Source organism: Notamacropus eugenii, chromosome 1, assembly GCF_028372415.1.
Source record: "Notamacropus eugenii isolate mMacEug1 chromosome 1, mMacEug1.pri_v2, whole genome shotgun sequence".
NCBI classification, from domain to species: Eukaryota; Metazoa; Chordata; class Mammalia; order Diprotodontia; family Macropodidae; genus Notamacropus; species Notamacropus eugenii.
In genome coordinates this window covers 53834181-53978359 of record NC_092872.1, presented here as the reverse complement: position 1 = coordinate 53978359, position 144179 = coordinate 53834181, and the positions used below count along the sequence as shown (strand labels likewise).

Sequence of the window (144179 nt, the reverse complement as noted above, 5' to 3'; positions counted from 1 at the left end):
CTATTGAATATATTTTCACTATAGCCATGCTATGTAGTCAGACTAAAATAAATGAAAGAAATCATATAACAAATCAAAACATGATACACAAACACATACACATACACAAACATGATCTGCTACATTTTGCGAATGACTTCCATATTTCTTTCTCTGAGTGTGGAAGGCATTTTGCCTTGAGAACCACCATTGGGATTTTATTTTTTTTATAAGAAGTTCTTGCGTTATTACAAAATTCCAAGTCTACCAGAAAAAACTCTCGCACACTGTGGTCGTTGCTGTGCACAAAGTTCTCCTGGTTCTGCTCCTTTCACTCAGCATCAGGTCGTATAAGTCCTTCCAGGCCTCTCTGAAGTCTTCTTGTTCATCATTTCTTATGGCACAATAGTACTCCATTACATTCATATACCATAATTTATTCAGCCATTCCCCAATTGATGGACATCCCCTTGACTTCCAGTTTTTGGTAACTACAAAGAGTGCTGCTATAAATATTTTTGTACATGTGGGACCCTTTCCCATTTTTATGATCTCTTGGGGATACAGTCCTAGTAGCGATATTGCTGGGTCAAAGGGTATGCACATTTTTGTAGCCCTTTGGGCATAGTTCCAAATTGCTCTCCAGAATGGTTGGATGTGCTCGCAGCTCCACCAACAATGAATTAGTGTTCCAACTCTCCCACATCCTCTCCAGCATTTATCATTTTCTTGTTCTGTCATGTTTGCCAATCTTATAGGTGTGATGTGGTATCTCAGAGTTGTTTTGATTTGCATCTCTCTAATCAATAGTGATTTAGAGCATTTTTTCATATGATTATAGATATCTTTAATTTCTTCCTCTGAAAATTGCCTGTTCATATCCTTTGACCATTTATCAATTGGGGGGATGTCTGTATTCTGTCTCATGAATTTAGAGCTGGAGGGGACATTGCATGGAGTACAACCTCCTCATTTTACAGATGAAGAAACTGAGGCACACCATGGCTAAATGACTTGCCCAGGGTTGCACATCTATTGTCTAAGGCAAGATTAGGCTTCTCAGTTTTCGCCTACTGTGTCATAGAAGATTCAAGGGGAGAAGAAAATACTGTGAAGTCCTTCATGCCCTGCTTCTGTCCTCATGTAGTTGGCAGTATGAGGTGGGACTAGGGTAATAGCAATTGCATACCCTGGATAAGTAAAGCACTTTTCTTCCTCAGATGCTTTTACATCCATTATCTCATTTGCTTTCCCTTGCTAAGGTTCAATTTCCCTGTCTCTAAAATGAAAGAGTTGAGCTAAACAATCTCTCAAATCTCTTCCTGCTCTAGCACTTTATGATTCCCTAACAAGCTGATCTCTAAGGTCCTTTCTAGCTCTCAAAATTATGACTATGACACTATGAACCTACATGAGCCCCGTAAAATGGGCACTTAACCCCTCAGATTATGTCCATTTTATAGATGAGAATATTTGGGAAACTGGATGATCTGTCCCAGGTCTCACAGCTAGTCATCTATCTGCACAACTGGGCTTAGAAGCCAGGTCTCCTTATGCTGCATACAGTGATTATCATTACATAGTACCAATTCCATAATAGGAAGGGTTCTGAACCTCACAAGCCAGATCTCTAAAGCCTCTTCCTCTCAAATGGATGCAGCCCACTCCCTTGGAGTTCCTTCCCAGAGAGCATTGGCAACATTAGCACCATCTTCAAGTTTCTCTTGGTTAATGCTTTTCCTAAAAGGCTTTATTTCCCTTGGGAGAGAAAAATGAGAAGTTCCCACTGGTGTAGGCTCCTCTCTCCCTCTCATACTCTTGGTTCTTGCCTCCCCTCCTCATGAGAAGTTCCCTTGCCATCCATGCTCTCAGCTGACTGTTTTAAAGCAGACTGAAGGCTCTACTAATGCAGACAGCAGCAGTGCAGTCATCTTGTGCACTCCCCTGGGACCCAACCATAGCCCTTCAGCTGCTTACATGACTAAATGGCTCTTCTTCCTAGACCAGGTGAGGAACTATCTTCCCCAAGGCCATAACTGCAGAGCAGGATGAAGGTCCAAGAGGAATACAGGGTGAGACTTGGAAGTCTCTGAGGTATGGCAGGTGAGATGAGAGCCAGACTACCTTTTCCCTCTGGGGTGAAGGTCTTGACGAGAGAACCTGCCTCCTTCTGCCTGGTGCTGAGGGGTAGTGGGACTTGAGAGGCTTTAAAGGAATGGCACATCTGCCTGCAGGAACTGCATCAGCCGGTGGCAGGGTTCTGAGGCCAAGACTGGAGTCGATCCTGGTGAAAACTGTACTTGCATTTTTCCTACTATGATCCCCCTTCCCCCTCCCCAATGGCTGTGAATGCAGTAGTACCATGTGGGGCTGGAGCATTCTTCTTCACTGGCAGAACTACTTTTTCTCCCCTTTGGCCACATTGGGCAGATGGTGTGATTCCCACCCCCTCCTGCCTGGCGTGGGTTAGAGTGGGCTTCAGTATCCTTATGAAGGCCACATGGGGCCTGGAAATGATGAGAGAGAGAGCAAGGTTTCTCATCAAAGGCCCTGAGAACGCAAGATGTGGAGTTTTCTAACCAAGAGAAGGAATCCCTAGGGGCTGTGGGGTGGGGAGAGAGCTAGGATGCTCCAGGCATCTATGAATATTTCATTAAATAAAAACTAGAGTGAAGTTGGGGGGTGTGGACAGTACTGAATAAGTGATGGGATCCTTTAGGAAAATGCCTTTCCCTAGACTGAACTGTGGATATAGGGGCTGAGGGACATGGAGAAAGGGAGGTGATTGGGTAACCCTAAGAGGCCTCTGTGCTTCAGTTTCCCATGTGTAAAAAGTGCAAAATCTCCCAGTTCATAGTTAAAGTGAAAAAGGAGTTGGAGCATGGTGAGGCTGGCCAACAAGGTACATCAGAAGTCTCTACTTTTTTTTTCAATTGACGAGCATTTATTAAGTGACTACATGTCAGCTGGATGCTGGGATGGAAACACAAAGAATGGGTAACCAAAAAGGTCATCACCTAGAAATGATCCAGTAGCCTAGGAAATCATTCTGCCAGAGAGGAAGAAGGTTCTTTCCCTAAAGCATTCACATGGTTCTCAAAAGCCCAGGGTCAATCATTAAATTTCAAGATAGCCACCTAAAGCTAGCTCTCAACTGCTGGATGCATGGCTGCATCCAAACAAAGCTGTAATGAGAACACAGCTGAAGCCCCTCTTTGTGTCAGTGATCATATATAATGGGTGCTTTACCAGTGCTATACCCCTCTGCCCTACTTTTCTGATTGTCATAAAATAGGCAATTTTTTGTCTATTTTTCTTCCCTGCTCAAAACACTTTCATGATTCCCAGTTGCCTACAGGATCCAATTCAGATCCTTTAGTTTGACATTCAAGGTTTTTCTCAATTTAATCCCAACCTATCTGTTGTTCATTAATATGTTCAACAAACATAACTAATCTTCCCAAACCTGACTAATCAGATTGGTCAACTCACTTTCCACTAAGAACACTTTGTTCATTCCTGCTTCCATACTCTTATTTCTTCTCCACTCTCCTTCATTTGTCTAAAACCTACCCCATCTTTCAAAACCCAGTTCACAGACTTTATACTTCAAGAAGCCTTTCATAATCCCCCTATCCCACAATAATCTCTCCCTCCTCTGAATTCATATAACATATTCTGTTTATCCAACTCATTTGTCACTTTTTATGTAGGTTGTGTTTAACCTATGTGGGTTATGTTTATGTCCACATGGATTTGTCTTTGGTTCACAAGGAGGCATGAATAAGGTATCTCAGGAATCTTGCCCTCCCCATTACCCAAGGACAATTTTGATATCTGCCTGAAAGGAAGCATGAGATTGGGGCCACAAGACTGGGCATTCTGATCTCCTCAGATTAGAACCCGACTAGTACTAGACTAGAATTATACCTGTTTGCCCCCTAAATACTAAAGGGAAAATCTAGGGGAAAATGATTTTCAGGTTTAATCTGCTTAAAGGGTAAGAAATGCCTCAAGCTATATCCAGAGAGTTGACTCCTCACCAAATGTTAGTTTAAAAAAGACCATCACAAATGGTGACTAGTAAATAAATTCATTTATCCAAGCAATATATAGGAATCAGAGAATTTTTCTAGATTAAAAAATTACAGATAATACATAAAGCAAATGAACTCTCCTACTTGGAAGAAGACATCTCAATTCCCCAATCTCAATAAGAAATTCCCAAAAATCTCTAAGAAGGCAAACTGGAAATTAGGGGTATGCAATCAATCAATAAACATTTATTAAGCATTTACTTTGTGCTGGGTGCAGTGCTAAACATTAACCATACAAATAGAGGCAAAAGACAGTCCCTGCCCTAAAGGGTTTACAATCTAATGGGGGAGATCCTATGCAAACAAATTGTGTTCCTCCTTTATTTTCGAAGACCATCACATCAGACAAATGATGACGTAAGTTGCATTTGATTTTGTTTTGAGGGCGGGAGTGCTGTGCAAGGTCACCAGCTTCGCTTTCTCCTCATGCAAACAAATATATGCAAAGCAAGCTATATTTAGGATAAGTAGGAAATAACAAAGGGAAGACGCTGGAATGAACAGGGATTGAGGAAGCCTTCTTGTAGAAGGTGGGATTTTAGCTGGAGTTTAAAAGAGACCAAGGAGTTCAGTAATCAGAGCAGAGGAGGGAGAGTGTTCTGGGCATGGGGTCCAGCCAGAGAGAATGCCCAAATCAGAGAGATTTTCAGTCTGTCTAACTCTTTGTGACCCCATTTGGGGTTTTCTTGGCAAAGATACTGGAATATCTTGCTATTTTCTTCTCCAGCTCATTTTACAGATGAGGAAACTGAGGCAAACAGGGTTAAGTGACTTGCTCAGGGTCACATAGCTAGTAAATATCTGAGGCTTGATTGAAATTCAGGAAGATAAGTCTTCCTGACTCCAGGCCTAGTATTTTATCCACTGAGCCACCTAGCTGTCCCTGGAGCCAAAAGATGGAATACTTTGTTCCTAGAGCTGCCAGGAGGCCAGTGTCACTACAGGGAGGGGTATCTGTTAGAGAGTAAGGTGTAAGAAGACTGGAAAGGTAGAAGGGGACAAGATGATGAAGGGCTTTGAATGCCAAACTGAGCATTTTGTATTTGCTCCTGGAAGCAATAAGAAACCACTGGAGTTATTGAGTTTAGGGGCAGGGCAGAGGAGGGGGTTTGTGTGACATGATTAGACCTGTGCTTTAGGAAAATCACTTTAGTGGCTGCATGAAGGATAGATTGGAATGGGGAGAGACTTGAATTAGGCAGACCCACCATGAGGCTATTGCAATGACCAGGTATGAGGTGATGAGGGCCTGCACCAGAATGGTGGCAGTGTTAAAGGATGGAAGGGGTGATGTTACAGTGATGTTGCAAAGGTGAAATTTGACAGATCTTAGCAGCAGCTTGGATCTGGGGAGTGAGAAATATGAAGAATCCAGGATGACTCCTGAGTCATGAGCCTGAGGGACTGGGAGGATGGTGTTGTCCTCCACAGTAACAGGGAAGGTAGAAGGGAGGAGGATTTAGGGGAAAAGATAGTTCTGTTTTGGAAATATTGAATTTAAGATGTCTACAGAACAGTCAGTTTGAGATGTCTGAAAGGCAGTTGGAGATTTGAGATTGGAGGTCAATCCATGGAATCCATCCACAGGAGCTGAATAAAAAGGACAAGGTCTCCCATTGCATCCTGGGCTGTCCTCCAGTCCTGCTGATGAATATCTGGTCACTGGATCCAGATGGATCAGGAGGAGAAAGTGAGGCTGGTGACCTTGCACAGCCTTCCCTCAAAACAAAGTCAGGTGCAAGTCATGTCATCATTTCTCTGATGTCATGGTCTTCTTTGAAAATAAAGGATGAACACAACAACCTATGATCATCAAGTGAAGTAGTATAGAGGGAGGAGAGAAGAGGTCCCAGCACAGAACCCTGAGGGACTTTCACCTTTTCAGGGTGTGATCTGGAAGGAGATCCAACAAAGGAGCCAGAAAAGGAGGGGTGAGGTAGGGAGAGAACTAGGAAAGAGCAGTGTCCAGAAAACCTCCAGAGAAAAGAGTGTCAGGGAAGAGAAAGTAATCAGACCACAGGGAGCTCAAGAAGAATAAGGAATGAGAAAGGGCCATAATGAAGCACTGGCTTCACTTCTACAACAGTGGTGTCAAATTCAAATAAAAATGGGTCCCTGCAGTCAATACTAACTTAGATAACCACATATTAACATTATCTCTTTTTGTTGTATTTTTATTTCTTTGGATAAACCTTTTTTTCTCTCTTCAGGGGTCTCTCCTCGAAGAGAACCTGGGACCAAGTGTGTCCTTTATCCAAGCCAGAAGCAAAAACCCCTAAACTCTCATGAATTCTGCCCCTTATGCAGACATGTGGCATCAAATAATCATTTTCTTCACCAATAAGAAGAGTTCCTACAAATCCATTAGACTTGAACTCTGGGCTATACTTGTATACAGCCTCATATTTTAGTCTTTTTTTTTCCATGTGAATATTCGTTGTGTCCTATATTAGACTGTAAGTTCTTTATGGTAGGGTGCAGGTTCTCAGGGCCAGATGTCCCATTAACCCAGTGACTTGGCATCCAGGGAATCTGTCCAACCTTCTGAGCAGGGTCAACAAAGATAGGGCAGGGTAGGGCTTCTCAAAAAGCCTCCCTTGATTACAGAGAGGAGAAGGAGTTTGGATTCCTGGGGACAGATCTGGCCGTTTTGAGGGAAGGTATCCTACCTTGGCAAGGTGCCTGGGAAATCCCTCCAGCTGCTCCCCAGTATATCACAGCTGCTCTTTGACACTTTTCCCTACCTATCCCCCTTTCCCTGACATGTTTTGGAAAATCAACTCTCAGGCCAGAAAGCAAAGGAGGTTCATAAATAATTTATGAGTTAGCAAGTCTCTTTCCAGTTGGAATGATAAATTATTTACTCCAATGACAATGTTTATCTTCCAAAGATATCCCCTGTTTCAGAGCCTCATGGCCATGATAGAAGAAATTCAGCCACGTGGCTGTGAGCATCCTCAATCTATCCCACCAGGCACCAGTGTTCTCGGACCTGCTGCTTCAGACCTTAACAGGAGTGTGACTGAACACCTCCCTCTCCCTCTGGACTTCACCACAGATGGAGGTTTACACTTTGGAGAAAATCTTTGTTCTTCACAATTCTCATGGCTGCCAACCCTCCCCTCTCCTCTACATTTTCCCCACTTGCAGAAAGTTCTTTTCTGAGAGCTTCTCATCAGTAGGACAGGGCTCTGACCTTTGTCACCATTTCTTGGACTGGATTTTTCTAAGTCATCTATGCTTTCCCTGCCAGTCCTTATGATGAAGAGCACATATGGCTTGAAACCACAAAAGACTTTGGGAACATGCAGTATTTGTGAAATTGCCATTGGGGCTTAGTGACTAGGATTAGGGTTTCTATGTGAGTCCTAAATAAGGACTCAGTCTGGGGTCCAGTTTAGGGCTCACCCTGTGACTAATGAAACTTTCTCCTCTCCCCAAACAAAATTAACCCTGTAAAGCCACTTGTTGCTGGAAGACAGAAGGGATAGGTAAAGAATTGTGAAGGTTCAAGTGATTTTTCCATAGCTGATATCTTTCTCCTGCCATTTCCAGCTCCCAGCCTAACTCAGAGTTAAGTATTCTCCCTGGTGTCCTATCTGCCTGATGTGTCTCTTCCCCCCCACCCTCACCCCCTACTCAGGAGGCTGGCCCTACGAAGTGAAAAATGCCCTGTTACTAAGGAGGGTTGGGAGGGGGGACACACACCTCTCTCCATAAGACAGCAGCTTCCAGGATGAGCAGTTTTAGATTCAGCTTTAAGAGTCTGGAAAGGGAAATAGATTCAAGATTTCAGATCTTTCTCTGGGTGGTTCTGAAGGTGATTGAATAAGAAAAAATATTGAGAAGAGGTGAGCTCATCCCCAGGTATTATAATGCCTAAGCATTACTGTGGATTCCCAGTTTCTTGGCTACTTCCCGAAAGAATGAATACAAGAGGAAAAAGGAGAGAAGGTAGTGAATGAAGATCCATAGCAGACTCTTAGATCCAACTCTGTTCTCAGAAACTCAGGGACCTTCTCTCCATCCCCTAGACTCTCTCCCCTCCCCCTGGACTGTGGCTATCTTTCCATCTTCGCTCAAACCATCCATCCTGCAAACCTTCCTCCAACCCTACCTTCCAAATGCAGATATATGCAGGAATTGAAACCTGGTGAGTGGCAGATGCTGAATGAAGTGAGCCAAAAAATGAGGCCTCTGCAACTGCAGAGGGGTGGCAGGAGGGAAGGAGGTGGCGGCAAGGCTTGAGTTAGCAAGATGGTGATGACATTAGAGGTGATGAATTGAACCTAGGAGGGGCATCTTGTTCGGTGCAGTTGAAAGCGCAAAGGAACAAATTGGAGTGAGGGAGTACCTTCCCAGGGAGGCCAGTTAGATGGCTCTGGTAGATAGACTTGGAAATCAGGAAATCCTGATTTTAAATCTGGTCTCAAACATCTACTAGTTATGTGACCCATGGCAAGTCACTTAACTTCCCTGTCCCTCAGTTTCCTCATCTGTAAAATAATAGCATCTGTCTCCTAGGAAAAAATGAGATTTGGTTAACGCACTTTGCAAACCTTAAATTGTTAGATAAATGCTAATTATCATTTACTGTTGGAGCTGGTAGGGAGGGGTGGGAGGAGTGGAATACATGAAAATATAGTCGATAAGGAGTCCAAAAGGTTTTTTAATAATAATAGTCTAAGGCAGTGATAATGTTTAATATAAAATTTTAGAATAATCTCTTTGTTCTCTCTGAAGCAAACTTAGAGAATGCCTCTTCCTATGTCAACAAAAGCCTGCCAGGGCTGACTTAACATTCCTTAAGAGACCTTTAACCTAAGACACTATCTTGAATAATGGGACATTGTCCATATCTTAATATTTGTAGACATATACTATGTTATGGCATATTAATGGTAAAGAAAATATAGACATCTTAGGTCGTAATTTCTATTGAACTTTGTTTACCCTTTCCTATGTCAGTTATCTGTTTAGGGCAGGAAACCTGCCACTCACTAGTGGTGGGATTTCCTTCTTTATCACTGAGACATATGTTTACCCAGCTGGAATCCCAAGGCCTGACCAACATTACTTTGTTAATTGTCTTGTCTTACTAAATTTATGATTTGTTCAACTAGGAGAGTTCCTTTCTCACGGCAAAATGTATATAAGCCAGAAGATTTCTGCACTGGGTAGCCAGAACATTTCTGGCTCCATAATGCATTATGTTACTGTTTTCTTCAATAGGGAATTGATTAATTAATTAAATTATAAAATGTATGCATTTAGCCTGTTGCCTTTTCTTAACAAAGTTTTCAGGTCAACAGCAGCAAGAAGGATATGGAGGAAAAACTTGAAGTGTCATTATGGAACTGAGAGGAGACAGACAAAAGGGGACCAAAAGGTACATTTCCTCTCCTTGGAGTTTATAGCCTCTGAGCTCTATCCTTAGTAGCAACATTGGAAAGAGCTCTGGACTGGAGCATTGAACTTGAACTCAGAAGATCCAGGTTCTTGGAATCGGAGCTATACCATTTACTAGCCATGAGATGGGGGGCAAGTTACCTCCCTTCGTTGGGTCTCAGTTCCTGTTCTTATTTGGGGATAACAGTCAAAACTCATCTAATGTCCTCTATTAGTTCCTCTTTTTTGGGAGGGGCATGTATCGCAACTCTATGTAAAGGATGTGCTTTGTGAAACAATGTTACCCCAGGAATGTAATGAATGGGCAAGGGGTTGAATGAAAGGACAACAATGTTTTATAAATCGGAGTGGGTCTTGGTTACAATCTATCAATCACTCAACCTATATGCCAGGCACTCTTCTAAGCCCTAGGGATATGAACAAAGCGGGAAAAAGAGTTTCTCTACTCAAAAAAGTTCACATTCGAATGGGAAAGAGCACAGGTACATTGGAATATGTGTAGAGAGTAGAGGGAAGGTGAACTTAGAGGAGAAAGGTTCTGAGGACCTGGAAAGGGTTCCTACAGAAGGTGGCATTTAATTGAACTGAGTCCTAAAGGAAGCAGGTAGTCTAAGGGGGGATTTGGAGGGGGGAGGGGAAGAGAGGGAGAGCATTCTAGACTGTCAGTCAATGCAGAGGCATAGACATGGGAGTATCATGTTGGAGGAACAGCCAGTAGGAAGTATAGTTAGATCAGAGAAGGCATGAGGGTAAAAGTACAAGAAGTCTGGAGAGACAGGAAGGGACCAGATTGTGATGAGATTTCAATTCCAAACAAAGGATTTTATGTTAATCTTGGAAGGAAGAGGGAGTTTATTGAACTGGGGGTGAAACGGGCTATGTTTTAGAAAATTCACTTTAGGCTTCCGGTCAAAATGTCTGAGTGAACAGGAGCAGGACAGTTCGATTTCCATAGGTGTACTCCAGAACAGATTTAAAACAAGAGTACTGGACTAAATAAGGATGAATTTTAAAAACTTCAACACCTGCTTTCATCCAGTCAGGGAGGACAAAAGGAGCCAGTCAGAAGCTTACAGGCCCTAAGGAGGTACCCTAGCCAGAGGATCTAGAAAGGAACAGGGTAGGAGACTGGAGTGCCCCAGCAAAAAAGACTCCAGAATAATTAAAGACGTAGAGGGCAACAATCAGTCCACACATCCTAAGGGTTCTGAAAGTTTACAGCAAGCTGACATGAGCCACCTCCCAGAGCCTTGAAGAACTCAGCATTCTGTACCTGGAGGATCCAGGAAAATCCAGGAAGGGCAAGCATGTTGTACACAACACATACCAGTGGAAAGGAAGGCCAGCATCGGAACCTCAGACAATATAGACTAGGACCAGATGGGGTAACCATTGCATCCAAGGGGGCAGGAGCTGTTGGGAGCCTGGCACTAACAAAAACTCTCAATTCAGAAAGTAAAACTGGAAATATGACAAGAAGCTTGCCTGGATATAGGCAGACAGCCTTACTCCAATACACCCATCAAAAACTGAAAAATACCATCAGATGAAATAATGATCAAGGAATCCAATGAACAACTGTAGAAAGGAACTTTTTCACCCCAGAATTGCACCAAAAAATCAGCCTCAAATAGGAAAAGAGGTCTACAGTAGAAGCTGATGATAGCGCTTAGCCAAACGAGCCTATAGCCTCCTGGAACACACTAGAGCAGACCTTGACAACTTGGTAATAGAGAGGAGTCAAAATTAAAATAGGTCAAACTTCTTCAAGCCACAGATAGGTTTTTATCAACTCCCTTTCCAAGTAAAGGTATAATTAATAATTAAACTATTTTGTAAATAAACAATATTTTTTAAAAGGAAATTTGAATTAATATCAATTAATTACACTTATTACTTAAGATTTTTACTTATCATGAAATCACATCAATGTTCAAAAAATTACTTTGCTAAGCAGTACAAATTTTAATACATTTTTCAGGTTTTCTTGCTGTTTACATTTAGTTAATGGGAAGTATTACATTTCTTGTTAGCAATCAGTTTGTCATACTCGGGAATAATGTTTGAAATCAATTTCCTTAGAAATCTGAAAAGTAATCTTAGTAGTTGCCTCATTTTCCGAGTATACTTCTCTGAAAAACCATTGTTTGCCACAGAGATTTTTTCAACAATTTGGACACTTTAATTTGTTTTTCACTGGTGTTCAATTTGCTTCAGTGAGGATGTTTTGATTAGAAATGGTGTTGAAGATCGCATTACTTCAGAATGGCTATCACTTCTTGGCAAACAAGGCACAATATTTTGTCTCAGGTAAGTAAACAAGTATCTGTTTGTCCACTCCAGATTAAACACTCTGTTCTGATTCAACCTTCCATTTCTTTTTATCATCCATTTTACAAAATCATTACAAAAACTTTAACGGTAGAACCAAAAAATCTCCCCAGCAACTGCTCACATACAAGGAAATACTGAACTGAGTGTGTGACCTTGGAGAGGGCACCAGGCACTCATCAAAACTCCTCTGATGTCCTCTATTAGTTCCCTTTTTTGGGAGGGGCATGTATCACAACTCTACGTAAAGGATATGAAGGGTTGCCATGCATCAAGGGAGGAGAAGCCCTCGAGTTGTTGCTGCTCATCACAGTGGGCATCAGTTGTGTTGGTACACAGTTGCACTCATTTTGTTCATGTTCAATGACAGCAAAAAAATACAACTCTTGTACCTCCCAGACTAGAGATAGGCTGATGATGGTCGGTTGCCTCAGGTCACGTGACAAACAGGAGCGAGTGTGCCATGGCAAGCCAGCTGCCAAGCTACATGATAGACACAACAGTGACTAGTGGAGCTGGGTTAAGTGGGGCACAAAACACCTACAGCATGAACTTTGGAAGTGATTGAGAAAGGCAACAAGCAGTGTGCTGAGGCTGTGCTCAGTGACAGCATTCAGACCAGTAAAGTCTAGGTACTTGGGCTCAAAGGTCCCTATCATTTTATCCTGAGATATTACAGGAGACTCTGAAGATCCAGTGCTCTGAACCTCAAAGATCCAAGGGAACCTAATGCCAGGAGGTGGAGGTCAATGCAGGTCATGACCAAACAGAACCTACCACCCCATTCAAAAGTATAACAGGAGGAAGAACCTGGCACAAGGCCCCAATTCAGGAACTAAGGTTAATGATGTAACTGAAGAACATTGATCAATTATTATAAATCCAAACATACCCCAAAATCTACCCTTTAAGGAGAGAATAACTCCTTAACAACTGCAAGCAGATACTCAAAGGGGAAAAAAAAAGTGGATTTTCCACCAGGAAAGAAATCAACAGATTAAAAATGAAATAAAAGCTCTGGAAGAAAGAGTTGGAAAATAGTTTAGACTAGAAAATAATAAGCCTTACCCAGGTGGATTCCTTGAAAATTATAACTGACCAAACAGAAAACTGTGACTCCAAAAGGTAACAAGAAATACAGACTAGGCAACTATAACTAGAGAGGAGAGGAAAGCTTAGAATTACAAGGGTTACAGATCAACAATAACACAGCCAGAAAAACTAAGTAGAATTCTGTAGAGAAAAAATAGACTTTTAATGAAATAAAAGATTTCCAGGCATTCCTTACAAAAAGATCAGAACCAAACAGAATTTTTTTTAAAAATGCAAACACATTGGTCAGGCATAATCTAGAAAGGTAAATACACTGGGGCAATTAGAAAGAAAGATCTGATGAAGAAATGTTTACATTCTAATTGGGAAAGAACTCTATAGTGTCTGAAAGGGTAATAGAAAGAGTAGTAGAGCCAACAAAAGGTCTGGGAGTAGTCTTGTTCTGTTTAGATTATCTTAAGTAATGAAAAAAAGGGGGAAAGGAATCCACCAGAGAAGAAAAGGAGATAATGTAATTATATAATAACATAATCATATAATCAGGATACTCAAGATAAAGGATTATAAAAACATGAAGGAGTGGGGAAAGCAGGCATCACAGGAACCTTACTTTTTATCTGAACCAGGCAAAGGAGAGTTGAAAATACACACAAAGAGTTTGGTATAGGAAAGCATTAAACTAAACTGGGAAACAGGCAAGAATGAGGAGAGGGGAGGGGGATTTAAGAAGGAAGGTGGTACAAGGAAGGATCTATCATAAGCAAATTCCAACTTTGGAGGATGGATCTTGAAGGGAAGATTAAAAGGAAAGAAAAAAAGGGTAAAAACTATAATTTGGGTCTGGATGAAAAGAAGAAGAATAGTGGAGAAGAAGCAAGTGTTGGGCACATACTCTCTTGTTACCATATTATTTGTAAAGAAGGAAGTTGGGAGTAAGGAGAGTGGAAAGTATAAGGTGATAGAATTGAGGGAAATATATAATTAAAAAAAATAACCCTTAATTTTAATGGGTTGAACTTACCTATAAAATGGAAAGGCATAGCAGAATGGACTAGAAATCAGAATTCATCAATATGTTGTTTGCAAGAAACACACTTAAAATATAAAGATTCACTCAGGGTTAAAATAATGGGCTGGAGCAAAATTTATTATGCTTTAGGTAGACTAAAAGAAAAAGTAGCAATCATGATATCATTGACAGCAACAGCAAAACCAGATATGATTGTAATATAGAAACTACATTATGTATAAATATACCATAGAAAATGAATTATAATCAAAACATATATTCACTGAATGATACAACATTTCAAAGAAATTTTCATATTTCAAGGAAAAATAAATTTATTTATAGAGAGAAACAGAAAAAGAAACTATAATAACTGGGAACCTCCACATACTTCTTTCATACTTAGACAAATCTGACAAAAAAGTAAAAAATTATTGTCCTAAATTGAATTTTTAAAAAATTTAAATATGATGGATAAGTGATTATTAAATGGGGATAGAAAAGGATATACACACACATATGAATACACATATCTGTATATGATAGAAAGGGATATCTATGTATATATATACACATATATACACACATACATATATACATACATATTCTTTTCTATTCCTGTTCAATAATCACCAGAAATACATGTATGTATGTATATATACAAATGTATACACATAAACATATATGTACATACATATATATTTCCCAGATGTGTATAGCATCTTTACAAAAACTGACCAAATAGAACACAAAAAACCTCATAAACAAACCAGGCAATCAGCAGGGTAACTCCTCTGATTCTCTGTTTCCAAGTTCTTCCCCTTTGCTTATCTGGACTTCTGAATAGCAACTATAATATCCTTGACTTTTAGCTTCAAATTCAGCTAGAACAGTAAGTAATCTGTCCTTCCTTCTCTCTGTCTGTCTGTCTCTCTCTCTCTCTCTGGGTTCACTCTTGATTGTCTCTACAAATGACCTCACCATAGCTTATGATTAGAAACCAAATTCTCACATTCTGTTTATATGCAGATACATCCCATTTGTCCCATAATAATAAAACAATAGTTCTGTGTCCATATTGTTCCAGTATACTACAGTCTGTCCCATTCAAAAGAAGGCACAAATGTCTCAGAGTAACTGTTTCTCTTAGAATTACGAAATTGCTATGTAAAGCCCATACAAAAAATATTTCCAATCACGGTTAAATGAATTAAAAGAAGTCTGGAGTTCTACCACAACCCATCAGATTGACAAAGTTCATAAAAAAGAAAATGATAAATGTAGGAGGGATTGCAGGAAAGCAGGTACATTGATGTACTATTGGTGAAACTGAACTGGGAATCACTCTGGAAAGCAATTTTAAACCACCAAGAGAAGAAACTAAGTTATCAAGTTGTGCCCTTTGACGTAGCAATTCCACTTCTAGGCCTATAGGATAAAGAGATAAAAGAAAAATAAATATTGCAATTCTTTTTGAGGTGGCAAATAACTGGAAACTAAGAGCCAGCCTATCAACTGGGAAATGGTTGAATAAATTGTGACAAATGAACGCAAGTCTATTATACTTTAAGAAATGAAGAAAGAGGTTTCAGAGAAACCTAGCAAGACTTGTATGAAATGATAACCAAAATGAACAATTCTGAAAGACTTATGATTAATGCAGTGATCAACTACAATTACAGAGATCGATGATGAAGAATGTTAGTTACCCACCTACTGAAAGAGCAGTGATGTCCTAATAAACAGAGTAAGAGGCAAATTTTGGAAATGGCCAAGATGGACCAACATGCTTGATCTGTTCTTTGGGAGGTAGAAGGAAAAGACAGGATGAAGAAAAAAACAAATGATTAATAACTGAAAAGAATTTTAAAAGAAATATGACTAGACCTATGCCCACTAGACAACTGAACTTTCAAAGCAAACAAATCAGCAACTACTTCTCGCAGAAGCAGAATTACACATATGTGAATGAAGTGTCTGTCCTCCACCACTTGGGGAGGCCCTCATCATCTCATGCCTGGACTACTACAATGCCTGTTTCCTGGACTTTTTGTTCTATATCTACTGCTCTGCCTAGTTTCAACTCTACAAGCTGCCCTTCCCAAGTTAAGCTCATCACCTCTAGTCTCATCATTGCTAACTCAACGGCTAACTAACGCCACCTCCCTCAGATTGAATGCTAGAGGGTGTTGTACCAAAGTGCTCTCAATGTCTTCTTTTGTAAAGGGCAGAAACTGAACTTTTTATAAGCTCGTTGAGGGCAGGGACTGTCTTTTTCATTAACTGTATCCACAGTGTTTAGTATAGTGCCTGGCACCTAGTGGGAGCTTGTTCGTTGGTTTCCCTGCCACAAGTCTCTCCCCATGCCAGTCCACTCAGCTCTCAAAATGATCTTCCTAAAGTGCTATTCTGACCATGTCACCCCCCACCCACCCTACTTACTAAACTCTAGAGTCTCCCTATCACCTCTAGGTACAAATATAAAATTGTGTTTGGCATTCAAAGCCCTTCCTAATCTGCCCCCACTTTTCCAGTTTTCTTATACCTTATAGTCCCCCTGCAATCCAGTGACACTGGCCTCCTTGATATTTCTTTAAAAAAATACTCCATCTCCTAACTCTGGGCATTTTCACTGGCTGTCCCCCATTCCTGGAACGTTCCCTCCCCTTCTCTTTGCCTCTTGCCGCAAGTCCCAACTAAAATTTGACCTTTCATAGGAATTCTTTCCCAATCTTTTTGAATTCTAATGTTTTCCCTCTATAATTTTCCATTTATCCTATATAAAGCTTGTGTCACTACAGCTGTTTGCATGTTGTCTTCACCATTAGACTATGAACTCCTTGAGAGCAGAGACTTGTCATTTGCCTTTCTTTGTATCCAAGGAGTTTAGCATAGTACCTGGTACATAGTAGGTACTTGATAAATGTTTACTGACTGACTGTCTCATTATATTCCTCTTTGATAAATCCTCTTGGATTTATCACTTTCTAATTTGTACTATGGACATCTTATCTCCTCATCCTATTCAATTTTCCTTTAATTTTTTTATAAAATTGATTATTATTATCTGATTTTGCATCACCTAAATATTCCCAAATCCCTCCTCTTCTATTGATTCTCCAAGATCCATCCCTTATTATAAAGATTTTATTAAAATAAAAAAATAGAAAAGAATTTAGCAAAACCAATCAATACATTAAAAAATTTGACCCTCCATACAATGTTCTAATTCAATTCAACAAATATTTATTAAACACTGATTATATATGCTAGGGTGCTATAGACACCAAACCCAAAATAAAACAATTTCTGCTCTCAAGGAATTTACATTGCACTGAAAGCAAATAACATGTACACTTACAATAGGAAAATGTTCAAAGGAATGGGGCAGGGGAAACAGGTCTAATATGGAGGTCAATTTGTCAACAACAAAACAGGTACTCTTGAAAGCACCCTAGAAAAATAGGGAAGAGTGGGACAGGTACATGGCAGGATTGGAGTTGACATGGACCAGTTTGAAGGAGCAAGGAGTTGGGTTCAGGGAATGAACAAAGTAGAACCATAAGAATTCTGAGTAGATACAGAGGGCATTAGATCGTCATTCCCTTTAAAGTAACAAAGGTATCACTGATTTCCTGAGAAATGGAGGTAGGGAGAAAAATTGGGCAGATTCTCAGAGCATACATTCAGTTCCTGGTACTGCCAAACCATTGTTTAGTCCCAGAAGACCGTAAACTCTTAGGGAGAAAATCAGGTACTTCTCAGCACATATAGTTCAGTGCCTCTGCATATAGTAGTAACTTAATTAATGTTAACAATAATGACTTCTATTTATATGGTGCTTTAAGGTTTGCAAAGTGCTTTACATACATAATCGCATTTGATAATTTCCCCTTTGTGTACACTATCACAACACCACTACTCATCTAATTACTTATTACTTTGGTAGAGAAAAGAGTCAGTGTTCCCCTACCAGCCCAGTTTATAATTGTAGAAAGTAAGGGACAGAAAATGAAGTATAAATATGAGTCTACTTTCTGGCTGAAGATTGGCTCTGTAGTCAGTCTGAATGGGAGTCAGTTGTCAAAAGAAGGCAGTGTCTAAGAGGCAATTACTTTGTGGGGTGAGAAAGGAATTCTTATCCATTTCTTTCTCCCTTTTCCTCCATATGGTCTATGGAAGTTTATAGTGCCCAATATCCTGCAGGAAGCAATTCAGAGTTTGAGACAGAGGACAGAGACATATACTCTCTAGACAGACACAGACACAGACATAGACAGATAGCATTCAAGGAAGAAAGCAGCTTCAGGGAGAGAGCTCTGGCAGCAAGAAGAGAGTTCAGTATGGATTCAAGAGACAATTAGCTGTGTTGGTTAAGAATCAAATTTCAAAAAAATCCGACCTAGAGAGCCCAGCCAAGCCATCTATCCAGCAGAAATGCTATGCCTTGGAGTGGGGGAAGAACAGATATCTGGTCCCTGCAGTACTAGATGTGTGGGATGCCTTAGGGTACATGAGTTCCCTAATCGTATGTCTGACTCATTACCTTTGTACTCTAAGTTTATGTCCACCCTTTTCATGAACATTGTATTTATGGGAAAATGTGCCCTAGATGTGTGTGTGGGGGGAGGAGAATGACATTTTTTAGGCACTGTTTTTCTATGCCATAGTTGTTTTGATTTAGTTGCATTTATTAATAGAGGGGACCTCCTTTTAAACCATGAGTGTGTATACACATACACATTTATGCATATTTGCTAGGACTGCAATGACAAAAATGAAACAGGTCCTCCCTCAAGAAATTTACACTCTAATACGATATATATGTGTATATATGTGTGCGTATACACATAGATACATATATACACATAGATACATACATATATACATATACATATATATATATATATATATATATATATATATATATACACATGCATACTTGTGGATTGATTCTCACAACAATCCTGTGAGTCATTTTACAGAAGAGGAAACAAGCTCTGGGAGTTTGGGATCTGTCCATGGTCACATAGCTAGTCAGGATTGCCAAGGGGACTTGAAACCAGGTCTTCTTGACTTTAGCGTCCAGTGCTCTAGCATGGAGATGTGAAAAGAGTCTATAATAGCCTTTGAATAAAAATCTCTTTAGAAAGGCAGACCACGAGAACTAGTTCATGGCTTATCCTACCTCTCCCCATCAGGGGTGGGGAACTTGTGGTCTTTGGGTTTGGCCTTTTGACCAAGTCCAAGTTTTACAGAACAAATTCTTTTATTAAGGGGATTTCTTCTATGAAATTTGGATTCAGTCAAAGGGCAGCACCTGAGGACCTAAAGGGCAACATGTGGCCTTGAGGCCCAAGATTCCCCACCCCTGCCCCATCCCATAAGATGCCTTTGAAAGCCCACATCAATTCAATTCAACATTTTAAAATGCCTACTAAATGCATGAAACTGGCCTATGCTTTGGCCATATCAAAACAAAATGAAACAGTCTCTGTCCTTGTTCTCAGAAAGCTTTAATTTCATGGGGGCAGATGGGGTGGGGGAGGGGAACAGAAGGGCAAATATCCAAAATAATAATGACATCAAGGCAGAGGGGAAGTTCAAGCAAAATGTTGAGAAAGTTGACGAAGAGATCTCCTTTTTGAGGAGGTGGGCCTGAAAGGAGGGGGAGCCATCATGACATGATGTCTTCCAGGAAGCCTTCCCGAACTGATCTAGTGAAGTGACAATTTCTCCCAACTCAGTGAGCCTCTTATCTAAATACATTTCAATTCACCTATTGTCCTAATAATGCACTTTGCCTTGTAAATATTTCATCTTTGTTCAAGATTTAATTCTTAGTGTATTATTTAGGTTTTTGTAGTTCATTTATATTGAAAGAGACCACTTTTTAAATCTTTGCATTCCCCTCCCTCTTCCACTGTGTAGGCATCCCTACCAATTAGCACAATACACTTTGCCAGAAGGAAGTCCTTAATGAGGTCTATAAAATTACTAGTCAGACTACTAAGATCAAGGCCAGGCTGTGCCACTGACTCAAGGTGTGACCTAAGGCAAATCACTGATCCTTAGTTAACTCATCTGTATAATGGGGAGATTAGTTGCCTCCTGCCTGCTTCACAAGAAAGTTCTGAAAAATAATGAGGCCAATGCTTTGAACACAGAAGGTTGGTGCTATGGAAGTATAAACTGTTATTACTCTTACTCAAGGTTATTCCCTGCATTAGCCCCTTTTTGGTAAAGGCAGCTCACCAGAGAACGCAAAAATTCCTTTTAAAGTTTTCATTTACATATTTTTTTGTTATTGAAACATTTCTATTTAAAGAAACAGCTTTGCCACTTTGTAGCTTTGTGACTTTGGGCAAATCACACTTGCACTACTATCTACCTCAAGAATTGTAGTAAAGAATATACTTTGCAAACCACAAAGTGTTAAATAAATCAGAGCTATTTGTAATATTTAGAAGTCCAAACCATGGATTCAACTCACTAATTTATTATAAGCCTTATTGTTTTAAAGCCTAAGGGTAAAGCTTGCAGCCTAGATAACATTAATAATAATAAATATTTGTCATATTCTAAAAGTCACAGGGGGCAACAGTCCCAAGGCAGATGAGATGAGCCTCACTGCATACCCTGCTCTCCTCTTCATCTTATGCCTGGCCTATTGAAATACCTTCCTGGTTGGTCTCCCTGTCTTTCTCCACTCCAATCCATCCTCCAGTTCACTCAGCAGCCAAAATGATCTTCCTTAAAGGTCTGACCACATCAATGTCCTCTGACCCCTCTCCCTCCATTCAAACTCCACTGGCTCCTTATTATTTCCCGCAACAAATATAAAATTAACTGTTTGGCTTTTAAAGTCTTTAACAACCTGGCCCGTTCCCACATTTCCAGTCATCTTACACTTTACTTTCTTTCCCACCCAATCTCCTTGCTACTGACAGAACCTCCATCTCCCTAATTTGCATATTTTCACGGGCTGTTCTATGTGCCTGGAATTCTCTCCTTCCCTATCCCTCCTGGTTTCCTTCAAGTCTCATCTTCTGCATGCAGGAAGTCTTTCCTGATCCCTTTTTATGCCAGTGCCTTCCCTCTGAGATTACCTCCAATATACCCTGTGAATATCTTGTATATAGTTGCTTGAATGTTGTTCCCCGCTAGAATGTGACCTCTGTCAACTTTCAGAGTTCAGTCTAAGAAAAACAACAGAATTAGGTGTCAAATCAGGCAGCATGCATTCACCCATGCATGGGAGTCAGTTTGGAAATAAGTTCACTTTGGGGTCAAGCTGCATAGTTTATATATTCTTCCAACAGGGGCTGATGTCACTAACAATTTTCACCTCTGAAGAGGAAAAAAAAAAAATATATATATATATATATATATATATATATATATATACATATATATAGTCTTGGACTATCTAGACCAAAATCTAGACCAAAGAATCTGTTCCCACCCAAAATGCAATAGAGCACAATAGGCTTCCTTTAGATTAAATTATTTGCTAGTTTGGGTGACGGCTGTCAATGCATATCATTATCAGTAATGTCCTACTAAAGAAAACTGAACCTAAAGCCAGGACTTTGGAAGAAGGGAGAGGGGGTGGGGAGAAGCTCTAAATTGACAAGATATTGGTTATTAATAATCATTTTTCACACCTCCCAGAGAGAAGGGAATTTTTTGCCTCTCTTTGTACACTCCAGCACTTGGCATGGTAACTGACTGGTAGTAAGTGTTTAATAAATGCTTGTTGACTAAATTCCACTTCTCGCTATCTTGACTAGAGCCCTAGAGCTGTGGTTACTGGTTGGCTGGTTGTTGTTCTTCCTTCTCTAAGAGGACCAAAATGACATCACTATGTAGAGTCAAGTTACAGTGTGTCTAACTGTAGCTGTTCAAACCAATAGGAGCTCGGGAATGTTCTACCACAGGCTGGGCACAAACAGTCCATGTGAACACTTGGGATGGTAAATTTGCACATTTTTTCTTTCTTTTGAGCTGTTTCAATTCTGCTTTGCTCATGGAGCACAGCACCTCCTCTGATGAGGGCACACCATGCTGAGTGGTCCTGTGCCAATGTCTTCCATATCACACAGTCAATTCCAAAGTTCTTAAGAGAGATCTTGAGAGTATCTTTGTATAGTTTCTTCTGACCACTATGTGAACACTTGCGCTGTGTGACTTCTCCATGAAATAATCTTTTTGGCAAACTGTGTTTTGCATTCGAATGGCCAGTCCATTGGAGTTTCCCTCTCTGAAGTAGCATTTGAATGTTTGGTAGTTTGGTTCCAAAAAGGACCTCAGTGTTTGGTATTTTATGCTGCCTAGTGATCTCTAGAAACTTCCTAAAATAATTCAAATGGAAGTGACTCAGTTTCCTGGCATGGCACTGGTATACCATCCAGGTTTCATTGGCATACAACAAAGAGGTCAGCATAACGGCTGTGTTAAAATTTGATTGACCCTAGAAGTTCATCCTTATTGTATGTCAACATGACAGCATGCTTGCCTGGGTTCTGGATAATGAACAGTGCTCTCCTGCTTTCCCAGTTACCAATGGAGAGAAACAAGGCTGTATGCTTGCTCCCCTGCTTTTTAGCATGATGTTTTCAGCCATGTTGTCAAATGCCTTCAATGGGCATGAACACAGCAGCATCAAGGTCAGCTACCCTGAGCTGTGACACACAATGGAAAAGAATAGCTGTTAGGAGACTCCAATTCTACTTCTGCCACTAAAGCAAGGTATGACCCCAGGCAAATCATTTCCTTTTTCTAGACCTCATCTTCTTAGTGGGACTGGTCTACAGGATTTCTAAGGTTCTAGTGCTTTTTATGTTTGCTGCCGTTCTTTGTATCTCGGTAAGCTTAGCACAATGCCTTGACACCGCAGGTGCTTAATTAAGCAATTAACTTGATTCGACTTGATTTGACTCCAAGGTTCCTGCCAACTGAAAAGTTCTAATATGAAGCACATCGCACTGGCCAGGCCTTAAATCCTTGCTTCTGCCATTCCCACCATCTGGAATTCTACGTTTTCCCCCAAAGCCTCATTTCAAGATTTCCTTCCTGGACCAATCGGACCTGCCTCGGGTTCTCCCCAGGACTGACCAGATTGATGCCAACCTTATCACAGTTAAGGAGGGTGTCCACCTGGTTTAAAATGTGGTCACTTCCGCTGATGCTCCACCTTAATCCTAGTGCTTTCCGAACTCCGTTGATTATTTCCAATTTATCCTGTATGTTTCTTCTTGTTGGTGCACAGGTGAGTGCACGTTGTCTCCCGCAACAGTCTAGGAGGTCCCGGAGAACAAGGGACCGTTTTCTACCTTTCTTTGTATCCTCTCACCCTAGCGCGTGGAACATAGTAGGCGCTCACTATGCGGAAAGATTGATGGTTATTTATTCCTTCCTATTCCATCTTCCTCCTTCAAACCCGAGCTTCTCACAATGAAGGCTCCCCGGGTCTCCCGCCTCATACTGGGAGTTACCTGGGGCAGAGGTGGTGCCCTCCCCCAGCAGACTGAGGCCTCTCTCAGAACGGGGACTGAGTCTCTGTACCCCAGGAACTCCCCAAAATTAAGGAATGGAGCCACCCTTAACCTTTGGTTCGCAGAAGAATTCTTCCTATCTCGTCAGCTTCTAGTTACTTTTCTCCAAAGCTCACAAGCAGATACCGGAAGTCCCGCCGACCGTAACTTCTCAGAGCGCTGATTGGCCAAGTCACGCACGCGGTTTCTGATAGGACGGCTGCAAACGACTACAATTCCCAGTGAGCAATGCACCTCGCTCTTCCCCGGTGCTTCTCGAGAGAAGGAGATTTGACGGTCTGATGGGAACTGTAGTTTTCCCGGAGGGGAGGGCGTCTTCCTACGTCGAGGGCCATCCTTCTCCCGGCGGTCGCAGTGGGAAGCTTGTGCAAGAAAAAAAAAAACCCTACCGCCGCAAGTTTCTGGTTGGTCGCCTCGCCGGAGTGGGTGAAGAAAGGGAGGAGCGCACCAAGTAGGCTGGGCGGGCTCGGGCGGGTTGTGATGGAAGGCTCAGTGGGCCAATGGCTCGTGGAGGGTGGGTGGCGAGCGACCAATCGGGGCTTGTAGAAGGCGGAGCCTGGGGCCTGTGGGCGAGACGGGGCTGAGGAGGGGGGCGGGGCGGCGGGTCTCTGTGGCAGTGGGTGCTGGAAGCTGTGGCGGCCCTGCAGCAGCCTCATCGCCGCGTTTGAACCGGCTGCTAAGCCGGCCTGGAAACGCTCCGCGCAGCCTTCCCCGGGCACTCGGTCCTGTCCGGCCACCTCTCGGCGGGACCCCCCCACCTCTCCGGCCACCCCGCTGTGAGGGGGCGGCCCCCACCCACTCAGCCCGCGTTCGGCCCCGGGCTCGCGTTGGGGCGGCGGCCGCCCGGGGAGGGAAGGAAGCCGGTGCGGGCCTGAGACAAGGTGGCGACATCGGCAGTGGGTCGGGCCGGGCCGGGCCGTGCCTCGGGCATCTCCTGAGAAGGAGCAGGTGCGTGTCGGTCGGGGCAGCCTTCCAGCGCCCGCAGCCGCGGGTCCGCCTAGGGGAAAAGGACTGGGGACCCCCCCCCCATCCTGACGCTCCCCCCATCCCTCGGGCTCCTTCCGCGCCCTGGGAACCTCGGGCTCGAGGGGCGCGGGGCTCTGGGGGCAGGGACCCACGACCCCCTCACCCACGGCGGGAGGAAGGGAAGCGCAGAGGTGGGGTGGGGACGAACAATGAGCTGGGGGTGGGGGACACAGCTGCGGGAAGGTGGGCATGAATTTAAATTATTTACTTTATCGATCGGGGAGACCAAATCCTAGCAGATCCCGGGTCTTTGTATTTGGGGACCTCCTCCCCCCCAAAAAAGGCTAAGGAGAGACCTGCGCCTGGGGGAAGAGTGTAAAGAGGGTGGATGGGACCTGCCTGGTAATGGTATGGATTATGTCTTCCCAGATGCTCTAGACTGTTTTTGTTCTGTGTACAGGTATTTTATGTATGTGTGTACACGCACACGCTGTCCTCTTTGAATCATTTCAGGGACAATCCCTTTTTAAGGAGGAGAGGGAGCGGTGAAAGTGAAAACCTGAAATACAGGCTAATAAATTGGACTGCTGTTTTTTGCCCTTCTTGTGGTCACCCTTACCTCCCTCTCCTTCACCCTGCTTAGCAAAGACGACTCCCAGGCCATATGTTGGGTTTGGTGGTTGGGCACAGATATATTTGTGGTGCTCCATAAAGGATATCAATAACTTAGTTGGCATCTTCTTTTATGTCAGGATGGAGCAGTGTTTTTGCCAGGAAGATCTATGATGGAAGGTGAACAGGACCCAGAGTTCCTTTTGAGAGGGTGAATCTTTCCTGTACTTTCACCCTCCCTCTTCAACAACAACCACCCCCTTAGGGGATCGTCTCCGAGATTGGAAGCTGGAACCTGTGCTCTTGTGTCAGTGTGGCTGCATGTTTAGTATGCAGATCCTGCCTCTTTGCTAATGAGAGGGAGAATGGGGACCCAGGGCAGCCCTGTGAAGAGCTATGATTATCTTCTCAAATTCCTGCTGGTAGGAGACAGCGATGTTGGAAAGGGAGAAATCCTGGAGAGCCTTCAAGATGGAGCATCTGAATCCCCCTACGCCTACAGCAATGGTAAGGACTTGGGGAAGAGGGAGGATTAGTCAAACTGCACTGCAGTAATAATTAGGGAGTATAAAAGCCTAAGATAAATTTAGTTTGTGCTCAGGTTACAGCTCCAGATCTTCACTATTTGTATACGTTTAAACTACTCGATCTTGGCTTAGATTTTTGTTTTGTAGCCATCCAGGAAGCTGCTTCACCTATCAGGGACTAGAATTAGCTCTTCTTCCTGAGTTTTGTTTTTTTTAAACCCTTTCTTTTCTAAGGATCAGTTCAAAAGTAAATTCTAATCCAAATTATGTGTCTTGACTCAGTTCTTAAGCACCAGGCTTGGTACACAATAGGTGTTTAATGTATATTAAATTTAATTACAACCTTGTCTTCATCACAGACACTATGTATCTGTATCCCACAATAGACTTTCAATTCAGGAAAATTACTTTTAATTTTAGTGCTGTCTACTCCAAATATGCTAGCAAGAGGTATAAGCAGAGAATCAGTTAAACCATTTGATTCCTTCTGTGTACCAACTAACATATAGGGTGTTCCAAAAGACTTTGGGACACGTTGTATAATCAGTCCTCTAAAAGTGGGTTCCATCTGAAGCTATTATGGCTTTTCTTTTGTACATTAATGCAAGCTTAACCATCTACCTCCTGTGAAATCAAGCTTTATAATGGAAACTGTGGCAGACCATTTACTGTAGTTTTGAAGACTGTAATTAAGAGCTGACAATTGGTTCTGCCTTTTTCCTTCATCCCTTCACAGTAGTTAAAATGTAACACTCTCAAGAAGGGTGTGGGATCTATGGCAATTTGCAATCTGTTCCCATCTTTTATCATTTTAAAGTAAGGTCCCAAGCCTTGTTGAGAGGTTGAATACAGCTAGAGCCTAGAGAAACTGTATTCTTGAAAATAATATTTTGAGTTCCTTTCAAGTATTCAGTAATATGAGGTCTAGATTTTGCTCTAAATGTTCCTTTTGCAGCAGAAGGTGGATTTTAAAGTCCCCTATTAAACACCTCCACTGAACTGTCCAGTGGACTTGTAGATTCTATAAAGGTAGGCAGAAGGGACTTAAGGAAAAAAGGACAGTGGTTAGAAGGATGTGAAAGGGGTATGAGTGTGTCAGGTAGAATTTCATCTTGTGTCCGTCATCTGATGGTGGCCCAGGTTCTATGGTAGCCCTATTGTCGTCCATTAGTTAGGGTCATGTGACATGGTTGTGGCAGGGTGCAGGTCTAGTAGTCAGCATATTGTAGTTGGGTGTGTTTTTGGTACATGTGACAGATGGATACAGGCAGACCGTTCCCACCAGGTGTGAAAATACTTAGTGTTCAGGAAATCAGCCTGCTGTGCCTTGAGTAAAAATGCTTCCTCTCTTGGTATTTTTAGCCTCTTTTTTTTTTAAACAAGATTTCAGGGCTAGGAAATGTTTGAAATGAAATGTGCTCTGGTGGAAAGAACATAGAATTTGAAATTAGAGGACGTGGGTTATAATTTTGACTTTACTGAATTTGGGCAAATTACTTAATGTCTTGTGACTACAGTTTCCCTATTTATAAAATGAGGAGTTCTGACTAGGTGTTCCAAGTCCCTTCTAGCCCAGAATTTAACGAATGAATAAATTCAATAATTCAATCACTACTTGTCCTCCCTCTTAATATAAGTATTTAAAAATAACTCACTGAAACCCAGTTAATATCCTCAGTGAAACCCAGAATAACCAGTAACACCTGGAATGGGTACATTATCCCAGTGACTCTGCAATTATGTTGATTTAACTTAGAAGTCAGTATTGAATCTTTCCAAATGCAGGTTTTTTGTGTGTTCTAAAAATACTGTTTTATTGAAAAAATTTTTACTTTTTCCAATCTTCCTTTTTTCTTATTTTGTTTCTTAAGGGTCGGTGGTTTGTTTTTTGTTGGGTTTTTTTTGTCAGTCTCTTAGGAACATTTATAGCATTGACTATTTGCTAATTTGTGGGCCTTCAAATAACAGGTTATATTGCTGCTTCTTCATTTCTAAAATTTTAATAGTCATCATGGTTTGGGGAATTGACTGTCCTGGAACTAAATATCCCTCTTCCAGCTATGGGTTCAATGGGTACTAAGGCAACAGATTTCCTCTGAAGAGCCTAAGCTGGAGGAAACACTTTGGAGGATCAGAAAGGGAATAATTTTTTTTTCTGTTTAATCAGTCTAAGTTTTTTGTTTTTTCGGTGGGAGGAAAAAGTGTTAGGACTACTGAGAAGTTCCTCACGAAGCTTAGGAGAGTCTCGATTAGGATCCTTAGTCCATGATATTAGCTGCTGATTAATTAAAATGTAAATTTATGATATGCTCTTCATGTTCAAAGGTGATGCTACTGATTCAGACAGTAAGATTTATCCTTTGAGTGTTTTTTTCCAGTAGTGGCCTATGAAGTGAATGATTTTTTCATTTGTAAGACAGGTGCCCAAAGTTATGGGTTTTCTTTCTGGCCATGGAATGGAGATAATAGAATTTTAGCATTGTTGGAAACCTAAGAGCTCACACAATCCAACCTGAGCATGTATCTTCCCTGCAACATATTGTTTTTCTATGTAATTTATTCTTTTAGGAATAAGACCCTCAATCTTAACTTCATTGGCACAATGCTGTAGCCATAGAGCTAACTAGATCTGACAGAATTTAAGATCTCTAGCTAATAAGTTTTTTTCAACCCCTTGAATCATTCAGCCTTCCTCATTTGTCTTATTTTGTTTACGTTGTAAGCCTAATTACCACACTTCCTATAAAACCCTAAACTGAAATGTGGAAAGGATCTTGTGTAAAATTTACAGCTCTGCCCAAAGTAATAGTAAGGAAAAAAAAAGTCAGTGTTTTCAATATTTTCCAACAGGAAAGTTGCCTATATTGGAAAAGGTAAAAAGATCCTGCAGTGTTGCAATGAATTACAGGCAGCATATGCCGTTTTTAACGTTAGTCTATGTGTTGGCTTATAGCAGAAAAGACAGATATAAAATGTAATGGACAGATCTACTTTGGGCTCCACTGAGCTGAGTTAAGACATATAGTTTGGTACTGCTATTGCTACTGATTAAACAGTTCTTTGGAAAAATAGAAGACCGAGGTTAGCTGTATTCCAGTATTTATAAGGATGTCTGCTTTGTGTTTTTTGTTTTGTTTTGTTTTTTAATCTTTTAGCTCTCTGTCTGGAAGCATGGGAACTGTATAATTCTCAGGGTTCCACCCAAGATGACTGTCTGCTTTTGAGGGAGTTGTACCTTACTGATGTGAATATAGGCCACACCTTTTCTTCAAATTAGACTTGTAGAAAACCTGAGAGCCACTTACAATTGATATTTTTATGTGTATGTGTAGTCTTTCAAAGAGATTCTGTGTAGAGGTATAGTCTGTATTAAGGCATGGCCTATATTTGGATCAATATGGTATTTTCTAGGATGCTTTCTTATTTCTTTGAGGAGATCCTTGTTTAAATTGTTTTCTCTCCTTCATCCATTGGCTGAAAAACTTGAGTGGGGTGAGAGTTTGTTCAGTATTATGCTGTATTTCTTTTCCCCCATCAGTTGAAGAGAGTTCCTATGTTGTAGTGGTAAAATTATCTGATACAAACAGTATGGACCTTTAGCAGTCACTTAAATCTCTCCAAGTTTCAGTTTTATTATGTGTAAAATGTAATAATGCATGTGATAGAGTCACAACAGGATTGTTCTGAGGTTGAAATGAAATAATATATGTATTTGTATTTGTATGATTTTTAAACCTTAAAGTGTTATACTGGGGATCCTAAAAGTCTTAGTGCTATATTAAGCTATTAAAACTTCACATCAGTAGTATTAAACTGTTAAAAGTTCAATACTGCACTGAGACTTTTGGGACACCATATAAATGCCAACTCTATTATTATTATAAGTTTATGAACTAAATATCTCTCAATTTGAGACTTTTACGTATCTTTATAGCATATCATAGTGTGTTGTATTGTCTTAGGAGAAATTATGAAGTCATAGAAAATTCTGGAGAAAAGAACCTGAAGTTCCTTCCAGAGAATATCCAACTTCAAAGCTTTATTCTATGCCCTTGAACACCTGTTATTTCTTCAGTATTGCCATAATGGCCTCCGTGCAGCCATCCTGCTATCAGAACAGTTAAGAGTGAGCAGGGCAAGAAAGTGCAGAATACGTTTCTAGGTTTCTTCGGTTAGTGTGTAAACATATACTGTGCCCTCCCACCCAGGGAGCAAAAGGCAACCAGGAAGGTTCTTGACTTCTCTGAAAGGTGTGGCAAACACTCAGTTAAGTGCTGCTCTTTGAAACCAGCCCTTCTTCTTTTATTGAAGTCAGATAACTTTATAAATTGAACCTTGTCTAGCTTGTTCATTCAGACAGGTTGACATGCAAGCATGTTTTGATCTCTCCTGCTTCACAAATGCATGAGTCACTTTGATCATCCTTTTTAGAACCTGAAGCCATGACAGTGCAAATGGGATCTGATATCTAGGTAAGGCTGGAGCATAAAGTTTTTCATGGGAACTTCCTATAAAATGATATAGTAGAATGAAACTAAGGGAGCCAGCTCTGCCCAAATACCCTCAACAGAATAGAATTATTATTCATTCCAGTACTCTATCACTACACACACACATACCCCAAAAGAAAGAAGAAGAAAAGAAAAAAAAATTGAAAACTTCCTTGGTGTAGTTTCTGCCCATGGAACCAGCCTGCTCCAAAGTCCCAGAGCCTACCTTGTCACCTCTAGTCCTGGTGCTGAAAGGAGGTTCAGTGTCCAGGGTCACAAACTGTTAGTATCTGAGGTGAGATTCAAACTCCATTGCACCAGCTCACTGCCTGTATCTCCACCCTACCAGTCTGGGTCACAAGGAATCTCTGGCTCCAGTCCTACTCCAGAGCCTGAATTCCTGGAAATCTCTTGTCCAGACTTCTGTAGCTGTTCCATGTTATACTTTAATCACAGAGGTTTACCTCTTCTGTTACTTCATTACTTCTGTCACTACAATCATGCCTCCAACACTGCTTCTGTGGCCTTTGGCGAATCACTTAATTTCCTTGAGCCTCAGTTATTTCAACAATAAAAATCAGGGGGATGGACTGTTAAGCTTCTCATCTTCTTTCTAGTCCTAATCCTGTGATATATTAGATTAGTTATTAGATACATTAAAGGAATGAATATAAAGAAGCATTGGAAGATCTATATGAACTGATGCAGAGGGAAGTAAGCAGAGCCAAGAAAACAATAGGTGAACTTAAGCGTAAATGGAAAGAACAGCTACACACCAAAAAAATAAAAAGTAAATGTAACAAGATTATAAAGCTCTAACAGGACTCAAATAAGGAGATAGGAAAGGATACACCCAGTTGAGAGGCCCACAGTTGTTATACATTGAACATGTTTTCAGATTTGTTTTTCAATGTATTGGTCAATATGCTGATTTTTTTTTTCCTCTAAAAAATACCATTACATGGGATAGCTTTCCGGGAGGGGAAAGGTTACTTGAGATAAAGAAGATGATATAAAAATTGTTTATTGATAATTCTTGATTATTAATAAAAGCTACTACTGTCAATAAAGTTATTAATAAAACTTATTTTAAAAACATTAAAGGAATCAGGGGATAAGACTAATTCAGGTAAAAACCAACTGTGAAAAAACAGTGAAATTGTAAAGTGATTCATCTAAACATCAGTGGAAGTAGCAAATAATGTTAAGCAAAGATCAGTAGAGTTTTACAAATTGAAGGATAAGTATAAGATGTGATAGAACTTAAAAAGCAACTAATACATGTAATAATAGCAGCTCACATATAGCATTTTAAGGTTTACACAAGGTACTTTACATATATTATGCTGGATAAAATAACATTTAGAAGATGAAGAAGATTAAACAAATTTATCATGACCTGAGATGACAAAAAAGCTAAACACTAGGAGCTAATTGGCAGAAATTTTGCCAAGTAGGACTAGATGAGGTAAACACAAGTAGAGAGCGTATGCATTCAGTTCTGTAATGGAACAGATGAGTTGTGAGAAATCACCAAACTATGCAAAATTGTGTAATAAAGGTGCAGAATTTACGGGAGAAATGGAGTTAAGGGTACAATACTCAAAATCATCAATGATACCTCAGAAGATAGGAACCTAATGAAAACAGTAGCACAGTTTTATACATATTAAATGGTTAAGAATACTTAATAAATATTACAATAAATAGTGGTGGTGTCCACAGGCCAACCAGAGTCTTGAGTCGCCATTCTCCTAGGGCCCAGGCTGGTAAAGTGGAATTAGCTGCCAGCCAATTCAAAGGCTTCCCCTGCCTGCCTCATGGTGGAAGAGAGCAGAGGAGTAGACTAATCCTCTTCAGACCACATCTGTTGAACCAGAAAATATATAATAAATTGCACTTTGCCTTGAAAAAAGACCCAGAGGTTGCTTGTGAAAGGGAGTGTTGAAGGGTGACATCTTATAAATTGTGAAGTAGTATAGTTTTTTCTGTGTCCCCTCCATGTTTTTTCACAGAGAAGCAAACACAAAATTTGTTATACTCAAAACATTCCCTAATATAAAAATATCTCATTGGAACAAATTCATGTTTTCATAATAAGTAATTATAGAAAAATTGACCATGTTTATCCTGATTCGCTGAGACAGTGTTAAACTGTAGAATTACAAAGAGAAAAACTCCAATTATTGAGAGGAAAATAACTTAAATTTTTAAAAAAATGCCTATGAGAATATCAAGACTCTTTAAAAACAAGGAAAAACAAGAAAAGTGGACAAAAATGTACAAAAGTCATCAAAACATAAGCCTCAGCCCCCACATTTCATGGTCTGAAGGCAAGACCATATTGTTTGAAAAGAAAGTATCCATAAATGAAGAGATCTCTACATATAATCAGTAGAGAAGGGACTTCAAATTGACTGGATAAGTTTTTAAGCAAAAGTAATATTCTTTGAGCTCAACATTAGATAATTATACTTTGATTTTTAAATAAAATCTTTAATAATTGTAATAGAAACACATTAATTTGACTTACAGAGACCACTTTGGGAGGCAGTTAAGTACAAAGGAGAGGGTCCTGTATTTGTAGTCAAGGGAACTTAGTGTATTTGAAAAGGCCAACTATGAAAACTCATAACAAAAAAGGAGTGGAGGAATAAAAAAGAGATGGTAATGCTGAGTGCAGAATCCCTGTTTATTAGAAGGGCTTTATAACTCAGAGAATTAAAAGATAAGTTTTTGTAAAATGGAAATATAACTTTCTTCATTAATTTTAATACTTTTAGATAAATTTCACTTCCTCCAAGAAATATTAAAAATAGTAAGAAATGTCAGAAAACAAATTAGATTTATGATTTTTTAACAATAAGTGGCCTGAATTATCTTATTAAAAAAGTTACATAATGGATCTTGAAATAAAGCCCATCAATCATTTGCTAACAACAATTGTTTCTAAACTTTGTTTCCAAAAAACTCATGCCTCCCCATTTTTTATAAAAACAGCACAATTATCTTATCTTGCATATCATTCAAATAAAATTTTAAAATTATTACCATTTTATACCACATAGAGCACCAGGCCTGGAGTTAGGAAGACCCAATTTCAAGTTGGGGCTCCGTCACTTAGCTGTATGACCTTAGGTGAGTCACTTAACCATGTCTGCCTCAGTTTTCTTATCTGTAAAATGAGCTGGAGGAGGAAATGGCAAACGACTCCAGTGTCTTTGCCAAGAAAACCCCAAATGGGGTTACAAAGAATTGGACACAGCCGAAAATGACTCAGCAGTAAGTTATTTTTACCATCGCTAGCTTCCCAGCCTCCTTCGTACTACTCCATCCCTTCTCCAAAAATCCCCTTCCTTATAATAAATACAGTCAAACAAAACAAATCTGCACATTGATTATATCTGAAAACTTCATCGGGGTCGCCTTCAGTTTGATATTTTCTGCCAAGAGGTGGATAGCGTGAATCATCAGACTGGTGCGTGTCCATTTCGCTGTTAATAATTCTCAAGGCTTCCACAGTTGTTCTGTTTTACAGAGTGGTAGTCATCGTATAAGTTATTCTGGTTCTACTCACCTTCCCCTGCGTCCCTTCATGCACAGCTTTCAGGTTTCTCTGAATCATCCCCTTCATCATTTCTCATCATTTTGTGAGAATCCATTACATTACATGGGAAAAGTTTTTCTTTTTAGCAACTTCCTAACTGATCAATACTCTCTTTGTTTCTAGTTTTCTGTGACAAAAAGTGCTGCTCTAAATATTTTGGCACAACTGTTTATTGATCTGTTTTTTATAATTTTTAGCTATAACTTTAAGTGTGTCAGGAGAGTTTGATTTTTGCTGCAAAGTTTTTGAAAACATCACATCACTGATTACTGCTTGTAATTTTTTTTCAAGCATTAATTGAAATCAGTATTTTACCTTCTTATGAGCTGTAGGAGAAACTCCATATCATACTTTCCTCTCTTCCTAAACTTGACCTTATTGTTAATCAGTTCAGTGTTCCGTTGTGCTCATATTTTAAAAAAATTTTTTTAAGAATTCATAGCCATCAAAAGCACGATTTTTAATATACAAAAAGAATAAAAAAATATTGCTTATGAATTGTGTCTCTGAATTTTCTGCTGCTCTTTAAGCTATCACTTTTGTATTCGCTTGTAGTATTTCTGTTCCCAGCTGATTTTCTCTTCAAAACAGTTTTAATCATAGGAGGATGTTACTTCACTTAAAATTAGAGACAATAAAATGTTTAAGACATAATTTAAAAAGTAGTTTTTATTTGTATCTCTTGTTTTCTCATTACCTGCTTTTCTCATTTTGTTACTGTCCTTTCCCCTCCCAGAAGGCCTTTCCTTATAAACAATGAATAAAGAAAACTAGGAAGAAAGAAACAAAGTTTCATAAAACTGATCAACATATCAAAAGTCTTACGTCATGTGCAGTATTCCATACCTAAGGAAATAGTCCAAAGAAAAGTAAAATGAAGATTATAAAATTAAACACAGAAATAAATAGAAGAGAAAATGAAAGAGCTTAATTTCATTTAAAGCAAGAACTTTTTAATGTCTGATAAAATTGGCAGTAATAGAAAGCTTAGTTAAAGGAGATGGCAAAATCATAAAACTACAAATGAAAACGGGACAAACAAAATTAAACTTAATCAGGGAATACTACATATAGTGATACTGGCTGAAAAAATACAAATTTTAGATAAACTGAGAACAGAAAATTCATAGTATGGAAGACCAGTCTTGGAAGAGGAAATAAGATAACTAATGAGTGAGTTATCTCACATAAAAAAAAAACCTGCCTATTTCAGGATTACAGGTGAATTCTTTCAAAACTTCTAATAAAAAGTAATCTTTAGGGTCCTCAAATTGTTTTTGAGTATAGAGAAATGTGAAAGTCTCCCATACCTTCTGGGGTGAAAATAAAATGTTCATTTTAAACCCTTAGCAAAGATATCACTAAAAAAAAAATAAGACCTATGATTTCTGTAGTATGAGGAGCTTCTGGTGTGGAAACCCCTCCCATCAGTATAGATCTTCAATTCCTTTGGGATTTATAATCTTAGAGAGTTACATTGGAGGCACCAAGAGGTTAATTGACTTACCTATGGTCACATATATGGTAGGTATGTATCTCAGGCAAGACTTGAATCCAGTTCTTTCTGATTCTAAGGCTAATTATAATTAGTTCGTTCTTCAAGATGCCATACTGACTTGTTTTATTGAGTGGAAAAATGCTAAATGCACCTTTAGCTCACAACATACAGCTGTGCATGGAAAAGTTTTCAGTGTTAGAAAAACCACCAGAATACTACAACATAAATAAAGCGGTTCAAACCAGTAGGTGCAGAAAAGGCCATTGATAAAATCCAAAATGCATTCATAGTACCAGAGCCATCATAATATTGCCATTGACAGACATTAGAAATATTCCCACTAAAAACAAGGGTGCCCATTTTTATCATTTCTATTTGACATTGTGTTAGAAATTTTAGCAGTTGTAAGATGGAAAGGAGATGGCATAAGAATTAATCTGCAGTTTCATGATACAGAATTAAATCATAAATAACATTCTTATTTGCTAGCAATAAAGATCAAAAGAGCTTTATAAAAAAGCCTCATTTATGATAGTAAAAGACATCAAATGTTTGTGAATTAATCAGCTTATAAATACATGTGACCTGTGTAAAGTCATCCATAAAATCATAGTGACTGAAACAAACGAAGACATAAATAATTGCAGAGCCATTTATTCATGAATAATGAAAACTGGTGGAGACAAAGCATGTTTAATTAGTTATATTGATATTTCACTGTTTATCATTTTGAAACTTTTTTATTTTTTTAAAAAATTATTTATTTTTATATTTCAACATTCATTTCCACAAGATTTTGAGTTCCAGATTTTCTCTCCATCTCTCCCCTCCCCCATCCCAAGACACCATACATTCTGATTACCCCTCCCCCCTATCTGCCCTCCTTTCTATCACACCCCTCCCTTCCCTTATTCCCATCTCCTCTATTTTCTTGTAGGGCAAGATAGATTTCTATACCTCATTACCTGTATTTCGTATTTCCCCAGTTGCATGTAAAAACAATTTTTAACGTTCTTTTTAAAACTTTGAGTTCCAACTTCTCTCCCTCCCTCCCCACCCATCCTCACTGAGAAGGCAAGCAATTCAATATAGGTTATATACATGTGTAGTTACGCAAAAGACTTCCATAAAAGTCATGTTGTGAAAGACTTAACTGTATTTCCCTCCATCCTATCCTGCCCCCTATTTATTCTATTCTCTTTTGACCTTGTCCTTCCCCAAAAGTGTTTACTTCTAATTACCCCCTCCTCCTATTTGCCCTCCCATCTATCATCCCAACTCACACCCCACTTATCCCCTTCTCCCCTACTTTCCTGTAGCGTAAAATAGGTTTTCATACCAAATTGAGTGTGCATGCTATTCCTTCCCTAAGCCAAATGATGAGAGTAAGTTTCACCTTTTCCCCTGTCACCTCCCCCCATTTCCCCTCTATTGAAAAAGCTTTTTCTTGCCTCTTTTATGAGAGATAATTTGCCTCATTCCATTTCTCCCTTTCTCTTCCCAATATATTCCTCTCTCACCCCTTGATTTTATTTTTTTAGGTATCATCCCTTCCTATTCAACTCACCCTGTGCCCTAATCCCTCCAACTACCCAAGTACTGAGAAAAGTTTCAGGAGTTGCAAATGTTATCTTTCCATGTAGGAATGTAAACAGTTCAACTTTAGTAAGTCCCTTATGACTTCTCTTTGCTGTTTACCTTTTCATGCTTCTCTTCATTCTTGTGTTTGAAAGTCAAATTTTCTTTTCAGCTCTGGTCTTTTCATCAAGAATGCTTGAAAGTCCTCTATTTCATTGAATGACCATTTTTTCCCCTGAAGTATTGTACTCAGTTTTGTTGGGTAGATGATTCTTGGTTTTAATCTTAGCTCTTTTGAGTTGTGGAATATCATATTCTAAGCCCTTTGATCCTTTAATGTAGAAGCTGCTAGATCTTCTGTTATCTTGATTGTATTTCCGCAATACTGATATTGTTTCTTTTTTTTAATTTGTTTTCAATGTTCTACAATCACTTCCATATATCTTAGATTTTTTCCCTCCCTCTCCCCCTCCCCCACCTCCCTGCTCCGTCCCTGAGATGGCATACAGTTTTATATAGCTTCTACACATACATTCCTATTAAATACATTTTCACCTTAGTTGTATTGAATAGAAAAATTAATGGGAGAAATCATGAAACAGACCAAAACATAATACAAAAGAAAATGATCTGCTTCATTCTGCAATCGAATGCCATAGTTCTTTCCCTGGATGTGGAAGACATTTTGCCTTGAGACCATTGGGAATTATTTAAATCCTTGCATTGCAATGAAGTACTAAGTCTACCAGAAAAATTCCTCACACACTGTGGTTGTTACTGTGTACAAAGTTCTCCTGGTTCTGCCCCTTTCACTCAGCATCATTTCATATAAGTCTTTCCAGACCTCTCTGAAGTCTTCCTGTTCATCATTTCTTATAGCACAATAGTATTCCATTACATTCATATACCACAATTTATTCAGCCATTCCCCAATTGATGGGCATCCCCTTGATTTCCAGTTTTTGGCCACCACAAAGAGAACTGCTATAAATATTTTTGTATATATGGGACCCTTGCCCATTTTTATGATCTCTTGGGGATATAGTCCTAGAAGCAGTGTTGCTGAGTCAAAGGGTATGCACATTTTTGTAGCCCTTTGGGCATAGTTCTAAATTGCTCTCCAGAATGGTTGGATCAGCTCACAGCCCCACCAGCAATGAATTAGTGTTCTTACTCTCCCACATCTTCTTCAACATTTATCATCTTCCTGTTTTGTCCTGTTAGCCAGTCTGATAGGTGTGTTGAATTGTTTCTTTCTGGCTGATTGCAATATTTTCTCCTTTACTTGGGAACTCTGGAATTTGGTTACATATTCTTAGGAGTTTCTCTTTTTTGAATCTCTTTCAGAAGGTGATCAGTGAATTCTTTCAACATTTATTTTGCCTTCTGGTTCTAGAATATCAGGGCAGTTTTCCTTGATAATTTCATGAAAGGTGATGTCCAGGCTCTTTTTTTGACCATAGCTTTCAGATAGTCCCATAATTTTTAAATTGTCTCTCCTGTATCTATTTTCCAGGTCAGTTGTTTTTCCAGGGAGATATTTCACATTGTCTGCTGTTTTTTCATTTCTTTGGTTTTGTTTTATAATTTCTTGATTTTTCATAAAGCCATTCGCTTTCATCAGCTGCATTCTAATCTTTAAGGAATCATTTACTTCAGTGAGCTCTTGGATCTCCTTTTCCATCTGGCCAGTTCTGCTTTTTAGGGCATTCTTCTCTTCATTGACTTTTTGGATCTCTTTTGTCATTTGGGTTAGTCTTTATTTAAAGTGTTTTTTCATTCAGCATTTTTTTGGGTCTCCTTTAGCAAGCAGTTGACTCGTTAGTTTGAGATCTGATATGACTAGACCACCTCCTTTTGCATTTTTTTATTGATTCCCTCGTTTTCCTTGAGCTTTTGTTCTAGATGAATTTTGTTATTTTTTCTAACTCTATAAAATAATTTTTTGATAGTTTGGTATGGCACTGAATAAATAGATTAATTTAGGTAGAATTGTCATTTTTATTATATTGACTTGGTCTACTCATGAACAATTAATATTTTTCTAGTTGTTCAGATCTGACTTTATTTGTGTGAAAAGTGCTTTATATTTGTATTCTTATAGTTCCTGGGTTTGTCTTGGCAGGTAAACTCCCAAATATTTTGTATTGTATATGGTTATTTTTAATGCAATTTCTCTATCTCTTGCTGCTGGACTTTGTTAGTAATATATAAAAATGCTAGTGATCTATGTGGGGTTATTTTCTATCCTGCAACTTTGCTGAAGTTAATTTTTTAGTTGATTTTCTCAGTATAACATCGTCTGCAAAGAGTGATAATTTTGTTTCCTCATTGCCTATTGTAATTCCTTTAATTTCTTTTTCTTATTTTTGCAATAGCTAACATTTCTAGTACAATGTTAAATAATAGAGGTGATAATGGGCATCCTTGCTTCACCCCTGATATTGTATTGGGAAGGCTTCTAGCTTATCCCCATTACAGATAATGTTTGTTGATGATTTTACGTGAATATTACTTATCATTTTAAGGTAAGCTTCATTACTTCTATACTTTCTAGTGTTTTTAATAGAAATGGGTGCTGCATTTTGTCAAAGGTTTTCTCTGCACCTATTGAGAATTTACCATCATTCCTAAGTACTTGATGTCAGTGAATCAGTAATCTTTATTTTATTGTTTGTTTCTTTTTAAAAAATTTTTATTTAGTATTTTGTTTTCTTGCAGTTACATGTAAAAAATATTTTTTAACATTTGTTTTTAAAACTTCTGTTTCCAAATTCTCTCCCTTCTTCCTCTCCCTGCTGTATTGAGAAGGCAATTTGATATAGGTTACATATGTGTAGTCATGCAAAACATTTCCATAATAGTCTTGTTGTCAGGAAGAGTAGTTCAAATGTGATCTCAGACACTGAGCAGCAGAGTGACTCTGAGCAAGTCAAATAACCTCTATTTGCCTCAGTTTCCTCATCTGTTAAACGAAGATAACGTCTACCTCTCAGGACTGTTGAAAGGATCAAATGAGATAATAATTGTAAAGTGCTTATTAGCACAGTTCCTAGCACATAGCATAAGTGCTATGTTAGCTACTGATGATGACGACTAAGAAAGAGTCTGCTTTTCTTTCTTCTTGACCAGAGTACTAGATGGCTTTCTTCCACTCAGACTCTGGGTTGGGTTAAAACATAGGAATCTCACTTGTTAAAGAAGAATACTTTACCTCCAAGATTCCTTCTAAAACCTATAGTGAGGTTGGAGGGTAGGAAAGGAAAAAATTGTGTCCTGAAGCAGTGCCTGGCACATAGTAAATTATTGATAAATGCTTGTTTGTTTGCTTGTTTTTCATTGCTTAAGCATTCTCCTCTGGACAGAGTTGGGTGTTTAAGGACAAATTCTAATTTTTACAAACAGTGTTGATCAGATGTTTTGATTCTCAAGTATTTATGTAGCAGATATGGTACTTTTACTGATTGCTCTAATATGATTAGTTCATAGCTATTGAATTTGTAAAGAGTTCTACAGTTGTCCAGAAACCATGTTACCTGCTTTTATTTTGCTTAGATTTTTTCATTGCCTCAATCATTGAATGTCCTTTGTTGGGGCAGTTGACTTCAAGGTACATTAATGACAATGTTCCTTGGTTTCTTAATCTTTAAAACTAGAATTATGGAAGCAAGGAAAATAAATACCAGTTCACATGCCCAAAGCCAAGAAGAAATAGGGGCTCTCTCCTTTTTTCTCTTGTGGGAATTAATGTCTGTGAGAGAACTGATTGGCTCTAACAAGACATTTCTCCCCTCTTAGCTTATTGAGTTGGTAATCAGTAGAAGTTTAGGTGGGTAAAGCAGTAGGAAGATGACTACATTTACTGTTGTGAACAAGGTTCGGGAAGATTTTGTGGTGTAAATAGAACTTTTGTTGCCTGACGATGTTTAAGAATGTGAGGACAAATAATGGTACACTGACTGAACCTTACCTACAGCAATTGTGGAAATTCTGTAGAATATTAAAATTGATCTTCATTTTGTTTTTCTTTTCCTGAACCAACTCATCTCTTTGAAGAAGTCTTTCTCATTAAATTGTGTTTGGTACTGATCGCTCTTCATAGCCATAATTCATTGTGCATCCTTTCTCATAATGTAATTTCATTGTGGTTTTTATTTGGGTTTGTTCTGTTTTTCTTCCACTAGTTTATAAACTCAGTAAGGACCAAGATGGGGTCTTTTTCCTTGATTCTAGTCCAAACAAGGTTTAAGCATACTGAATACCCACTTAAGTGTTCATCATTGACTGACCTTTTGCTATAGACTAGGGCTGTTTATGCTTAGTAAACAGTTTAGAGTTGTAAAGAAGTATAATGATCTTGTTTTCTTTGGTATTTGTAACTCAGAAGATAGTCTTCTAAGAGCTATTTTTTAGCTTAACAATGCTGACTGCTGATTTCTTACTTTCGATCTATCTTTGATAATTCTTATAAAGAAACAATATAGTCTATTAGCCAATAATATGTTGACCCTTGCTTTGCAATGCCTTTCCTCCCATAGCCAGCACCTTGGTGCATGTCTTCACCTTATGATGGTAATAGCTTATTAACTGATCTCATTGCCCCTAGTATCTCTTCCCTCTAATCCAGACTGGATCTGGAAGGAACCCTAAAAGTAATCTAATTTAGCCTCTGCTTCAAAGTGAAAATCCTTCTGCAGCCTCCCTGAGGAATGGTTATTCAGTCTTTGAACATTTAATTTTACATGTGGTGGAAAGAGCTCTAAATTGAGAATCAGAAACTTTTCCACACCTTATTTACTCAGTAACTTCAAGAAGATCCTGAACTTCAGAACAAAGTTATTTCAGTAGGGATGGCATAACTCTGTACATTTATGCCTAAACAAGATTCTCCACTTAATTGTCATTTTAATTTTATGGCTTAATAGATCATAGGATCATAGATTTAGAACTGGAAGGACTTCCAAACACTTTATTTTACAGATGAGAAAACAAGTTTAGTGACAAATGACAGGCAAATTTTTTAAAAAAATACTAATCATCTATCTTGATGAAGGGAATTTGACATCTGGGGTGGCAATGTTTTTTTTTAACATAGAAGTTTTCGTATTCATTTCAGATTGACTATCACGTAGCCTAGGATGTAGAAGTATATGCCAATCTCAGGGTCATTCCATTTCTTTTTCCCCATCTCATGGACCCATGCCTCATAGATGTTGAATCCCCTTTTGGCCCAATTTCCTACCATGCTTCTGTAGGATAATCCTCATACAATTAAAATCTCCTAGATCAAGATCACTCATTTGTACTAGCAACTTTCCCATTTCATCTGCTTTGGAATTAATTTCTTGTTGGTTTATGATTAATTCATGTCTGTAAGCGTGATTTTCTATAACAACAAATATTGACAACCTCCCTCCGCCCCCCAAAAAAGAGGGAAAACAACTAATATGTTGAACAGACTTTTGTAGTTATAACTATATGCTTCTCTGGCACTTCTAATTTGTGAAATTGCATGGTATAGGTAATATGTTTTTATATTTATCTCATTTGCTCTTCACAGTCATTCTGAGGAGAGAACTTGGAAGGAATCTTAGAAATTATCTAGTCTAGGCTCTTCATTTTGTATCAGTTATTGTATTGTGCTTATACAGTGATTCTTTTGACCATTGAGGTGATAGGGCTCTTTGCCCCTATGATACAGTGTTTATTAAACACTTATTATGTGCCAAACACTGAGGTTACTAATATAAGTGAGCAAGCAGGACAGTCTCTGCCCTCAGAGGGCTTACATCTTAATAGGGGAAGAGAATACTAAAAGGGGAACTGAAGAGGGAGTAGTAGGTTTGGGAGAAGTGAGTGTACCTGAAGAGGGGGCATAAGGAGGAGGCTAAAGGAAATTGCATGGAAGTTTTGCTCCCTCCCCCAACAAAATAAGACTCACCTAAAAGAGCTATGGGAGCCAGAGGTAGAGTACAAATTTGCTGTTAAGACCGGGGTTGGGGAACCTGCAGCCTTGAGGCCATCTGTGACCTTCTTGGTCCTTGGATGGGGCCTTTTTACTGAGTCCAAGTTTTAGAGAACAAATCATTTTATAAAGGGAATTTGTTCTATGAGATTTGGATTTAGTTGAAAGGCCACATTTGAGGACCTAGAGGGCCACAGGCTCCCTACAGTTTCTAGACTGCTATGCTTTTTTAGATACTATTGGAGAATTTTGGTGTTCATGTGACCTATGTGGAATATTCACCCCTTGGCCTAGTTAGCTTCTTGATCATTTCCATATTTATTCTCATCATTCCAAGTTCTGGTGTAACTCAAGGGTATATTTGACTGTTTCCTTATTAAGTTATATTAAAATTGCAGCCTCTCATGTATTAATTGGCTCTTAGCTTCCACTATAGTTTATTAAACATTACTTATTATTACTTAAATTGTAGACTCTTTTCATTAGCAGTTACTCATTTATGTTTATCCAACCATTTAGCTCCTAAACTTAAATAAATATTAATGTTATTTGCCATGCAACTTATTATAACCAATAATAACACAAAGACAAAAATATTTTTGATGTTTTTAGCTATGAAAAAGATCATAGACAGAGTCAGTGTTAGTCTTAACTTCTCCTTACTCCTGGAATACAGTGCCACCATTCATCGTCAAAAATTTCAGCCAGTCCCTGAAAAATCTTATTTATTTCCAATATAAGGATTAAACTCAATTCTTTCAGGGAATACTGAGAGAAAACCTCGGTTTTCTCTGTCCTTTCATAGACACTCTCCAGCCATGGCTGGTAACCCTCCAGAATCATGGTCAATAGTCTTCAAGCCTACTTACCCTCAAAAAAATTCTCTTTATAATATTTCTTCGCAAGATAAGACTTAAAACATTTCTCTAAGGAAAGATTTCTGCAGACTCTGCCTTTTCAGTTTCTCTCAAATTATCACTTAACCATCTCACGAGAATAACAATTAAACTCAGTCTTTTTACAGATTGAGTTAAAATTTCAGCTCCTCAGATTCTGTATAGATCAAAGTTAATACTCATGCTCCCTTCTAACTCCTCAAGGAATGGCATTTAAACTGTCACTATTCAAGACTCCAGACCCTCTTAAAGAGGCAAGTGTGTGTGTGTGTGTGTGTGTGTGTGTGTGTGTGTGTATTTGCTTTTAATGCTTTATCACCTCCTTCAGTGTCAGCTGACTTCTTGCTGTTGTCAGGGCCTACTTTTAGCAGTCTCACTTCTCTCTAATTTGCTGGTTTTGTTCTCTTGTGAGTTAGAAACTCGATAACCACATTTGTTAGACTGCCTAAAATAAGTGAATAGATCTCTTAAGTGAGGGTCTGAAAGACTTTGCTATAAGTAACAAAATTTAATTACGTGAACTTTCGGAGAGTTACTCAGAGGCATTTTTTGTTTGCTTCTTGGTTTCTGTTGTGTTTTGGATGGTTGTGTTTGTTGGATAAGTGAGATGTTACTATAACTTAGTACTTTAACATTTACATTGTCTCAGGGCAGGCTACAGCCAATGGGAAGCATTGTGGTATAGAGGAAAGCACGCAATAGGAATCAGAGCACTAGGGTTCAAAACCCACCTCTGATACTTGTTGCTTAACCTCTCTGGGCCTCAATTTCTTCATCTGTAAAATGAGGGTGTTGGACTATTTTGAATCTATGATCTGTACTCCTTTGCATCCTATTCATTTTCTTAGATGGGTCCTCAAAAGAGGATCTGCCAAACATTCTGGATGTCTTTTTTGAGGTCTTTTTACGTTTTGTGGAGACATGCTGGCTCTCCCTTCCTTATCCATCACTCTTACCACATCACTGGCTTGCCTTCCTTTCTGGTCATAATATTTCATTTGTCATTTCTTCAGCAGAGGTTAGAGATATGCCACAGCCTGTTCCCTCTCGTGCCCACACAATCCTTCCATTGCTCTCTCAGTTACCAGTAGTTTTGATTCCTTGGAGATTATGGTTATATTTCAGGTTTGTCAACCCCATATAATTTGGCCAGAGAACATTTGTATTGAAAAGATGTCTGGGTCAAACCAGTGATCCTTGGGAAGTGATTCTGCTAGGTAAGGGAAGCCCAAAGCTTCTCAGCCTGGTGAGTCTGGGACCATGTCTTAGCAAGATGTAATAAACAGGAGAACATCAACGGAAGAGCAGTCAGGGTATTGAAATGTTGAGATCATGCCACATGAATTTTAGTTGAAGGATCTAGGAATGTTTAACCTGAAGATTAGACTTAGGGAAACACAATGTGGTTGTCCATGAACATTTGAAGGAATAGAAATGGATTAGATTATTTCTGCTGAACTCCACAGAATAAAATAAGGGAACAGTGGATGGAAGGTACAGAGGGCCAGGCAGATTTTGTGTTCGTATAACACAAAGTCTAAGAATTAGAACCACGCAAAGGCAGAATGGGCTACTTTGGGAAGTAGTAGCCTCTTTATTATTGGATCCTTTAGCAAAAACTGGATGAACTTTTGTCAGGTATGTTATAATTAGGTTTTTTGGTGGAGTATAAGGAAAGGACTACCTGTCTTCTGAAGTCTTCCAGTGTATAACTGCGTGAACCATTTCTTGTATAAGTAGCTCTTGAATTGAGTGGATTATGTAATGTTCTTTGAAAAGGTTCTTTAAGGCGGAGCCAAGATGGCAAAGTAGAAAGACGCACATACACATAGCTCCAACCCCACAAACCACAGAACGGCTAGAGGGGACTAACCCAGGGTGAATTCTGCACCCAGAGACCACAGAATATTGGAGCGAGGGAGATTTCTGTTCCGGAGAGACCTGCAAACCTCTCGCGGGGGGTCCTTCGCGCCGTGGACTGGGCGCCGGGACAGGGAGCAGAGGGCAGCCCTGCCACGGCCACGACACCGTGAGGAAAAGATCCGAGAGGGCTACGGGGACAGGATCTCCAGCGGCCACGCGGGTCCCCCCACCCAAAGAGGGACCTGCTAACCTCTCGCAAAAGGTCCGTCGCGCTGCAGACGTGGAGCCCAGCCCGGACCGGCGGCGGCGGCAGCGGCCCGAGAGGTACAGATCCGAGAAGGCTCCAGAGATGGGATCTCCAGCGGCGGCACTAGCCCCCCCACCAACAGGTGACTGATGGGGATAGGTGAGAGAGTGTCTTTGGTGGGTGGAGAGGGGAGTGGGGTGCCCCCATGGCTCAGGCCCCCCCAGGAGATAGAAGCTGAGAGGCGGCTACAGACAGGGGCTCCCCAAATGGGCGGGAGCCTGGATCCATTGTGGATGGTCTGTGCATAAACCCCCTGAGGGAACTGAGCCAGAGAGGCGGCCCTGCCCCTGACCACCTGGACTTAATTCTCACACTGAATAGCAGCCCTGCCCCCGCCAAAAACCCTAAGGCGGGAAGCAGCATTTGAATATCAGTCCCCAAACGCTGGCTGGGAGGACCAGGAGGCGAGGTGGGTGTGAGGAGAACATTCAGAGGTCAGGTCACTGGTTGGGGAGAATGCCAAGAAAAGGGAAAAGAAATAAAACCATTGAAGGATATTTTCTCGGAGAAAAGACACTTCCTCCCTTCCTTTCTGATGGGGAGGCACAATGCTTGCCATCAGGCAAAGACACAGAAATCGAGGATTCTGTGTCCCAGCCCACCCAATGGGCTTGGGCCATGGAAGAGCTCAAGAGGAATTTTGAAAATCGTTAGAGAGGTGGAGGAAAGACTGGGAAGGGAAATGAGACGGATGAGGGAGAAGCATGAAAAGCAGATCAGCTCCCTGCTAAAGGAGAACCAAAAAAATCTTGAAGAAATTGGCACCCTGAGAACTAGCCTAACTCAGTTGGCAAGGGAGGTGCAAGGGGCCAATGAGGAGAAGAATGCTTTCAAAAGCAGAATTAACCAAATGGAAAAGGAGATTCAAAAGCTCACTGAAGAAAATAGATCTTTCAAAACTGGAATGGTACAGATGGACGCTAAGGACTTTATGAGAAAGACAGATATCTCAGAACATACCGCGCAGATTCGAAAAATGGAAGATAATGTGAAATATCTTATTGGAAAAACAACTGACCTGGAAAATAGAATCAGGAGAGACAATGTAAAAATTCTGGGACTACCTGAAAACCACGATCAAAAGAAGAGCCTAGACATCATCTTCCATGAAATTATCAAGGAAAACTGCCCTGAGATTCTAGAACCAGAAGGCAAAATAAATATTCAAGGAATCCGCAGAACACCGCATGAAAGAGATCCAAAAAGAGAAACTCCTAGGAACATTGTGGCCAAATTCCAGAGTTCCCTGGTCAAGGAGAAAATATTGCAAGCAGCTAGGAAGAAAGAATTCAAGTATTGTGGAAATACAATCAGGATAACACAAGATCTAGCAGCCTCTACATTAAGGGATCGAAGGGCATGGAATAGGATATTCCAGAAGTCAAAGGAACTAGGACTGAAGCCAAGAATCACCTACCCAGCAAAACTGAGTATAATACTTCAGGAGAAAAAATGGTCTTTCAATGAAATAGAGGACTTTCAAATTTTCCTGATGAAAAGACCAGAGCTGGAAAGAAAATTTGACTTTCTAACACAAGAATGAAGAGAACCATGAAAAGGTGAACAGCAAAGAGAAGTCATAAGGGACTTACTAAAGTTGAACTGTTTACATTCCTACATGGAAAGACAATATTTGTAACTCTTGAAACATTTCAGTATCTGGGTACTGGGTGGGAGCACACACACACACACACACACACATGCACACACGCACACATACATAGAGACAGAGTGCACAGAGTGAATTGAAGAGGATGGGATCATATCTTAAAAAAAAAAAATGAAATCAAGCAGTGAGAGAGAAATATTGGGAGGAGAAAGGCAGAAGTTATATGGGGCAAATTATCTCTCATAAAAGAGGCAAGCAAAAGACTTATTAGTGGTTGGATAAGGAGGGGAGGCAAGAGAAAAACATGAGGTCTACTCTCATCACAATCCACTAAAGGAAAGAATATAATGCACACTCATTTTGATAGGAAAACCTATCTCATAATACAGGAGAGTGGGAGACAGGGGCACAAGCAGGGTGGGGGGGAGGATAGAGGGGAGGGCATGGGGAGGAGAATGCAATACGAGGTCGACACTCATGGGGAGGGAAAGGACCATAAGAAAATAGAAGTAATGGGGGACAGGATAGGATGGAGGGAAATATAGTTAGTCCTATACAACACAACTAGTATGGAAATGATTTGCAAAACTAAACAGATATGGCCTATATTGAATTGCCTGTCTTCCAAGGGGAAGGGGTGGAGAGGGAGGGAGCTAAAGAAGTTGGAACTCAAAGTGTTAGGACCAAAAGTAATGTTCTTACCACTGGGTAACAAGAAATACAGGTTAAGGGGTCAAGAAAGCTATCTGGCCCTACAGGACAAAAGAGAAGACAGAGACAAGGGCAGGGAGGGAGGATAGAGGAGAGAGCAGATAGGTCACAGGGGCAATTAGAAAGCTTGGGTCTGGGGGGGGAGGGGATAAAAGGGAAGAAAATTTGTAACCCAAAATTGTGTGAAAATAAATGTTAAAAGTTAAATAAAAAAAAAAAAAAGAAAAGGTTCTTTAAGACTCACTGTATTGATAGTGTTTTTGCCTTAAGTGCTTTAGTGTTTTTACAAGAACGGATTCAATTTGAGGGAGAGAGGAAGCAGGAAGCCTGTGTCCAAGAATTACTATGATGTAAAACCAAAAAATACCATAAAAATTTATTTTTCAAAAAAGAGTTCAAAATCATGTCAGATTTCCTATATTCATTGCAGTAATATAATTAGGGATTATGTTCCTGAACATGGTCTGCTTTTCCAGAAATGACTACAACGTATATTAAATAGTTATTTGAACAACTGAAAATAATATGTAATATGTGCACCCCAATATACTGTCTTATCATAAAGTGTAAATCAAACAGAACAATAACTGATCAATAAATTTAAGATATCTGTAGGAGTGGGGATATGCCATTTGGGTGCATCTCTCTCATGACAATGATAAAGATCACTTCAGACTTCCAGGGAGTTAAATGATAGTGGCAGAGCAAGCAGTCTTTTGTGGTGAGAGGGCTTTTGTGACTGATGAAAAAGCCAGCTGCCCTCTAGGAAATGAATGGTGCCTGAGATTTGGGAGCCATAGTGACTCCTGGGGAAGAAGCTGTAGAGAGTAAGGAAATACTTTCTGAGGTCTAGAGCATGTCAAGAAGCAGTACACTATGTGTGAAATAGTTTGTGCACTTCCTTTCATAGAAGTCATAGCTAAAAACGTGTGCTTGGCAGAGTGCTTTGTGAACTTCTTTAGGTCTTGGATTATCTATCTGTATTGGTTACGTGTTCCCTGCAGCAGAGTACAAAATTGTGATGTAGCCACCATCACACCTGTTAGGAGGCTCTAACTCTGCGTTTTCAAATGAAGAAATTAAGGCCTGAGAATTTAACAGAAAAATATGATTGTATGGGAAACCTGAGTCTTATGTACAGCTTCTTTTTTTAAAGTAAATAACCTCAATTCAGCATGTTCTAAAACCATTGTGTTCCTCCTCAAAACTCCCTTTGCACTCTTCTGTGTGTTTTCTTTACATGTTCCATTGACATCATATTCCTTTTTTTGAGTTGCTGTCATTTACTCTTTCCCTTCACTTTCTTTTCTTTCTCTCTACCCTGCTCCCCCCAAATACTCTCTACTTTGCAACAAATTTGAATAATCAAGTAAAATAAATCCACTCTTTGGTTCTCTGGAATTGTGACTGATTATTTCATTGATCAGAGCTTTAAAGTCTGTTATAGTTGCTTGTTGTTCCAATGTTATTGTTTCTATATAAGTTGTTTTTCTTGTTCTACATCAGTTCACAGATGCTTTCCCAAGTTTCTCTGAAACTATCCCTTTTACAATTTCTTATGGTATAATAATATTCCATTACCTTCATGCCCTAATTTGTTCAGCTGTCTTCTAAGAGATGGGCACCCAATTATTAGCTTCCAGTTATTTACCACTACCAAAAGTTCTGCTGGGGAGGTAGAGGAAAGTTAGTGGGAAAAGGGAGGTAGGAAGGAAAGGAAATGAAGTGAGCAAAGCCCTAGTACCTCACTTTTGGTCCTGGTAATCGGTTTGTAGTCATTTTTTTTTCAAGCTTATTCCTTTAACGAGTGAGAAATAGCTCTGAATTAATTGCATATGGTAATTTTTAGCCCTTTCTCTACTAAATTAATTTGTTAACAAGAGGTGTTTTAGGTGTTCGAGTTTTAAATGTTATTGAACCCTCCTAGGGATTTTTGCAAGATTGTATTTCTAAATTAGAGTATTTCCTGTTTCAGTGCAGTCCAACACTGAAAATCATATGATGCATGTAGAGACATTAGACAGGTGAAACATGGCTACTTAATAAAGATTCATAGTTTATGGATACAGAATTGGAAAAGAACTTAGAGGTCATCCAGTCCAACTATCTTATATTACGAATGAGAAAACTGAGGTGCAGAGAAACTAAGAGACTTGCCCAAAGTTGTGGCAGAACCAGAATTTGAATGCAGATAATCTAATTCTAAACTTGGCATTCTTTCAGCAATACCATGCAGGCACTCGATATTCTAGTACTAACAGTGAAAGTCTTCAGAAATATAGTACTAGTCTTCTAATATTAGAAAAGGAATTGTTATAAAATTTCAGCTGTTATTAAAATAAATGTGAAAATGTTTGAACATCTCAGATTTTTAAAGATGTATATTACCCATATGTTTATTGTCAGTAGGAGTTTCATCTGTATTTGGCACAAAATGAAATTGCATAGTCTCAACATTTATGTCAGGGACACTTTGCCAGTTTCTTAAACATTGTAGCACTTCAGGAAAGTGATGTTTTTAGGGGGTTTAAGAGGGAAGTCAAGAATCAGAAGTTGAGCAGAATTGTAAGATGATAGGATTGTAGATTTAGCTTGAAGGAAACATGAGGTCATCATTTTTCTCTTCCAGTCTTTTTATAGTATAATCTTTAATAGTAAGGTCACATCCATTTAGAATGTATTGTGGTTGGCCTAATCCCTCTTCTTTAAATAAGGAAACTGAAGCCCAGAAAGGTTAAATGAGTTGCATAAAGTCACACAGAAGAAACGACATAGTAAATTAGCTGTATGTTTCACAATCAGTACAAAGATGCAAATGATCATTTAAGGAGATAGAAGACACTATAAATCTTTGCCAGAAAACCTGAAATGGGGTCCCTGTTTTGTACCTTGCTAAGCCTGTAACTGTGTGCCCACTCCGAATCTCTGCACAAGCACCTGTAAGGTGGAGATGGTGATGCTTTGCTATTGTTGTATGGAAAGTGACTTCTTATAAAATGGAAAACATTTTATAAACCTTATGCTACTGTATAAATGATGAAGATGATCGTAATAATAATTTTGAAAAAGGAGCTATTTTGCAGATGTCAGCGTACCACTTGGGACACTAGGCCAGGTCATCAGTTGATAATTTCAGCTTTGCAGTGTCACAGAAATTCCCATTTAGAAAAATGCAAACACTAGTCATCTTCTCAAAGGTAAGAAATTTTATATAGATTCACACAGAATCATCTTCATCTAATTTAGGTTTCTGGAAGTTTTAGTGAGAAACATGTAGAATATTTTGAACATTATTTCAAGTCATTTAATGGCACTATAGGAGCCTTCCAAAAAAAATGAAAAGCAGTGCATTTGTCCTCCACATTAGCTGTGATGTCCCAAGTCAGGAATTGTTCATTTTCCGTGTGTCATTTTTTTGTTAACTTTATTTAAAAGGCGCAACATTGTTAGGGTGCCTCTTAACTTGTTTTATTCTTCCTTTGAATGAAAATCTTTGCATCCTACTACATTTTCTGGTAGCCATTATTAATAGCTTACGTGCCGTCTAATACTCTGAATCTGTGATTTCATTAATGTAGGTATTCCAGTGAAGCAGATTATGACCCATCCAGGGATGCCCGTTCTAGTTATCCATGCCCTCTCATAAGATCACCACAGGGATCATCACATTCAGTATATTGTGGACTTTACCCAAATTTAGAATGCCAGTGGAGTATGCAAAGCTGTCCCTTATCCCCTGAACTCTCTATGTGTATCAGTCTCTCTTTTTCCAGCTTATACATTTCTGTCATGACATCCATTATCCCACTTCTCCCTTGTAATTTCTTGTTTGTAATGTATTGCTTTGTGAAATTCTTTGTGATATTTTGAAACCTGTTCATACCTGTTGTGTACCTCTCCACTGACTTTTAGGACATACTAGGATCGTGAATTTAGAATTGGAAGAAACTTCTGAGTCTACCTAGTCCACTCCCCCTTCTCCAAATAAAGCACTACAATTTGGGGAGGACAACCAAGGGTCACACAGATAGTACAGGAAGTTAATGAGCATTTATTAATAGCCTACTGTGTGCCAGGCACAGAGCTAAGCACTGATGATACAAAGAAAGGCAAAAACAGCTCCTGATCTCAAGAAGCTCATGGTCTAATAGAGACAACTTACAAACAACTATGTACAAGTATATCAGTAAGCACCCCAACATCCACGGGGGGGCCTGCTACTACAGGTTCTTTGAAATGCTTCTCTAATAGGAAAGGCAACTTTTGAGGGGTTAATGATCGCTTTAATAAAGCACATGTATCATTCAGTTAGTTCTGGGGAAAAAGTCAGCACTCTGAACTTCAGAGAAAATACAGAGAAATCAAGGCCACAGATGTGCTTCCAAAATGTCTGATTATTAACATACACACATCTTTACCAGAGAGGGAACATCTGAGTTTTCACAGGGGGAACTGGGGGGCTCCTTAGCAACTTCCCAGTCTCCTAGTCTGGCCAGTCAGTAAGCCCCAAAGAAAAACCTCACCCTCAGAGTATTTATACACTTTTTGGAGCCAGACGGCCTGACTTGACCCTCCTACAAAACAACTCCCCTAATCAAGATTCCTTCAATGGCAGGTGCATCTATGCTTGGGGAAGATCTTCTTCAATCACATTATTCATTCAGAGACACTTTTAGTAAAACAAAAACAGCAAACGATTCTACTTTGCTTGGCCTTACAACAAGCCAGATATAGACAAGATAAGTTGGAGTTTTTCTCAGAGGTAAGGTATGAAAATTGAGGAGGACTGTCAAGGGTAGGATTTGAACACAGGTCCTCATTTTTAATTCAAGATGTTTGGCCTAAATGTCCATATAGAAGAACTCAGTGGATAATCAGACTACTCTGTGTAAGTGGATGAACAGTGTGTAGAGCTCAGACATCACTATATACACAGATAATACGTGTCACAGACGCTACCAATGGGTTATGAGTCCAGCTTAGACCAGAACAGGAAGAGAAAAGCAATCTAGGTTACATTTGGGAAATTAGACAGTTCATTTACTGACTCTAAGCTTATCCTTGAAACAAAGGCTCATCTTTTTAACACCAAATATTTTTCCTGTGATGTTGTATGGCCACAAGTCATTGGGATACTTCATTCCCTGAAGAATTGAAGTTGAGGTTTAATAATTTATGCTGAGAAAATATACTTCAAAAGGATTCATAACCTTTATTGTATTGTCATGGACCCTTTTGGCAGTCTGAAACTTAACCCCTTCTTAGAATAGTATTTTTAAATGCATAATGTAAACTATATAGGACTATAAAGGAAACTAATTATATTAATAGACAGTTCTCAGATGTGTTTAAAAACAAGTCCATGGATGCCTGATTAAGAGTCCCTGCCATAAAAGAAAGATTAAAAAAAAACCAAAACGGTGTGTCAACACTAAGCAACATATCAGAAAAAATTGGTATACAGTGTGTCCCACATGTAGTTGCCCACTTCTGCAAAGAATTGGGGGGGGGGGGGAACACAGAGAATAATGAGATGCTTTTTCAGATCTCTTCTTTGGTACCCAACTTCTCCGGTCTTTCTAGTACAGTGGTTGTAGGTTGGAAAAAAAGGACACAATCATCCAGTAGTGATTTTCCATACGCTGTATACAAAGAGCCCAAGATTATGTAGCTGTTTAAACTCTCCAGTAGAAACTACAGTAAAATTCTTTATTTAAAGAATTACCTCACTGTCGCTTCCCTGTGATACATCTCTCAGTAGAGCCTTAACTTTTAACGAAGAATAATATAGTTAATGCAGAACATATGTTGTAAGTAAACAAAATGTTGGTTCATTCTTCACCTACTGCACCCTCCCTCTTTGCTGAGAGCAGATATGTTTTACTGTTGGTCAAGTTTGGTCACTGAGTGAGCATCAAATGTTCAAGCCTGTATCTTAACAGTCAGTGACCAAACACTTCCTGATAAGCTTTCCTGTGAGATTCTCTTATTAGAAGGGGGCAAAGAAGACAATAGTACTGAGCATTAGCATGTCAGACAAGAGGGATGTGGCCTCCCTGAAGACCTCCATGGCTGTATTTTCCTGTGTCCAATTGGCTTTACTTTTTAAAAACTGTTTCTGCTGTTACTACCATTTGGAAAATGTTTTGCTACTTTTCTACTCCTTTTTGCCCCCTACTCCTTTTTGAGAAGCAGAATAACGGAATAGAAAGAACACTGAACTGGAGACAAGGGATTTGCATTCTAGTCCATAAATTCTGCCACAAATTAGTTGTGGCATTAGCAAGTTATTTTGAACCTCAGTTTTCCCATCTGCAAAATGCAGGTAGTGGGACTAGATCGTCTCTACAATTCCTCATAGCTCTAAAAGCTTGATTGACCCTATCCCACTCCACTCAGCATTTGTTCCAAACTATTTGATTCTTCAAGCCATCCCCCAGTGCTCCTCGAAGATATCTTCACCATGACTAAGAAAATAGAGATCATCCACCATGAGATCTCTGTTCTCTCTCACTTGATGTCGCAAAACCCCTCTGTGCCTTTACTCATATACTCTCCTACTTTTATTACTGAGGAAGAGATGACCTTTCTCCATAGTGATCATTCCTCATCCCCTCACTTATCTTCAGTCTTTGACTAATTCCTACAAACATGTTGAGGTTGATTCAGTTCTTAAAAACCTTCACTTTACTGTGACATTCCCTCAGGCTATTATCCTGTTCACTGCCAAGTTCTCAGAAGAATAATCCATACTCTCTGCTTCTGATGAGGGCTGGAAGGGGGGTGTGAGACCCCCGCAAAGATGGGGTACCAGGGGTAGGTCGTCTGGAGAAGAATTCATGGACTCAAACATTGTTGAGGTCAAGGTAAAGATTTGTTATGCTTTTCAGCGGGCAAGAGTTTTAGGGAACCTGCAACCTTAAAGGAGTATAGGAAAGGCTTATAGAGGATAGATATTCTATAGTATCCCTTGTACCAAATATGCTAACTAAGTGTTTTGGAGTGAGATTAGGCAGTGGTTAAGGAATGGTCAGTTCTTAAAGGAACGTTCACTTTTGGTATCTACTGAGCAAGTATTTTACTCAGAATTCATCAGGAAATAGCCCAAGGGGGCTACCTGGAGGTATGATTTTAGGCCTGAAACATCACTAAGTCAACCAGCAGTCAGGGCTGATGAGGAAAAATCAAGCTTCTCTCATCAATGTCTTGTTAGACAAGATTAATGTAAGGGAGTATACATATGATACATATGTACCTAGAATACATATGATTGGTCAGTGAGTAGTAAATGGCGTTATGACCCAGTACACAGCCCACTAAGCCAGAACACAGCTGGTTAAGCCTAATGAGTTCTGTAGGTGCAGCTGGCTGCTGTATCAGGAAGGGAGATAATGGTTGTTGCTAGGGAAGGCTGTGTCCTTGGGCTGGGGAGAAAGTGCCTGAGATAGTATTTTGAGGCTAGGGAGAAATGTGATTTTAGAATTGGGGCCCAAATACTTGCTCCCAAGCACCCCATCACTTCTGCTTTCTTACCTTCCAGTAACTTTTTAGTCTCTTGTATTCTGGCTTCTGATCTTCTGATCTGGTTCTACTAGATCCAACAGCCTTTTCTCTGGATCTGTTAATTAAAAGGGCATTGATAGTCTTAGAGAGAGCAGTTTCCATTGAATGGAGGATCAGGGGATGGCCAGTTCTATGCCTAAGCAGTTTTTTTAGAGGATAAATAAGAAAGGAGAGAGAAGGGTGACAAAGAGTATAATAGATCATTACAGTAGGCTAGATGACAAGTCATAAGGGTTTGAATTAGGGTAGTAATCATGTTAATGTTGAGAAGGGGATGGATATAAGAAATATTGTGGAAATAGAATCACAATGATTTGGCAACTATTTGGGATGGGGGATGGGGGTAGAAGACTCAAAGATGACTCTCAGGTTATGAACCTGAGTAATAAGAGTGTCACCTTCAGAAGCAATATGTAAATTTGGAGGAACAGAAAAGGTTTGGGGTGGGGTGGAATTGAGGGGATATGAATTCAGTTTTGGACATGCTCAGTTTCTGGTGCCAGTGGGGAATCCAAGTGAAACTGTCCCATGACATTTAGAGGTACAGGACTAGAGTTGAGGAGAGAGAGATATAGGTTTGAGAAGTGATAATTGAACTGAAAGAAATGGGTGAAATCACAAATGGAGATGCAGACAGCCTCATGAACAAATTGGTCTTGAAAATTTGATTCTAAGCTGAAATCTGAAAACACGATTAGATTTTCACAGAGAAGGTATTAAATCTCTTCCTGCTGCCAAAAACAGAATTTGCAGAAAGATGACAGACACCCGTTCCTGATGTTCACTCCAGGCTTAGAGCAGGGCCATCCTTTTTGTTTTTCCATCTTCTCAGAATAGCTTTCTTTTACAGCTCCCACTTCCCAGTGTGATCAAATTGTTATGCAAGAAAATGGATTTCTTATAGTTATAGCTCCAAATTACTAAGATGATGACTAGTGAAGAACAGTATTCAAAAAATAAAAGTTGAAATTTCGTCTTTAATTCCTTTTTTCTCCAATATTGCCTTCTTTTGTATTCATTGCAAAACCATTTTTAAAGGTGACTGAGTCAGCAGTTTAGGTAATGATATTCTTGCCCTTTAAGGTTCAGTCAGCAATTTGGTAGAGTAATTTCCGCACCCTCCTGAAACTTGGGAGTTGCTTTGTGTTCAGTTTCTTCTCTTCTAGGGACTCATCATTTAAACTAGTTCACTCCTAAAGAGTGATTCAGTGGCACTGTATAATTGGGAAACTCAGTACCAGTATTCATGGAGTAGAGACTGGGGGCACCATGAGAGCTGAACACTATCCTCATGTAACTAATTTTTATGGTTTATAACCCAGAATCCCAGTTTCTTTTCAGGGAGAAGACCTGACTAGCAGAGTTAAATGAGTGTGCTACAGCCATTAGAGGCATCCTTATGGGTTGAAAAGATTGTTGAACTGAGTCAAGGGACCTGCCTTTGTCACTTACTATGTAACATTGGTTGGATACTTATCTTATATTCTTTCTGTAAAGAAAAGTGTTTTGTTCCCCAATTGATAAATAGTCAAAGGATATGAACAGGCAATTTTCAGAGGAAGAAATTAAAGATATCTATAATCATATGAAAAAATGCTCTAAATCACTGTTGATTAGAGAGATGCAAATCAAAACAACTCTGAGGTACCATATCACACCTATAAGACTGGCAAACATGACAGAACAAGAAAATGATAAATGCTGGAGAGGATGTGGGAGAGTTGGAACACTAATTCATTGTTGGTGGAGCTGCGAGCACATCCAACCATTCTGGAGAGCAATTTGGAACTATGCCCAAAGGGCTACAAAAATGTGCATACCCTTTGACCCAGCAATATCGCTACTAGGACTGTATCCCCAAGAGATCATAAAAATGGGAAAGGGTCCCACATGTACAAAAATATTTATAGCAGCACTCTTTGTAGTTGCCAAAAACTGGAAGTCAAGGGGAGGTCCATCAGTTGGGGAATGGCTGAATAAATTATGGTATATGAATGTAATGGAGTACTATTGTGCCATAAGAAATGATGAACAAGAAGACTTCAGAGAGGCCTGGAAGGACTTATATGACCTGATGCTGAGTGAAAGGAGCAGAACCAGGAGAACTTCGTGCACAGCAACGACCACAGTGTGCGAGAGTTTTTTCTGGTAGACTTGGAATTTTGTAGTAACGCAAGAACTTCTTAAAAAAAAAAAATAAAATCCCAATGGTGGTTCTCTAAGGCAAAATGCCTTCCACACTCAGAGAAAGAAATATGGAAGTCATTCGCAAAATGTAGCAGATCATGTTTGTGTATGTGTGTTTGTGTATCATGTTTTGATTTGTTATATGATTTCTTCCATTTATTTTAGTCCGACTACATAGCATGACTATAGTGAAAATGTACTCAATAGGAAGTATATGTAGAACCGATACAGAACTGTATGCAGTTGTGGGGAGGGAGGGGGGTAGTGGGGGGTAGGTGTGGAGGGGATAAAATCTCAATTGTATGGCAGTGATTGTTAAACATTAAAAAATAATTTTAAAAAAATAATAAAATAAAAAAACAAAAAAAGAAAAGTGTTTTGTGTTTTGTAATATTTGAAGATGGATCTTAAATTTTTTTCTTTTAAATAGTTTTAATATTCATTTTAAAATGAAATTTTGAGTTCCAAGTTTCCTCGCTTCTTTCCCTTCCCTCCACTCTAAGATGGTAAGCAATTTGATATAGGTTAGATATGGACAATCATATAAAGCATTTCCCTATTAGTCATATTGTGAAAGGAGAAACAAAACAAAAGGAAAAAACTATGAAAAAAATAAAGTGAAAATAGTGTGTGTCAGTGTGCACTCAAACTCCACCAGCTCCCTCTCAGGGTGTGGGGAGCATTTTCCATCATGAGTATTTTGAAATTGTCTTGGATCATTGTATTGCTGAGAAGGGCTAAGTCAACCACAATTGATCATCGCACAATGCTGCTATTACTGTATATAATGTTCTCCTGGTTTTGCTCACTTCGCTTTGTATCAGTTTGTGTAAGCCTTTCCAGGTTTTTCTGAAATAAATGGGTTATATTAATAACACTTTTCTGTCTCTGGGAAACAGGGGTTCTTACCTGGCATCTGTGAATTAAATTTTTTGGATAACTTTCAATATAAATTATTTCCTTTGTAATAATGTATTTTATACATTCATGCATATTTCAACTCCCTCTTTTATCCTTTTTATTTCACCAGGCTCAGATTTTCAGGGTAGATCATCTTGAATAGCATCTTGAGCTACTTTGCTCTTCAGAACACCTTCCATTCCCTTTTGCAGTTTTTGGTGGGGACAGAATAATCTTGTGTTATTCAGATTTTCTTTCCTTTATACGTAAAGGTCTTTCCTTCTTGCTGTTTGCAAGATTTGTTCTTTATCAGTAGAATTGCTAAATTTAACCACTAATGTATCTTGGAGTTGGCTTGGCACAGGTTTTTTTCCTGGAGGCGATCTATGGGTTCTTTTGATTAGCACTTTGGTTTTTTGTGTTCAGAAGTTCTGGGTAGTTTTCTTGTATTATTTCTTACATTAGGGTGTTCAGGTTATTGTTACTTCTTCCTGGTTGTCCTTCATTTCCATGTATATTTGCATTTCCAATAAGTAATCTTTTTTTCTTTTAGACTTTCCACAATGATTACAAGTTTTTCTATTTTGCCAATTAACTTCTGCTATGCAGATCATGTATTCTGCTTTCAGAGTTCTTATTTTTCTTTTAAGCCTTTCAAGAATATCTTTCGCTGTTTCTGTACTGTCTTGGGAATCCATAGGATCCTTTGCCTCTTTAGAAATTGATTAATTTTCCTTTGTCTCACAATATTTATTCATAGATGTCTGATTGGTTGATCTGGAGGCCATATTCCTGTCAGATATTAATGTCTTCTGCTTATCAACTTATGCTTAAGGTCTTGAATTGAGTTTTCTTCTTCCTATAATCTTTGGTAATTTCAGTTATATTTTTCTCATTCTGTCTCCTCTGATGGTATTTTCCCTGGAGGCTGGATCTTAAAGCCACCTCAGCCTCCTCATACTTCATTTTCATGGTTCACCAGCCTTGGTCTCTTCCTTAAGTGACTTCCGGACAAATAGACCTGGCCCCAGCTGGATACTGGGCCCTTCAGGTACACTTATATCCTACCCCAGTTCCCTCTGCTTCTCAAATTCTCTGACTGAGCTGTTTTGGGACAAAACACAGCCTGCAGATTGAGCAAACTTCTTCAACTAGATGGCACAGTAAGACATTAATGCAAATCTGGCTTAATTTGTTTGGACACTTACTAGCTTTGTGACCATGGGCAAGTCACTTAACCTTAGTTTCCTCCAAATGTAAATAATGATAGTACGGGATTGTTTGGAGGATCTCTGGAGCATAGTTGTTATATAAATGATTGTTCTCCTTCTCTTCCTCAACTCTTTCATCCACATAGTTTGACTCTCTGGAACTAGAAATAGGGGAGGGAAGGGAGGCAGGAGTGTTTAGCTGGGTTCTGTTCTGAGCCCCTGGTCAGCTGTAGCGTGGCAGGCAGTGAGGGGAGCAGATGCTGAGTTGAGTGTGTTAGGTACTTGTGTGGCCTTCTATGCTATTAGTTTACTAAATTGTTATCTCTTGGGTTCTTAGTGCCTTAGATCACGAAGATAGCTGAAAGTGTTTTATCTCTTGTACAAAATCTGTCTTTTGAAGATATTTGAGAAATTGTAAAGATTGGAGAAATGTTTATCTTATTGATTATGTGACCAAGAAATTATATTTTATAAATCCTAAAATATTATTCTCAGAAGTGAACCATAGGTTTTACCGGATGCCAAAGGATTTTTCTTTTTAAAACAGAAAGGCTGAGAGCTATCCCATGAAACTGATGTTGCATGGAATGTGGTTTGAAAATACAAGCAAAACATTCTTGGTTGAAACTTACGCAGTGCACATTTTCAAATATCTGAAACCTGTTTACTTTACAGAATCCATGAGTTAATGCCATAGATTGCCAGAATGCTAGACACACCAGAGCTGCCAAATCTCATTGATGTCCGGAAGTTTGGTCTCTAAGGACCAGTGCAGATACAATAAATATCATGTTGATAAGTTTCTGTAGTAGAGGGTTCTCCAATGAGAAGACTTTCCTACAGATACACTAATAACTCACATTTGTATAGCACTTTATGGTCACAAAATACATTCTCATTTGGTACTCAGAACAAGTTCTCTGTGAGGTCAACAGTATTAATATTTTCATTAGCAATTTAGAGAGGAAAAAACTGAGACTGTAAATGACTTGCCTCCAAAGTCAAACACAGAGTAAGTGGCAGCAATAGCAATGTTACCTGTCTTTTCTATTAGTGTCTTAAGGCCCATATTTTTATTGTTTAATTATTGATGGACATGTTGTCTAATTCCCCTCCCTGCCTTTAAGTGCCTTAAGGGAATGGTTTGGTTTAGAATTTATTAAACTCAACAGGGAAACAAATTGGAAGAGAGTTTAAGAGGGTGAGTGATAGGAATAGCTGTAAGCGGGGAAAAAAAGCTCTTGATTATGGAGAGAAAACTAAAGGAAGAGGGGGAAGGTGGAGAAGAAAAGAAAATAACTTGCCCATAAGGCAGTATTTTAGCTTGCCTCTCCTCATTTGGGGAATGGCTGAATAAATTGTGGCAAATATGTAATAGAATTTTGCTGCACCATGAGAAATGATGAAAGGAATGGTCTCAGAGAATCCAGGGTAGTGTTGACTGACAGCAGCATTATATGAACAACTTCGAATGCTTAAGTAAGAACTCTGATCAATGCAATGATTATCTATGTTTCAGTAGGACCTATGTTGAAAATCATGTTACCCACATTCTGACAGGTGGTTGGCACAAGGTGCAGAGCCATACATTTTTGAAGGTGGTCACTATAGTGATTCAGTTTGCTTGACTTATACTTGTTACAAGTTTGTTTCCTTTTCTTGATTTTAGTAGTAGGGGGCAAGTTAATAGTAATGCTCTCAAGAAGAAGGCTATTATAATATTTTGTAAACTACACAGAAGAGAACAGAAGAAAGCATAGACAAGTAGGACAGTTTTGAAAATGATGTGAAGAATTTATTACATACTCACTAAGAAAAACATTGTAAAATGGAGATTTAAGATTTCATATACAGTCCTCTTTTGTGTTTGCTTTAGGTATAGCACTGCTCTTTTTGGGGTATTTTAAGTTAAAATTTTCAAAATTAAAAAAGAGAAAGAGAATTCCCAAAATTCCCAACACTTATAAATCTTTGATGACTGTTATCCCCTTCTGGTTATTCATGTGGCTCAAATGATACTGCAGAAGGCATCTAGAAAACACTGCTGTGTATTATGAAGTATTGGGCAAAAAACTGAAAATCTTAGGGACACAAGTGAAGGCTTCATCACTCTTGACACTCAAAGATAGGAGCCTCAGGAAAGAAAGAAAAATTTAGAAAATGAGCAGCTGGTTATGGATTTTTGGATTTCTAGGTTGTTGTTTAAAATATAGGAATGATAGACTTGTGGCCATAGTGGTGGAGTATTTGCTTAGAGTTTTACAAATTTAATCTTAAAAGGAGAGGGGAAAGAGAAAACTGCCCATCTATCTAGTGAGATATTTTAGAGAGTAGCTAAAAAATGTAGGATGAAGAATAGTGGTAGACTCAATCACAGAAAACAAAATCCAAGAAAGGAGCTCGCAGTAGAACTCGGCCTCTTCTATCTTTACACAAATATGCAAAGTATGAGTGACAAGCATAGGGAATGTAAGGAAACAAATTTGACCTCATAAGTAATTGGTGAGACTTGGTATGGGACCCATATCTGGAACCTTACGTGAAAGGAAAAGAACAGGTTAAAAGGAGGAGGAGTGGGTTTGAATGGCATTATAGACTTTTTATATATTTTTAAAGGTGTACTTATATTAGGAAATCTAGGAACTAGGGTCAGGAGTGAGGGAAATATGATGAAAAACATTTGGGTGTGATCATAGAATCATCAGAAGCAATTTTGTAATTGGTGTATGATACAGACCATCTTTTTAAAATTATTAATTTATTGTTTTCATTTTTCTAAAATCACTTCCATAAGTCTTAGATTTTCTCCTTCCTCTTCCCTCCCTCCCCAAGACAGCATATAATCTTATATGGTTTCTATAAATATATTCTTATTAGCACATTTTCACATTAGTCATGTTGCATAGAGGAATTAAAATGAATGGGGGAAACCATGAGAAAAAATAAACCAAAACAAAACATGCCACAAGAGAAAAATATCCCACTTTATTCTGCGTTCCAGTTCCGTACTTCTTTCTCTGCATGTGGAAGGCATTTTGCCTCAAAGAGTCCTTTGGGAATGTTTTAGGTTCTTGCATTGCAATGAAGTACTGAGTCTACTAGAAAAATTCCATGCACACTGTGGTTGTTGCTGTGCCCAAAGTTCTCCTGGTTCTGCTCCTTTCACTTAGCATCAGTTCACATAAGTCCTTCCAGGCTTCTTCGAAGTCTTCGTGTTCATTATTTCTTATAACACAATAGTATTCCATTACAAGAAACAGACCATCTTGACAGAAAGGGGAAATTGATAAGAAGTTTGGAAAACATCACAAACCTGGCACAACAGTACAACACTGAAGTAGTGAACTTCATTTATCAAGACTTATATCGAAACTCTTTTTCTGCCTAAAGCAAAGCAGCTAACGACTGAATTCAGGAGGCTAGTATTCAGTAAGACTAATATATATTACTTGGAAAAGAACTCCTTATTGACAAAAACTGCTGGAAAAACTAGAAAGCAGGGAGAAATTAGTTCTAAACCATCATCCTGTATCACAAGCCATAATAAGCTCAAAAATGAATCTATGGCCTGAATAGTAATAAGCCATAAACATTTTTTAAAAGAGCCATATCAAATACCTTTCACAAGTATTTGATATAGAGTTTTAAAATCTATCACTGGGTTGAAATAAACACAAAAGATAAAATATGAAAATGGTAAACTTTTGTAGGAACAAAATCACCACACCTAAGACAAGAAGGGAAGCTGTAGTATAGAAAAAAAATCTTCATATCCAATTTTCTCCGATATTCAAAATATGCATTGTATAGGATATGCACATATATATCCAGACGTATAAAACCAAGAGCTGTTCCCCTTTGGAGAAGTGGTCTAAGGATAGGAACAAACAATTCTTAAAAGAAAAATTGCAAAGTTACTAACAACCATATATAGGCTTGCTCCATATCACTAATAAGAGAAATACAAAGTAAAATAGCACTGAAATTTCACTTCATACCCCCAAAATTGGCAAATATAACAAAAGTTGGGAATAGTCAATGAAGGAGGCACTGTAGAAAGACAGGCGCACTAATAGGCTGTTGTTAGAGTTGTCCAGCCATTCTGAAAAACAGTTTGCAATTATGCTAAGAAAATTACTAAAACGTTCATAGCCTTTGATACCTTAGAGATCCCACTGATAGGGATGTGTCCCAAGGAGACCAAAGATACAAAGCAAGGTCTCATACACACCAAAAGAGTAATAGCAGCACTTTTTGTGGTCACAAAGAACTGGAAGTAAAGTACATGTCCATTGATTATGGAGTGGTAAAATGAATTGGTGCTGAATATAATGAAATATTGAATGGTGCAAAATGATAACTATGAAAAATTTAGAGGTACATAGAAAGACTAATATGAACCGATGCAGAGTGAAGTGATTAGAACTAAGAAAACAATACATAAAATTAAATGGAAGGAACAAGGGAAAAATGACCATGCTTAACCCCAAAGACAAGATTAGAAAATGTTCTTCCCCCACCCCTTTATATTACTGGGGGATTGTGGAAGTTGCCTCCAATAATAGAAGGTGACAGTCCATTCGTGCTTACATCCCATGTGTCTTCCCAAAAGTTCAGAAGTGTTTACCTAATGTTGGGGAGACATTCCTCATGTCTTCCTGTTGGTGTGTGCCCTATATCTGTCACCCTTCCTTTTCGCATGACCAGTCTGTTGTGTCTTCCTGTTACACAGTTTTTTGATTCTTTTTACTCTTATTCCTCAGGGTTCTTCATTGGCTATATCCTAGAGTCTATTCAAAAAAATCATGATGTCAATACTTTTAAAAATTGACCTTTGTTGTACAGCATAACGGTTCAAGTACTCTTAGACAATTGCGATGAGCCTTTGATGAAGGTGAGGACTGTCATCTGGGAAGAGCTTTCTGCAATAAAGCCTTATGCCTGCTCTTAGCCCCTTCAGTTTGTTGTTGTTTTGAAAATCTAATTCTAATATGAAAAGATGGAGATAGACATAAATCCCAGAGATGGAAAGACCTAACTGATCATCCAGTTTACCTGAATGCCTGGATAGGACTTCCGTTGATACCCAAGCCTCTCTGTATGCAGATCTGACATTCTTACATTCTACTTCCCCTTCCTCCCAAAGAATTTTTTTTGTTCCTTTTATTGTTGAAGACTGAGCTGCTCTGCTGGCATTAATGCCGTTAGTAATAAATCCACAGTCACTAGGGGATGTTTTCAGCTGTTTTATGTAACATGCAAAGTTGCAGTATCTGTGGAAGCCTGTTTCTAGGCAATACCTTAGTAACTACCAACTGCTTTAGAGATTCCAAGAGCAGCGTTGCAAAGAGAAGACTTGAGTTTTAATCAGCAGGACAACAGAGCAAACTTTGTGGGGAGACTATCATTAATAATATGAAGTTCTTGGAAAAGTTAGCTTTAGTTAGTGTTAAGTTAATTAGTTGAATGATATTCAGTTTTGCTAGTAAGCATCTCATGCAGTGAAAGAAATAGTTCCATTTATAACAAAATGCTAAATTGAGTTGAAACTTGAAGGGAATGACAGCGTCTTCACTGGTTAAACTGTGCTTGAAATTACATGTGTTCTTTTTACTGAGGAGTTGGGACAATCCAAGTGTGTCAGAGAGAAGAACCATCTGGCTCCTTTCTGAAATCCTTTGCCTCAGGCACCCAAATGGCTCACAAGTGACCTCTAAATGACAAGCATGCCATCGTCAGCATTCACCAAGGAAGAATTCCAAGTGATTAACCATTTTTAACATTCAGATTTTGGATATTTGTCTATAAACTCATATCCTACAGAATTAGCCAATGACCCACGCTTAATGCTATTAACGACCAGACTTCACCTGCTGAATAGGCCTCCCCAGTTTTATAATTAGCTAGTATGGTGCTTTAACACTTCTAGTCAGAGGGTTAGGCATGTGACAAGACATTGCACTCTATAAAAACAGGATGCAGGTGGGAAATGAACCCCTATAATCCTGAGTTCAACATGCAAGGGTGCAATTGTGACTCTACTGATTCAGTACAAAGAAGAGAGAGGTTTATTTTAATAAATGTTCTGTACAGAATGGAGGAGGGGAACCTTTTGGAAGCTTGAATTGAATGCATACAATCACAGCAACTTTTCCCTGAGGATTTGGCTCCCAGAGAATGCATGTTTCCAAGTACAGCATATGTGCCCGTTTTTTATTAGCTATTCAGAGGGCATAGGCTGGACCTGTCTAGGTTCTGCAAGAAGTGGTTTTTCTCCCCAGCTGCTAAATAGGATTAAGACTGTTGGACCAAAGAGATGTGTTTCAGAAGATGTCTGGTTTGAGCAGATATATTACTGTTTAGAATGTCTTCCCTTAGTAGTAGTTATTTTTAAAAACTATAATGTTACCATTCAGAAATAACTCTTTTAGAACCAGACCTGCAGAAGGAGGCATAATTTTGGACATGGCAAAAGTATGGATTTGATTTGCTTGACTGCCTTTATTTGTTTAAAGGATTCTGTTTTTCTTTTTAAAGGCAAGCTGTATATAAGAGATTTTTTTGGTTTCACATATAAGCTTCTTTTTCTGTATTTTGAGTATGAAAATATTCTTTTTTGGTATTTGTGAAATTTAATAAAAATTTAAAAAGATAACTGAAGGCGGAAAAAAGCCTATGCCTAATATGCATGATAGAAGCAGAATTGTCTTGTAAATAGAGAAGATTTACTTGTAGCGATTCTACCCTCAGTCTGGTGCTTGTTCTCTAATGTCTGTGTGAGCATACTCCCTATCACTGCCAAGTACCCTTCAATTTAGAAACTGGTAGAATTCCTTCATTACCATTGCCCCTTTTGTTTCAACACCTCCCTCTCTGTTCTGTCTCTCAAAAAATGCTGTTAAAGACTTACATTTTCTTTCAGTTACAGGAGTTGAGAGAAATCATGGAAAAGGAGGTTGAGTTTAAGTTGTGTCCTTCACGGGGGCCAGGGAGTTTGAGGAGGGAAGGATGGAAAGGGAATTCCTGCTGGACAGCCTGAGAATTGTCTGATCTGATAACTGGCTTATTAGAGTAGGGAGTTCAGGTAACTCACATACTCCCTCTCCCCAGTATTAGAAGGAATGTCAGTGGATCTAATATTTCTAAATTTAGTGAGGGAAAGAGGTCACAGATTACTTCTTTGTCTATAAGTTGCATAAAATCAACTGGAGAAACATTTGTTCAAAACAACTAGGGAACTTAACACTTTTATCATGAATATTGATTTCTCCCCAAATGGTTTTTAAGTGAAACATAGTTTTCTTATTGACCTGATTTCTTGCCATTTTAAAGAGATTTGTTAGCCTCTTTGGAAATTTATATTTTACAGTAAGTAAAAAATTAACTTTTAACACATTTAAAGCACAGTCTATTAATTCTGGTAGTACCAATTTGGTAAATAGAGGAATTGTGGGCAAAAAGGAGACAGACTTAATTCCCTTCGTGACCATGGTCATAGTTTTCTGAGTAAATGTTTCCAATTTACTCCTGATCAGCTTAAGGACTGTCCTGATATTTAAAGTCCTAGTCTGTAATTTTCAGAAGTTTCTTTTAGGAAAATATCCTCATCATTCCTAGTTTGATCCTTCTTATTTCTCATGGGGAGCAGGTGACATTGCACATGCTCTATTTTAAGTGAATCTTGGTCTCACAAATGAAGTTCTGTGTTCCAGGATCTTACCTTGTCTGACTTTTTAGTAGTAGCTCAGTTATTCAGGAAGTGTTTTTATCTCTTGGCAAGAAGAGAAGAATGCAGCTTATGCTAGGTTGCTTAGCAGGAATAATCCATCCCTTAGTGTCTGATGATTCCCTCTCTGGAGACTGAGTGGGTCATCCTCATCGTTATTAGTCTGTAGCAGAAGAAAGTCCAAATCCACTGTAGTACACTTACATGTCCGCAGAGTCTGAGACAAAACACCTTCTGGGCTAATTACTGTCTGCTGTTTGGAGAAATAGATATCTGCCAGTTATCTGGTAAGACTAAGGTGGTTTTATAATTTTTTTTAGAAATCCTTTATGCTTTTTCATTTGAATGTTTCCACATCTGTGTGTCCAGCCCTATCCTTTCTTCTGAGCTCCAACCCTACTTCAGCATTTTCTTTTGTTCTTCCTGCCTTGGATATTCCATCTACATCCCAAATTCTAAATGTCCAAAACAGAACTCATTCACTTTCTATCCAAATGTTCCTCTTCCTTTCAACTTCCCTATTACTATTGAAGACATCACAATCCTCCCAGTTACTCAGGCTTGCAGCCTCAGTGTCATCCTTAATATTCTTGCTCACTTCCCACATATTCAATCCATTGCCAAACCTTGGCCTTCCACCTTCAAAACATCTTTAATTTATGTCCCCTTCTTGCGGTACACACAGTACAATAATCCTAGTTCAGACTCTCATCACCTCTTTCCTAGACTATCTCAATTGCCTTATAGGAGGACTAGTATTTCTGGTGTGAGGGCTTGCTTAGCCCCTTTCAGGGCTGCTCATTTACCTTTTGGTGTCCACCTGGCATTGGACAGTCACCTGTGGCTTCAAGAAGCTACAGCATGTGCAGCATGGTTGCTGCAGTAACCCACAGTAAACGATCTCAGCAGATGGGCTAAGACAGGTTGAGGATAACTGACAGGCCACAAACCCATCAGTGAGTTAGAGAGGTGTTTACTCCAAGCACCTCAAGACTTCCCCTGGTGGAATGGGTGGCTAAAACAGGCCCTGTGGAGAGCTTAGGGCTTGGTCAGACATAAGAGATGCCAAGGTCAACCATTGCATCCTGGGCCATCTCCAGTCATCCTGACTTTTTGTCTTGCCACTGGACTTCTATAACTGAAAGAGAGTAAAGCTGACTCCTTGGTGCAGGTGTGCCACACTTAAATCCAGTTCATGAGTCAGGACATCGCCCTGTGATGTCATTGGTCCTCTTTGAAAACTAAGCACAAACAACAGACTGACATCTCTGTTTCAAGTCTCCCCACTTCATTCTCTTCTCAGCTACCAACATTGTTTTTCTAAAGCACAGGCCAAACTGCTCAATGAATTCCAGTGGTTCTGTGTTACCTTTAGGATCAAGTAGTATCTCCTTTGTTTGACATTTAAAGCTCTTCATAAACAGGTGTTTTTCTACCTTTCCAGTCTCACACCTTCCTCTCCTCTACACTCTGGGTTACAGCATTACTGGTCTACTTGCGGAGCCTTGCCATGACACTGACTTCATACTAGCTCGCTCCCACAACTAGAATGCTCTGCTCCTTTTCATCTACCTGTTCCCTGACTTCCTTCAAGACAGCTCAAATCCCACCTACTTTGTGAGGCTTTTCCTAGTCTCCCCAGCTTCTCAAGTCTTCTTTCAGAGTATCTTCCACCTGCTTTTCTGTAGAAATAGATATTTGGAAAGTCCAAATCCGCTGCAGTACTTAGATGTCCCACCTAAAGCAGCTCCTATGTGTCAGGCACAGTGCTAAGCTCTGTGGATACAAAAAGAGGCCAAAGACTGTGCTTGCCCTCAAGCTCAGGTTCTAATGGATTAGACAAGTAAATCAATCAATGAATTTTTATTAAGAGCTTGCTTTCTTTTATTAAGAGCTTATTACAAAAGGTAATTCCTGTCATTTGGGAGCTTATATTATGAAAAGGATATAAAACAAGTGTAGATTGTCATGAATATATAGGGGATGGGGCACAGGGGTCAGAGAAAAATGGTGTACTAGCCAAGGAGGGATGAGAAGCCACATTCCAATGTACATAAAGGAAGATTATGATAAATCTAGAGCACCTTATGCTCTAATTGCTTCCCAAATTAATAAAACATTCAGAACTCAAAATATTTAAAAATTTAAACTCAATGCATTAAAAGGTTGCAATTGGGTGTTGTAATGGTGCAATAAACCATACGTGTCGTGTATTAGTGTCTACTCTTTGTAAATAGCTTATGAGGGGAGAACACTGAAGAAATTTACATTATAAGCTTTGAACATTTGGAGGTAAGAGAAGGAAAAGAAGTCAGGGGAAGAACTCTTCCAAAAAAGCATCAGTAGAACCAAAATGCTCATTTATAGAATCAGAATCCTAGAGCTAGAGAAAAAGAAACTTAGATCATCTATAGCATTGGTGGCAGACTCATAGAGATATCTCTGTGGTTTACACATTGACTTAGAAAACCGTAAACCAACATTATTTGTGTTTTATTGCATTTTTATTCATTAATCATTTCTCAATTACATTTTAGTCTGCTCAGCACAAGTTTGGCACTTCTGATCTAGATCATGAGTTTTTAGCCTTCCTTGTGTTGTGGACCTCTTTGGCAGCCTGGTTAAGCCTATAGATCCCTTCTCAGAATAATGTTTTTAAATGTATGAAATGAGATACATAGGATTACCAAGGAAATCAGTTATAGTGAAGTATTTTTGTCAAAATATTTTTAAGCTCTTGGACTGCAAGTTAGGAACCCCTGATCCGGACAATAGACAAACTGGCAGTTATTGGTGATTCCCCTATCTCTCCCCCACCCTTGTGTGCACCTTACTTTATTCCTTTCCCTCTGAACTCCCAACCTTGGAAGGAGTCACATAGAAGCACCCACAGACATTGTGTAGCCCCATTTGTAGTATTCAGTGCTACCATGATCTAGAACAACCCCATCCTTTTATAGTCGAGGAAGATGTTTTGGCTGGGGAAGAATGTGGGACCTCAGTGCAGTGAGGCGGAACGTAAACTGTCTGGCAAACGTCTCTTTCTTCCCATTAGTTTAGTGGTCAGAGCGTGCCTCGGAGGAAATAGGTTTGAAGATTAAGGCTCTTCATGCTGCTGTGATAGTGCACTTTTCTGATTGTTTGATGAATATTGCTTTCTCAGATGACCACAGAAAAGCCAGTTGTAAACATACTACCTAAATAAGCAATTGTGTTTTTCCCCAAATCACTCCAGAATAGAAGCAGATAGCACTTTGGTTGGAGGTGGAGGAGGTAAGAAAAAGCTTGTTATGAGGAAACTGAGAAAATAGCACAGAAACTGAGAGCTATTTTCCAATAGCGACATCTAGTGATAGACGCAGAACATAACTTTTTTCTGAGATGCCACTGCCAAAGGGATTTGTTAAGGTGATGGGATTGATGCATCTAGCCAGATGAAAATTAACTTCTAATTATAGACAGTAGAGCATAGTTGGGCTTCGTTTGAAGTAAGCCATCTGACTGTCTGGAGTTTGAAACTTTACCCTCTGATATTTCATTTAAGGTGCATGTGTACTTTAACAATGGTGATGGGCAGTTATTGGAAGACTTACAAATGGAGCTTGTTTTACTATGATAAACAGTGCAGTTCTTCAGGACTGAGAAGAAACTGTAGCCTGTTACAGCAATTACCCTCTTATTTTATTTCAACAGTGCAGTTTGGAGACATCACTTTACTTGCCTTGTCAACTAGATGAGAGGAAAAGAAAATGACCTAATCAACCTCAGTGCAGCTGTTCCAACTAGAAGGAAAAAGAGGCAGAGATGGAGTCAGTGGATCAGTTTATTCAACTCATTCTTTCCAGCCCCAACCCAAATGACTGGTTACCCACAAATTATCCAGATGTAAGATCGGGATAGGAAAGGAAGAGAACAGAGGTGCCATACAGTTGTCAGGAAATAAATTAACTCCCTTCTCTAGGAATGTCATCTTGTGCTTGAGCATGCATGAAAACCTTTCTTCGGTTCAAACCCTGATATAATCACTCTTTCTATTCTTTTTCCTCTCAGAGTTTTGATGTTGACAAGATACTGAGTCATGGGAACATTGGTTCCCGTGGCTTCATTATACCCACACATCAGTGGGACACAGTATGAACTTGTAATGGGGTAAATTAGGAAGTGACTCTGTTGGTAACAGCTTCTCTTTCCAAATCTAAATCGGGAAGTCCAAGAAAAGTGTGATAGCTGTCACTGAAATTTAATTGCCTTTTCTATGGCCTGATTAGTTGAGAATTGTGCAATCCCAAAATGTGTTTTAGTGTCAGAAGTGTTCACAAAATATGTAAGGGGAAAAAGTAAAAAAAAAAAAAAAAGATTTGGAGTATGTTAATATTCACCTAGTTCTAGCTAGAGATGAGGGATTCTGAAATTACAGCTATGGTTTTGAGGAATCAAACATAGTCTGTACCCAGCAAGACGGACTCCTAATGTATCATTTTGGATAATAATTTTTTATATCCTCATCCCTATCAATACTAATAATTATTATAATGGCTAACACTTCCTGTGTGCCAGGCACTATGCTTAGCCCTTAATAATTATTTTCTTATTTGATCCTCACAACAACCCTAAGAGGTAGGTGCTATTATGACCTCCATTTTACAGATGAGGAAACTGAGGCAAACAGCAGTTAAGTGACTTGCCCAGGGTCACACAGCTTGCAACTATCTGAGGTCAGATTTGAACTCTGGTCACCCTGACTCCAAGCTCTAGCACTCATTAGAAAGGGAATGGAGTTAAGTTCATCCCTTTTAAGTTGTCAAGGGCCTGGTACATATCAAAGACTTGATAAAGTCTTTTTGATTGATTATCAAATTTCTTTTACTTGGAAAATAACCTGAATCATTCTGCTGAGAAATTCTAAACACAAGATGTTTTGAAATAGTGAGTTTTAGATTTCTTTGTGATTTTACTTGAACCCTTCTCTGGAAATACTTTGTATGGAGCTAAGTGTAGCAGAAATGAAAGCCATTTAAAGAACTCCAAAGGAGATGCCGTAACTTTCTTCACTGAGTATAATATTTAGCAGCTCTTACCACTAGGAAGGTTCTGTTTCATTTAAATCTCTGATGTTTTATCAGCCTTTACAGGAGCAATAAGGCACCTCTTGCTCTACAACCAGTTTCCTTTGTTTTTCCCTTTGGACGTGGCATTTCAAAACAGTTTGGCTTTTGTGTCAACTAATAATGTTTCACTGTTTCCTAGTGCAGCCTGCATTTTAGCAACGTTAAGATTCCCTGAACGTACTGAAACATCCTGTTCTACTGCCTCCCGGAGCAGAGCTTTTGTGCCTACTTGGCACCTCTGTAATGCAGAAGTCTTCTTGAACTAGACTCACAGTCCATCTAGCATTCTGTCAAAAAGAGAAGTGACTGGAGGGACCTTCGCTGAGAAAGCATTGAGGTGTACTCAGTGGTAAACTGAGCTGTCATTTGTGATGTAAGAACTTCTTTTGTTATATCATTGGCAGGACCCAGGAATCTAAGACTATATTTTTATATAGGAAAGCATAGCCAAACTGATAACTTGGGTCCAATTAAAGATAATGTCTAAACTGTCTGTTCTGGGTTAAATGCTAAAAGTAGTTAGAATTTAGGATAATAGGTTGCATGGCTTTTTGTAGCATTATAACAGGACTTCACTTTAATTCCTTTAGCAGACCACTCCTAACATTGCTTGTTTTATTGGCAATAAAATTTATAGCAGGTGACTAGATACTGGTAAGAACAATAGGCAAAAAACCCAAAAACCTTAAGAGTCTTTTCTTATAGAATTGAGTGCCTTTCTTCCAAAAGCCTATTCCAAATATAGAAACGATATCTAGTCTGAGAGCCCAGTGACTGCTGCTGTGCATTCCAGTTGTCTGCAAAATTTAGCAGCTAAATCCTCTTCTGTACCAGGATTCTACCTAATGTGTGCTCATTTCAGAATGAAGTAAGAGGTGAAGTTAATGATCAATGTCTGTTGCAAATGCAGATCTAAAGGAACAGCCACTTTGTGTTTATTTCTGTGCTTGCTCTGAACTGAGTCTTCTTGGTAGGATTTAGCTGGCTATTCTATTTGGCAACTATTTGGTTTGATTTGGTTCAATTTTTAAAATTTTGTTATTTATTTTATTTGACTTGATTCTTGGAAATTAGAGTGGATAAGGATGTAACACAGCCCTTATAATCCGTGAAGCCTAATTATCTCCTTCCGTGATTTTTCCTTCCAGTAAAGCCAACGATAAAAACACAATTAAGGTACAGTGGAAATTTATTTTTCATTATGTATCAGAAACAAATACTGAGAAGCCTTAAAACTCATTAATCTATTCTAGGAAGAGGCTTATTTTGTACCATTCTTCAAAGGGCCTCAAAACACTGCAACATTTTGATGCATTTGTTTTCCCACCTCCGACTTCACCCAGCTGCGTGCAGGGAAGCAGATTTTCGTGGTCAAGCCCCAAGAGACAGAGCAGATTGGTGGACATGGACCAGCTGAACTGCCTACTAGGCTCCTCTTGTTACATATACACATAAGTTATACCCTCTCTTGGCAAAACCTTTTGGCCTTCCTGTTGTTTTGTTGTAAATGAAAGCATAAACGTAAGTTCTGATCAACCACTTCTCTGTTTGAAGCAGTTGAAGCTGATGAATACTTCTCATTCAGAGCGTGCAGCCATCCTTTCTGTCCACAAAAAAAGCCTTTATGTCAGTAAAATAAATGTTGCCTTGCACAACTTTCCCTGATAGAGAAAACTATCTGCAAATCATATGAGATTTATTCATATAGATTTCTCCATTCAAGTAAGAGGTTAAAGCATTTCCTGTGCTAATTCTATGTTGTGCTGCTGGCAAAATGGATTTTTACATTTGGAAGTTGGCTTTCTCTGGCAAATTTATATGTATTATATGTATAATATCTCTTTATAATGTCTATATATTATATATATATAGTACCTATATATGGTATATATAGATATATATAGGTGTACCTAAATATATACCTATATATAGGTATACATATGTGTGTGTGTGTGTAGGTATATATGTGTATGTGAATATATATATACACACGTATATATACACATATATATATATATACACATACATACACACACACCTATATATAGGTATACCTATATAGGTATTACCAGTACCTATATATATATATAATATCTCTCTATATAACATATATATATCTCTTCTAAAAATTGTGTTGCTATCTTTTTTGTTTTTATCACTTTTCCAAATGTATCCTGTTCTAAAGGGAGAGGTGTGTGTTTCTTCCTTAGGGTCAAGCTTAGTCATAGTTAGTATTTGAGGATTGTTTTTTTTTTTTAATTAGTTATATTTTCTTGGTTCTGCCTGTTTTACTTTGCATGAGTTCATATACCTTTTCTCGTGCTTCTCTGTATTCTTCATAGTTACTTTTTATGGTACAGTAATTCAGCTGGGCAGCTGGGAGGTACAGTCAATAGAATGCTGACCCTACAGTCAGGCAGACCTGAGTTCAAATGTGGCCTCAGACACTTCATAGCTGAGTGACCCTAAACAAGTCCCCTAACCCCCTTTACCTCAGTTTTCTCATCTGTAAAATGGGCTGGAGAAGGAAATGACAAACCACTCCAATATCTTTGCCAAGAAAATCCCAAATGAGGTCATGAAGAATTGGACTAATTGACTAAACAAAAAAATATTCAACTCTATAAAATGGTTTGGATAGCTTTTGTTACTTTATTAAAACTATGGTATTTTGCTTAGCTCTTTGGGGGGAACTTCGTTGAGTGAGGGGAAAGATCATAAAAGTATAGATTTACAATTAGAAGAGACTTCAAAGGTCATCTAGCCCAGCATTTTCATTTAGCAGATCAGGAAGCTGAGACCTAGAGAGGTTAAATGACTTGCTTAAGATTGCCTTTGTAATAAAGAAGGTGAATGGGATTTGTCCCTAGGTTTTCTGATTCTAATTCCAGCACTGTTTCTACTATATCAAAACAAAAAGGGGGGAGCTTTCTGAATCATAATGTCTTACATTGTGTGAGAAGTATGTGAATTGATACCCTATTCTAAGCACACTTATGCTTGTACATAAATGGATATTTGGGGCGAGTTGCAGTTACCTACACTTAACCTTTATATCTACATCTACAAAAGTCACATCCTTCAAATTTCCTAGATATGGGCACTCAGTAAGTAATCTGTGAGAACTTTTGATACGTCAAAGTGTGGGGAGTGGTTTGTCACAAGAGACTGACATTAGATGTGAGGAAGAATTGTTCAAACAATAAATAGGTGAAAGGCTTTTTAGCTAAGAGTCTAGGATTTCATATTGTCAAAGCATTTATTCTGTTCTTATTGTGTGCTGCTTTGTATAAATCTGGAGTGGCTGAACCTAGTGAAAAGGGCATATTTAAATGTTTATGAAATCTATGGTTTTTGAAGATTTTGAAGAAATAAATCAAGTTGGTATCATTTGGTGTGTAAAACATGTGAAATATACAGATTTTGACAGCTTGCTCTGTTGTTCCGTAAGTTTGGAAATCTTGTCTGAGATCATTCAAGGAAGGGGTTTGTCTGATAATCATCAGTTACAGAAAGATGGCATGTTTTTACTTTTTTAAAATTTATTTTGTAAAATGAAATCCAATGAATATATTATTCTCCTTAATAAATATATCTTTTCCAACTTAAAACATATTAGACACTTTACTTGAAAAACTTCATAGTGTAGCTATGAAGATCAGACATATACACAAAAATGATATAAGGCAATCTAAGTGGCAAATGAGTGGTACACATAATGAATAAAATGTTATGAGAGTTATGGAGAGGTCTCAGTGTTAGGGAAGATTTCAGCCAGGTAGGTAGACCTTCCAAACTATATGATTGTTCTTAAAAGTGAGTAAATAATGTAACGCATTATGTTAGCAAAGAAAAGGAACATGACTTTAGGTCTGTTGGACCAAATATGAAAAGTAAAAAAAAAGACTGAGCTTTTAAACTTTGAAATATGGAAATCTAAAACTGAAAGCTGCCAGGGAATTTCTAAATTGACAGTAAATTAATCTGAAGTACATAATTATCTAATACTTCTGTTCTCAGTGATGTCTTTAAGACTTTGTTCTGTTGATACATTTTTTTAAGAGGGAGAGGGTAGTGTAAAAAAAAAGGCCTGTTGTCTGAAGAAAAATAATGAAGACAAGTAGTTGGAGTATCAGAGTCAAAGATATTCTCCAATGAGACTTCGCCGTTTTTTCATTTTGTGCTCCCCAGTGCTCCAGAGAGAGGAGGAGAGCATAGCAGAAATATCTATTCATAGGCTCATAAGATTTAGAGATGAAAAGGAAGCTTATGGCTCATCCAGTTCAAAACTCTCATTATACAAATGAGGAAACTGAGGTCCAGAGATGATAGATGGTAAGTAGCAGAATCTAGGTCGTCTTCATTCCAAATCTAGCATTCTTTCTGAGACCACTAAGATAAAATTACATTGCCAAAAAGTTTTGCAGACCCAGCAGAATGGTAATGCTTTTAGTACACATTGGGTCCTGACTCCGCCTGGTTCCCTTGTGCTCCATTCTCTTCATTTGGATTTTTATTTCTCTCTCTTTTTTTTTTTTTTTTTTACAGGGATAGACTATAAAACAACTACAATTTTACTGGATGGCAGACGGGTCAAGCTGGAACTTTGGTGAGTTTATATTGCTGAACAAAGGTAGTTGAAAGCTCTTCTGTCTAATTCAGTGGCAGCATATAATTCACCTTTGAAGATTGGGTAAGTCGGTAGGTAAAGAAGTGAAACTGTAAAACACTTAACTATGTCCTCATTTCATCAGGTGATAAAAATGAAGATACGTACATGCAAGAAGGTGGCTCTTATGTACAGAGGAGCCCATTTAAAATAAGTCCCTATTTTTTAAACATACTATGTAATGCTAGAACTTGTTGCAGAAACCAGTCTTCAAAAGTTTTATTACTAAGAGACCCAGTTCCACTTTAATATAAAAAGTGATGATTTTTTCCTAGAATCCTAGGATTTTTAGAACTGGAAGAGATAAGTCCAATTGAGGAGAGAGGAAAAAAAACTCAAAATAGTGGCATCCTTTTCATCCCTCCCCAGAGTATCATCCTTTGAAAAAAGTGAAAATCAAGAGGGACTATATTTCTAAAGACCTGTCTTTAAGCAGCTAAGGAAATAGGCATTAGTGAGGGGCTAATTACAGGATAGTTAAGTAACTTGCCTTAGGTCAGTCATGTTACCTAGACATCTGTTTTTTGACGTAGTGGCAATTGGTCAGTGCTAGTTGTTGGCCTATTCCAAAGACTTTAGGAAAGGGAGTGAGAGAGATTAATATTGTACCGTTATTAAAAACTAATTATTAATTTGTGAACTCTTAAACCCAACTCCTGAAAAGGTCAGTCAGCCTCCAAAGGGCGTGATTGAGTGATGAGATTTCTTCCTAGCCCTCAAGGCACATATTCCTTAATTTTGGGCCTCATCCACCTGGGATACCTAATTTCAGCCTGGTTGAGCCTTTGCCTAGAGGAGGAACCCCTTGTCTCTGGTCCCCTCCATTAGAGTTCAGAGCAACCTAGCTCATAGAAGGAGAAAACTAGCCAGAGAGGTCTAAAAGGAGTTGGCTTCCCCTTGCTCCCCTGGGCCTTGAGGCTGTTGAGTCTCAGGATGAAGCCATGTTCTCAGAGAGGAGCTAAAGACATTTAACCCCCCTCCTCATTAAACATCCACCAATCAGTGTTGATTTTCACTTGCCAGGGGAGTTGCCTTTCCGGGTCTGTCTTGGATCCTTTACTAAGAAAAACTTCTGACCATCAATTTATTGATTGCTGACTAGCCTAATTAATAGATTATTAATTATCCAGAAAGTGTTTTTATTCATCACAGGGGCTAGATTTTTCATCCATGTAAATTATTTTGACACAGTTTGATGTTTACAGCATAAAATAGTTTTATTCCTTTATTAACACTACAGAGCAGGAATTCTTCATCTCTGCTGCCACATGTAGTATGTGTTAAAAGAAACATTGCCATACTACAATAAATATTTCATGGCAATTTCTGAGAATGTGAACCATGGAGTTAGACTTTCAGTGAACTGTATTCCAATAAGTAGCTGCTGCAGATACTACTAGATGTGTATTAAATAAACAGTTCAGGCAGTCAAACAGCAAAGGAAAGCAAAAACCTGCAAAGGAAAAAAATAGAAGTAATATGTGTACTTGGTCTTAACTATAGTATTACTATAGCACAATAAAACCTTTAATCTTGGAACTGGAAGAGAAGTCATCCATTTCCCTGCCTTTAAACTGTACTATACCTCTCATCCAGTAATTCATAATGGTTTATATGCATAATTTATAAAGTTTGCTCAAACCAACCCTGTGAGATAAGTGGTTCAAATATTAGTGACAACATTTGTCTATTGACAGGTTTTAGCATCATTGACAAATAGACAAGAGCTAGTCCCCATCCTTTGTATGTTAGTCCTTTCAAGGAAATCTTTCCACCTGAAATCCTTAACAACTTTCAAAATTTTGGTGAAGTTAAATGCAAAATAAGATCTAATAATAATGGCGATAATATCATTTATATAACACTTTACAGTTTGTAAAGTGCTTTGCATATAGCATCTTGTTTGATCCTCATAGCAATTCTGTAAAATCGATAATATTCTCATCTCGATTTTACAACTGAGGAAATGGAGACTGAGAGAGTTTAATTAACTTGCTGAGGGTCACTCAACTAGCAAGTGTCTGAGGCAAAATTTGAGCTCAGATCTTCCTTACTCCAAGGCCACTGATGTATCCATTGTACCATCTGCCTACCTCTGATCTCCCTAGTTCACTGAGCCAGAACCCTCCTGCCTATTGAGCACAATGAAAAAGGAAAAATGGCCAGGGCTGTAGGTATTCTGTGTAGTTACTTTTCTGAACTCTGTTTGCTTTTCAGGGATACATCCGGTCAGGGGAGGTTTTGTACCATTTTCAGATCCTACTCCAGGGGTGCTCAGGTAAAATTAAAAAGTTTTTTCTTGTCCTTGATTTTCTATTGTTAGCATGACATAATTAAAGCATATAAGTACATGTTTAATCCTCTTTTAAGAATGTTCCATCCTTTCCTGTATTAGTTTATGTGGATGGTCTGTCACAACCAGAGTTTTCTTTTCAAGTGAGTCTTCCTCACTTCACTAGTTTCAAGGAGTAAGAGCTAGGGGTGAGCAGGATGTTGTAGCCACATAACTTCTGGTTTGCTATTAATGACAGAAGTAAAAAGTGTGGTCACTAATTGGTGTTAGTTTTTGGTGGCTTTTACTCTTAAGTGTTTTCTTTCATCTTCTCTTGATCCTTTTATTTTTCTTTCTCATTCCTCTGCCACCAAGTTAGTGTCACAAACTGTTGAATTGTAGACCCTTAGGCAAGGTTAATCTTGCAGAGATGATAACAAAATCTAGATAACCTGTAATTTTGGCTGAATATTGGTTTCTTTACTCTTAAATTTGCCAAAATTTTTATTTTAAAAACAGTGGTATATTTGGGGCATTAGTCTAGGGATTACAAGACATGTGTTCAAGTTCTCTTCAGTAGTGGAAAATGTAGCAGATTTTGGATTAGTTATTAAAACTGATGTTACCTTCTACATTACCTACCTTTTCTGTGATTAGAGTTGGACCAGGGGCCAGAGAAGATAAAAGTCTCCACTCATGGAATTTACTGTTTAACTGGGGGATATGACATGCATATAATCATAATAAAAATAATGCACAAATACATTAAAAGATGCCGTAAAATGCTTTAAATCCAATTAAACATTATTTAGTACCAACTATATATAATGTTTTGTGCTTCTCACTTGAGATACAAAGTAAAAAGTGATAGGCCTTGACCTCAAATCTGCAGTCCTCTTTTTCTGTCCTTTGTATACGGAAATGTTCATGTTTGTCAAGTTCATGATAGAAAAAAATCAGCTAACTAAATCATCTAATTTTTTGACTAAAATTAGTCTTTTAGTGGGAGACTTTAAGTTTGTCTGTTGAAAGCAAACCAACTCAATGGTTTTGGAACCAAAACTGTTCAAAGAATGACAAGTGGTCAGACCATTTTGACTTTACCCTGGATACATTTAGGAGAGAGAATGAGATAAGGCTATTAAATTAAATTGTGGCCAAGTTATGAATGAAGATCTTTGGTGGGCTGGACTTTGGAATTTGGCTATTACTTATTATACTAGATTGTATCTTATCTAAAACTTACATCTTACTCTTTATCCAAATCTTATAACTCCCAGTAAGAGCTTAATAAATATTTGTTGAGTTGAATTTTTTAGGGTAGATTGAACAGGAAAGAGATAAGAGTAAGTGACTCTAGTTTGAAAACTACTATCATAATTCTGATGAGAGATGAGGACCTGGAACTAAAGTGAGGTCTGTGGTGTGGAAGGGAGGGAATGTGTATAAGAAGCGTTGCATTCTTTTCCTTCTGACATGTTCTTTAACTTCTGCATTCTGGTTTCTACCCATATTCCTTTGCCAAAACTGCTCTTACAGAGATCACTACTGACCCTCTTGTTACTGAATCGAGCGGCATTTTTATAGTCCTCATACTCCTTGACCTCTGTAAGGTCTTGCACTGCCCTCTTTCTCTAAATATTTCAAACCGAGATTTAACATAAGAGAAAAGGTTTATATCAGAAACCTAGTACAGAAGTTGCCAAGGCAGCAGGACAGCTGAGCCCAGAAGTCAGGGAGTTCTTAACTCAGGTTGAAATTAACTTTGTAGAATCAGGTGAGTGTGTGCTGAGCCTTGGGGGTGGTTAGGGCCCAGAACTTACATGGGGCTGTAATGTTGTTCTCTCACCAGCCCCCAGCCCCCACCTCCTTGGGGATCTTTCAGTGAAGGTGAGCATGCTCTTTTGGCTTGAACTGTCCAGATACGGTGATGTTCGAATGAAATCTGTGCATTATCACCAAAAAAAACCAAACCCTGCCCTTCTTCTTTAACCTCTTTTTCTTAGGGCGTTATGCTATTCAGATTCTCACATACTGCTACCCAAGAGTGAGTACATAATGCAGAAATGAAATGGAGGCAAAAGAAGCGTAGATTTAATTTTCCCTATTGTTTGAAAATTCAGTATCAGAATTGTTAAGACACACCACAGATGGATCAGCACAATTTTATCATTAATTCTTTAACAGGACTTACATGAGATATAACGTTATCATGATAGTGCATTATGTAATACTATTATGACACCTTTCGGTGGCCTAGGAGAGAAATGGAACTAATTTCCCAAAGTTAGGCCTTTAAACTGTAATGATCATATACCTAAGTCTTTTGAAATTTAAACCTTAGATTGAATGCCAAAGAGCTTTGGTAGACTGAGATTTTTTTTTTTAGCAGACTTTCTTGTAGCTAACAGAAATTGAACCAGTATATCTGTGGGTCTATGATAATCCTATAAGATGGATAATCTTTTAGTAAACCATGCCTAAATTTGTGAATCAAGGCAACCTTTACAAATCATACTTATAATTAAATTAATAGTACATACCACAGAGCATAGCAGCCCATCTAATTTATGTTTTACCTTGCTTTGTTTTCATTAAAAATCAGGAGCCCCCTTTAAATAGCTACATAGTTCTTTTTGTGGTGGCAAAGAATTGGAAATTGAGGGGATACCCATTCATTAGGGAATCACTGAACAAGTTGTGATACGTAATTGTAATGGAATATTATTGTGCTGTAAGAAATGATGAGCAGAATACCTTCAGAAAAACCTGAAAAGGTTTACATGAACTAATACAAAGTAAAATGAACAGAACCAGGAGAACATTCTACACAGTAACAGCAGTATTGTACCATGATCAATTGTGAATAGCTGTTATCAGCAATACAGTCATCTAAGACAGTCCTGAAGGACTTATTACGAAAATGGCATCCATCTCCAGAGAAGGAATTGATGGAGTCTGAATATAGCTTGAAACATATTTTTTTCAAACTTTATTTTTCTTGATAATTTTCTTTTTCTTTTGCTTGTGTTTTCTTTCACAACAGGACTAATATGAAAATATGTTTTTCATGACTACACATGTATAGTCTATCAAATTCCTTGTCTTCTCAAGGGCAGGGCGCAAGGAAGAGGGAATTTTGAACTCAATTTAAAAAAATGTTAAAAATTGTTTTTACATGTAATTGGAAATACAATAAGATATAAATCATAAAATAAGCTGCATGATACTCAGCAGCCCCTTATCATGCTTAACTAGCATTGTTGGACAACAGCAGTAAGTATTGAAGTCTGAAGTTCAGAATTAGTGTCCTAATTCACTTTTGAAATTTTAATAATTATGTCTTTAGTCTTACTTTATTGCAAATTTGGCCTAATTTCTTTCCAGGGTATGGCTTGTGGGTCTGTGCTAGCTTTCAAAACTCATTTTAAAAGTTTGTTAACAAAAGCACCATCTAGTTTGATTTTATAGTTCTATAGAATGGAGTGTTCTGAGATTGGTGGGGCACTGGCTCAGTCTTTTTTTTATTATGTAGTTCCAGTTCCATTATAAATGCTGCTTTTTACTGGTGCCAAATTGAGTGACTTGGTAATCCTTTGAATTTACTTGGAAACTTTCTGTCTTTATGGTTTTACTCCAGGGATTAAAAACCTATGTTGAAGCCATTTTTATCACCCACATTCATCTTTGTCATGACAGATGTCATTCATTCTCAGTATTCTTTCATGATTGATTTTGTTTAAATTCTTGAGGCAGGGAAGAGAAAGAAGTAATTGCAACATGTGAATAATCTTGCTTCAGACACCTTCAGTACTGCTTAGAATAAGGAATTTGAACTGAAAATAAATCAACACAGTAATGTCTGTGACTGACAGTATGTGGGGTATGAACCCATGTGCTTCTGACAGGTAAGCAAGGCAAACATGAGGAAAGAAGGCTCATGGTATGAGGACACGCCTCAGCCCTCTTCTCTTTGCTGTTCTCCAGAGCAACACTTAGCTGTACTTTTATTACTTTTTTTGTTTTATTTGGGGGTTGTGAGTTTGATGATATTTTTCCATACTGAAATGCTTTGTGTAAGATGTGCTGATTTCTTCCTGGAAGAGTACATTTCCATCTTGTCCTAGGTGGGATGAGGAGAAAAGATGGATTCACATAACTATCCTGTAATTCCTGCTGTACTTCTTTGAACTCTGAAAATCAGCCATTGTATTACAAATGTGTTTCACTGGTAGAATAACTGTATCATTTGATGTGATTCCAAATATACTTGGAAGTTTCTTTCAAATGAAAGAATTTATAGTTTATTTGGATGGAAACCTTTCCCTTATAAAAGCAAACATAACAAAAAAATTTTAAATATCTAAGCTAATAAAATAAAAGGAAAAGATTCTCAGAAAAAACATTTAAGCAAGTAAACTGCCAAAAGGAGGGAAACATCTGGGCCAGGTGGATTTACAAATGATTTTTTATTAGATACTTAATGCAATTCATAGCTATGCTATGAAAATTTTTTTTTTTAATTTATTTATTTCACTTTTAACATTCATTTTCACAGAATTTTTGGGCTCCAAATTTTCTCCCCCCTTGTCCCCTCCCCCCACCCCAAAACACCGAGTATTCCAATTGCCCCCATCACCACTCCGCTGTCTCCTCCATCATTCCTCTCTGCCCTTGTCTCCATCCTCTCCTCTGTCCTGTTGGGCCCTTTACCTGTATTTCTTATTTTCTAGCGGCAAGAACAGTACTTGACAGTTATTCCTAAAACTTTGAGTTCCAACTTCTTTTCCTCCCTCCATCCCCTCCCCCTCCCTTTGGAAGGCAAGCAATTCAATATAGGCCAAATCTGTGTAGTTTTGCAAATGACTTCCATAATAGTCATGTTGTATAAGACTAGCTATATTTCCCTCCATCCTATCCTGCTTCCAATTATTTCTATTCTCTCTTTTGATCCTGTCCCTCCCTATGAGTGTCGACCTCAAATTGTACCCTCCTCCCCATGCCCTCCCTTCCATCGTCCCCCCCACCCTCTTTATCCCCTTGTCCCCCACCTTCCTGTATTGTAAGATAGGTTTTCATACCAAAATGAGTGTGCATTTTATTCCTTCCTTTAGTGGAATATGATGAGAGTAAACTTCATGTTTTTCTCTCACCTCCCCTCTTTTTCCCCAAACTAAAAAAGTCTTTTGCCTGCCTCTTTTATGAGAGATAATTTGCCCCATTCCATTTCTCCCTTTCTCCTCCCATATATTTCTCTCTCACTGCTTGATTTCATTTTTTTTTAAGATATGATCCCATCCTATTCAATTCACTCTGCGTACTCTGTCTCTATGAGTGTGTGCGTGTGCATGTGTGTGTGTGTGTAATCCCACCAAGTACCCAGATACTGAATAGTTTCAAGAGTTACTAATATTGTCTTTCCATGTAGGGATGTAAACAGTTCAACTTTTATAAGTCCCTTATGACTTCTCTTTGCTGTTTACCTTTTCATGCTTCTCTTCATTCTTGTGTTTGAAAGTCAAATTTTCTTTTTAGCTCTGGTCTTTTCATCAAGAATGCTTGAAAGTCCTCTATTTCATTGAAAGACCAATTTTTCCCCTGAAGTATTATACTCAGTTTTGCTGGGTAGGTGATTCTTGGTTTTAGTCCTAGTTCCTTTGACTTCTGGAATATCCTATTCCATGCCCTTCGATCCCTTAATGTAGAAGCTGCTAGATCTTGTGTTATCCTGATTGTATTTCCACAGTACTTGAATTGTTTCTTTCTAGCTGCTTGCAATATTTTCTCCTTGACCTGGGAACTCTGGAATTTGGCCACAATATTCCTAGGAGTTTCTCTTTTTGGATCTTTTTCAGGTGGTGATCGGTGGATTCTTTCAATATTTATTTTGCCCTCTGGTTCTAGAATATCAGGGCAGTTTTCCTTGATAATTTCATGAAAGATGATGTCTAGGCTCTTTTTTTGATCATGGCTTTCAGGTAGGCCCATAATTTTTAAATTGTCTCTCCTGGATCTATTTTCCAGGTTAGTTGTTTTTCCAGTGAGATATTTCACATTATCTTCCATTTTTTCATTCTTTTGGTTTTGTTTTGTGATTTCTTGGTTTCTCATAAAGTCATTAGCCTCCATCTGTTCCATTCTAATTTTGAAAGAACTGTTTTCTTCAGTGAGCTTTTGAACCTCCTTTTCCATTTGGCTAATTCTGCTTTTGAAAGCATTCTTCTCCTCATTGACTTCTTGAACCTCCTTTGCCAATTGAGTTAGCCTATTTTTCAGGGTGTTATTTTCTTCAGCATTTTTTTGGGTCTCCTTTAGCAGGTTGCTGATCTGTTGTTCATACTTTGCTTGCAAGTCTTTTATTGCTCTTCCCAGTTTTTCCTCCACCTCTCTAACTTAATTTTGAAAATTTTTTGAGCTCTTTATGACCTTTTCCCAGAACTGATCCCATTGAGTGGGCTGGGATGTAGAAGCACTGACTTCCGTGTCTTCCCCTGATGGTGAGCACCGCTCTTCCTCATCAGAAAGGAGGGGAGGAGAAACCTGCTCACCAAGAAAGTAACCCTCTATAGTCTTGGTTTTTTTCCCTTTTCTGGGCGTTTTGCCAGCCAGTGACTTGACCTCTGAATATTCTCCTCACACCCACCTCGCCTCCTGATCCTCCCAGCCAGTGCTTGGGGTCTGAGACTCAAATGCTGCTTCCCAACCTCAGGGCTTTGGGCGGGGGCAGGGCTGCTATTCAGTGTGAGATCAAGTTCAGCTGCCCCGGTGGGGGCAGGGCCGCCTCACTGGCTCAGTTCCCTCAGGGGGTTTATGCAGAGACCTTCAACAATGGATCCGGGCTCCTGCCTGCTTGGGGAGCCCCAGTCTGCTCCTGTCTCCACTGTTGCCTCCCGAGGGGGTCTGAGTCATGGGGGCACCCCACTCCCCTCTCGACCCACCAAAGAGACCTTCTCACCGACCCCCGTCACCTGTGAGTGGAGGGACCCGCGCGGCTGCTGGGGATCACGTCCCTGAAGTCCACTCAGATCTACTCCTCTCGGTGCCGTGGCCGCGGCAGGGCTGGGCTGGGCTGGGCTGGGCTGGGCTCTGCAGCCGCAGCGCGACGGACCTTTTGCGAGAGGTTTGCAGCTCACTCTGGAACAGAAATCGTATCCGCTCCGCTGTTATGTGGCTTCTCCTGCTCCTGAATTTATTGGCAGCTCTTTACTACGGATATTTCATGGGCTGTGGGTTCGGAGCTAGCGTATTTGTGTGTGTCTCGCTATGAAAATTTTTGTCTTACAAAATAGAGATAAAAAGTACTCTATGAAATTTTTTCTCAGATAGAGATTGTCCAAATAAATAAAGCCAGAGAGACAAAGCCAAAAAAGAGGTTTAGTCTAGTTCTGCTAATAAATATTGATGCATATATTTTAAATAAAATCCTATATAGGCCACAAAGATATATATCTAGAAAATAAGACTAAATTAAACTTGTACCCACAATTCTAAGGCTGGTTCAGAATCAGGGAAAAAATTAGTACAATTAATCATATAAGGAAGACAATTTTTCTTCCTTTTTGTAAAATTATTTTATTTGCTTTGTTTTCTACAGTCATTTCCATAGGTCTTAGATTTTCTCCCCCTCCCTCCCTGAGACAGCATGCAGTCTTATATGGTTTTTATACATACATTCTTATTAAGCACATTTTCACATTACTCTTGTTGCATAGAGGAATGAAATGAAAGGGGAAAACCATGAGAAAAAACAAAACATAATGCAAGAGAAAATATTCTGCTTCATTCTGCATTCCACTTCCATAATTCTTTCTCTGCATGTGGATGGCATTTTACCTCAAGTCGTTTGGGAATGTTTTAAGTTCTTGTATTGCTGTGAAGGGCTAAGTCTACCAGAAAAGTTCCTCAAACACTGTGGTTGTTACTGTGTACAATGTTCTGGTTCTGCTCCTTTCACTCAGCATCAATCCATATGAGTCCTTCCAGGCCTCTCTGAAGTCTGCATTCAAGATTCCATAGTTCTTTCTCTGAATGTGGATGACATTTTCCATCATGAATCTTTTAGAGTTGTCTTAGGTCCTTGCACGACCTAGAAGAGCTAAAGTCTATCAAAGTCAGTCATTGAACAATGTGGCTGTTACTGTGTACAACGTTCTCTAGGTTCTGTTCGCTTCACTTAGCATCAATTCCTATAAGTCTTTCCAGGTTTTTCTGAAGTGTGCTTGCTCACCATTTCTTATGGAATGATAGTATTCCATTACACTCATACACCATTAGTTACTCAGCCATTCTCCTGTTGGTGGGCATCCCCTCCATTTCCAGTTCTTGGCCACCACAAAAACAGCTGCTATAAGTATTTTTGTACATGTGGGTCCTTTTCTCATTTTTGTAATATCTTTGGGATTCAGACCTAGAAGCAGTATTGCTGGATCAAAGAGTATGCACAGTTTTATAGCTCTTTAGGCAGACTATGCATGTTTGTTACAAGGGTGGTGCTTTTCTTTTTAAATGAGATGGGTGGGTTAGGTTGGAAGGTGAAACAATTAATTCCTGTTAATTGAAAAAAAATTTTCAACACAAAGATATCTCCATGGCGTCTAATTTGAAACATCCAATAGACAGCTGGTGACATGAGTGAGTCTTGGGTGAAGAGGTTGGGGTTGGAGATGTAGATCTGGGAGTCATCTGTATGGAGATAAAAGCTATACACATGGAGGGTGATGTGCTGGCTGAAAGAGAGAATACAAAGGGAGAAGAGAAGTGGGCCCAGAACAGAACCTTGGGAACACATCTACAGTTTCAAGGGCATGATGTAGATGATGAGCCAGCAAAGGAGACTAAGAAGGAATAGTCAGACAGGTGGGCAAACCAGGAGAGAATGGCGTCACAAAAGCCCAGAGAGAAGAGAATAGCCAGGAGATGACAGCATGGTCAGCGGTGTCAGATGCAGCAGGGAGATTGAGAAGGATGAGGACTGAGAAAAGATCTCAGTGCACTTTGCAGCCCAGCTACCCTGGGCTATTTGCTATTACTCACACAGGACACTCTACCTCCTGACACCATGAATTTCCCCTGGTTGTCCCCTGTGCATGGAATGCTTTCTTTCCTCACCTCCACTTGCCTTCTTCACTGCCTTATTCAAGACTCAGCTAGAGGCCCTTCCCTGTCCCCTGACTCCTTCTACTCTTCTGTCTGATATATCTTGTGTTTAAAGAGTTATGTGCATATTGTCTCCCTCATTAGAACATGAGTTCCTTGAGATCAGGATCGTATTGGGGCCTTTCTTTATATCTCCAACATTTAGCACAGAACCCAACACGTAGTAGCACTTAGTAAATGCATAGTTACTGACTGATTTATGCCATTAGAGTACTGTGGCATACTGACACTTGACTCCAGAGACTACTGCCATAGTTTGGGAAGGTAATAGAGAAGGCCTGTTCTAGGGTACAGCAAGGAGAGAAAGGAAGGAGCAGGTAGAACTATTGCAAGACTGTTTTCTTTTTGAAATCTCTTTTTGACTTCCCTCTTTCTGTCCTTGATGACACCATCCATCTGGTCTCATGTACTTATTCTTGGTGTTATCCTACACTCCTTCCTCTTTGCTTATTATAATCAGTTACCAAGTTCTGTCAGTTCTGTTTGAAATCTCTCCCACTATGTCTGGAATGTGGGTAGTGATAATACTGTTGTAGTCTGCCCTGATCAGGTTTCACTTGCAGTATTATGTTCAATTCTAGACAACACATTTTAGGAAGGACGTGGATGACCTGGCATAGTCTCATACAAGGATCATATGCAGGAACTGGGAATGTTTAGGGTTAGACTTAAGTCTGGAAAAGGGATAGCTTAGGGGGCCACAGCATAGTCTTCAAGTATTTGAAGGGCTATCAGAAGAAAGAGTGATTAGACTTGTTTTTCTAATAGAATATAAGCTCTTTAAGAGAAAAGACTTTTTTCTTTCTTTTTTCCCCCAGAACCTTATAGAATATCTGGCACTGAGTAGGTGCTAAACAAACTTTGGATTGGTTGCTCTGCTTCACTCCAGAGGGAACTAAGAGTACTCAATGGGAGTTACAGAGTAGCAGAGTTTAGCTCAATGGAAATGAGAAGGGAAGACTTCCTAGAAATTAGGACTGGCCAAAAGGAGAGTCAGCCCCTTGAGAAACCCCCTTGGGTTTCCCTTTACTGGAGATTCTTCAAAAAGAAATTGATGTCAGCATTGTTATAGAGAAGAATCTTTATTATTACCAAGATTGGACTAAATAACAGCTCAGTTATATTCCCTTCTTAGAAGCTTTGATTTTTAAATGTGTTCCTTTTCTCTCCTCACTGAGGCCATTCAATTATAAGCCTTCATTCCTACTTTTTTGAACTATCACAGTAAATCTAACAAGTCTTTTCACTTCTGCCCTTCTCTTCATATCACGTTACTATTGTAGTATTCCACATACATGTGATCTGATCATTACACTGAAAAAAACATTCATTGACTCCCTATTGCTTGAGTAAAGTTCAGAATGGTATTCAAGGCACTCCACACTCTGGTGTTACTCTGCCTTCCCATAAGACTCCCTTCCGTATATTCTGTACTCTAGCCACACTTTTCATACGCTGTTCTGAGCATCTGCCTGTCCGTGAAAGCCTCCTGTGTCTTCCCTCCCTCTCTCCTGCGTTTGTCTGTTATATTTCTCCTAATGCTTGTGGAATGGATGTCTGTGCACTCATTGGCACTTCACCTAGTAATGATAATAGTTGGTATTTACTTAGCACTTTAAAGTTTGCGGAATTCTTTGTGTGTATCATCTCATTTTATCCTCACAAAAATCCTGAGTTAGGTATTGTCATCCTCATTTTAGAGTTGAGGAAATGGATTCCAAGAGATGAAGTTACATTTTGAGAGGTACCATCTTAAAGTGTATCAAGTACTAGATTTGATGTCTGTAAGATCTGGGTTCGAATGTTGCCCTCATATACTTATTAGCTGTGTGACCTTGGGCAGTTCGTTTAAACTATCTCAGCCTCAGTTTCCTAATTTGCAAAATGAGGAGAATAGAGTTGATGGCGTCTGAGGTTCCTTGACTCCAATATGCCACAAAATGGAAGTCTAAATTAAGGCCGTAAGAGGGGATTGATTTTTGAACTTGGGAAGTTTATGCTTGTTTCTTTTGCTTTGAAGTACCAGTTACTCTGTAACCGAAGGCAAAAATCCCTAGCAAATTTTATGCCCATAGAGGGCTTGTTTATTACATAGCCTACCATATATGTCTTTTTTGTACTAGGGCCTAGACTTAATTTATTAAATTTGGGGAAAGAGACATCAGGCAGCAAGATGCAACTGGCAGTCAGACTCTGTTTAGCCTTAGGTCTAACCTGACCTGTGTTCTGAGAAATTTAAATTATCTTATTAGAAGCCTCTAGATCAGGTATATTGGAAAAATAGACAGCTTTATCTGTTGGATAGCATTATTTCAACCTATTCCTTTTTTCCCTCAAAGTAAGCTTTGTCCAGAGGTAATTTTTAATGATGTTTACTTATAAATTTACTGTTAGTTAAATGTGAAGAGTTGAGTACTCATGCTTATTTTTTCTCTCTTCCTCTATCCTATGTTGGAAACTACATAATTATTCGGCATTTATCAATAATGTAAGTCATGGAAAAGTAACCAGAAAAACTGTTCATATGTCTTGAGTTTTTTAAGTTCCTTTATTCCCAAATACCGTCCAAGATCTGAGTTGCTAAGAAAATCCTTCCTATGTTTCTTCATAAAACTTTGAGTGCCAGCTTCTCTCCCTTCCTCCCTCCCCACCCATCCCCACTGAGAAGGCAAGCATTTCAGTATATGTTATACATGTGTAGTTATGCAAGAGACTTCCATAATAGTCATGTTGTGAAAGACTAACTATATTTCCCTCCATCCTATCCTGTCCCCTATTTATTCTATTCTCTCTTTTGACCTTGTCCTTCCCCAAAAGGACAATTCTAATTACTCCTTCCTCCCATTTGCTCTCCCTTCTATCATCCCCCTCACACCTCACTTATTCCCTTCTCCCCTACTTTCCTGTAGTGTAAGATAGATTTTTCATACCAAATTGAGTGTGCATGTTATTCCCTCCTTAAGCCAAGTAGTAATAGAGTCATAGAGTAAGCTTCACTTTTTCCCTCTCACCTCCGCCTTTTTCCCCTCCATTGAAAAAGCTTTTTCTTGCTTCTTTTATGAGAGGTAATTTGGCCCATTCCATTTCTCCCTTTCTCTTCCCAATATATTCCTGTCTCTTCCCTCAATTTTATTTTTTTAGGTATCATCCCTTCCTATTGTGCCCTCTGTCTATATGTATAGAATCCTCATCCTGTGCCCTCTGTCTATATGAATATAATCCCTCCAACTACTGAAATACTGAGAAAAGTCTCAAGAGTTACAAGTATTATCTTTTCATGTAGCAATGTAAACAGTTCAACTGTAGTAAGTTTCTTATGATTTTTCTTTGCTGTCTACTTTTTCATACTTCTCTTGATTCTTGTGTTTGAAAGTCAAATTTTCCATTCAGCTCTGGTCTTTCCATCAAGAATGCTTGAAAGTCCTCTATTTCATTGAATGATCATTTTTTCCCCAGTTTTGCTGGGTAGGTGATTCTTGGTTTTAATCCTAATTCCTTTGACTTCTGGAATATCATATTCCAAGCCCTTTGATCCCTTAATGTAGAAGCTGCTAGATCTTGTGTTATCCTGATTGTATTTCCACAATACTTGAATTGTTCCTTTCTGGCTGCTTGCATTATTTTCTCATTGACCTGGGAACTCTGGAATTTGGCTGTAATATTCCTAGGAGTTTTTCTTTTCAGATCTCTTTTAGGAGGTAATTGGTGGATTCTTTCAATATTTATTTTATCCTTTGGTTCTAGAATATCAGGGCAGTTTTCCTTGATAATTTCATGAAAGATGATGTCTAGGCTCTTTTTTGATCATGGCTTTTGGGTAGTCCCATAATTTTTAAATTGTCTCTCTTGGATCTATTTTCCAGGTCAATTGTTTTTCCAGTGAGATATTTCACATTGTCTTCTATTTTTTCATTCTTTTGGTTTTGTTTTGTAATTTCTTGGTTTGTCATAAAGTCATTAGCTTCCATCTGCTCCATTCTAATTTTTAAACAGCTATTTTCTTCAGTGAGCTTTTGAACCTCCTTTTCCATTTGGCCCATTCTGCTTTTTAAATCTTTCTTCTCCTCATTGGCTTTTTGGACCTCTGTTGCCATTTGGGTTAGTCTGTTTTTAAAGGTGTTATTTTCTTCAGCATTTTTTTGGATCTCCTTTAGCAAGCAGTTGACTTGCTTTTCATGATTTTCTTGCATTGCTCTCATTTCTTTTCCTAATTTTTCTTCCACCTCTCTTACTTGATTTTCAAAATCTGTTTTGAGCTCTTCCATGGCCTGAGACCATTGCATATTTTTTTTTGGAGGTTTTAGATGTAGAAGCCTTGACTTTTATGTCTTCCTCAGATGGTATGCTTTATTCTTCCTCATTCAAAATGATGGAAGAAAACACCTGTTCACCAAGAAAATAATCTCCTGGAGTCTTATTTTTTTCCTCACTTTCCCAGCCAGTTACTTGACTTTTGGGTCCTTTGTCAAGAGTAGGCTATACTCTGGGGACCTGTAAGTTCTCAGTTCCTCCAAGGTGGTACAATCAAGGGAGAGGAGTTTCCTCCTCTCTTGGCCTGTGCTCTGGTCTATGAGCAACCACAAGTACTCCTTTCTGCCCAGGATCTGTAAGTAGGTTTCCCTCTCCAGCCTCCACTAAAAAGTGAAGGCATGACCCCACATATAACCCTATGTGTCTCGGTAAAATTTAATAGTAGATATAACACAGGCTACAAGGTAATGAGAATGGATGCTGGACCATCATTGTGTGTTCTCTCAGGCTGGTATAGAGTCTTCATGTGTGCATACCAGTAGTGAGCTCCTACTTCTTTAAAGGAAAGGAAGTGAGAAGTCTTTGGTATCGATGCCATTTGAAATTGGATTGCTCCTATAAAAGAGCCTTTTCTGCTTTATCAGTAGAAGTCTCACCTTTATTGTAGCTTTAAAGGTTTGGAGAGTGCTGATAAGGCATGGGTGCACATGACAGCTTTCTGAACTCATCTTTAGTCTTTTGAATAATTTTGCCTTGCCTCACATTCAACACCTTCAGCAGCCTAAGACGTAAGTGGCTATTATTTGGGTAGGATACCTGTACTTGGCAATTACTTCCAGTTTTGCAAGAAATTATCTTGGGAGGATTGAAGTGGTGATAAAACCTTCACAACAAGACTTCTTGAAAAAGTTTAATAGGAAAAGAAAGAAAAACTGTTGAATTTTTAACAGGGATACTAAGAACTTGGCCTTTCACAGGCAGAATTTCAGACATCAGTGGTACCTCAAATCATGAAGTAAAGCTACACTGTTCACATAAGACTACCTATCTATAACAGTATGTGCAGTACTTTGTTGGAGGAGAAAGGTCTAATGCTACCTTTTGCTCTACTGAATCAGTTGCTTTCTTATATTCAACAAAGAATGAGCACAATGGGATCTTGTATTTTATGTACTTTTTAGCCAGTTGTGTGACTATAATGATATATAGTCTTGAAAAAGACAGTTATCTGCCAGTACTTAAAGGGTTATCCAGTGGAAGAGAGACTTACTCTGCTTGGCCCTTGCATTTAGGATTGAATAAGGAAGAAAGTTCCTATTGGAACTAGCTGTCCAAAGGTGGAGTGGGCTTCCTCAAGGTAATAGGTTCCTCCTCATAGGAGACCTTCAAGCAAAGTCCAGATGACCTCTTGTCAGGTATAATATAGAAGGCATTCTTATTTAAGTTTGCACTAGATTGCCTTTGAAATCCCTTCCAACTTCCATTCTAAGATTCTATGATTCTATTGTGACTGAAGAAAAAATTTTCTCTAATAACTGACACCCTATAGAATAAATCTACAATGTTGGTGGCACTCTTGTATATTCTGTCCAAAAAGCACATATACCACTTGGTAACTTTTTTCATACTTTCATCAATAAATACCTTTAATGCATGTGTAGATTGTTCTTATAAGATTTTGTAGAAGTGAGAAAGTAAGCCTGTCAGTTCATATTTTCTCTTTTGCCTTTTTTACTTAGTTAATTTTTTCAAACATTTGGTATCCATTACCTTTTCTAAACATTTAATACCTTTTCCCTCCCCTTTTAGTTAGCTTGAGAATTACTCTCAGGGCTCTTGAAAGTTATGTTGTCTTATACCCCATCCTTCTTTCAACAGAGAGGGAAGGGGACTATGGGTATGAAATTTGCTTTAAATTGTCAAATATGGTCAGTGAATCCATTGGTTTTACTTAACTGATTTTTATTTCCCTTCGTTACAAAGAGAAGTTCACGTGGGAAGAGTGGAGATATAAAAAAATGATAGTGTTGCCTCTAGCAAAGACCGTCTCCTTTGACCTGTCTATATGTAATCTAGTTCAGCCGCTCTGGGGGTTTTTTGGTGCTATTTCTACTGCCTCCATTGCAACCACTGGCTAGAATGAAAAGAGTTATTTGGAGATTTAAGGTTCTCTCTGAACTTAAGGTACAGAATGAGACTTCGTCTTTAGACATGGACAGTGCAGGATCTTGAATATTGATTACAAAGGTTTACTTTTCCTTTGTTGTTGTTATTTTAATGGGGAAGAGTGGGAGAGGGTGAAAGAGAAGGAAAATAAATTCATTGTTCATTAGAAGAAAGAAATTCAGAGTTTAAAAAAGCCGTCTCCCCTAGACTTATAATGAATAATTAAAAGAGTCAACAATGCTGCTGTTTAGGTGTGCTGTTTTAGAATTCTTAACAATACCCTGTTATTGAAAACATGAGAGCATAATTAAAGAAAATATAAATGAATTAGTTGTAGCGATGGATGATTATGTTGTTTTTAGCGGGCTTAGTAGGTTTCTTTTGCTAACAATTTTCCTGGAAATTTATTAACTCTAGACTGCCTATGACTATCTTCATTTTATTCTTTGGGAATATCTTGAGAGATCTATAATCCTATTGTGTATATTGCCAGATGTTAACTACTATTCACATCTTTTAACACCTTTTCTTTGTCAAATGTTTCTACTTAAAACCTCAATGGCACTAGGAACTTTAATGTTCCATAAGATGAAGCTTGTTACCATTTATACTTGGCTTTAATATGACACAGTTGGACACACTGAAACTTGACTCTAGCACAGTGATGTCATTTTGATCCTCTTTGAGAATGAAGGACAACAACCAACCAGTTTGGCTTAAGGAACTAAGATACATGCTGTGGATAGGGACTGGCTTTACCAAATAGCCTTAAAGTCGTTGTGGCAAAGTCTGCCACCAGGAATCTTCTAATAACTGATCTTATGTTTATCTAAAAGATTGCTTAAGGGAAAGGGAAGCAGATAAAATGCTTTAGTTAAGAAATGAGCAGTTAGACACTAGAAACGTAGAGATGACTTTAGAAAGGTACTTGCAGGAGCTAACCAACCCAATTGTGGTTCTCTTTCCAGCATCTTCAATGTTTAGCCGCAAGGGTTTCCCCCCCAGGCAAAAATGTTTCTATAGCCAGCCAGCTGGTTTTGAGTAGACCTCTTCTAAGATCTGTACATATTCCTAGTCTATACCAAGTAAATGGTTTGGTGCTAGCATAGAAGAGGATCCTAAAGTGGTAGATTTATGTCCATTCTCTTATATTTTAACAGGACCTTAGGGACTAGACATGAATTTCCCAGGATTTGGAGGAAACTTTAAGTTGAAGGGAGTATAAGATTATCTTTTCCAAAGGGAAAAAAGTCATCTTTGGAAACTTTTATAGTGAGCTACACTTTCTCCTTTTGCCATCCTTGTTAATAGAGAAGTTAAGTATATGGCAATTGTGAAACTATATGTATATTGAATGGAGTTGTGGAAAAAATAGCATGAATTTTTACTCTTGATTTTTAGAATTATGGGATGGGAGAAAATTGTAAGGAAGGTATATCTGTTTTTCTGCTTCTGAACCATTCATTGAACTGTGTATAATAAAGAACTTGTTCATCTATTTTCACTGACTATAGATGACTCTTTCTAGTTAGCATTGCTAGTTTCACAGAAAATGATTCCTGAGATACAGTGTAAATGTTCAGATATTTGGGACAGAGGAGGAGAGGAGTGAATATGATACCATGGTAGAGTGGAAATATCCCAAAGTTCTGAAATTCTGAGTAATTGGTCTCTGAGGGATATAACAGAAAAGTCCCTGTAGCAAATCTTAATCCACTGAACTGTTGGAAGGCTTCACAGTAAAATGCTCCTGAGGTGAATGACATCCTATTCTCGAAGTTTCTAGTTTGAAAACCCAGGAACACCTTTGCATAAATATCCCCAGAGTGCCCCTGGGGGCAGAATGCAGAGTGTGGACCAGGCTACCAAAAACTTGCAGCTGGTTTGCAGAGTGGCTGTGCTAACCCATTTTGGAATTGGCATTAAAGTATGTAGAATGCCCCACCTGACAAGTCTAAGCTGACCAAAACCTAAAAATAAGCAGAGCTCATATAGCCTTCATCCCATAAATCATCATGAAATCATGTCAGCTGTGATGTTCAAGGTATTTGTTCTAGGAATTGAGGATATGGAGAGGTATAAGGTATGATGTATCCCTGTCTCTAAGGACTCTCTGTCGTGGCTGTTTGTCCATGTAGAAATGTATTCTTTAAATGATACCTGTGCCCATGATATGGCAAACAGAGCTCTGGACTAAGATAGCCAACTCTTCCAGTAATTTGCTGTTCTGAGCAGTGATTTCCCTCTCTTCTAAGCTTTAATTTCCTCATTTGTAAAAAGAAAAAGTTAGGCTAAGTAACCTCTTCCAGCTTTAAAATTTCATATTTCTAAGAATACCTTTTGATCACTAGTGAGGAATAAAGTTTTATATTATATTTATTATTGCTATTACCTTTGAAACACGCATTATATTGGGAGTTCTGTTTTCAGTGAATTTAAAAGTTAATGGTAAGGGAAAAAAACAAAATAACCAGCAAATACAAGAGGAAACTATCACAAGTCATATTTAGAGCAGGGTGATGGTGGTGCTAAAGAATATCATTGTCTTTCTCCCACTTCTGGACAAATGAAAGTTCCAGGTAAAGCTAGAATTAAGGAAAGAAAAAAATATAATGATCTGAACATTCTAATGATCTTCCATGCCCTCTTGTCTCCTACTCCATTTTTTTTTGTACGCTGTTCCCCTAACCAGAGAACTGTCATGGACTCTTGATATAGTCTGAAATCAGTTTGGGGTAGAAATCCTTCTCTGCGATATTCCATCTTCAGATCACAGAGGCAATCCCTGAGAATAGAGGGAGGCAGAACTAGAGGTAGAAAGAGCGTACAAGACTTGAGTCAGAAAAATACTTTTTTTACCTCACACATCTTCCTCTCTGTGTGATCATAGACAGATCGCTTATATTCTCCTAGCCTCATTTTTCCGTCTGTGTAACAAGAAAGCGTGTTCTACTTACATCACAGAGTAGCTGAAGAACAAATGAAGTAACATGTAAAACTCATTGCCAAGAACCATTTATGTCGTAGCTACAAGACTGTAAGCAAAGAAACTTGGAAAAACTTACGAGCTCTGATCAGTAGAATGACCAGCTGTGACTTAGAGAAGCAGTTAGGAAGTATGCTGCTCACCTTCTGACAGCATTTGTGGATCCATTATTAGTGACTGGGAGCATTTTTTCATGTGGTTGTTGTTAGGCTTGCTTTTTTTTCCTTTATAATTTTAGCTGCATTTGGTTTTGTTTCCATTTTTAAAAAAATTTTATGTAGTATGCTTTCTTGTTAACCAACTTATAGTGGTACATTTTGGGGTTCTAGACCCTCTATTTTGAATTTTCCTTCCAATAGAGTCATACCCAAGAGGTTAGACCTCTACAATACAATCTTCACTGTTGGTTTAACTTTGTAATCATTAAGAAAAGAGTAAGAAAGGAGCTCATATTAGTCCTTTCTTCTTAGTTTAATCCTGTGGTGGTAGTGGGGGGGGGGGGGGGGGTTTCCCTTGGTTGTTTTTTGTTTTGTTTTATTTGAAGGGGGTCTGCCTTCCCCTTGAGGCTATTTGAAAAATGTAATGAGCATTTTCTCCTGACTTTAGCCTTCTTGAGAAATATTTCTGTGGATATACAGTTGGCAGATTTGGGACCTCGGATTTGGTTCTCTAATCTGAGAGATAACGGGGCTCATCTTTCCTTTGTATTCAAAAGCTACAAGACATGACTAGACTACAAGATTAAACACTGCAGTTACTGGATGATTCAGGGTACTGCGGTTTATGCTATAAACAGTGAAAGTATGGTCTTAAAATATCTTGCAACCGGAAAATAATGTAATCACTATGACTTTAACTCTGTTACACAACATATGAAACATTATTTTCTCTTCTCTTCTCATACTTCCACTGCCCCCTTATTTATATTCAGTGTCCCCAACTGCATTTGAGGCTATTACCGATCCCTGCAGTGCCCACCAGGGAGTGGTATAGCACTCCCTTAGGGAACCTCTGTAACTTGGAGGCTCTCAGCTAATGCCCTCCTTTCCTCTTCTGTATTTTCTCTGTGTGTGTGTATGTGTCTGTGTGTGTGTGTACAAACATATATGCACACAGATGCTTTCAATCTAAGAAATAATTTGAAAAAGACCAGTCCTGCCAAAGTTTGGTCTATTGATGCATTAAGCAGAAAATGTTATTTCCTGAATTTGTTTCTTTATGATTAAGACCAAGTCAACAGAACTTCACATAGACTATAAAAGATAACTTTTTGATATTTCCAATAAGCTTGGGATTTTCATAATTTTATGTAATTTACCAAACAATTCATATTTGTGACAAAGAATAAAAAACCATTGGTTGAGGCTGTCAGTAGATGCAACATTCCTCACCGATATTCCCCTTCTTCTGCAAAGAAGGGAGACTCAACTCTTTCAGATGTGAATTTGGTTATAATAGAAGATATAGTTATGGTCCCCATCCTTTCCCATTTCCATGTCAGTCAATCAACAAGCATTTAATAAGTGCCCACCATAAGCTAGATCCTGGAGGTACAAAGTTAAAAAATTAAATAACTCCTACCTTTAAGAAATATAGTCTGTGTATGTCAGCAGAGAGGAATGTTGGTGTGGATAAGTTAGAGCTACAGATGATTTATCCGCTTCTGTTGGGGTAAAGAAAAGAGGAAAAATAATAAAGAGGAAAATCACTAGAACTGGCTAATTCTAATATTTCTACTTACTGGCTTTTTGATCTTGTAAAAATCAACTCTGTAAGGTTTTTTTTCACCTGTAAAATGGGTATAATACTACTATCTCCCTTACCTAGTTCATAGCTTTTCATGGGTATCAATTCAAGTCCACAAACATTTATTAAGTACCTACTATGGGCAAGGCACTGGGAAGCATACAAGAAGCGACCCCGTTGTCTAAAATTAAGCTATTAGACATAGGACTTTAGACCAACAACAATAAGTTAGGGTCCTTTAATTCTTAGTAATACTGTGGAGACAATTAGGTCAAGAGCTTGTGAAGTTAGCATCATAAATATTATTTGTGTCTCAGTTGGTTAGTGTTTTAAAAAAAAAAAATTTCTTTTGTGGTCCGTATTGTAAATGCTTTAAAAAGAAGTTTCACCTGACCAAAAGTTGGAATTGCTTTATCTGTTATAAACTGTGTTAAAAATAAATAATAAAAAAAAGAAATGACCCCTACCCTGAAGGACTTTAAACTACTAGGGAGATATGATATAACATGTCATCAAATAGCCAATTTTGTTTTTTACTATTAAATATAAGGAAGTATAAGTATAAGGTTCCTGGCCTCTACCCAGCTGGGCAATGTAGCCACTAATTAATAGCAATAAATTTTGCATGTATTAAGTGTTGATTATATTCTATTTCTGGCCTTTTCTTTGGTTACAAAGATCATGAGAATTTCTTTTCCCTGAGGTGTCTGAGTAAGTACTAATGTAAATACTTCTTTATGTATTAATCTTGACTAGAGTAGGAATTTATAAATCTTCTTTCCTCTTTCCCCCCCCCCCCCATTATAGGGAATTCTTCTAGTGTATGATATCACAAACCGCTGGTCCTTTGATGGTATAGATCGATGGATAAAGGAAATTGATGAGGTAAGTATGTATGGTTTTTGGATACAGAGACATATCAGGAAAAGCTCAGACTTTTCTAAAATAGTAAATTTGGAAAGATGCAGCTACTATCCCTACCACCCTTGAGAAGGGCCTCCGGTGATGATAATCTGAATGAAGCAGAACAGTGATTGGAGCTGTCTGGCTTAGATAGCCTGTTAAGATGTCAATCTATTTTATTCTCTCCTACAGCCCATGAAACTAGAAAACCAGAGAAGAAAAAACTTCTTGATTTCTGTTAGAAATGAAAATGCAAGAAAAATACCCATGCATTGCTTTAGTAGTAAAACTGTCCCTGAAGCCACCTCCTTCCTTTCTTTATGCCTCAATGCCAAGTTCTTTCTTTACCTGACACAGGTCTGAATTGTTTCTCCCTGCAGCACGCTCCTGGTGTTCCCCGAATTTTGGTGGGAAATAGGCTCCACCTGGCCTTCAAGCGGCAGGTGCCAACAGAGCAGGCCCGCTCCTATGCCGAAAAGAACTGCATGACATTCTTTGAGGTCAGCCCACTGTGCAACTTTAATGTGATTGAGTCCTTCACAGAGCTGTCCCGGATTGTTCTCATGCGACATGGCATGGAGAAGATCTGGAGGCCCAACAGAGGTGAGGAAAGCTCTGGTAACTTTAGTGTAACCATAGGGGTAACGTAGTAGGGGTTGAAAATGGGGTAGTCCTTGCCTTAGGTATCAAGAGAGGAGCTTAGCTATAGCAGGCTCTAGTTGACAAGTTGTCACATTCTTCAGTATGAACAGTGGCCTAGTTTCGTGAAATTGCCTTGTTTTGTTCAACTTCAGTGCTGTCTAGTACCAACTACCCTTCACTTTTCATCCCTTCTCTTCACTCATTCTTGTTCTTTCACAGGACTTGTCATATATAGTAGGAATATATAGAAAGATCACTTGAGCTAAGTGTTTCTTAAAATATTAAATTGAAAAAAGAAGCAGCCCTGAGATCCATAGGCTTATGTATGTCTTATGTCTTCATCTTCCTTGGAGAAAGGCGAAAGACTGTCCTTGCACCCTTCTACATTGACTCCTTACTGTCTGCCCTTTTGTAACTCCTCTGCTCCTTCCTAGCTCCATTTGATGATTGGGGGAAAGGGAAGAGGCATTGAAGTGAAAGAAAGTGCAGTAGAGACCTAACTAGAGAGGCTAAGTGAGCCTGATGGGAGTGACTTCTGCTCTTCTAACCTCTAATAACTAGAGGTTTTAGTGTACATGCTTCTAACATTTAGGTGACTTAGGGGTTGTTTTGAAATGTTCTTTAAGTTCAGTTCTAAGGTCTATGTTCTAATTTCAAATGTTTCTGCATATAACAAGGAAAGTTATTAAGAAAAAGAGACATCAATTAAAATATCCCTTCCTTTTTTGAGAAACGTAGACCCTGAAATTCATACCTTACTCCCCTGTGTTAAGGGAGCCCCCCAAAATTCATTCTAATTTCAAAGAAAGCAAAATTGAACAATTGATGTGTATTTATAGTGAGCATATTCTTTTTAGGTCAAATTTTTAATAGAGTTATAGTTTTATGTGCAGTATGTATATGTATAGTACATTGGCACCTTGAGTATCATCAATTTGTATAGTACGTTTATGTATTTTACTATCTAAAATTACAAAAATTTATAATTACAGGTTTACTTGTGATATTTTTGAACATCTCAATGGAGTAGTGAAAAGAACATGGAATCTGGAGTCAGAAAGACCTGTATGACCTTTAGGAAAATCACTTAACCTCTCTGGGCTTCAGTTTCCTTATTTCTTATAAAAGAAATTTTTGAACTAGATAATCTAAGATTCCATCCAGTTTGAAAAACCTTATGACTATTTGACAGCCAAATCTTTGCTCACAAGCTCCAAATATAACATTACTCCTATGGGAAAACAATATCTGTTTTATGTTTGTAACTCTCTTTCCAGAAATGTGTTACTCCCTATAATGAGTAACACGTTCACTCCAGTTGAAGGCCTTCTAAATTGCAAGAAGGCTGCAAAGTTGTACTAACCTCAACGTCTCCTTTTGCTGGACATCAGTAGCTAGTCCATTCCCATTGGCCTTTGGGTGACAGCACACAGTGGTTTTCTGTTTCCTTTAGCCTAAATAAATTAAACAGTATTTGATTCATTTAGAATTGAGGGTTGCCACAAAATGATATCTTATGCAAGAAAACGTGTTTGGTATTTTTCCAATAAGCAATTAGTTTTTAAATCTAGAAAAGAGATATTAGGATCTATTGTGACTTGGTCCAAAAAAAACCAAACCCATTGTTATATATAATCTCTTTGTATAGATTAATTCCTAAATAGTAAGATAAGAAGACTGAAAGCTCGTATTTTAAAGAAAACACTGCAGGTCCAGAAAAAAGCCTTTGTTTCAGCAAAGCAATATTTCAGTGTTGTCCTCAGCACTTCTCAGACCCAGGAGTAATTTTCATTATTCCCTTCTCTTGTTGGACAGACAGACAGGAGAGGGGTGCCATCAAGTGGACAACTGAAGCTGTCCTATCGCTTTTCATAAACACTTTCCTTTCCTTTTAGTAAGTGAGCTGAGGGGATATTCTGTTGGCAGCATGTCACAGCATAAAGCACACTGGTCTGAGATGCAGAAAATCTCACTTCAAGTCCTAGCTCTAAAACAGACAGTGGAATTAGGGGGCTGGATTTAGAACCAGAGGGCCTGGGTGATATGATCCAAGATTTTAGAACTGAAAAGAACTTAGAAATCCACTTAACTGCATTGTGAACTTGGGCAAGGCATTTAATCACTCTTGGGCCCCATTTTCCTCATCTGTAACAATGGGTTGGACTAGTGAACTCCAAAGCCTCTTCTAGCTCCAGATCTAGGATAGTGTGTTCTTTCTGTTCTGCTTCCTTTGTTGCTTTCACTTTAGCACTGCTCCTAATTAAACCAGTTAAACTCAAATGGTCTTTTAACTTTATTTTCAGTGTCCAAAAATTCTTTCCCTTTGATAAGAAAATTTTGTCACTCATCTGCTAATTCTATAGGGGAAAAAACATCTTTGCTACATACCAGAGATGTAACCTTGCTAATGCTAGAAATTTACCTTCTTTTCTGTTTTGTCTTTCCCTCAGTGTTCAGTTTACAGGACCTCTGCTGTCGAGCAATTGTCTCCTGTACTCCAGTCCATCTCATTGACAAGCTTCCACTGCCTGTCACCATCAAAAGTCACCTGAAATCCTTCTCTATGGCCAATGGGATGAATGCGGTGATGATGCATGGACGCTCATATTCCCTGGCTAGTAGTGGGGGTGGGAGTGGCAGCAAAGGCAATAGCCTGAAGAGGTCCAAGTCTATCCGTCCTCCACAGAGCCCCCCACAGAACTGCTCACGAAGCAACTGCAAGATCTCTTAGCAAAACGAAGAACTCAGTGAGCGTAAAGACACCCACACCCACCCACCCATGTACAAATGTTTGCACATTCAACTCTCTTAAAAGAAAAAAGAAAAAAAAGGAGCCCGCTGTTATTCCTTGGTTACTCTCTTGCCAGGGTATTTCACTTAGGGAACGTTCCTGATGGTGTGCTTGGAGTCTTGGGTTGGCTGGATCCCATGTCATTGGCAGGGAAGACTTGGACCCTACCCCCTACCTGGAAAGCTTTGGGACTTCCTCTTCACTTAGGCACAGAGAGGGTGGAAAAAATATATATGCTTGCTGGGAGGGAAAACAATTTAGCTAGTCTCAAAAGGAATGGATTAGTGGAGACTAAAGAGGCATAGGGTGTGGCGAGGGGAACCTGTGCTACCGCATGAACCCATAAACTCATAAATGAATTGCCGGTGCTATAGAGGTCCTTGATTTAAAATACAAAAAAAAAAAAAAAAAAGACTGAAAGGGTTTGGGGGTATGGCAGATTTGCAGTGGAAAATGCTGCTGTTGCCAAAAAAAAATAAGCTCTTGGGGAGCTGGCTGTTAAGGATTTTAAAGGAAGCTTTGCCTGCCTTTTTCACTTATTTATATAGAAGTATATATAATATCTCACTTTTTTGGGTAAATTTTTAAAAAGCAGTCAGGGAAACCTTTATGCAGCCATGTGATAAAGCATTGCACTCATGACTGTGCATCTGCTATGGGGAAATGAAAACACTTTAAGGAAAGCTATGAACTGATACAGGTGTTTTGCAGTAGCAGGTATTTTTGATGTTTGAGTACTCTTTCCACAAAGATAATAAGGAATTTTCTGTTAAAGCTTGAAATGTTCTTTCTTTGGATACACTTCACCCCAGTGGGAAAACAGGAAGAATGTTGTGCATTAAATGAAGACGCCAGTAGGAAGAGGGAGGAGTGCTGACTGGGAGTTGGCTTTACTTTGCACATCCTCTGCCTGCTTTTTGGTAGCTGTGCTGAATACATCTGGACTGACTTGCTGTGGGTCTCTTCACCTGTGTCATACAGTATTGGGGTAATGGCGGCCCGGCAAGAGAGCAAAAGCACGGTCACTTAAAGCTGGAGGTGCACGCTTAGAGAAGCACAGGGCTCAATTCTGGAGTCATTCTGGATTTCATCTGTTTACAGCTTCCTTGTCCCTTTGGCTCTGCTCCCATCCTCTCCATTTTCACGCATCATACATCACTCCCTGCTTCTGAAGGCATGAAAGCTTCAGCAGGCCTCCAAACTGAAAGGTTTCACAGTGAGAAAAAAATCTGGGAGTTGCTCCAGTATATTTTTATTTTAACACTGTTCTCACATGCTCCCATGACCCAGTATGTTCTTTTGCTAGGGGAAATGTGCTGCTCCAAACTGGCCAGGGAAATCATTCATTAAATGCAATGCTTTCTTCACATTTGTTGCTTAATAGACGAACCTTGTGCCAGCATTTTCCAGAATGAAAGGCCCTAAGCTATTCGCAAGTTGTTAAATACTTGATTAAGGGAAACCTAGGAATAGTAGAGCTACTTTTATCCTTAGTCTTTTGCAGAGATAGTGAATCCATGATTCTGGACTCTTGGACTCCATCTGACATAGAGAAGTAGACACTGTCCATCTTCATGACTGTAAATGTGCTTGCTACACATTCTTCTTTGTAAATTATGCATAAAATTGACTTGATTTTCCCAACAGCCTCAGCATACTAATCTAATATTTTTATCACTCCTTTTCCTTAAAAAACATGCTTTTCTCTACTGTCTATCAGAAAACAGAATAAGCATAGCCACCAACTGAAACTGTCTTAAATCAGTGAATAGTGTAGTGGTGTTCGTCTGCCCAAAGCCCTGGGTGCTGGTTTACAGGCATCTCTAGACTGGAGTTCTTTGCAATCTAGTGCACTGTGAACCAAGAGCTCCCATTGTCAACACTTAATAGATTTGTCATCAACTCATTAGATTCTGTGGGGTGAATTTGGGAGATAAATAATTATCTTTAACATGACAGAAATAGCTTCTTTTGTTTGGTCCATGAGGACCACTGAAGATGCCTTCTAGAAACTAAATGTGTGTCCCAAAAGACTGGTGACAAAAAAAAAAAAAAAATCCTATTGTGTTTTGACACTCATTGCCCTCAGCTTGGGATTGATTCTTGTGCTCCTCCCACTTCTTTAAGCCTTTCCCACTGAGTTCTGTCTCATCCACATTTGTGCCTGGGAGGTGTGTTGGGCTTGAGTCACATCGGTGCTGTATTCTACCTCTTCCCAACTCAGTGTTGGTGTGGCCACCAACCGCAGCTGCTCCGACCTTTCCAAGAGCATAGACTGCCCTCAGCAAGCACACACAGCTGGTGGTAGCTGGCCAGGAGCATCCTTCAGTGTATTAGTTGCATCTTCATCTCCTTTCCCTTTCTCCAAAGACTTCATAACAAATCCCAAACATGAGTTTCCCAAATCAAGTCCCACTGCTTTTTAGAAGCTCATGCATTTCATGAGCAGAGTAAAATGTGCTTAGCATATATGGGCAAATGGTCCCCTACTGGGCCTTCCTAGGAAGTGAAGGCTGCCAGTATTTAAGAATCCCATAGCCATCACCTCATCAAATCCAGTGGAGCAGAAGACAATCATCATCTTCAAAACCGAATATTGAGGGAAACATGGGCTAACGAATGAATTGGGATAGCCGTGGGAGTTCTTGTTGTTGGACTTGGGGAGCCTTTTCTGGAACAGACTCTCTCACTGCCTCTTGGGGAATTCTGAGTCGTATCCTCTTATGATCTGGAGGAACACCCATCCACTAACTGATTGCAGTTTGATATGTGGGGGCAGGGATTGAGTTTCTTGCCTTTATAGCAGAGAGGAAATGAGATGATAGTTTAGGCTCATTATAACCTTTGTCTCCCATTTCTGACCCTCTCCCTAGCTTTTCTGTGCTAAAAGTCAAACCTAGAAGATCCTACGGACACCTAGCCAAAAACTGGATCTGTTTTCGTCAGAAGTTTCGAACAAACAATGGACTTGGGGATTGGGAGTGGGGTGGCATGGGGAGGAAGGGCTTGAGGAAGTGAAGGGTTTTGGCATTTATGATATCAACACTATTCTTAGCTGCTGTTTTGACACTTGTACCATTCCTGTGTTCTATTTGACTTTTTATTTCTTTGTACAGTAAATGTAATTCAGCTGTGATATACATGTTTGGTTTTATATAAATTAAAGTCTCCTTGTTTTTAAACAACCAGAAGGCTCGCAGAAATTAGTTTGAGTTGGTGTGATTCTTTTTTTCTAGATAGCTCTGGTCTTTTGACTCCCATGTTGAAGACAGTGGGAGTGAAAATCCTTGGATTTCCCACTGATTGCCAGTTGTAAGGCCCCCCATCTCTAATTCCTCTCCCTGGGTGGTCGTCTGAGTCTCACAATCAGAGCTACAGAGTTAGAGCTAGTTTGTGGCCACTTAATTGACCTCAAGGGCTTTGTTGACAGATGCAGACTCTACCACCCTGGCCTCTCTTGGGTCCCCTATCAGTGAATGTGCCATTCTGGCAGTGTCCTGACCTCTACTTACCCTGCAGCATTCAAACTCACATTTATTTTCCTCCAGGCCTCTAGTGGCTTATGTGGTGCTGAGACTTTCCCAAGTCTTCAGTTAGCACTTAGGCTTCAGCTGGGAGGTCCAGGGGGTAGGTTCTAATCGTGCCACAAGCAGTCTAGCCAGTTTCGTTTGTGTGCTTTCAGCTGAAGAACTAATGCAAACGCTTGTTTCCAAGGAAGGTATTAAGTGGGAAAGTAAAGGACAGATAGCTTCAACCTATTGTGTGGTCTGGCCCAGAAAGGAGTTGAATGGATTTTTCGATCTACCAGTCTGCCTAGTGCAAGGCCAACATTTCTCTTCCTCCTGGTTAGTAAGCCTTTTTCTAATTATTTTTCTCTTCCCATACCCTCCTGGGTCGGGAGAAAACACTGATGTATGTGTGTGCCGGAAATCCGAATAGCAGCTGCGGAGTGGGAAGATAAAAAGGGTAGAAATTTGATCAAAAAAGAGTAAATAAACATTCTTCTAGGACAGAGTGGCTGATGCCTGGGGTAGTTTTGAAAATGCCCTGTGATCTCTGATCGCTGTGAGCCATCCAAACAAAGGCTGGTGTGAATGCAGGTGCTCAGCAAGCAGCAGGAGGAGAGATCCTGTTGTCCTGCACTGTCAATGGTAACAGAGAACAAGTAGGGGTTAGCGGAGAGGGCAAAGGGTAAAGTACAGAAACGGGCTGAGCGAAGCAGATGACTCATGTGCAGCTGTAAAATGGTTGAGTCCAAGCTACATCACAAGGTTATCATAGTTTCCCAGGTTGCCAGAGCTAACCAGGGTGGTCTGCTCTTTGAGAGCAATGGTCCTGGGGGAGGGGGGTGTCAGGATCCCTCATTTGTGTTGCTGGCTGCCCTGCTGACATCATGTGAGACCTTGGATGAATCACATGCCTGGATTTTTTTATCTCCCATGAGAGTGATACTTATCCTCCAGGCATTTGGTGAGATGTAATGAACTTGAGATCAGAGTAAGTTTCAGCCAAAAACCCAGTGTCAGTAACAATTGTGTTAAGAATTGTGTCCCTCCCAAAAAAAAAAAAAAAACCCATCCCAGCATTATTGCTTATACCAACACAAATACCAAAAAGACTCCAAACCCGGAACCTGGGGTTCTTTGGTCATCCTTTTATGTACACATTACCAAAGGTCTTCTTAAGATTGGGGGTCTCCCCGAGTCTCCTTGGAAAGCTGACTGAATGGGGGGGTTTCTCCTTTTCATACCCCACGTCAAGCATTCAAAATACAGCCAGTCTTGAACTTTATGGGGGATGTGCAGGTTATTGAGACCCCTAAATTGTTCTTTCTCTTCGTACCAGACTTTGCTTATACAGTGGGGGGTGGGGGGAATGAGTTTCCTCTTTAATTTACATTTTTAGCTTAGGGTAGCTGGTGGTACTGTGGATGGAGTGCTAGGTCTGAAGTTAGGTTCAAATCTGGCCACAGATGCTAGCTGTGTGTGTGTTCATCCTTCGTTGCCAAAGAGGACCATGCCATCAGAGAAATGATGACATGACTTGCACTTGACTTTGTTTTGAGTGAGGCAGGGCTGTGCAGGTCACCAGCCTCACTTGTCCTCCAGAGCCATCTGAATCCGGTGACCAGACATTCATCAGGATGACTGGAGATGATCCAGGATGAGGCAGGTGGGGTTATGTGACTTGCCTAAAGTCACACAGTGAATGTCAAGTGTCTGAGGTGAGATTTGAACTCAGGTCCTCCTGACTCCTGCACTGGTGCTCTTTCCACTGCACCATCTAGCTGCCCCAATGCTATCTGTATGTGCCTGAACAGGTCACTTAATCTTGTTTACCTCAGTTTCCTCATCTGTAAAATGAGCTGGAGAAGGAAATGGCAGACCATTCTGATATCTGAGAAAACCTCAAATGGGGTCACAAAGCACTGGATATGACTGAACAAAAAGATGGATTGTATGTGTGTGTGAGAGATGCACACACAGATGTTTTATTTTCAATGTCATTTTCTAACAAGTCTTCATCTTGTAGTAGAAAGAGAGCTGTCCAGGGAGCCAGGAGGCCTTAGTTTCACATCTTGCCTCAAACACTCACTGTATGACCCTGGGCAAGTCACAACCTCTCAGCACTAGACAACTCTAAAACTCTCCAAGTTGAAGAGAAGGTGCCAACCTGCTTTAGTGGATGGAGTTTCCTCACCTAGGAATTTCCTGTACACATCAGTGAAATCACAGGTTTAGACCCATTTCCTTAAATTATTCACATCCGTAATTTAGCCCTAAAATCCAGTAGTAACACTTGTGTTTACTATGAGGTCCCCAATCTTTCCCTTACTTCATCTTCAACAATTTCACATCATTTCCTGTTCCTTCCCTTATTTTCTCCCCTAATTCCCCTGCCCTCTTCCAACCCTGGGGGCCTTTGCCCAACCTGGCAAAATCTGATTCAGAAATCTCTGGATTCTATTGATTATGTTGCCCTGGGAGAGATGTCTGATCTCAAGGGACTGGAGTCTCTCAAGCTGCGTGCCCTCTTAGTTATCACCACAGATCCCAGGAAGTGGAAAAGCAGTTCCAGAAGAATTGTTAAAAACTATTTCTTTTGAGTTGTGCCCAAACTGAGGTCTGCTAAATTGATGCGATATGGTCGAAGTAACTCTGGATTGCCGATCAGGATCTGATTCTGGTGGTCCTGGATCTGGCACTTATTAGCTTGTGACAGCAAATCTCCCTGAGCATCCTTTTCTATAAAATGAAGGAGTTAAGACTCGGGAGGTGCTCAGGTGTTCCCTTCTGTGACCTTCCTGGACTGGCAGATAGCCTCCCAGCTCTGGATACCAGCTTCTTCCAAAGGCCTTTCCAGCCCCTGCATGGAAAAGGGAGCAGGCCATAAATAAGGTGGCCTTGCAGAGTACCTGTAAGGGAGAACTCTTCAAATACTTTCAGGCATTTTACAAGCTGGGCGCAAGGAAGGGAGGGGTGGTGGTGGCGTGGAACGGTGGGTATAGGGATCAGAAGTGTCAGGAGTCCCTGAACATTCTGCCTGAGAGAACTGTGTGGTCTGCCTTTATAGCACTAGTAAGAGAGGGCTAAGAAAGGAGATTGAAGTTAGTACTCTCAGCTCAGCCCTAAAGGGAACACAGCTTTCCACCTCATCTTATCTCCCAGCCACTAACAGTTTGCTGCCCAGCTTACAGGGTCCTCTCAGGCTGGCACAGCTGGGACAGTGCCTGGGCTGCCCAGGTAAACACAATGGGCAGGGGAGCCTGTCTGGCCTAGCTGAGATCCCAGGCCCAGAGCCAGACTTCCTTCTCTCATTAGTTGGAGGAGGGAGCAAGTACTGTGGTGTCTTCCTCCATTTGCTGGCCAGTGACTGTTTTTTCTCCCTGTTTCTTGTTTTGAGAATGCCAAGCACTTCTGATCTGCCTCTTGGGTCAAAAGGTCAGACTCCAGGGTCACTGGGACTTTTTTTTTTACTTTAAATGTCAGAGGAAATCACTCCCTGGAGTCCCCAGACCTCTGAGGACTGTGCTGATGGATTGAAAAGGGCAGATTCTTGGTGGGCCCTTTGTCCTGCTACCCCACTTTTGATCTTTCTTGTGGGAGGGCTCAGGGTTTTCCCTACCCTCCCTTCTACTTCCAAGCCTTTTAAAGGGGCCCTGGCCCTCCAGGGCTGGAGCCAGAGTCTTGCAAGAGCAGTATCTCCTCAGAAATTCATGTTGCAGTGCAAGTCCTCCTCCTCCTCAGCTGGCCTCTCAGAAACAGACTTGTCCTGGGGCTTTACCTTGTTTGAGGTTGGGAAGAGGAGGAGGTAACAGAGGAGAGAAGACAAGAGATGGGGACCAAGTCACTTTAAACTGAAGATTTAAATATATTAAATCACTCATAAAACAGCCTGCTATTTTCTCAAAAGGGGTTGAGACGCCACCTTTGTATATACTAATGTTATGACCCTAGTACGGAAACATTCGAAAAATGGCCTGCTGAATATTAACCAATATAGAAAGTCAACATATTGCTGGAGAAAGAGGCACTCTACTGGAAGTCAAGAGAGCACCGCTACCAGCTCACTGTGTGTGCTAGGACTAGTTACTGCCCATCTCTGGGCCCCAATTTCCTCATCTCTAAAGTGGAGAGGATTCCACCAGATGGCCTTCTCCTGCTAATGTACTTGAGTCCCTGGACTTTTTGTTCCTTCTTTGGCAGTTTTCCCCACCCTAAAGGATAGGTGGGAGGTCATCAAAAATGGAAGAGTCCAGAATGGGGGTAGGGGGTATGGTTCTTTCTGGAAACAGGAAATTGTTCTCCCCTCACAGCTAGTGTTGTATTTACCTGTTTTGCCTGGATAGTAACCAGATGTAGGAACAAGTTTCCCTTGGATTCTTTTTTTTTTTTCCACTAGAAAATGTTCTGGATCTGCAGTCAAAAGGGCCTGGGGTTGTAGGATCTTGAACAAATCCCTTCCTGGAGCCCCAGTTTGCTCAAACCCAACTCTAAATCTGTCCTCTGCACACTATTATATTTTTGTGCCCCCCTGCTATTTATTTATTAGGTTCTGAGAATGTAGGGTTGGATCCCTATGGTATCATCAAGGATCATTCATTCCAACCAAAGAGATAAGATATCTGTGGCAGAGTAAACAATGCCAGGCGGTGGATGATAAGAACCTGAATGATAAGTACAGACAAATGTTGTAAAAGTTCAAAAAAGATAAGAGATGCCTGGCTTGAGATGGGTTAGGAAAAGCTTTGCAGCAGGGTTCAATTTGAGTTGGCCATTGAAAGACAGAATTTTGGGTAGATGACAAGTGGTCATTGGACATATTCACAGTATTCTGGTGAAAGTACACAGATATCCTGTGTTTCTAGAAGCAAAGTCGAACTTTAAAATTTCACTTAGTGTGAGGAAACCTGGATTTTCATTGGAGCCTTGGCATTATTGATGTGTGACCTGGGTAGAGACACGGAACTCGGGAAATCATAAAATAGTAAACAGAGCATGAGACCTCAGTTCTAGTCTCTGTTCTGCTATTAGGTGTGTGACCTTGACTTGGTCACTTGACTTCCCTGGGCCGGTTTCCCCACTTGTAAACCGTGTACATTGGACTTGAGCTTGACTTCCAAGGCCCTACCTAGTTCTAAGAGTGTGTTGTACTCATTTTCTGTCAGTAAAATGATGCATGCCAAGATCGACACCCCTAAAGGACCCTCAAGAAAGGTGAAACATGGATTTGGGGCCATCCTAGGCTGGGTGAATAGTGAGGCAGTGCTCTCTCTGGGAATAGAAGGAGAGTTTACAAGAAGTGTTCTTCGCCACTCCACACTCTTTTGTGTGTTTTTCCTCATGCTGGGGGCGGGTAACACATGGGAGGAGGCTTGACCAATCATCTATGTATCTTCCCTGAAAATAGATGCTCCCTTTCTCTTGGCTCCCATCCTTATCCCATGGTAGGAGCCTTGATTTCCCTAATTGATCTGCCAAGACAGAGTTAGTCTGAGGTTAGTGGCGCTTCCATTCCCAAAGCCCAGACTCAGATTACAACTGCCCCCTCCCACCTCCTCTCTCTCTCTCTCTCTCTCTCTCTCTCTCTCTCTCTCTCTCTCTCTCACCAGGGATGGGCCTCTTCCCTTCCCCCTAGGACTCCCTCCTAACCACACTTGTCTCCCCCTCTCTCAGTCTGCTCAACAGTTCCCCAGACTGGTGACTGCACCTCCCTCTCCCCGCCCCACCCCCATTCTCCTTTCACTGCCCTGGCCAGCCCCTGGGAGCCACTGAGGGCTGTTTGGGAACAAGCCTGAGGAGGCTGGGGAGGGGCCAGGAACCACATGGACTGATTCATTCAGAAGCAGGAGATGCCCCGGGTCCTGTCCTGCCTTCTTAGTCCTGTCTCAGGAATACTGGCCCACAGCCTCTCCCCAATGGATTTAAAGAGCTAAGACATTCCACCCCAAGAAGAGCCATCCTCTAATGCAAGCACTGGCTTCAGGTAGATCCAGGGAACGGAACAGATTGAGAATCTGGTGAATTTGAGCAAAGTTAAGTCCACTTACTAGAGGAGAGATATAAACAGCCACTGGGAAAGGACTGTCTGGAGCACAGGGGAGGAGAGAAACCACGAGGAGATCCAGGCTGTTCAGGACAAGAAAGCAAGCCAAGAGCCCCCAGAGTGTGGATGCCTGCAGGGAGAGTGGAACCAGGGAGCTGGAGGTGCTGGGGGCTGGTGCAGGGGGAAGGCCCAGGCGATGATCCTCATGCCGGCTCTGCTGCTGATCCTGACCCTGTTTTCAGGGCTGGCTGATGGAGCCAGCCTCAAGCCTGAACCCATGAGCCACCTGGGTGTGTGCCCCAACCAACTCAACCCCAATCTGTGGGTGGATGCCCAGAGCACCTGTGAGCGAGAATGCCATGTAGATCAGGTGAGAAATGGGGGGCTGAGGTGGGGAGATTATTTTAAGAGCATCTGGGGTCCTTCCCACACTGCCTAGGGTATGCTTTAAGCAAGAAGTTCTCCAAAGGCTAGTGCTGTTGAATTGCTAAAGAGGAATTACTTCCCTCTTTGTTGCCTCAATTTACCTGTCTCTACAAATGGACAGCACAGTCCATCCAGATCTCCTCAACGCCAAGTAACTATAGCCAGAACCCTAAGCAGGGATCATTATTCAAGATTCTACATCTCTCTGTCCCAAATAGTCCCCTACCACCAAGAAAAAGGCTATCCCGAGGTAATTTAAAAAAAAAACAAAACTCCAAAGTCTCTGAAAATTCCAGAATCAAGGAGCCAGGGAAGTACAGAGTAGATTATTTTTTCCCCTATAAGTTCATGAAGATGTCACTTGCAATCTTTTCTTCCTGTTGCATCCCTAGATAGATTTTTGTATGGCATCTGTCTCTGTACAGGTCAACCCCGAAACCTGTGATATCATTTTGTTAATTGTTTGATAACTTCTTCAATATACTTGATTCCCTTTGTAATCCTGTTATTTTATTTTATGAATTTAAAAAACATTCCAAGCAGGGGCACCATTGGCTTTAGTGGATTGCCAAAGTCCCCAGACTCAAAAAAGTTTAAGAACCCCCAGTCTAGTCCATGCTCCAGCACTCGCAGATTAATAAAAAAAGCTGTTCTTCCATTTTCCCTCTGCCCTACCTCCGGTCTTCCTTTAGTATGGTGTCCTTATATTTCCCAACCTTGAAAAGCTTGGAAGTTCTTCCCAGTGTCTAACTTGACTTTTTCCTGCTGCTGTTGGAACCCATTCCCTTTTGTCCCAGACCCGGAGTGTACAGCAGCAAATTCCTTTCTGCTTTCTTTACGCTATCCCTTTTTCATATGCTGGAGCATTATAGTTGAGTCCGTACTGCACCTCAGCCTTCTCTAAGCTAAAGCAATTCAGTTTCTAGAGCCACAAGTCACATTCCCACCCCTTCTGATGGGGAGGATCTGGACCCCTAAAAGGAAAGGCCCTTGAACTTTTCCACAAATTTTGAGAACCCAGTCCTGGACACCAGGGACCGGGTTCCTGGAAATTGTGGAAAAGTTCAAGGGCCTTTCCTTTTAGGGGTTCAGATCTCCCCCATCACTTCCACCATTAGTCTCTATGAGTAGCATGCCAAACTGAACACAGATCCCAGTGAAAAGGACCTTTTACCAATTCTGAAGCCAGGACAGCCTTAATTGTCTTGTGGTCCCATGTCCTAGATCCTAATTTATACACCATGCCAGAAGTAAGGGAAAGCAAAGTTCACCAAAAACAGAGCGTAACACAGGGGGGAGAGGAGGACGGGAGTAGTGGAAGACAATGAAAGTTTTAAAATATATACATATATATATCACTTTTATAAATATATATATTTTTAATGCCAAAAGAATTCCACTCTCTATACCACATAGTGATTAATTTTGTGGTGAGTCAAGTTGGCTGTGTTGAAAATGAAGGCTCAGAAATGGAGGTGGGGAAAGGATGAAAAAGTGGAGCGAAGGCCTTCCGTGATCTAACCTTGCCTAGGATTTCTCAAGGGGCCATGTGGCTTTAAAGAAAGGGCGAGAGGGGCTATCCGGCTTATGTACATGGTCTTGGAAGTCACTAAGCCCAGACCACTTTCCCAAAGCCACAATTTCTAGCTGTGCAATCTTGTCTTTCCTTGGCCTCTTCCAATCTGCCCAGGCTTCCCGATATTCTGAGGTTTATTACCAATTTCATTCTGTTTCCTAAATTACAAGACATCACTCCATTAACTCGGTATTACTAACTAACTTCCTGCATTCAAGTCTTTTTGGAAATTACCACCCAGCTCCCAGCCTAGGGGCATGTAGGCAATACTTTTACTTTACATTTGCACACTTTCACATCCAAAGTGCTTTCCCATCTCATTTGATCTTCCAGCTATCCGCAAGGTGGATACAGTTGGGATTACTATACTTCTTATACAGAAAAGGAAACTGAGGCTAAAGAGGACTGAAGCGATTTTCCCATAGTTCTACAGCTAATTAGTGGTGGAGCCAAGGGTTTAGCCTTAAATTAGTTTGCACTGAATGAGCCCCAAATTAGTCCCAGCAGGAGTCAAGCACCATTCACTGACCTTGGCTAAACTACTTCCTCTCTCCAGCCCTCAATTCCCTCTTCTGTAAGAAGAGGAGGTGGTCCCTCTTGGCTCTGATGTTCTATGTTTCTCTCCCCAACATCCCAACAGGGAAACAGAGACAGGGAAAGGCAATAATTCTCCCAAGAGAAGAGAACGCTTGCACAAAAGACATTATCTTCTTTAGACATATAGGGCATGTTTACCGAGGGTGCCAGAGAGAAAAGGGATATCTAGGACACCTCTCCTACTCTAGACTGGGCTTGAACAAAGATGGTGGCCTGGATTTTTGAATGACAAGACAGAGCAAAGGGTAGATGGGAAATAGGAGGGTGAAGAAAGGAGGTCTAAGGCTTTCATCTGGCCCTAACTCTCTCTCTCCCCTCCTTCCCAGGACTGCAATGGTTTTGAAAAGTGCTGCACCAATGTGTGTGGGCTTCAGAGCTGTGTGGCAGCTCGCTTTGCCGATGGTAGCTCGGCCGCTCCAGCACCAGCTGCCTCCTGTGAAAGCTTTGTCTGCCCCCAGCAGGGCTCTGACTGTGATATTTGGGATGGTCAGCCTGTGTGCAAGTGCCGGGACCGCTGTGAGAAGGAGCCCAATTTCACCTGTGCATCAGATGGCCTCACTTACTACAACCGCTGCTACATGGATGCCGAGGCTTGCCTTCGGGGCCTCCGGCTCAGTGTGGTCCCCTGCAAGTATGTCTTCAGCTGGCCCCACACCAGCCCTGGACCTCCTGAGACCACCGCACCCCCTACACCTGGGGCAGCCCCTGACATACCCATCCCCCCAGCCCTCTACAGTAACCCCTTCCACCAGTCAGTCTATGCTGGGGGCACAGCCAGCTTCCACTGTGATGTTAGTGGCCGCCCACCCCCTGACATCACCTGGGAAAAGCAGAGTGATCAGAGGGAGAACTTCATCATGAGGCCTGATCAGATGTATGGCAATGTAGTGGTCACCAACATTGGTCAGCTGGTGGTCTATAATGCACGGCCAGAAGATGCTGGGCTCTATACCTGCACCGCCCGCAATGCTGCTGGCCTCCTCCGAGCCGACTTCCCCCTCTCGGTCATCCAGCGGGAGCCCCCGGGAGTGGAGCTCCCAGTCCCCAGTCCACCACCCCCTGCTCCAGTGGAGTGTCTGAAGGAGCCAGACCGCCAAACCTGCCAGGGTACCAGCAGCCGAGTACGGTGGCACTTTGATGCCAAAAGGGGTGGGTGTACCACTTTCCAAGACAATGGCTGTGACACGGGCAATGGCAACCGATTCGAGACCTATGAGGCGTGCCAACAGGCCTGTGCTCGGGGACCTGGTGATGCCTGCGTCCTGCCAGCTGTGCAAGGCCCTTGCCGAAGCTGGGAGGCTCGCTGGGCCTATAGCCCGCTACTTAAACAGTGTCATTCATTTGTGTATGGGGGCTGTGAAGGCAATGCCAACAACTTTGAAAGCCGGGAGAGCTGTGAGGATGCATGCCCTTTCCCCCGGACACTACCCTGCAAGGCCTGCAGACTGAAAAGCAAGATGGCACTGAGTCTGTGCCGCAGTGACTTTGCCATCGTGGGGAGACTGACAGAAGTGATCGAGGAGCCTGATGCTGGCATTGCCCGATTTGCCCTGGAGGGCGTGCTCAAGGATGATAAGATGGGCCTTAAGTTCTTTGATACCAAATATCTGGAGGTGACGTTGACTGGCATAGACTGGGATTGCCCTTGTCCCAACATGACAGCTGGAGATGGGCCGCTGGTAATCATGGGTGAGGTGCATGATGGGGTGGCTGTGCTCCACCCCAGCAGCTACGTCAGGACTGCCAGTGACAAGCGGGTAAAGAAAATCTTAGAGTTGATCGAGAAGAAGGCCTGTGAGCTGCTGAACCGTTTTCAGGACTGAGCCTGGGGGTACGTGTGGGTACAGGCATGATATACCCTTGAAGGGGTGAGTTCTGCCCAGTTCCCAGACCCTTCCAGAACCCACTCAGCCTGTGTGTGTCTGAGTAGGTAAATAAAAGGTGTTTCTCTCTCAAGTCCCTGTTACCCTTCCGCCCCTTCCTGAGGAGAGGGACCCAACATGGATCAAGGTCCTGGACACTCTGCCTAAAGGCCCGGCCTGACTCTCCATGGCTTCTAGTTGCTGTCTTGCTGCTCCCCCTTCTCCTCCAGCTGTACAAATACTACCTCCTCTCCCAAACACTACTAACTCCCAGACTCAGATTCTCCATTGTTTGGGGCTTTTCTCTTCTAGGTCAACCCAACAGCTGCATTGCTTTCAACGCTGGTCAGTGGAGGAAGAAGCCACACTAGGCCAGGGAGATAGCCGCAATCCTCTCCCATCCCCTCTACATCAGAGAACCTGCCCTTCTAGTCCCCCAGCCAGTTTTGGGGTTCACCCATGGTCACAGCCTGTGCAGCCCTGGTCTGAGCTATGGTTGGAGCTGTGGTTAGAGTTCACCAGGGCCAGATGAGAAGAAAAAGTGTCAGAGCTCCCTAAAAAGGAAACCTGACAAACCAGAACGTTCATGTGGGCAACCCCAGGCCTGACCTCTCACTGGGGAAAGGGCAATGTCTATTCCTGGCCTTCAGTCAGAGGCTTGTTCTTATCCTCCTGACTGGGGCTCAGAGGTTAAGAAAGGGAAACCATTCGATCAGCTGTGGTTGCTGAGAGACAAGGCAAACAGGGCCCCTGCAGAGGCCTCTCAGCCTGGGGTACTGGCCAGAATGATGGGAGGGGAACAGAACTGGGGGCCCAGAGGTGGCTGTGTTGTTTCAGAGAGTGGGGGGAGGGAGGGAAAGTCAGAGGGTCAGCGCTCTTCCTGGAGATTCTAGAGAGCTCCAGGCCTCTGAAAGGAAAGGTTTGCAGGGGAGCAGACCCTTGTTCACGAGGCCCCACAAAGGAGGGGGGTAGCCTCATTTATCCTAAGGAATCCTAAGGCCTGCCCTTAGCCAGATTACGGGGCCTTCTTCACTTTTCTGACCTTTTTTTAGCAACGGCTGATTAAATAATCCACCCATCACTAATGATGGGAACCCAGGTTCTAAGTTCCAGCTTTCCTGGCCCCCAGAGCTTTGGGACTTGGGCCCTTTTCCTTTTTCTCCTTACTTTTCCCTGACCCCAAATCCAGCAAAGCACAAGTAGTCACTTCTCACCATGGCCACGAGAGGGAGCTAAGACTCCACATAGGGAGCACCTGAGTGTTGCTGCTTAGCTTCCATGGTCGCCATTCTCTGGAACAAGGTCCACCGGCTTAGTGCCAACTGTACAAAGGTTTTCAGACAGTGACCCTATCCCACCCAAGAAGAAGGATGTGACCACAGAATCAGAGAATGGTAGAGCTGAGATCCTTTATTCCAAACCACTCAAGATATGAACAGAAAACTATGGTCCACAAAGGATCACGAGGTAAGTCAGTGACAGAGACAGAACCCACCAAAAAAAGTAGAGTTCATTCAAGATGGCAAGGAGTTACAATGAATAGCCTTGCCCCCCTAGGCTCAAACTCTTGCCTCTCAATGCATGGAGAGACAGGGATGTTTTAGAAAGCATGCAGGGGGGTGAGGGAGAAGACCCTAGGCACGACAATGAGGCCAGCTAAGAGCTGGTTGACACTGGGATCTGGGTGTGAGCTGCCAATGCTTGATATTCAGCCCCAATTCTGCTTCCTGCATGGCAGGTCCCTAAACATGCCAAGCTTCTGAAAAGCTAGGACATGCTCAGAAATGTTCTCCCACTGGCAGGGCAGAAGCCTATTAACCAGAGAAGCTCTGATCTTAGCCCAGATATCAAGATGAATTTACAATTGTCAGTAGTGACCTGACACCTGGTCTTTCTGAAGGTGCAGAACTGTGTGGCCAGCACAGTGGTAAAAGCTGGAATTCTCCCAGGACTGGAGTGAGGAGTGATGATTGGGGGGTCAGCAAATCACTGTTTTCGGAAAATGAGGCATTTGTTGTTGGCTGGCATGTCAATCTGGAGAGAGAAAGATGGGTAATAAAGAGGATGGAGATCCCCCTGGTCAGCTCACTACCTGCTCATGCTGTTCCATGCTGACCTTGGCAGGAGACATGTAGCTACTGTTACCTCTAGGCAACGTAAACTCAGATGCATCTGTGGTTAGCTTTTAGGGAGACCCAAACCAGAAGGGGAGGAGGGAAACTAGAACCCTGGCCAATGTCCACTTATTCCACAGTCCAAAATGGTTCTTACCATTTTCTCCAGGCAGAGGCCATTGATTTGAGCAAGCTGTTGCAAAAGGGATACATCCCGGAGCCCCCAGGCTGGATTCCTGAGAAGCATCACATAGGGGAAGGAAGAGTCACTCTTGTAAGTGAGCCTCTTATCCAACCTAGGAAGCAAAGATCATGGTGGTCCAACCCACCACCACAGCACCCCGAAATGGTCACCAGTACCTGTGTCTGAGGCTGATGTCAAAGTCCACATTGCTCTGGGGTGTGATGGTCCCATGGATGGCATAAGGCTGTCAAAGACATTGAGATACCCCCCCACAACTCCACAGTCACAGTCAGTAGAATCCTGTCATCCTTCATCAGGATCAGGCAATGCAAAGCTGAGGAAGAGCTCGAAATCCCCTCCTTCCCCAAAATAATCTGAACCTTCACAGAATTTGAGTCATGAGACCTCAAAGCCCATCTAGTCCATTCCACACCTGAAAAAAATTCCCTCCTACAATACCCCTAACAAGTCATCCAGTCTCTGCATGAAGGCCTCCCAGTGCAGGGAGCTTCCAACACTTTTTTGCTTTTTGTTTTTCTGTGATTCCATTTGGGGTTTTCTTAGCAAAGATACTGGAGTGGTTTGCCATTTCCTTATGTAGTTCATTTTATTAGATGAGGAAATTGGGGCAAACTTGCCTGAGGTCACACACAGCTAATAAAAGTTTGAGGCTGGATTTGAACTCAGGAAGACTCATCTTCCTGACTCCAGGCCCAGCATTCCATCCACTGCGCCATCTGGCTGCCCTCAGATGGGTTTTTTTTCCCCCTTCTCTAAAGCCTAAGTCAGTTTCTCTGCACCCCATGGAACCCAAGGGACCATGGTTCCTTATTCTGCCACCCAGGGCTAAGCAGAACGAGTCTAACCTATCATCCATGGGAAAGCTCTTCAAATACTTGAAAATGGTTATCATTTCTTCCCCTTCTCTGAAAAGTAGCTTCTGCAGGCTGAACATCCCCCAGTTCCTTCAGCTAATCTCATATGGCAGGTGATACCCAGTCCTTTCATCATCCTGGTAGGCTCCATTTCCCACCCCCCAGATTTTACTTCTACTTCACTGGTATATAAGGAACACACCACCAGGAAACTCCTACCAATGTATGCTGGTACTTGATCTGCAACTTTCAGTCTTAAAGATCACTTCAAGTTTGGGACCTAAACAGGATCACTCTGCCAGTGTGTGTCATAGGCAGGATCTGAGGCCAGGTCTCTACCGATTACACCACATTGCCTCCCTCTGTAGATGTACGTTCATATTCTCCCTAAACTGTGACCCCAGAATTGAACTTAGTTCTCCAGGACTTTTGTGGCTACTGAGTTCTGACTACTGAGTAGTCTACACTGCATCTACTTGATCTGTCATGCCTCTCTACCCTCTACTTCTAACGTTGATCTTTTGTGTTGGACTTTACATTTATTCCTTTTATGAAGTTTTGACTTAATCAGTCAAGAGGATCGTTCTTGCCTGTTGAGATTGTTTTTTCTAACCAGTGCTGTTACCCACCATGTTACAGCCATCCCCTCCCATCTTCAGTGCTGTTACCCACCATGTTAGCCATCCCCTCCCATCTTCATGGCATGGGCAAATTTTACAACCATGTCTGCCCTGGTTTTATCATGGATAAAAAAATGCTTAATAGCACAGGGCCAAAGAGACTCCTGGGTCAGGACACTAGAGACCTCCTCCCAAGTGGCCACTGATACCCCTGGCCTGCCCTACCCCCCCCCCCCCCAAGCTACTTTCTTCCTAAGTTCTTGGCCCATCTTGTAGAAGAAGTACATGGAATGGATAGTCAAAAAGAAGATGGGGCAGCAGGGTGCGGGAGTCATTCCCACCAATGCAGAACTTGACTCTGAGCAGCACTTACCCCATAGGTGATGAGCAAAGCATTAGGTTTCAGCAGCTGTCCGGCCCCTTTGAACAACCCCTGAGGAGAACAAGAGGGCTCTGGAACACAGAAATGTTGAGGAACTACCCCCAAAGTGGGCATCTCCCATAGATCTATTTAACAAATGTCTCCCATACTGAGTAGAAACTAGAATCCAACTGCTGCCTGCCAGTGAGTTAGTCTCTTCTTTGAACTGTGCCTCAGTTTCCCCAGCTAAACAATGAAGCAATTGGACTAGCTGGTAGCTAAGATCCTTTCCAGTTCTTAACATGTTAGCTTCTCTGTCCTAAAAGCTCTTCCAGCTCTGGCATTCTCTGTCTAAGGTGTCCCCACAGCTTTGATATTCTGCACATCCTCTAAGCAGAAATCACTGTCCACTCAGAACCTCACTCACCTCCGTGCAGCTCATGGGGCTGATGTGAATCATATTAATACAGAGCACCAGGTCCAACGACCTAGCCTGGATCCCTCCCCATTTTTCCCAGCTGCTGGAAGCATCCAGGAACAGGGGTGGCTTCACGTTCTCAAGTTGCCATTTCTTGATGAAAGTCAAAATGCTGGAGAGCAAGAGAAAGCCTTGAGGTTGGGAAGGGAAGGCTGGGAATCTAGGTCTCTAAACACTGCCCTTCCTATTCTGGATGACAGGAATCTTACAATGCAACAGGGTGAAGGGCTTCAATGGTTAATGATGCAAAAACTGTGTAACCTTGGGCAAGCTGTTTCCTCTCTGAACTTCTCTTTCCACACTTGTAAAATGAACAGGTTAAACTCTAAGGGTCTAGTTTAAGGTCCCCTGAATGTGTGAGATAAGTCAGATTATGACCCAGTGGTTTATCTTTGATTCAGCAACATTACTAGCACTATTACAGCCCAAAATGACTTGGGGGCAAATCAGCTGGGGAAGTCTTCCTAGCAAGAATATTCTCCATCCTAGAAATGACTCACCGACCAGTCATTGTCACTGAAGAAATGAGAATTGTCTCACCTTTTAGGAGGGGATGTAGGCAGGGACCTACAAAGAACACTGGAATTGGTTTCAGGAGCTAGCTGGAATCTGAGCTCTGCTGCTTACCTGTGACTCCAGAGGAGCTGTAAGTTTTCTCATCTTTTAAATGAGGAGGTTGGACCTATAAGGCCTCTTCCAGCTTTAAACCCTGGAATCCTATTCTGTTTGCCCTATCGCTGCCCTTCTCCCACCAAGAATGACTTCCCTAGAGCTAGCCATCCTGAACGCTGGCAGGCCTAGATGTATCTGGCCATTGTCCACTTCCCTTTCCCTAAAGATTACAGGAAAAGTTCCTGCTTCATCTACAAGGCTTCAGACCAAAGGGGTGAAGCACGCCTTCGCCCTCCTTCAGGGATGGGTATTGGCTTTGGGATAGGGGTGGGGGAAGAGACATCAGACTCGAATTCAGGGACCTCCCTGTGTCCCACCCAGCCTCTAAAAGCTCATCCCTAGCCCTCTCCTCTCCCGAGGGAGGTGTCCTGAGTCATCAGTTTGAGACAGATTTGGAAACTAGTTCTCCTGGGGAAAAAATACAATGTTTCTCTTTCTGCCACCCCTCCCAGTACAGACCGCTGTGTCTGCAAAAAAGGAATCCGGGCTGGGTTTGAGGGAAATATTTAATATATCAAGGGCAGATAAGACCTGTTTGGAGTGGGGTGGGGAGGAGGGAAAGTGGAAGTGGATGTAAAGGTGACTGGGGGGGTCCATGTCCTCCTCCTGAGGAACAGAAAAGAGCATTCTGTCCGGAGCAGACGAAGGGATGGGCGACATGACCGATCCCTTTCTGACCCCCCTCCAAGAAGCCAAAGTGAATGGGGGGGCGCTGGGGGAGACCTCCGCCCCATCCCCCTCCCCAGCCCTCTTCTTACCTGCGGAGGCTTTGCTGGTCCACCTCCGTGGGCTGCCACACCGCCTTGGGAAAGGCCTTCGAGAAATGGGCCACGTGCTGACCCGAACCTGACGCTATCTCCAGCACCTGGAAGTTGGACTGGGCAGGATCCACGAACTGCTGCAGGACCCTGAGGATGGGCTCCTTGTTCCGCTCGGCCGCTGCAGCCACCAGCATGTTCCTGCCTCTCACCAGGCCTCTTCTCTTGCCCCGATCTCGCCCGATTCTCCCCTTTAATCTCTCCCTGACCCCCCGCGCCTCCTTCGCCCTGATCTCTCCCCGGTCCCCCCTTTACTCGGCTGTCTCCCTGATGCTCTGACCTCCTTGCTTCTACTTGTCCTAGCCTGTGATGCTCCCCAGGACCTGATTTGTCTCCTGTAATATCTGACCGGGAAACCCACGAAACCCAGGACGGGGCGTGGGGGCCGGAATGACCGTGGACCCCGGGATTCCTAAATTCCCTGTCTCCGCGGGACGCAGGTCTGGCAGTTCCCGACTCCGCGGGTAGCGAAGTACGCTGGGATTTGTAGTCCGGAGGTCTCTCTACGCCCCGCCCCCTGCCCCCTGCCCCCTGCCCCCGCCCTGGGCCGAGAGTCACGTGTGTGCCACCGACTTGGGCTACGTAGCCGAGGCATTTCTGAGAAAGACTACAATTCCCAGAAGACTGTGGGCATCTCCAGCCCCCAATTAAAGGGCCCACCCCGACGACACTCCCACACCTCCCCACGCTCGTGCTCTCAGTATCTCACCTACGGAGGGAGTTGGGACTCGCAGCACCCGGAAGGGAGGACGTAGTATGTGCAGGAACTATTTCTGACCACCGTCTTCACGTGCAGAGGGGATCTACTCCACGTGGACCTCCGTCTAGAAGACTAACTCTAAGTAAACGAAATTCAAAGGGTCCTTACATCTGTTATTGAAAGAAAGAATAGTTTTTAAAGAACAATTTTAACGGGATAAAAAGAGCGCCCTGCGCCGCCCGGGAATCGAACCCGGGTCGCAAGAATGGGAATCTTGCATGATACCACTACACCAGCGGCGCGGTGGCTGGTTGGGCCCTGAGGAGCCTATAGGAAGGGAGCTCTGCGGCACTGCGCCTGCGCGGTCTGAGCCGCAGGATCCGCTCTAGCATGTAGCCTGGGATAAACGGGACCGGGTAACCTGGGTGACCGTGGCCAGAGCCTGGGACAGAGGGAAGACCTGGAGACTGGACTAGCAGCCCTACGCTGGAGAGAGCTGGGGGGCGGGGTGCCTGCTCTGACTGGTCATAGAATAACTAATATTATGTAAATGAGGCTGTGAACTCTTGGAGGGCCGGAGCTTTGTCGTCCCTACTATTCATTAATGCTCAGATTTGGGCCAATAACCCCCCAAAAAAACCCTTTAAGATGCCCTTACACCGTGTGCCAAGATACGGTGAAAATGCGTAGAAGGTTTAGACAGAAAGCACAATATTCTCCTAAGCAAATTAGGAGAGGAAAGACTACGGTCTGTCCATCAAATCTAGGATAGAGGGAGGAGCTTAGGACCACCCCAGAGGTAGAGAAAGTCACGAAAAGGAAAAGGGACGGACACAATTTTTACTGTACTTTTGTATTTATTTCAGTATTTCTGATAAAAGCCTCATGTTCAAAATATATAGAGAACTGAGTCAAATTTATAAGAATACAAGTCATTCCCCAATCAATAAAGGGTGAAAAGATATAAACAGGAAGTTTTCAGATAAAGAAACTGAAGTCATATGAAAAAATGCTCTAAATCACTATTGATTAGAGAAATGCAAATTAAAACAACTCTGAGTTATTACCCCATACCTGTCAGATTGGTTAATATAACAGAAAAGGAAAATGATCAGTGTTGGAGATGTGGGAAAATGAGAACACTTAATTGTTCTGAAGTTGTGAGCTGATGCAACCATTCTGGGGAACTGTTGGGAACTATACCCAAAGAACTATAAAACTGGGCATACGTTTTGATCCAGCAATGCTGGTCTGTATCCCCAAAACTGGGTCTGTATCCCAAAAAGATCATTAAAGAGGAAAAAAGATCCACATGTACAAAAATATTTATAGCAGCTCTTTTTGTGGTGGCAAAGAATTGAGGGGATGTCCATCAATTGGGGAATGGCTGAACAAGTTATGGTATATGAATATGAAATGTGGTATATGAATATGAATATGGTATATGAATGTAATGAAATATTATTGTGCTGTAATAAATGATGAGCTGGCAGATTTCAGGAGAACCTGGATGTACATGAACTGATGCTGACGGAAGTGAGCCAAACCAGGAGAACATTGTGCAAGTAACCACAACATTGTGATCAACTTTGACAGACTTGGCTCTTCAGCAGCAGTAAAGTGATGTAAGACAGTTCTGAAAGACTCATGATGGAAAATGATATTCACATCCAGAGAAAGAACTAGGGAATCAGAATGCTGATCAAAACATACTATTTTCACTTTTTTTTCTTTTTCATGATTTTTCTCTTTTATTCAGATTCTTCTTTCATCACATGACAAATATGGAAATATGTTTAATCGGATTGTACTTGTATAAACTATATCAGATTACTTGCCATCTTGGAGAGGGATGAGGGAGGAAGAAAAAATTTTGGAATTCAAAATCTTATAAAAGTGAATGTTGAAAGCCAATAATTAATTTTTTCAATTTTAAAAAAAGATGTCAAGTTGTCAAGAACAGACAGAACCTATTTGGCTAGAGTAGGAGGGGTGGGAGGAGGAACAGTGGTGGGAAGGTGGGAAAGGTGTGGGGGCCTCCACCCTCCTCCAGAGAAGGAATAGAAAAGAACATTCTGTGCAGAACAGAGAGAGGGATGGACTGCAAGACAAATTCCTTTCTGAACTGCCCATTCATCACTCAAACCTTTCTTCCCAAGTTCGTCACTTACTTGGTGAGGCATACTGCTGGTCCACCTCTGTGCTATACTACTTTGGAAAAGAAACCAACTTTGTTGAAGGAAGTAAATCTTTTTTATTATTAAAAATGTTATTTAAATATTAATATTGAATATCCATGCCAATGGCTGACCTCATTTATTTGAGCTCACTTAATTCAAACAAAGTGTTAGTCATTTTCAATCATTCCCTTGAAATCCCCATCAGGATTCTACACCCAGTCATTCTCAATGTACTAAATCTGGTCAGTAGGGAGTCCAGAAGCATAATCCTCTTTCTTGAGGGGCAGCTAGGTAATCCAGTGGATAGAGCACCAATGCAGGAGTCAAGAGGACCTAAATTCAAATCTCACCTCAGACACTTGACACTCACTAGCTGTGTGACCTTGGGCAAGTCACTTAATTCCAATTGCCTCATCCTGGATCATCTCCAGTCATCTTGATGAATCTCTGGTCACTGAATTCAGATGGCTCTGAAGGAGAAGCGAGGCTGGTGACCCGCACAGCCCTCCCTCAAAACAAAGTCAAGTGCAAGTCATGTCATTATTTCTCTGAGGGCATGGTCTTCTTCGGCAAAGCAGGATGAACACACACACCTCCTCTTTGAACAGTCCTCCAGAATAAAGGAGGGTGGGAAAATTCAAATTAGTAGACTTTTTTTTTCTTTGCTCTTAGGTATTTTATCACTTCCCCACCCTATATATCAGTAAATATTTATTAAGCACCTACTATTTACCAAGTTGGGCAGCTAGGTGCAATGAAAGACAAAAGGGTGGGTAGCTGTGGGGGCCTCCACCCTCCTGAAGCCGAATAGAGAAGAACATTTGGTCCAGAACAGAGGGAGGCAAGCCAAATCCCTTCCTGCTGTACTCAAGAAGCTAAAGGGAATGGACTTCCTGGGTCCAAATCTAACCTCAGACGCTGATTAGCTGTATGACTCTGGGTAAGTCACTGAACCCTGTTTGCTTAGATCATCTGTAAAATGAGCTAGAAAAGAAAATGGCAAACTACTCCAATATCTTTGCCAAGAAAATCTCAGGTGGGACACTAAGAGTCAGACATGCCTGAACAATAACAACATTGAACTACAAAGAAAGGGAGATGGGGGAGGAAAAAATAAGTTTCTAAGAGCTATTTTTATATTTATATCTATTTTTCCAATTATTTATACTCTAGATAATTTTCAGAAAAATGAAAGGAGTCAAGGGGAGAAACCCTACTTGATATTCCAGCATGGTTTATTGGATGAGTCACAAGTAAGAACACAGCCGATATAAAAGAAAAACACGACCTTTGTTCAGAGGATATGAGCTCTATCCTAAGCTCAGTTGGCCAGCATTTATTAAACACCTACTATGTGCCAGGAACTATACAAAGACCAAAAGTAGTCCCGGCTCTCAAGATGCTCACAGTCGAATACAAACAAGATACGTACAGGCTAAACTGGAAGTAGTCTGAGAGAGAAGACTGGGAAAGACTTCTCTCAAAACTTGGGGCCTTAACTGACGTTACTTGAAGGAAACTTGGCAAGTCAGGAAGAGATGAGGAAAGCCTTCAAGGCTGTAGACAGGGAGGAGATACTTGGTGAGAATCCTCTAGAGTTAGGAGATGGAGAGGCTTATCTGAGGAACATCATGTTTTTTAGAAAGATCATTTGACAGTTGAATGGAGGGTGGATTCAAGAAGGGAGATACTGGAAGTAGGAAGTAGGGAGACAGTCACCATGTTCTGAAAAATGCAGCATGTTCACAGATAATCACTAGGTAACAGGAAGAGAAAGAACAGTAAATAGAATTCCGATTATAGGATAAAGGAAGACGAACAATCTTAAAAGACATTTTATGTCCTTAAGTATACTGAAGCAATCTGCTCAACCAACCTTTTTCACCATGTTACTATGAAATTTATATACCCTAACTTTAAAATCAGAGGACCTGGGTTCAGAATTTAGCCTCTCCATTTCACTCATTGTATGATTTTGGTTAAGACCCTTAATTTCCCTGGGATTCAGTTTCTTCATATGAAAAATGATGGAAGCTGAGTTAAATGATCTGAACAATAACAAGCTTGAGATATGATTTTTAAGGACCTTTCTGACTCTTACATTATGATCCTACAAGAGTAGGATCAAGGGTGTGGTGGTGAATGTTTAACAACCTGTTCAGAGGGTGGGAGGGAAGGTACACACCTTACACTTTTAAGTTTAACCTGTAATATTATCATATATGCCATCACTTTCTTAAGTCTAAGCAATCAACAGAACAATAAATTAAGCCATGATTTGTGGCATTTGCCAGTTTCTGAGGCATAAATAAATGCTCACACTGACTTGACTGTCTTAGAACTAGTAAAAGCTGATTCCAAGCACACTTCTCAAAGATCCAGACTGTACAAAGAATCTGAGAAAATTTGTCACCCTCTGAGGTTTGTGGACTTATGCATATTCTCATGAAGTTGAGCTTGCTTCACTTCTTTCGCCAATGAGCTTTAGTTAGACAGGTCTCTGCTGGCACTATGAATGGACAATGACTCATGATTTTAAACTTTAATCAGAATTAAGCAGAAGCCCTTTGCTGCTTCCAAAGGACAAGGCTCTCTCTTTTCCTCTACTCTCTTAGGAATTTTGGTTCCAGTTGAGTTAATGCCTATCAGCTGGGGAATGGCTGAACAAGTTATGGTATCCGAATGTAATGGAATACTATTTTTCCGTAAGAAATGATGAGCAGACAGATTTCAGAAAAATCTGAAAAGTTTTACATGAACTGATGCTGAGTGAAGTGAGCAGAGCCAGGAGAACATTGTACAAGTAACAACAACATTGTGTGGTCAATTTTGACAGACTTGGCTGTTCTCAGGATTGTAATGATCTAAGAATTCCAAAAGACTCATGATGGAAACTGCTATCCACATCCAGAGAAAGAAGTATGGAGTCTGAATGCAGATTGAAGCATACTATTTTCTCTTTTTTTTCTTTCTCGTGGTTTTCCCCTTTTGTTCTGATTCTTCTTTCACAATATGATTAATGTGGAAATACGTTTGATATGACTGTACTTGGATAGCCTATCAGATCTTGGCGAAGGGAAAGGGGCAGGAGGGGAAAAATTTTAGAACTCAAAATCTTTTAAATGTGAATGTTGAAAACCAAAAATAAACAAATAAATAAAAAGAGCAAAAAAGAAAATAAAAGAACTTTGGTTTCATCTCTTAATCAATCAATAACCGTGTATTCGATACTTATTTACACCATCAAACTAACTGAATTTTATTAACCAGATTGAGTTCAGTGGTTTGCGCCTATACTTTAAATGAGGACATCCTCCAGAAGAGTGTTTATTACGAAACGAGGCTCTCATAAACAATATTCAATCATGAATCACATTTTTACCATTTCACAATTGACTGAATGAGGTAGAACAGTGGTGTCACTGTGGGAGATTACTAAATATATATAATCATCCCTGGAGACTGCATGTTGACTTGGAAAACCACATGTTAGCATTATCTACGTTCTATTATATTTTTATTTATTTTGCTAAATATTTCCCAGTTACATTTTAATCTGATTCAGGCCCCACTCACTGACACTTCCAACCAGAGAACATAATCAATAAACATTTATTAAACACCTACTCTATGCCAAGCACTGTGGTAAGAACTGGATACTACTGTGCCTATAAATTGCGGATTACGGCAAAATATTTGGTTAGACGAGCAAAATGTTGCCTTGCTGACTTGTGTTCAACAAGGTTTTCCATCCATCCATTAGACTCATTTAGGATTGCTTGAAAGATGTAGCAGAAATAGCGCTGATTAATAAAACTGTCAACAGGGATATAGGGGCTCACTAAAGGTACATTCCACCTCGGTAAGGAGACCCAGTGCAGAGTGCAAAGTGAAGAGGGATTGTCCATGGGATGGTCCTATCTTCAGAACATTGTATCAAGTCTCAGGACATTACAGGGCTTCCTGGAAGATATCTATAATAGCCCAAAGGAGTCTGGCATGACTAGCCACATGGGAAATAACTAAGGGAATGAAGCACGTCAGTTGTTGAAGTGACAACATGTATTTCAACATAGAACTTGTGGGGCTATCTGGGAAAGACTGAACTAACTGGCTTAAGTCAGGCCCAGAGTTGAGCAGCAGAAAAGTGGGCTAGACTGTTGTGAGGAAATTGCAAAGGCCTTTCAATGACCCTAAGCTTCTCATGAAGGCAAAGGGCCATGTTTTTTGGGTGGTAATTGGGGTTAAATGACTTGCCCAGGATCACACAGCTAGTATGTGTCTGAGTCTGGATTTAAATTCAAGTCCTCCTGACTCCAGGGCTGGTGTTCAATCCGCTGTGTTGCCTAGATGCCTCCTCCCCCCCATATTTTTAATACTAATATTCTACTTATATTGCCCTGTGCCAGCAAGACATGGAATACAACAGTCTCTGAAGAAATAAAAATGAACACTGTAGAAGGTAGTGGAAAAGTACATAGAAGCCATGTACTCTAATCCCCTCATTTTACTTATTGAGGAAACTGAGGTAGCACACAAGTTGATTTGGACTGCTTAACTCAAAGTGCAAATATTCTAGGTGCCTCAGGTATCAATCACATGGAATATTGTTGTAGGCCAGGACATTGGTAGAACTGGGGAGACTTGGGCTGCTTGCACCTTCCTCAGCATGTTCCTAGAATGCCAGCTACAACTATAATGAGCAAAGAATTTAAGGAGCCCACCTGGGGTAGTTAGAGATCATTCTGCCCCAAAGTAGATGGATCTGGGACCTAACTGTGGGGCATTGAGACAAGGGTAGAAAATCGGGCAAGCAGTTGTTCATAGATGCTCTTCTGGATTATTCTCTTGTCTCTAAGTTTTTTGACATGGAGCTCTTCTATCTGCCCAATTGTCCCTTCCCAGTCCTATTTGCTGGATCTTAATTCAGATCATGCCCACTGTAAGCGTCGCCCAGTCCTGGGTCTTCTCCACCATACTAAGTCATTTCATGACCTCACCAGCTCGCCCTGGATTCAGTTATAGCTATAAAAATGATACTCTCATTCGCTCGTGCAGCCCTAGCCTTTCTTCTGGCAGCGAGGTGCCACAGTGGGTAGAGTATTGGGCCTGGAGTCAGGGAGTCCTGAGTTCAAATCGGACCTCAGATACTTACTAGCTGTGTGACCTTAGGCAAGTCACTTAACCCTGTTTGCCTCAGTTTCCTCATCTGTAAATGAGCTGGAGAAGAATACAGCAAACCACTTCAGGATCTTGGCCAAGAAAATGCCAAATGGAGTCACAAAGAAGCTGAGATGACTGAACAACATAACCCTTTCTCCTGACCTGTAGGGTCAGATTTCCGACTGCCTCTTAGATATGTCCAGCTCAATCTCCCCTAGAAATCTTAAACTCAGTATATCTGAAACTGGACTCACTGTCTTTCTTCCCAAACCTTCCACTCTTCCTTACTTCTCTGTTGCCAGAGGGGACCTCCCAGTCATCCAGGCTAGGTGTCATCCTTGCCTCCCCACTCTCACTCCCCATATCCAATCTGTTGCCAAGTCCTATGATTCTACCTTTGTAACTTCTCTCCCTTATTCTCCTCCTTCACTCCTCTGACATCACCACCATCGTGGTACTGTTCCTCAGCATCTCATAACTAGACTATTTCTATAGCCAGTCTGTCTCTTGTATTGATGATGCATTTTTTGTTTTAGTATAATCAAGTGCCTCTGATAGAATAATGTGATTAAAGATCTTCCCCATCCATTAATGGTTTTAATTTTAATTCTTTATTAGCTAGTGATGCTGACCGCTCTGCCCTTCCTAGCACAAGACACATCATCTCTTCAACTCTGTGCATTTTTAGCAGCTGTCCCCTATACATGGAATGTTCTCCTTTTTCATCTCTACCTCACAATTTCCCTGGCTTTCCTCAAGTGCCAACTAAAATGCCACTTTTTGCAAGAAACCTTTCCCTCTTAAAGGGCAGCCAGGCAACACAGTAGAGTGGTGGGCTTGGAATCAGGAAGACTCACCTTCCTAAGTTCAAATCTGGCCTCAGATGTTTACTAACTGTGTGACCTGGGCAAGTCACTTAGCTCTGTTTGCCTCAATTTCCTCACCTGTAAAATGAACTGGAAAAGAAAATGGAAAACTACTCCAGTATCTTTTGCCAAGACATAAAGAGTTGAACCCCACTGAACTGTAGCTCAGACAGGGCCCAGCAAAGGATAAACCCAGTTAGAAACTAAGCTGATGTCCTCCTATTGAGGAATGGCCCAACAAATTTTGGAATATGAGTGACATGGAATTGTATTGTTCCATAAGATAATGATGAAACAATGGAAGTTGGAAAGACTCTAAAGAACTGTGGTGCATAGATTGCTGGACTTGGAGTCAGAAAGATTCAAATTTGAATCCTACCTTAAGACACTAGCTGTGTGACCTTGGACAAGTCATACAAATTCTCTCTGTCTTAGTTTCTTTCTCTGTGAAGTGGGATTCACAATAATGGAATTATTGTGAAAATCACATGAAATCATTTAAGTAAAATTCTTTGCAAACCTTAAAGCACTGTGTAAATGCTAGCGCTCCTCTTCCTCCTCCTCCCCTGACCGATACAGAGCAAAACTGATAGCAATTAACACAATGACAACATTGTAGAGAGGAGCAACCTTGAAAGACAGAACACTGATTAATACAAGGATAAACTGCAAGCAAAAAGAATAAAAATGAAACACATCACTCACCTCCTGACAGAGGCGATAGAAGTGGAATGCAGGAGACATTCTGACGCATGGCAGATGGAGGGATTTGTTTTGTCAGCCTATACAGCCATGCTTTGGGGACATTGACTTTTGAGGGGGTTTTCTCCCTCTTGGACAGGAGAGGGGAGGTTGGTACGCTGTATCCTTGCTGAATAATCTTTCCCTGCTCTGAATATCCTTTTCGGGTCATGGTTCAATAAACTTCCTTTTGTTAACGGTTAATTTATTGAAAGGGTTTACAAGTGTCATTTTGTTCCAGTCCTGAAACTGAGGTCCCAGACCAGCTTGAGGCAGGCTTAGCCTACTCTATGGTACCCTCTGATGGGCAGGGAGGATACTGGGGTCTTTGGGAAAACCAGCACGTGTTGTTTGCCAAAAAGCACAAGTGTTCGCTTGCCAAAAAGACTATTTTATGGAGAACTCACATGGGGCAGGCGATCACATGGTGGCCAGAAGAAGTGATACAAGGACACTCTCAAGGTCTCTCTCAAGAACTTCGGATTTGATTGTCCAACATGGGAGACACTGGCACAGGATGGTGTGCCCACATCAGAAAGGGTGCTGTGCTCTATGAGCAAAGCAGAATTGAGACAGCACAAAGGAAAGGTAGGATGTGCAAATTTGGAGTATCCACTCCAAAAATTCACATGGACTATCTGTGCCCAACCTGTGGTAGGGCATTTCAAGCTCATATTGGTCTGATCAGTCACTGTCAGACACATTGAAATTTCACTTTGTCATGGTGATGTCATTTTGGTCCTCTTTGAGAACCAACCAACCAAATCAACATGTGTTGTTGCACTAGACTGGTGACTTGAGGACAGCCCTACCTCGTGGTCAAATTATATACTACATCCACTTGCAGGTCAATTTAGTTACAGTCAAGATCCATTGGCTTTAGAATTCTAATTCTACTACATTTCTGTGTGAATACAAAAATTTATATGCTGTCTATATGATGATACACTAAGCTATGTGCTTTTTAACAAGGGAAATGCTCACACAATATGATGACATCTAAAGAAAGAACTATAGAGTCTGAATGCAGAACAAAGCATACTATTTTCACTTTTCTTTTAGTTGTTTTTCCTTTCTCAAGGCTTTTCCCTTTTGTTTTGATTCTAATTTCACAAAATGACTAATGTGGAAATATGTTTAATATGATTATGCATGTGTAGCCTATATCAGATTACTTGCCATCTTGGGGAAGGGAAGAGGAGGGAGAAAAAAAATTGGCATTCAATCTTATAAAAGTAAATGTTGAAAGCTAAAAGAAAAATAAATTAAAAAATTTAAAAAATGTGGTAATGTCATTGAGAAAAAAAGTAGCATTTCTTCAGAATGTTGGCCCCAAAGCAAACGCCAGACTCCAGCAACACATGTTGTGTTACTTGTTGAAACGTATACATCCTGTTATGTGAGATGTAATGTTTCTTCATTTGTAACTATTATAATTCATGGTACATAGTATGGCATAAAATGTAGCCTGTGGCCCTATCTTGTTTACCTGTAGGATCTGGATGATAATGATTAAGAGAATGGCAGACGAGTTCCTGGAAAGGAGGAGGAGAATTATCTAGCTCACAGGAGAGAATACTTACTTGTAATGGTCAGAAGTCATATGATAAACAAAATGTAAATGGAGAGGATAGAAACTAAATGCTATGGGATTATAAAATTAATTCAAGGAGAGATATGGAAGGAACTTTTTTGCAAAGGTAGGGATATGAATATTTTATGCTAGTGGTTTTTTAATGGGTTAGTTTTGCTGAGTTTTTCTTTGTTATAAGGGATGGTTTTCTGGGAGAGGGAGAGGAAAAGGATATATTGGAAAATGAAGTTGATGGAGAAATCAGATACATTTTTTTTAAAAAAGAAGTCATATAGATTGTGATGAAATATTATTGTGCTATAAGAAACGACAAGCAGGATGATTTCAGGAAAACCTGGAAAGATTTACATGAACTGATGCAAAGTGAAGGACCAGGAAAACGTTGTACATAATAAGAACAATACTGTAGGATGAGCGACTGTGAGTGACTTAGCTATTCTCAACAATACAATGGTCCAAAACAACCCCAAAAGGCTAATGATCAAGTATATTATCTGCCTCCCAAGAAAGAACTGATATTGTCTGAAAACAGACTGAAGCATGCTACTTTTCTCTTTCTTTCATTCTTTTTTATTTGAGTCTTTTTGTACAAAATGACTAATATGGACATGTTTTACATGATTGCATATGTATAACCTATATCTCGTTGCTTATCTCCTCAGGGAGGTGGAAGGGGAGGGAGGGAGGAAGGCATAGAATTTGGAACTCAAAACTTAAGAATAAAAAGCAAGTGTTAAAAATGTTTTAACATGTAACTGGGAGAAAAAATAGAATATATATTTTTAAAAAGAAGTCCTATGTGGGGGGACAGGGGGATGGAGGCAAAAAGCTGATCTGCAGAGTTGGCCTCCTCTCTTTCTCCTATTGACCTTGGATTTTGACTTACAGCCCTCCAGGAGGTAGACTAATCTGCAGGCAAGTATTTGCAGCTTGTGGAACGGAAGAGAAGGGGAGGAGGCTGTCAGCTCACCGTCTCAGGGTCATGGGCTTATTTCTAAACAGGGAAAGGGGAGGGCAGAGCAGTGGAAATTAGTCTCTGTCTTGAGCTTGACAGACCCCTGAGATTTACCACAGCTGGCAGTCTTGGCAGTGAGCAAGCATCCAGGCAGCTTCTGTCTCTGACCCTTCTCCAAGATCAAGGCTTGTCCTCCAGGGGTGTTTTCCCATTGTCTCACTTACCAGACACTCAAAATTGTGACCTTTACAGGTGTTGCCCGGGCCACTCCTATCTACTTCATGGAATCCTGCAAGTCCAAATTCAAGGTCATCAGGAAGCAGCCCAGCCTGGATGGCAGCTTACAGATCTTGTCCCTTTCTTCCTATCATGTGACTCCTGACAAGCATTCCCGGACTAACACCTCCTGCTGAGGGGAAAGTGGCAATTACTCTCTCATATGCTGGAAACTGGCCTGCCAGTTCTTTTTCTGAAACACACCAGGAGTAAATGGTAATTCAGACAGATAGGGCTTGGCACGGGCACAAGCCACAAAAGTATGGTTGACTCTCTAAAAAGCCTACGTAGAAATGGCTACAGAACTCCTATAGCCATCCTGTTGCTACCAGGGGATGTGGATATTATTGCTAAGGAGATCAGTCAAAAAAAATTTTTTTTAATTAATAATTCACTCTCCTAAAGAACAGGGATTCTCCCCCGGAGAAGATGGCGCTGCGAGCGGCCAGGAGCGTGCGGGTCGCGGCCTCGTCCCTGTGGGCAGTGGTCGGGGCTGAGACCTCCGGACCCCCAGCCTCCCTCGCAGCCGGCCCCGCGCGCCTGCGGGTCCGCCCCGGCCCGGGCTCCCCTCCCTTCCTCGGGGCCGCCGCCTCCCGGGGCCTCTGCACCAGCGCCCTGCGACTCGCGGTTCGAAAATTCACAGACAAGCATGAATGGATAACAATTGAAAACGGTATTGGAACTGTGGGAATCAGCAATTTTGCACAGGAAGCATTGGGAGATATAGTTTATTGTAGTTTTCCAGAAGTTGGAACAAAATTGAACAAACAAGATGAGTTCGGAGCTTTGGAAAGTGTGAAAGCTGCCAGTGAACTCTATTCTCCTCTATCAGGAGAAGTAACTGAAATTAATGTAGCTCTTGCAGAAGACCCAGGACTTGTCAACAAATCTTGTTATGAAGATGGTTGGCTGATTAAGATGACTCTGAGCAACCCTTCAGAACTTGATGAACTGATGAGTGAGGATGCATATGAGAGATACATAAAATCTATTGAGGATTGAACATTGGACCCCCAAATAAATTAGCACAAGAATACAGCCCAGTATAGTTTTGTCCTAAATTAGGGGTATATGGAAGATTAGCAACTTTAACACTTCTGAAACAACACCATGGCATGGAAAAGAATCTTAACTACTCAGAAATGACTGGATAAAAATGCTTTTTACTATTTGCACCTTTTGCACAACTTCTTTCTTGTAATTTCAAATTAGTGTGTCTGGTTCTGAATTCATCGCATCATGTTTGGCAAAAATGAATTCTAAGACCGTGTACTTCAGAGCTAGAATTTTATCTGTAAAAAGCCTTAAATCAGTAATGGTATAATGGCCAACTCCATCCATCACCAGTTGTGTTCAGAATACATTTGGTTTTCTGTCCATGGGAATAATTTACTGAGATTGGTTAGCTGGCTGGTGTCAGATGCTGTACGATACCAACTTAATTTTAATAAACTGCTTGGCTGAAGCTATTTTTACAGATGAGGCTTCAACCTTGCAGAATAGGTAATAAAATTTAATAAACTTTTTAAAAACCTTAAAAAAAAAAAAGAACAGGGATTCTTCTTAATCTTTTTGTGTGTCATAGACCCCTTTGACAGTCTAATGACACCCTGAAATCTATCCACTGATCCCTTAGTGTTCTCTTGACCCCAAGTTAAGAATATTTGACGGGGTACAACAACCTCACAACAAGCCTGTGAGATAAGCAATACAGATATTATACCAATTTTATAGATGCAGACACTGAAGATCAGAGAGGTACAGTGACGAATCCATGGTCACCTAGCTGTGAAGTATCCCATACCTGAACCTAGAGTTTCTCAATCAGAGGTTATTGCCCTGGTTTACCACGGTGCCTCTTTAACCCATGATCCAGGCTCTTTGTTTTGGAATAGTCCCAGAACTCATGCTAGGAAGATTTAAGTCTTAGTCAGACTCAATTCATAGTTAAATTATACTTAATAGTTGGGCCCTGAAGTGCCTGACCATTTACTTTGGCCATGGATCTGCTGGGACCTTCCTCTGCCTAAGGGCAATTGGTGATTATTCCAGTTGCTGATAATAATATTAATAATAAGAGTTTCTATGGCATTTTAAGGTTTACAAAGTGCCTTCCAAATATTATCTCATTTTATCCTCACAATAACCCTGGAAGATAGGTGCTATTATTATTTCTATTTTACAGTTAAGGAAACTGAGGCAGTTAAATGACTTGCTGAGGGTCACAACTAATATGTGTCAAAGATACAATTAGAACTCAGGTCTTCCTGACTTGAAATCCAGTGCTGTAGCCACTGCCTCACCTAAGATGCGTATTGACACTGTTGAGGACCACAAATGTATCAGTCAAATATCTGTATTAAGCTATTTATCCAACACCCTCATTACTATGCTAAAAGAGTTTTTAATTTTCTCTTCTTTTGTTCCTTTGTGGCCTGTTGATATGTGTGTGATTCAGGAATTGCTCAAATGAAAAGAGAAGTCCAGTGGAAAAAGTCCTGTGCTTCGAGGTGGCAGATCTGTGCTCCAGTGTTGGCTTTCTTGCTAAGTAGCTCCACCATGACTTTGAATGAGGTCAGTTCACCTCTTGAGGATTCAGTTACTTCCCCTGCAAAATGACAGGGCTGGAACAGATGACTTCTTTTATACTTTCCAGCTCTGAATTCTATGGTCTTATAATAGTGTATGGAAGCATTCTGCCAACTTTTAGGGTCACTTATACCACTTCCCCTGACATTTAATTCCATTGAACAAATCTAAGTTGTGGGAGACTTTAGAAGGATGGAAATCATGGGTGTGACATCTGTGGGCTCTGCTTATGACATTTGGGGCACCAGAATATTCTGCAGGGTAAGCAATCCAAAGTAGTTTGCTGCTTTTCTTTCTTCTTAAAATTTTTTTAAAATATTATTATATTTTTTAATTTGATATTTTATTTCCCCATTTCCTCAAGCTAGGAAGATTTAAGTCTTAGTCAGACAATGTGGCCAGCCCATGTGGCCAGTTAATTTCCCCAAATATTTTACATTTTATTATATAAAAATATTTTATATTCTATTTCATGCAAAGACAATTTTTAACATTCTTTTTAAAAAATTTTGAACTCCACATTTTCTCCCTCCCTCTCTCTCTCCCTCCTCCCTCCCTGAGACAAAAAGCAATTTGATATAGGTCATACATGTTCAGTCATAGAAAACATATTTTCATATTAATAATGTTGTGAGAGAAAACACAGACCTAAAGGTAAAAAAACACACCAAAGGAGAAAGAAAGTGAAAAATAGAGCACCTTGATCTGTGAACTGCCTTTCTTAAGCCTACAGAAAGACAGAGAGATCTTACGTATTAGTTATTTAGTGAGGGACTGCAATAATTGCCCATTAGGTGATGCTCCCCTTAAGCCCCAGGTCAGTAACTGTTTCAGTTTCTTTCTGTGACCTTCCAGTAGATCCTTCCTAAAGGTCGAAATATTCTCACTGTTCACCAGAGAGTGTTCAGCCTACAACAGCTGGGGCTGCTTCCCCTCACTAAGCAGTTCAAACTGACATTAGCTGGGTTTGAAGTTATCAGAAGACTGAAATGCAATATTACTCAAAATATAAAAAATATGACATCTGTAGCTCCCCCTCCTGATGAGGTTTAAGGGGGTCATAAAAAGACCATGAAAAGACCAGAGCACTGGGAGAGGGTTGTCTGGAATGAATTCACGGACTCAAGTATTATTTAAATCAAGGTGGCAAGGGTTTATTGTAATGCCATTACTTGCTTTCACTGAAGAACTTGCAACTTAACAGAAGTGATGCTAATGATGCTAATGATTATATAGGATATAGGAAAGATTATATAGGGAATTTCTGGCAGAAATGCTAATTAGGTGATAACTTACAACCTTGATCACAGGTGTCATTTACTACTGGAAACCAAGGGAAGGGGTTTCTCAGGGGTGTATTTTTGGTCTATTATGTCTATAGTAAGATAATTTTGAGAGTTGATATCTATAACTTCACCTCCAGATTGAATAGGATAACTTTGAGAATCAATACATGATAATTCTGTGGTTACAAGACAGTCCTGTTTTTATAAGATCATTTCTTCAGAGGTCAGCTTGTCCTTGTGATAGGGAAAGATAGTTTACTTTAGTGGGGGGGGGGGGGGGGCCATGCTCATAAGTAATTGCTAGGAATAGTGTCCTTGGGCTGGGGTGGAAACTGTCAGGGATAGTGTATTTTGAAGCTATGGGAAAATGTGATCTTGGAATTGGAGTCCAAGCACCTAAGCACCCCATCACTCCCACCTCATGTTTTCCTCTATGTAGAAACACACACACACACATACACACACACATGCACATACACACACATTCATAGGACTCAGCTTCATGGGGAATATGGTGGAGAAAGAAGTTGAATAATTAGGAGTCAGGAAGCTACAGCGGAGTGTGCAAAGGAATGAACATGGCTGGCTTGGGCATTTTCCTGAGAATAGGCATTCCTGAAGGAAATGGCAAAAAAGAAAGGGCCACAGGAGTGGAATGAACTTCCATGGTGAGGATGCTACTTGGCATTGTGGAAAAGGAACCCTGGAGCCAGGAGCTGAGCCTGGGGAGAAATAGGAAGCAAATCAGGCAGTCTGTTTGATTGATTGTTGTCCTTTGTTCTGGAAGAGAACCAAAATGACATCACCATGATACAGTCAAGTTACAGTGTGACCCACTATGGCTGATCAGACCAATAGGAGCTTGGAATGTTCTACAACAGGTTGGGCACAGATAGTCCGTGTGAACATTTGGGGTAGATGCTCTAAATTTGTGCATCTCACGTTTCCTTTGAACTATTTTAATTCTGCTTTGCTCATAGAGCACAGCACCTTCTCTGATGTGGGCATGCCATGCTGAGTGGTCCTGTGCCAGTGTTTCCCATCTCACACAATTTCAAAGTTCTTAAGAGAGACCTTGAGGGTGTCCTTGTATCACTTTTTCTGACCACCATGTGAACACTTGCTCTGTGTGAGTTCTCCATAAAATAGTCTTTTTGGCAGGCATGTTTTTGTATTCAAACAATGTGGCCAGCCCATGTGGCCAGTTAATAAACATTAATTAAGCACCTACTATGTGCTAAGCACTGGAGATTCAAAGAAAGGCTAAAGTTGCCTTTAAGGAACTTACAAATGTAATGAAAAAGGAGGAGAAGCTGAAAAATCAAGGAGGAAAAGAAAAGGAGGAAGGGTACCTAGCAAGAAGGTATAATGTACTTCAGTCAGGTGAAAAATGATTGTTTGCCCTTGTTCTCCTCCTTAAATGGAGAATTTGGTAAGAGATCTTTAATGATCACCCTCTACCCTCCATCCTCTCCAATCAGAGGGAGGGAGGGGTCCCAGGACAGAGGGTGCTGAAAAGCTGTGATTTTCTGAGTTGATTTAATCTTATGTGTGTGTGTGTGTGTGTGTGTGTGATTTTAATGTTTGATGGTCTTTATTTACAACTTTGTTGGCAAAAAAAGGCAGAGGGAAAATTTAAAATGGTTTACAGAGGGCATTCCAGATGATGCTGTCAGTTTAAAGAACCCGCATCTTTAATGTCCATCTGATTAATTATCCAAAGAAACCCAACACTGAATCTACCTAAGTAGTCTATTTATGAAGTACAATGCTCCTATTTTAGGAAGTCTTTTTAAAAAAAATATATAAATACAAAAGAAATCAAATCACTCATTAAAAAGATGCAGCTTAAATGAGGGATATTTTCAATATTCATGTTTTACTTGGTAATAACACATGCCCAATGAAACTCACAAGTTGGAAAAAAGCAGTTATACTTCCTACTTCGATTATTTACAAAATCTGTAATGACTATTATGTTTCAGATTACTTATGACTTACTCTGAACTTACTACAAGGTGTAGTCAAGGTCAGAATAGAGGTGAAAAGGGTGAATTTTTTTTTCTTTTTTTGGAGGAAAAGCTGCCCTCCCCAAATCAGAAAAAGCTGGAAGTGATGAACAAGAAGCATGGTGAGACAGAAAAAAAAACCCCAAAACTCAAATAGTGTGCAAGCATTTTCTTGATGCTATTGAAAACAACAAATATAGCTGGTTTGGGTTTTGCCCTGGAGGTGGTGATAATTGTATGGACTGAGTTGATTTAATCTTGCTGGAAGATAAGTCTCTTATCTTTTAGAATAGTCCAAAGTGAACTTGGGAAAGACTTTAAGATTAGACCTTAGACCCACTTCATAGGGGCCATCTCCCGTCTGATCTATATCTTGCCACTAGACCCAGATGGATCTGGAGGGTCAGATTGAGGCTGGTAACTTTGCAGAGCCCTCCCTCACTTAAATCCAATTCACTTGCATGTCATGACATCACCTCCCTGTCATAGTCTTTTTCTAGAACAAAGGATGAACAATAAATAGTCAGGTGGGGAAATGATATATCCCCAGGCTCAGGGGGAAAATAATAATTTAAATGGATAGGAAGACAATTCTTTTTTCCTTTTTTTTTTTTTTATAAATTTATTTTCAGTTTTCAACAATCACATAGGTTTTAAATTTTCTCCTCCCTCCTTCCCTCCCCAAGATGGCATGCAATCTTATATGGGTTCTACACATACATTCTTATTAAACACATTTTCACATTAGTCATGTTGCATAGAAGAATTAAAATGAATGGAAGAAACCCTGAGAAAAAAATAAAACAAAACATAACAAAAGAGAAAATTATCTGCTTCATTCTGTGTTCTGATTCTACAGTCCTTTCCTTGGATGTGGATGGCATTTTGCATTAAGAGTCCTTTGGAAATGTTTTAGGTCCTTGCATTGCTGTGAAGGGCTAAGGCTATCTGAAATAGTCCTCAAACACTGTGCCTCTTACTGTGTATAATGTTCTCTTGGTTCTGCTTACTTCACTCAGTATCAGTTCATATGTCTTTCCACGTTTTTCTGAAGTTTTATAGTGCAATAAGATTCCATTACATTCATATACCACAACTGGCTCAGACATTCCCCAATTGATGGGCATCCCCTCGATTTCCAGTTCTTTGCCACCACAAAAAGAGCTACTATAAATATTTTTGTACATGTGGGTCCTTTTCCCATGATCTCTTTGGGATACAGACCTAGGGGTGGTATTACTCTGTCAAAGGGTATGCACAGTTTTATAGCACTTTGGGCATAGTTAGGAAGAGAGTTCTTGAGTCAGAGCTACAACTGAATCATAAAATATAATTAGACTAGAAAGCCCA

The 144179-nt window shown here is 40.3% G+C and overlaps 4 protein-coding genes and 1 non-coding gene across 5 annotated transcripts; 3 read left to right on the top strand and 2 right to left on the bottom strand.

The window, feature by feature from the left end:
• Window positions 1–24006: 24006 nt before the first annotated feature.
• Window positions 24007–104700, top strand: RAB40C (RAB40C, member RAS oncogene family). Its single transcript, XM_072601608.1, has 7 exons — window positions 24007–24383; window positions 25154–25520; window positions 77308–77368; window positions 79646–79706; window positions 100813–100890; window positions 101289–101511; window positions 104001–104700. The coding sequence occupies exons 2-7, from the start codon at window positions 25367–25369 to the stop codon at window positions 104279–104281; spliced, it is 858 nt and encodes a 285-aa protein (XP_072457709.1). The 5' UTR covers window positions 24007–24383; window positions 25154–25366; the 3' UTR covers window positions 104282–104700.
• Window positions 104701–113439: 8739 nt separating this feature from the next.
• WFIKKN1 (WAP, follistatin/kazal, immunoglobulin, kunitz and netrin domain containing 1) lies at window positions 113440–118442 on the top strand. The gene is made up of 2 exons (XM_072601585.1): window positions 113440–114257; window positions 116813–118442. Exons 1-2 carry the CDS (start codon window positions 114084–114086, stop codon window positions 118307–118309), a joined length of 1671 nt encoding a protein of 556 aa, XP_072457686.1. The 5' UTR covers window positions 113440–114083; the 3' UTR covers window positions 118310–118442.
• Window positions 118443–119743: 1301 nt separating this feature from the next.
• Window positions 119744–125028, bottom strand: METTL26 (methyltransferase like 26). Its single transcript, XM_072601599.1, has 6 exons — window positions 124411–125028; window positions 122930–123092; window positions 122515–122574; window positions 120823–120890; window positions 120620–120698; window positions 119744–120382 (listed from the first exon to the last, which is right to left on the bottom strand). The coding sequence occupies exons 1-6, from the start codon at window positions 124605–124607 to the stop codon at window positions 120335–120337; spliced, it is 615 nt and encodes a 204-aa protein (XP_072457700.1). The 5' UTR covers window positions 124608–125028; the 3' UTR covers window positions 119744–120334.
• A 373-nt stretch (window positions 125029–125401) lies between these two features.
• TRNAG-CCC (transfer RNA glycine (anticodon CCC)) lies at window positions 125402–125472 on the bottom strand. Its single transcript has one exon. It is a non-coding gene; the product is annotated as a tRNA-Gly (tRNA).
• An 11887-nt stretch (window positions 125473–137359) lies between these two features.
• LOC140499743 (glycine cleavage system H protein, mitochondrial-like) lies at window positions 137360–138391 on the top strand. Its single transcript, XM_072601570.1, has one exon. The coding sequence runs from the start codon at window positions 137375–137377 to the stop codon at window positions 137945–137947; it is 573 nt and encodes a 190-aa protein (XP_072457671.1). The 5' UTR covers window positions 137360–137374; the 3' UTR covers window positions 137948–138391.
• The last annotated feature ends 5788 nt before the right edge of the window (window positions 138392–144179 follow it).

Coding starts and splice junctions, on each gene's coding strand:
- RAB40C (XM_072601608.1), top strand. CDS start 25,367: ATGAGAGGGAGAATGGGGACCCAGGGCAGCCCTGTGAAGAGCTATGAT. Junction 100,891..101,288: donor GGATAAAGGAAATTGATGAG/GTAAGTATGTAT, acceptor TTCTCCCTGCAG/CACGCTCCTGGTGTTCCCCG. Junction 101,512..104,000: donor GATCTGGAGGCCCAACAGAG/GTGAGGAAAGCT, acceptor TCTTTCCCTCAG/TGTTCAGTTTACAGGACCTC.
- WFIKKN1 (XM_072601585.1), top strand. CDS start 114,084: ATGATCCTCATGCCGGCTCTGCTGCTGATCCTGACCCTGTTTTCAGGG. Junction 114,258..116,812: donor GAGAATGCCATGTAGATCAG/GTGAGAAATGGG, acceptor CCTCCTTCCCAG/GACTGCAATGGTTTTGAAAA.
- METTL26 (XM_072601599.1), bottom strand. CDS start 124,607: ATGCTGGTGGCTGCAGCGGCCGAGCGGAACAAGGAGCCCATCCTCAGG. Junction 123,093..124,410: donor GACCAGCAAAGCCTCCGCAG/GTAAGAAGAGGG, acceptor CTTGCTCTCCAG/CATTTTGACTTTCATCAAGA. Junction 122,575..122,929: donor GCCCCATGAGCTGCACGGAG/GTGAGTGAGGTT, acceptor TGTTCTCCTCAG/GGGTTGTTCAAAGGGGCCGG.
- LOC140499743 (XM_072601570.1), top strand. CDS start 137,375: ATGGCGCTGCGAGCGGCCAGGAGCGTGCGGGTCGCGGCCTCGTCCCTG.